A 143,429-nucleotide genomic window follows, 5' to 3' on the forward strand; every position below is an offset into this window, starting at 1 on the left:
GTTTTTATAAAGTTAGACTAATTCACTAGTTTAGTCCTAACAACTCGTCTTTGAAGATAGCTACATATTACTTTTTTTATATGTGTCAATCCTGTGTTGTTATCCTAAGAGAATCTGAACCTAGAATCCACTTCCCTGCATCTAAATTTACTTTTTTTTGTTATTAAGTGTTGGCAAATTTAAAATCATAAAACCAAGAAGATTCTGGGAGAGTAGAACAGAAATACACAAGCTATTATACTCCTGATTTCTACTCAGCTAAAGACACAGGTTTGGACGTACTGGCATGCTACTTGACTTTGCTGAATGCTGTCAGGACTGCCATGAAATCTTGTTTCCAGTCAAGTTAGCACCAAGACTCCACTCTCTTAAGAGACCACAGTTTTATATGTTGCTTTAGCATTGGTATACATTGCTCTTGCTGTAATACAGTAACTAAATCTGTTTATGTTGGTAACTCATTTTCTAAAATATGAAGGCTAGAAACTGGTCTGCCTAGTTTTGCAGAGCTCTGCTTGACTAAACATCCTTCCCTTCTTATAAAGTTGTAGCAACAGGCTCACCACATATGTTCAAAGCAGAAAACTGTGAATGACACAAGTCAGGCCCACTTCAAATACCAAAATTTCATATAAAAAGCCCTTTTTCAGTGTGTGTATCTAACAGCTACTGTAGCAAACACATATTTAACAAAACATTTTTGATGATTTTTTGTTGTTATGAGATACAATATGACACTATGTTAAGAATGTCAACAAATGTTACTAGTTTTTCTCCAGCACTATCTACATTTTGACATACAAAAATATTTTTAATGGGAAAGTTTAGATACCAAAATACTGTTAGGATTTTCTCCTAGGAGTTCAAAGTTTATTTTGGTCCTTTTGATAAAATTAGATGTATTCTGTTGCCTTAAGAACTCTTTTTTTGTGCACATCGTTTGTTACTACAGGCTGCTCAAGTGTAGTACTTTAATACTACATGAGAGCGCACTAAGTGAGTATCAGTCGGCCATTTTAGAGGGAGTAGTAGTCTTCTTGAGTTGAGCAGGCCTACAGAAATAGCTTCAGCCTCAGTCTGCACCCTAAGAAGCAGCTAGTCCACAATTAAGTTTTGAGAGAATCAATATGAGAAATAAGGGATGAATGGGGGAAACTGCTGAAGGCTGAAGAGGCCTTTCAAGCACATCTGCTGACAGACCACGCTCTACTGCACACCATAGAATTGTCCAGTAAGAATAAAGGGAGAAAAATCATGTTATATGAGCCTTTACCTGGGTCACTGTTTCCCTACCTGTACTGCACTACATCGAAAGATAACATTTTTCTTACAGCATACAAGAAGTGCACAAAAGCTATCACGATATATAAAGTATTCCTGTATTCCTCTGGAAACAACATCTGGATTACGTGGTTACTTCTATAGAATATTGATATGATTAATATATTCCCATTTAAATTTTTTTTGCAGAGGCTCTAATAATTAGGATGGTTAAAATAGAAATCAGAATCCCACTAGAAGCTGCCGTAGTGCTAAGCAGACTCGGTGGTATAGAACAGCTCTGGGCAGATCTGAAGCAATTCTCCTCTTGGCTGACTGCATTTCTGGCCAGAGTATATCTGTGAAAGGCTAAAAGGCGTAAGGATGGCCTGCAGTCATAACTGTGATTCAAAAGCATGGTATTTGCTTAAATAGGTAGTGTGGATATCACTTTACCTACCGAGTAGTCAAGATGCTCTTGCTTTTATAGTCGTGCCCACCATTAGGGACAGTAAGGTGGCGATAAATGCCTCCAAATGGTACGCCTGAAAAGACCACTCACGTGCTTGTGGGCTCTTCAATTTTATGTGAAGAGTGCTGAGGTTGCAAAAACCACCTGAAGCACAGAGTTTCTTCAGCTGTGTTGTTACTTTACTGCTTACAGTCCTTTCTAGGGGCTAAAGGAGGCCTGGGGAGGAGAGGAGGGCTTTTGGGGACAAGGCTGTACAGTCTTGCTGTGCTGGGAGCTCCTCCGAGCCAGTGAGAAGGCAGCAATAATGGGTCGGACGTAGGGCTAATATTTGTATCGCCAGTTGTAAGACAGCGAGTGATTTCTTGGAGCTGTTCCACCTGCATAAAAACATTGAAAATGCTCTTTATATTTGGGAGATTGGGTAGTGTTAGGTACTGCTCATGAGGAAGCTGCTAGGGAGCTTTGGGGCAGGATGGAAGAGGTAATTAGGAGGTTGTTAGAATGTAGGGGGTGGGTTTGCTGTCACATTGTTAAGAGCATAACTGCATTTGATTTAAAAATATAAGCTTTAAAAATAAAATATGACACTGACCTCTGTAATATGGAAATACACTTCAACACAAGTACGTTTGTTGTTGCTCTGTGCCTTTTTTTAGTACAGGTCTGTACTTGCTGCCAATGGAAATCTCTGCGGAGATACAGCAACTAATGTTTGATACTTACTACCTTTCCAAAATACCTGGTTTTGTTGAGCATCTCTGTAGAAATTGCTGTCCCTGTCAAGCCCTTTGAGGGAAGCATACAGAATCTTCCTCTCCCGTATGCACTAAAACATACAGGCCCACAGAAGAGTGAGGGGGGTGAGGTTGGCTCTCCCTTCTCGGGTGCATGAGCAGTTACTCAAATGAAAAAGTATAAAATTTTACTGTGACGTTACCGGGGGGGGAAAAACCTTACTCCTTTGTGGGAATATTAAGGAGTTGGTCATATGTCTGAAGAGATTATCAGGGAGATTATCCTGAACTTTGTACAGGATAACGTAAGAAAACCATCCTAAAATTACAGAATTTGAGTATTGAGGATTGTAGGTTTGTTCCAACGTTCTTGTCTTTAAAAGGGCTGGAGCCTGGCAGCCACAGCCGTAGTGTAATTGAATGTATGTTTTATGACAGCAGTGCCAAGTCGCTGTTAGCAACTGCAGTGCTCTTGGATGATTTTAACTTAATTGGGATGAGACTTTATGCTGGACGTATTCTAAGCAAGTCGGAGCATTTGGCTTTCTTCTGTCATTTAGCAAAAGATGCAACCCATCTGCTGCTGGTAGAGCTATTGTCTGCATGGAATAAATGGTCTTTTAAAAAGTTTTTCAGTTAAATAGAATACATAATAGAAATTATTCTGAAGCGAGTAAGTAGCATCAGTTAAGCGGTACATTTCTACCTCAGTATTAAATAAGTAATGTTATTTAAAAAAAACCCAAACAAAACCACCCCACCCCCCCCAACACATTTTCACTCACTTGGTAGACCAGGAAGAAATATTAACTCTAACTGTCTTGTGTCTATAAGATATCTATCATCTTAGAAAAATCAGTAAAGGTAGTATTATAATAGAGCAAGACCGTTATGTAATGATTTTCTAGTTTAAATAGCAGGTTGTTTTGCTTTGTTCCAATACATGAAGAACTATGAGAGACCATATACTCAGTGTCAGCATTATTTTGTGATACACCCACTTACAGTAATCTCATGTAGTCTAAAATTTTGAATACAGTATAAAATGCTGTAAGGCTATGGTAGAGGAAACAGAAAACCTCTATAAAAAAGAAGGTGAGCGATGTTAAAATGAACAAATGTGAATTCAGACTTTTAAATGTTCAGCTGAATATTAAAGCTGACAGTTCAGGGCTGACATTAAAAACAGATTTAGAACTAGGTTTAGTCTTTCCAGTGTAATTCTGTATTTGTGAAAAGATATGTTTATGCTCTGACAGATTTCTTAATGAATATACACGCACAGGAATCTCATTCCTGATGAGAAGTAGGGTACCAGAGAGAATTTTCTGGGACACAGGGTGCTGGTATCTTGTTCAGTATGGAAGGTTTAAACAAATAACGCAGCTGGCCTTCTTCATCCTTCTCTTTAGAGAGAATACACACTTCAAGTGGAACTCATGCGGCGGCAGCAGCTGTGTCACTTTCAATGGCCATCAGCCAGTTGAGTTACTAAAGACTAACACACACTTGATGAAAAGTACTGATATAAGCTCTTCATTTCCTATTTAGAAGAGCACTGTTTGTTTGAACCACTGTGATGTGACTCAGAATGATTCCAGGTTTTGTTTTGGTTTTCGCAAAGTGTAATTTTACTTTTCTTTTGCCATAGGCTCTTTCTTCTTATCTCACACAACCCATCCTCCTTTTACTTTGCAATAGGCTGACATACTTTCTCTACTTATGCTACAAATTTAAGCGTTTCTTTATAAATACATAGGACATCAAAGTCAGAGGTGAATGGATCTCTCTGGTTTTATTTCAATTATTGAAAGATACTTGCTTATAAGTGGTTACGTTTTGAGTGCTGTACTAGAATCAGTGAAGTTTCATATGCTGTTTGGACTGTGTATATAGCTTGTGAACCAATTTGTGTGCTTTCTTGCTTGAAGTTTGTACTCAAAAGATTTTCTGATTACAATTTCATAAAAACATTCAGGTATGGGAACCAATTGATTTTTTTTTTTTCCCCCAGAGGCTGCATAAAATGTTTTTTTCACACTGCCTTAAAGCTAGGTGTAACCTAAGACTTCGGTATGAATTTTATGAAATGAAACATCCACTCTGCTAGTCCTGCTGCAGATCAACATTTATGTGTGCTTTAGTGTTACTGGTGCTTGTCATATGGATTCAGGTTATTTTTGATGCACTGAAAATGAAGCTTGAATTTGTAAATTGTCTCATTTGGCCTGTACCAGGAGAACGCAGTTGACTTCCTTGCTAATTATTCAATCTTGCAAAAATGTGTAATAACCTTAAATGAATTAGGCAATTTAAGCAATGAATGTCTTTCTATGTACATCTCCAGCATAATTAAGGCTACTCCATTTTTTAAGTTACCTTTTTTTTTCCCCTCCTATTTTCCTCAAGTATTGATTATAATGTTAAGTTACAACGTAGGAAGAACTGCAGGGAGTGTTGTTCTCACAATGCATGCCTGGTCTTTGTCTTGGTGCATTTGCTGCGTGGAGTTAATTTTACCGCCAGCGCTTGTATTGCGCACACAAGTCTCATAGGTCCTGTAAGTTCCACTCTATGAAGATTTTGAGAGCATTCCTCCAAAAAGCTGGAGGAGCTGTATTTGAATTAGGTTATTTAAGAAATTACGCAACTTTTCAGCACTCACAGTACTGACACTACCGCTGTTAAATGCTGCAACAACACACTTGACTGGCAAACCTGGAACTGAAGGAGTGTGGCAGCTCTGTTTTTTGGATATGTAGACAGAACTGTGTGAAAGATGCATGTATTCATACCGTATGTGAATCTGGATGGTAAAACTGGGTGTGTATCTCATTAGAAACTCCAAGGGTTGAAATATTCACCAGAAAAATGTGTAATAGTTGAAGTGTAGGTATTCGAACAAAGTAGAATAGCTGAAGTTTTTGGTATGCTAATCCACTTTTTCCACTAGTAAGAGCACCGGGAGGAACTCTCTCCTGCACAGGAAATCATCATAAAACATTCATTAGGTATAGCCTGAAACCTCAAAATCATTTAAGTGAGATGCAGATTTGTAACTGATATCGATCCCAGCCTCACTAACTTCTCACTTACGGTCTGAAAGCCTTTGCTATGGGCCACACACTGTTGTTTCAGGAAATAGAATCTATTTGTTCTTCCAAAGAAGCACTACCCATAAAAAATCATCATCATCATCATTGCCTTGATGGGCAAACACAAGACAGACTTATCTTGCTGTGAGGTTTAAAGATCAAGTATTTACAGGGAGGAGATTATTTGACTAAAGCTGGGGCAGTGGGCTGTCTAAGAACAAACTGTTCCATTTTAAGTTTTACGTTTACTACACATTCCAAAATCATCATAGCACAAGGTTCACAGCTTTTTAAAGGCAGTGTTATCTATGAGCTAAGGCAAACATTTCTGTAACAAAGCAAGATATGAGCGTCCTGGTGCAGCACGAACCTTTAATGAAGATCAGAGCTGGTTAGAGAAGAGGTGAGCATGTGAGAGGATTGTCACAGTGCGTGGTACATGGGAATGTGGAGCTGGGACGATGCAGAACAAGACTGTGTGGTCGCTGCAACTGCTTCAGCTATGCATTAAACATTTAGTTCAGACAGACCCTTACAAAATCCCTTCTGTAGGCTCCATGCAACATAGATCACAGGATGCTTCCTTGTATTCTGCAATAAAACTAGGTCAGAATTGAAAGCTATTGGCAGGTTTGGGACTTGCCAAGGAAATGGGAAGAGAAGTTCAGGTAATAACCCACATCTTAAGCAGGATTTACACTTACTGAAATTGATTTCTGAAATCAGGAGAAAGAAACTTTGGGAAGGAATGAGAAAATAGATTTTGTGTAAGTTTCAGGTTACCTTATTGATGAGTGCTTAAAGCAAGAAATTATGCTTTAAAAAAAAAAATTAGACTGCAAATATAGGGCATATTTATCTGGACACCAATTTAACACATGAGCCCTTAAAGATCTCTGGCATCATCTTCTGTTTGTGCAGCTCCTAAACTTGACAGAGTGGTTCTTTTCATTCCAGGCAGTGCCTCTTAAAGGGCTGCAAATGGGTCATCATAATTATTAAGCTGTTTTGCACCCCTCCAAGACAGTACATGGGCTGAATGAGTGGATTGGTCAGCAAAGGTCATTTCCTCAGGTGCCTGGAGCCTTTGTTGTAGTCGGCAGTACCCCAGCAAGAAGAGGTGGGCACCATGGTCTGGTCTGGTCTGGTCTGGTCTGGCGGTTAGACCTACTGGAAGCTGGAAAATGCAGAATGCACTGTTGATGCAATGGTGCCAGGGTATGCCTTGTTTGTATCTTCTTCCTAGTAATTCCCACTGCTCTTTATGCAAACAAAATAGTGAAGTTTTATAATTGTTTCCATGATGGATTCTGTGATCAATTAGAGTGAATCCATATGTTGCACTCAGGTTTGGGCCAGATATGAGGGACTGCCCTAATTTACACCGGGGCTTGCTGTGTTCTCTGAAGTTCTCAAGCATAGTGTGGTTACAATTTTATTTTTGCCTTGCTTGTTTTTAAGAAAAGTCATACTTTCTTCAGAGAGGTTTTGTCCAGGATTTCCCAAGATTTTTGTTTGTCACCAATCCATTCTTAAGGTCAGCATTCCTGGGGCTCCTGAATGGGCAGGATCACCACTCAGCAGTCTGGCTGGTGGAGCAGCCCACAAGAAACATGGCTTGCAGGAACAGCTAATGCTGCTTGCACAGCCAGTGAGAGTGACCATTACGTTAAAATCCACAGTATATATTATTTTGTGAGATATTCAGATGATGTGGTAGCGCATAATGTAATGGTAGGATGGGGCTGGAGGAAATTACAGATGTGGAAATACTGCTCATTAACCTGATCAGGAACCCCTGGTCCAAGCTCCCTGCAATGCAAGACTTCTGAGACGTAGAAACAGCACTCCTCGTTCTCGGTTGCTTTTGCCAGTGATGCACAGTGGTGCTGTGGGTGACTTCGGACCTTGCTGTGCTGGAGCAGTAGGTGGTTTGAGCAAAGGAATGTTATAAACTTGAAATCTAATCCATTAAAGGCGAATATTAGAAGTAGCTGCAGGTCCTTCTCCCAACACGTCACTGCCCCTCAGTTCTATGCTTTGAAACAGTATTTGTCTATTTTCCACTGTCCTGCTGATTTGCAAAACACAACAGAAATAGAGCCTGTAAGGCAAACCTATGGTTCAAATGCAGAAAGAAAACCCATTAGAGAAACAGCTGAGCAAGCATTGATGTTTTGAATCCTTCATTAGCTGTTGTGTTAAATATTACGTTCAACCAAAATATTTTGGGAAAACCAAAATATTTTTATACAAAAATTTACAGATTTTATAAAAAAATATACAGATTTTAAAATGCGGTGCAGGTAAATTAACAGTATCTCTATATTTAGAAACTGCTCCGTGTTCTGCTAACAGCAGTTGTGACAGAAACGCAAAACGCTCAGTCTCTTACAAACACCTTCAGGCAAAATCAAACTGCGTCCTGCACTGTGTTCCTCTTTGGACAAAAAGCCACATTCTAGTTTAAACACCCTCCTGTTTTGGGTTTGTATTCTAAAGGATCCTCCATGGCTGCCATCTCATTTAATGAAAAGGCATTTTCACGAAATGCCAAGTGTTGTGTAGCTTTGCTTTTCTGGCAGTTTAGGGCAGCCCTGCCCTGTTTGGACTAGTATCATATTCTCAACAGACACGGTGGGATAGTTGCTGGGTGCAGCGGGTCCCTTTGGCCTGTGACTGCAAGGTGAGTTACAGGCTCTTGATTAAAGTTCCCTGCCGTGTCTCAGCTGGTGGACTGCACTGCCCACTCCTGAAACACGTAGTTCTTCTTAAAAAGCACCTGAACTTCCTTTATCCACTGTTCTGCCACTGACAGCAGCAGCACCCCTCCCAGTCTTTGGTAATGTCTTTATAGTTGCAAAGCTGGATTAAAATGTGTCAGTCCAGTCTGGCACCTTCCTCTTAAAACATCATCTCAAAAAAAAAAAAAAATTAAAAAAAAGTCAGTGTTCACTCTTGAATGCATTTAGAGTTGGATCCCCAAAGAATTAACGTCTACTCGAAATAAGTCATCACTCCATCATGTATCAGGCTGCAAATTCATGATAACCTCCAGTTCACAGAAGTCTGCGCTGCCATTCGAAAGGGTCTTCCCAGCCCCAGTCATGTGTTGCCTCCGCTTCCCTTCTGCTGGCACTTGCCCTTGGGTGACTTTATGCTCAGTCACACTGGAAAGCTGGGCAGGGTGATTTTGGTTTTGGTTTGTTGGCTGGGGTTTTTTTTGATTAGTTGCCTAAGTGCCTGTAGAAAAGCAACAAGGAGGCGGAGGAGAGGGACAAGAGTAGGTCTTCATGACAGAGTGGATTAGCTTGGGTTAAATGTCTTCTGAAACTACACACTGGGAAGAGTATCTCTGCTCTCTTATGCTCTGGATGTGTTGTGTCAGGTCAAGCATGAAAATCTGCCCTGTAAACTGGGTGTGCGGATCCTGTGCCAAGTCACGTTGATTTGAAAGCGGTTCTTTGTTGGGACAAGGGCTGCTGACAGGGGGGAACCGCTCGCGGGAGCACAGCCAAAGGCATGTGCATAACTTTAGGTACCCAGTAGTCTCATTAAAGTCAATGGGACCACTTCGGGGGCTTAAAGTTAAGTATGTGCATAAGACTTTGCAGGATCAGAGCCTAATGCTATAAACTCTTCAGGATCTGTTTTTAATGCGTATTCCACAAAGCCCTTATCACGCTCCCAGGTGCTGTAAAATGATAAGCAATAAGAATTCTCTCTGTGGGATCAAAACCGACTTTCCGTTTTCGGCTGTTTTTGCGAGTGTATGCCGTGCTGACGGCGGCAGCGGTGCTCGGGGACCTGGGAGGTGGTGGCTTCCCTCCCAGAGGTGCCTGCGGGCCTCAGCACACCCGAGTCCGGCAAACACGGAGCCCACGGGCCCCTTCTCCTCAACCTTGCCACAAGGGAGATGCCAAACCTAACTCAGCACACCCGAGTCCGACAAACACGGAGCCCACGGGCCCCTTCTCCTCTACCTTGCCACAAGGGAGATGCCAAACCTAACAGGCAATGTGCCGGGAGGAGAAGGCAGGCTAGCCTGGCAGAAGAGGTGCTTGGCTGCAAGATTAGGAGGCGAGCCTGGATGCCGCCAGCACGAAGCGGCCGAGCAGAGCCCTGACAAACGGCACAGGCTCAGAGTTTGCCCTCGGTTCTGTGGTGTGGCCTGGTCTGGCGGCGAGGGGACCCGGGGCTTTGCTTTTTTGCCAGGCTTTTTACCCGCTTTCTCCCCACCCTCGTGGGTCCGTCACCGCCCACGCACAGCCGCGGCCCCCCCCCCCCCCCCCACTCCGGCCCCCGGCCCCTTTTCCCGGCCGCCCCACAGCCGCGAAGGGAATCGCCGGGCTCCCTCCAGGTGAAGAAGCTTCACCGCTCGCTGCCGCCCGCCGCCTGGGCGTTGGCCTCGGCGGTCGCCGCCCCGCGGCCCCTCAGCCCCTCAGCGGGCGCGGGGCTGCCTGAGGCGGCGGGGCCGGCTCGGCGCGGCGGCCCGCCCCCGCCTCCCGCGGACTTCCAGGCCGTGGCAGGGCGCTGTGGCCGCCGGCAGCGGCTCACAACCCGCGCCCCCCCCCCCCCCCCCTTGCCCTCCGTGCGGCTCCGGCTCGCACACCCCCCCCCCCCCCCACCCCACACACCGCCTCCCGCTGCCGGCTCGGTCGCGGCTGGCCGGGCGATTCAGCCGCTGCCGGGCTTTGTTCGGCTCCTCGGGCCGCTTCAGACCCCCCACCCCCCGGGCGGGGCAGGGATCGGGCACCCCCCCCCCCCCCCCGCTGACCCCCCCTACCCCGGCCGAGCCGATGTCCGCCGCTCCCGTCCGATCCCCGACGCTGCGGCCCCACAGGATGAAGAAAGACGAGTCGTTCCTGGGCAAGCTAGGCGGGACCCTGGCGAGGAAGAAGAAAGCCAAGGAGGGTGAGTTCGCCCGCGCGGAGGGGAGGAAGGAAAGTCCGCCCGACCGGCGCGACTCGGCAGCGGCTTGCCCCGTCCCTCGGCGGGAGGCCTGCGGGGCAGAACCCCGCTTTGTTCTGCCAGCCCCCGCGGAGGGGGGCACCGCCGCGGCTGCCGGCAGGCCCCTCCGCCTGGCGGCCCCTCCGCCGGGCAGCGCCCGGCGCTTCCCGCCACCCGCCCCTGTGAGGCGGCCGCTCGTCGGGCGCGCCTCAGCGCCGGCCGCGGGCTCGGCCGCTCGGGCCACCCCGCTGCCCGGCTCCCCTTTTCCTACGGGAACCCCAGAACCCGCTTATCTGCTGTAAAATAAACTTCTGGTGAGCGAGGAGGCTGCGGGCGTCGTTTTCTTTTTCTGGTCAGAGTTGAGGGAAGCCACGAGGGAACCGTTCAATCCACCCGCGTTTCGTTCCGGGCCCGCTTCATCCGTAGGCTTTATGTTGGCGCGGACGCTTTTCCCAGAGTGTTTTTCGTGACCAGATACGTTCAGCAAAGACATCTAGCCCTCGAGCGCCCGGATTTCGCACGGGTGCGCTCGCACCAGGGTGCACCGAGCGTGTTCGCTGGGGTCGTGGCCGCCGGCCGGGCAGGGGCCCGTTAGCCTTCCCCTTCGGTGCGGGGAGCCTGGAGAAGCTCCCTCAGCCCGAGCCCCGTGGACCAGCACCCGCGTCAGGGTGGCTCAGCCTCCCCCCGGCACGGCCTTCGCACGTGGGCACGCGCGCGAGGCCGCCTCGCAGCGGGCCGCTTGCACCAGCGGCTGTGCGGAGATAGCACCGCTCGCTCTCGAGCAACGCGACTGTTTTTTTATTGTTGTTGTAGAGAGGGAGGCGGCGTCTCGCCGCTAGACTCGATAAAGATGGTCCGGCCCTGTGTGTGCGCAAAGTGTTCCTTTCTCCTGAGCGTTGTCTCCTCTCAGGTTGGTGTACTCGGTCCTCTGCTTCCCCCACTGACCAAATACCGGCTTCTGCGGAGAAACTCCCTCCGCGTTACGCCCAGACCGCAGCCGTCTGCTAGCAAGAAATCTAGGTGTCCTTGCCTTACAGTTTAGCGCAGTTTTCAGTTTCTGGCTGGTTAAAACTGGCCTTGGTTTTGTTCTAGAGTCTAATGGGTGTAGGGTAGGGACGTAATCTGAGTTTCAGCCCCCTTTCAGCTGGCTGTAGAGTGAGCACATGCTTCACCCGTACTAAGTCTATTGATTGCCAGCAACATTTAGAAGGCAGCTTTCTAATATTTAACAATAAAATATTTGGCCTCAAAACCTGGCTCAGGGAAATTGCTTCCCTTTCCTTCTGCTGGCCCTTGGTGTGGCTTACTGGTATTTCCTTTATTATCTATTCAAGTTTCTTCAACATGGTTCTGCTGAGAAGCAGCAGAAACAGTCATGCCTTCCTGATGATCTCATTTGCTTCTGAAGGAAGATGGTGGAGAAAACTCATCTCCAGCGGGGGATGCCGACCACATGCTCTGAAAGAATGTGTTTTGTTGAAAGGTGGCTTCTAAGCTTAAAACAGGTTGGCAGCGTCCCTTCTTAAATGAGAAATTTCGGCATCACTAGGTGATGTTTTTGAGGCGACTGCTTTCAGCAGGGGCCACCCACGCGTTTTGCTGAGTTTGCCTGTTATTTTGCCTACTCTTGCGGCTGCAGGTCCTCTTGGCGATGGAAGGGCCCATTTTGGTTACTGCCCTCAGTACTTGGTGGGGAACTGCTGCTGCAGTAGTGTAAAGCATGACAGTCACGCTTCTGTCAGCGCGATGGGGAGGAAACTGAAACACGTGATGCAGCTTTTAGTTTGAGTATTCCTTCCAGTCTGAAAATATGAAGGGAGGAAAGACTGTCTGCAAGCCCATGGAGCCACCCGTTGGGTGTGACGTGCTGTGGTGCTGCCAGCGGCTGAGGCCCTTCGTTGAAAGGGGAAACGGCTTATTACCCTTTTAAGTTTCGCACTTTCTTTGTGGGGTAGCGCTCAAATGCCGGCTGTCCAGACCATGGCTGTGAAACTGGAGGGGGCCAAGGGCTGAGCAGTGATGAGGTGGTGGGATGGGGTCTGCGCCAGGGGGAGAGAGGCTGGTCCGTGGCTTGTGGTAGGACCTGGGCGGCCGCAGGAGCAAATTTCAGGGCTAGAAACTAAATCTTTGTGGGCGTGAAGCAGAAGTAAATTGGAAGCTCACCTGAGCGGCGTTCCTTGAATGAGCTGATAGACCATATAGGAGCCATGTGGTCAACTTTTCCTGTGTGCTTGGGAACCGCTCTGCCCTTGGGGGATTTCCTCCCTCCCTCCCTCCCTTCGGTTTCTGCTGGTTTTCTCTGAGGGGACCAGCAGAGGTCAGAGTGATCTTCCCGGAGTAAATGTTACCCTCTCCACAAACTACTCTCCACAATAGCAAATGGAAACCAAAAATCATTCTTGCCTTCTCTGCCTCTAACAGCATGAACAGCAAGCAAGCCAGAGGTCTCTTTATACATACTTCTTACTTTCACTGCCTGTCTTTTGAACCGTAGTGTAAATACGGGCCTGCTATCACCGTGTCAACTGTATTCATATAACGACCTTTAACCTGGTCTGTGCAAGAGCTGTAATCCAGTTATATTAACCCTTTTCATCTTTGTGCATCACTTCTGAGCCACGCAGCTCAAAGATCCTTATAATGGTACTGAAAAAGTTTTCATTTGTTACTTACGTGATTTTCTTTTTTTAATCATGGGTGGCAGCTATGTCATAAATAACCATAATGTGTGGCTACCAACCCATAAGCAACTAAATTTAAATATTTTTTTGGCTAACTACTTTATAACAGGCTGCAGTCTATTTTTAGAGAAGCTATATTGGGAGAGGAGGGTTCATCAGGCTTATCAAGACGGCCACTGTAAGCTCATACCCTTGCTTTGTGACGGGAGGATAAATAAAGTTCCTAGGTATGCTGCCATAGTCACTGTGGCAGTATTCGAAGTATTTACTGTAGCATGTAAACAACTTTGCTGCTGCTTTGGCTTTAGCAGTATGGCGTGACATAGTGCTTTGTAAGTGGGTGCCGGCAGGTGAGGTAGGGTTGAGACCTCAGGTCAAATTTGTCAACGTTTTAAGTCAAATTCTATAGGTTGCTTAACTGTTTGAGGAACCCTTTGAATTTCTACCTCAAACCTCTGCTTTACACTATTACACCTTATATTTACGTTTCTGAATTTTTATGGCTGAACTGACTTATTAGGTAGCCCTGACAAAAGAAGCAGCAGCCACCGTTGCTCGTGGGGAAGCCGTTTTTACCCTGGTTTCCTATGCAAGTACAGGGTGGGTGATCTGACTGTCTGTTTGGCTCCTCCCTTCCTCTTCCTTCCCAGGAATATTTTTAACCCATAGTTTGGCTAAAAATGCCCCTGAGAGAAAACTACCCATGTTAAGGGTTATTAAATGACTGTGGATTGTGTCAAAATGGGTCACCAGTGAGTATAGAAAGACCTTAGTGGAGTCCCACAGCAGGAAAACCTGCAGATGAGCTCAACCCTTGCATGCTACTACAGAGCCCACGTCGGCTGGAGAAGGGACCCGTCTGCGGGGAGAGCACTGCGTGGAGATGTGCGTTCTTCATCTTTCAATCAGTCATGACACACATCCTTAGAAAAGCAGGATGTGTTAGTTCCAGTGCTCGTGCGACCGCTTGGTTTTTACTTCCCCCACTCCCCAACTAGGCTATGTGGAAATCTGTAAAAATCTGTTTGCCTCACGTTACTGTGACACGGCTCTGTCTTGGTGTATGTTGGGCTTTCAAGATGTGCCACATCTGTGATATGATTAATAAACTTACCACACCTGTTCAGGAGCTCCAAAATCGGCTTTAAATACCTTACAAAACTATTGGGGTGCTGGCAGGGCCCATAGCAGGATACAGTTTGTAAGCTAGATGATCCCTTAGCTTCTTTTCAGACCCTGTAAAAGACAGTGTTTTAGATAGTGCTGTGTTTCATCTCCATCTCTAAATGAAACTTAAAAAACCCTCCCCTTTCCTGTTGGTCAGAGTGATGTCTTTGTGCTGAAATACAGGAGGGGGTTTGCTCCAAGCTTCGCTCCAAGCCTACTTGCAAAGCTTTGTCTTCTTTTCCTCATAACACACTGTATGAAAGATCTGGGCAGCAGGTGTTTGGCTAAATAAACCTTCTATTATTGTATCTGTGTATGTGTGTGTGTGTGTATATATAGCCTATATGGAGGAGTCAGTGAGAGAAATACAACAGACTTAATTGCTTAGTGTTGTTTCCCACTGACACGATTGAGGGTGGGCATAGGGGTGAGGAAAGCGCTCCAGAAAAGAGCGATTCATTGTGCCTGATGAAAACAATAGGAGAGGGAGAAAGAAGGGGAGAGATGGCAGTGCTGCAGAGGGCAGAATTATTGCAACAGCAGCTGAATAATACGAAGGTTTTACGCATATCAAGGGAGGTTTAAGTATTGTTCTCGTGGTCTGTGGCTCAGTGTGACAGTGAGATGGTGTGGCTGTGAAAAGTGTACTGTTGCATTTGCCTGCAGGCACACCAGTTTGGTAAGTAGCTTGGTAGATGCATATTTCACTAGGTGGCAAGGTTTTTCTCCCAGAGAAAGGTGGCAGTTGTTGCCTCTATTTTGCAGGGAGAAAAGGTGGAGAGTGAGGAAGTGAAGTGATTTGTTCAAGGTCATCTGGCAAGCCAGTGACCAAGCCAGGGAAAGAAACTGTATCTCCGGAGTTGTCTCTCCTGCCCTGATCTTTAGGCAAAGGTGCTGCATAATCTGCCCATTTCCCACAGCTCCACACATGCTAAAACCCATCTCCAAATTGTTCAGATGGGGACTGCTCGTACTGCCCGATCCACTTTGGCTTTCTGGAGGGAAGAACATGGGGAAATAAGCCCAACAGCAGAATTAAATTGGACGAAACAGTTTCTTTATCATTCCTTTGAAACTGATGGGGCTGCTTGTGGGGGTAATTGCCCTCTGGAGAGAAAAGAGGTTCAAAACCAGATGTACTTCATTGCCTTTGTATTGATGAGCATATCTCAGGCCTGTAAGGCATCCCCTTGAATGCAAGAGGATAGGAGAATTGGACTTGCTTAGAAAATGGATCTCATCTTTCATTTGAATATGGTATACTGAAAATAGTTAAAAATCTCTTTTTAATGCTGTCTGTTATGCGGTCTCCAGAGGTGTATCTGTGTAAACAAACTGCAAAAAATTGAACTTCTCTGCCTCTGTGTGCTGCACGTTTGCTTTAGTCACTGCCTAGTGGCTGCCTGGGATTTCTAACAAATGTATTTAGCTTTAAAATGATGTTGAAAGTTGCCTGTTCAATAGATCCTAAAAAGTTGTAAAGCTTAAGGCATCCTTAACTCAGTCTTCATTCGCCTTGCAGGTGTCACTTGTGTTGGTGGTATTATTCATGCCCAGGATTTGTCCCGGTCACAACCATTCCTGACCATTGCAGATAGCATTTCATGCTGGCTGTGCCCATGTATCCTACTTTATGAACTGGTGCTGGTGGAGTAATTGCTCTAAGCTCTCTGATGGGGAAGAACTGGGACGTTGGCATCACCTGGTGCCTAGAAAGCTCAGGATGGAGGTGTGCTGCTGGTGTGGTGCCTGCACTCTAGCTTTTGTCCTGAGGCATGTCTGCATTTCTGACTGGTGGTGAAGTGCCAGGTAACTTGCAGGGTGCTGGCTAGTCTTGTGGTATTTCTTACCCAACAGGAAACTTCATAACCAAATCTGCCTCTCACAGATCCTTGAGGTGCAATCTGAGATCAGTTTCAACTGGTTGCTTCTTACTGTCTCCTGACCTGATACTCAATGTGTTTTTAAGGCTCTTCCTTTCAATAGGCTGGTGTTGGAGCTCACCCCCATCTTAACTTACTTTCCATGCTCGTAGTATGTGGCAGTGAATTCTTAGCCAGATGGAGAGACAAACACAAAGTATGTAGGGTCTAATTCTGTGGTCCTGGTTCACACAAGTACATTTCCTGCAGTCTGAGAGGATACTTGGCTGGGGAAGCGTGTCTGTGCATTGTAATGGGCTACTGCTGCTGAAATACGCAAACAGAAGATGAGATGGGTGCTGGTTAAGCAGAATTACTTGCTTTTTAAGAGAATGATTTGCATATAATTATATTGAAGCTACATACTGTTCCAGGTATGTGTGTACATCCATAGAAAGACTGTGCAGACATATGCAAATTCAGGTTCAGTTTATTATCCTTTCTACTACTAATTTAAACAGATAACCTAAATTTCCAGTTGGAACTGTGTAGCCTTCTTGCTGAGTTTCTCCTGTAGGGCTCAAGCGTACCTCTGACCAGGTCTGGTTTCAGTCTTGCTAGAGCAGCGCCAGTTTAGGTTCTGACACTGTGTTCTATTCTGGCAAAAGCTGTGCTGTGGATGTAGTTTGTGTCAACGTCTCAACCAAAATGAACTTTTCATGCACAGGAATCATCCTTTTAATAGTGTCATAAAACCTGTGCTTTTCTCCTGTAACTGCAGCTAGCCTAGGATGGTTCTCCCAGTGCAGCTTTAGGCACAGTCTCTTGGTGAGACAATAGAGTTTTGAATTACAGCTGAAAGTTTTCTTCCAGACAGGATGCAGCAAGATATGTGAAATAGCTCTGTAGCTCTTCAGCAGTGAATTGAAGAAAGTGACTTGCTTTTATTTGAGAAAAACAGCCATTTTAAAGTTATTTTCAGAGTTGCAATCCTTAAAATAAGATCCATTATAAGAACACTGTTATGTTTCATTGTAAAACCTTAGCAAGGTGGTTATCAACACTTCTGATTTTCCAGAACTAGATTTGGAATTTCTTAAAAATACTAATGCAAGGATTTGGAAAGGGACTCCTTTTCTGCTTAAAGTCTACCCTTACTTAAAAGAAATTGTTCAATGATACCTATTTTCATTTCTTCTAAAACATTTATTAATACTAACATCTTGGGAGAGACTTCTAGAAGCTGGCGTCTGGCTGTTTCTGTTCTGAGGAGCGTGTGGGTGAGCCCTGTGAGACTTTGATGTGTGGAGGGCTGCACATGGATCTGACATGGATGGGGGGAGCTTGGCCAAGTCATGACTTCATGCAGAGTCTGTGCCGATGCTGTCTGCTGGACGGTGTGAAGGGGGGATTCTTTGTCCCACTGGTGGATCTGTGTAGGGAGATCAGGCTGTGTTCTGCAATGCATTATCATAAATGCATTAATCATATTGACTTCAGTGCTTGTGTTTTTAAGAGTTGTGATATTTACATCCCTTTATTAATCTAAATGCATCCTACTGATTTGCACGTTGGCAATACAGGAGTCCAGAAGATTTAGTATAGTTACGCATAACAGTGCTAAATGTCTTTTTATGTACTTCAAGAACTGTTACGGGCCGGCTGATCCGAAAACAGATGAAGCTGGTGGAGTTTTCCAATGCACTGCTTTGAGCTTTGGATCATACTTTGATGTTAGGAGATTGGGGAGATTAACTGGCAAGCTCTTTCCATTGTGAAAGCATGTCAGAACAACTTGTTGCTAAGGGATCCAGGGATGTGTGGTCTGTGGCAAGACCAATGCAAGGGAGAGTCTGCTAGTTGCGGGAATTGGTGTTTCAGCAGCTACAGCTTTGCTGTTCAACTGGGAAGGAAATCTGGTGTGTGTACCTTGTGCATGCAAGTGTCATGGACAGAGCTGAGGAGATTAAAGTTTGTAGCTGTGGAAGTGCCAGTTCAAAGCTGCTCATAAGGGATTTGGATGCCAAATTGCTGTTAGTTTTCAAAGGGAGTCATAGAATCATAGAATCATTTAGGTTGGAAAAGACCTTCAAGATCATTGAGTCCAACCATCAACCATGCCCACTAAACCATGTCCTGAAGTACCCCGTCTACTCGCTTTTTTAATACCTCCAGGGATCATGACTCAACCACTTCCCTGGGCAGCCTATTCCAATGTCTGACAGCCCTCTCAGTAAAAAAATTTTTCCTAATATCTAACCTAAATCTCCCTTGCCTCAACTTGAGGCCATTTCCTCTCATCCTAGAGTCGAGTGCACAAATCTCTTGGGCACCACTAGAAATCTTGGCCTGCAAATACGCACCTCAGAGGTTGTCTGTGTCAGGGTGTCCTGTGTCAAGACATGATGTCTTGACGGGGACATACAACCGTACAGAGACACTGATATGTATCATAAGGAGGAGGACTTTTCTGCCTCACCTATAACATCATCTGTTTGTGATCCTTGTCACCCTTGCTCATGCTGGTAATGCAGGAGGCTCTGTGTGTGCCTTCTTTACCCTGGAGTCTTGTTGCCTTTTCAGTGTTTTCAGTCTATCCATGTTCTTTTGCAGGTGGGGCAAGGTCTTCACTGCAGCAGCAGGCTAAGGGCCAGCCCTCAAGCTCCTCACAGTCGTTTCAGGAGGCCTGGACGCCAGCGAGAAAGAAGGAAGGGAAGCCTTGTTTCCCAAAGGCTTCTCCTTGGGCTGACCTCTGCTCACTATAGGAATCACGACTTCAGCAAACCCCCAGGTTCTTTGAACTAACGCGATCTGGGTATTTTGTTGCAGAAGCCGCCTACTTGAAAGTCATCCAGATGACTCCAAAGATCTGACCTGTGCCAGTGTCTGGACGTGACTGATGGCATGGGCTCTGTTCTGGTCAGCTGTCATGATGTCCACATGCTTTACTCTGCACAGCCGTCTAATTGAGCTCTTCTGCATGGTGACTTTGGTAGTTGCTTATCCCCTCCCTCGTACGTCCTCTGCCTGCTTGGTGAGATGTGTTATATATGTGCATTGTCACTGATGAAGCTTAGTTTTTTTCCTCGGGGCACAGCAAAACCAACCGATGCAGTTGTCAGAGTTGTCTACTCTAACTTGCAAAGTATACACGTCCGCGGCAGGTTTTCCCCAGGGTCTATATGGCATACATGGACTGGCCCTTGCTTTACATGCCGTCCCGGGGGCTGCAGTGTACCTGCCTCTGGTCGTTGCCGTAGGCTGCATTGGTACTTCTCGCCCTGGGCTGAGGGGTGGGCGGTTTGGGAAGTGTGGCGTGCGTTGTGGTGAGGAGGAGGGAACTGGAAGGGAAGAAGGGGCAGGGTGAGCAGTGGGAGAGCCCTGCTTTTCAGGGGGCTTTTCCAGGCTGCCCTCAGGAGGAGTGCTGGATCCTGGGACCTCTGCTGCAGGACAGGCTGCTCGGTGGTGGTGCATGCCATCCCCACCGTTGCAGGAGGGGCTGGGGGGGGGGGATCTACACCAGCAGTTCTTGCGTGGCTGACAGTGACCCCCCGTTTATCTTTGGGGGTGGGCTGAGCATGGAGGGGAAGTGGGAACAGGAACCTCTGGGTTGCACAGCTAATAGGTCAGTGGCCAAGTGATCTCTCCAGGGTGAAGCGTATTCTGCTCAGGTATAGGCTTCCTAATTTGTACTCTTCTGTTGGCCAAGTAGAAAGCTGTAACCCAAAATTCGTGCCTTCTGTTGTGTATGTCTAGTTTAGTTGGAAAAGTATTATGACTAACGTATGTGGTTTCAGGGTTTTGTAATTTGAATCCAGTTAAGTCTTGCTCTGAAAACCAGATGTGGAGAGAACATGCACACCTGGCAGTGTGTACTGGCCGAGAGCAGTGGCTCCTTACTCTTTGGGCCCTTAAATCACTGTCACTTCCTCGTGGAGGAACATATATCCGCACAACGAAGCTTCTAATTATAAATCCTGTACACATGATTTGTATCCATGCACCCGCTGCAGACCCCTCTCCGGAGCCCTTAGGCTGAGAGGGGAGGCCACGGGATGGGATTCTGCTTTTAGCTTTGCTAGGGGCGAGCAACAGGATCTTTGGGAATTCAGTTTTGCCTCTCAGTGACTGTTTCTCCAAGTTAAAAAAGGCTTCTTTATAATCCCTGAGACCTGCCTGGCGATCAGATATAAACTCTTACAAAATCTCTTTTCAATGTATGCTGCGTTTTGGTTATAAAACAAGCAAGCTGTTCTGGCTCCTGGAATTCCGGTTCCTTCTTTAGTACTTCTTTCATTAAGTGGTTGAACCATAGTGAAATCCACTGAAAAAAGAAATAGGATTTTCCATTATAGCTGCCATATGGCCTTATTGCTAATTTTTAATTAGCTGAGATGGTTGCATACACAATTTATTCGGAGTAAGGAAGGAGACTGTGAGAGCTGGATGAGGAGGAGAGCTGTTCTGATGTCTGTATAGAGGCATGGTGTCTTTTTTACTGCCTTTAAATAGAAAAACGTGTAATCCTCAGAAAGTGTCTTTCACTAGGTCTGTTTGGCAGATGTATGCATGTGTGTTATTAAACAGATGCAGACACTTCTGTCATTTTAAAATAGAATAGTGTTGTTTGCTCTCTGGCTTGTCTAGTCCAGCAGATGGATTTTGAGGCTTTGCAAAATGGACAGGATTTTCTTCAGAAATGGTAGAATAGGAGAAAGTACCAGGCCATCCAGGCTTGCATTTTCTGCTTAATATTCCTTCTCAGGAACAGGTTTATAAAATTGTCCCTCCGGATTACTGTTTGCCTTCTTCCCTGTGTGTGGCTCCCAGTATTGTTACAGTGAATTGGTTCCATTGGAAAATTAGGCAGGCTGCAAGAATGGTAACACTGTACATATATCCTTGATCTGTACTGAATTTGGTCTGGCAGGGATCTTGACTCTCTAATTAGGTAATTAAATAAGCATGTATAATGGAGCCCTATCATTGGGAAACTGGATTTGAACTGGGTGCAGGATGTCATGCTCCAAGTGGTCCTGCTGTGCCAGGAGCAAACCAGATCTGCTGCCTGTATAGCAGATCTGATGCTGTTTGCCACGCAAACTGATAGGGTTTTTTTCGCGTGTGGAAGGGGAGAAGCAGTCATGACTGGCCTCGTCTAACGTGGCAGTAGTCCAGCTCCAAGGTGGACCTTGGCAGGTCCTTCCAATCAAAATTTCTGTGATTCTGTGGAGCTGGTTTTTCTTGCGGGTCCCTCGACAGGGAGAGAGACAGTTGGTAATGGGAAGGGAAGAGGGACTGGCCTTAGTATCCACCCTCTGCTGTATGGTTGAAGGAGAAAGGTATGTATTTGTTTCTATGACGTGTCCGGGATAACTGTGTGCTTGTGAGTTTTTCCTCTGACTGCTCACACAGATTCAGGCTAATAGTTTCCCGCTTGACCACTTATGATGTGCTTAATTAGACTGGTGTCTTGAAAATGCCCACTGTTACTACAGCACTGCAGCTGTAGCTGCATTAACACAGTGAGGGGCCATAGTTTAAATCATGTTGGATCCTCAGTATCATTTAGCTTCATATCATTTAGCTTAAAAAAATAAACTGTGGTGGCTGTTGCTCTGCTGACACCAGCAGTAAGAGCAATGAGAAGGTTAGGGAGCTATGCTTGACCAAGCCATGACTCTGACATTTAAGGTGTTTGTTTTATACTGTCTTTGCAACTGTATATTTCTGATCCCTTAATTCCTGTCATTTACATGTTAACAAACAGATCACAGGTACCAACATTTTCCAAGCTAGTTCAGCACCTGGTAAAAAGCCTTTCTTCATCAGTTCTTTAACCAACCGGGAACACGTATGGATTTTCTTTTCTGTGGACAAACTGGTAAAACAAATTGTAATTTTTAGTGAGTGACTTTTCTTCCCATGAATGGCATTACGTGCAGATGCCATACCACCCAGAATCTTGGTAGAAGGCATCCTCACTGAGTTCCTTCATTTGCTAAACAAATGTGCTGTTGATCCAGTGGTTCCTAAGAGGTTTCTCCAAGAATGCAAACACAATTACTTTGAAACTGTCTCAGCTGGGGAATTCTGCTTTTGTACTGAATGCACAGGAGATGGGCACTGTTATTCCAGGAAGGCTGAGTTAATTTGGTGTGTCGCAGCACAGCTGGCCATATGATTCTGTGGAGCCGTATTGGGAGTGTGAAAGATTTCATATCTATTACATTGGAAGAGTGAAAACAGAGTAACTAATGCAAGAAAAGGGGGGAAAAGATCCTCGTGGCTGCCTGTGGCACTGCCCCTATGTCGTGTGATCTGTTTGTCTCGTGTTCTGTCGTGGGATGTGTCCTGTTTAACATCTTCACCACCGACCTGGAGGAGGTGATGGAGCGCGCGCTTGTGCAGTTTGCAGATGACACAAAGTGGGTGACCAGCAGATACACTCGAGGGCAGGGCTGCCGCTCAGGGAGACATAGACAGGCGGGAGAAACGGGCCGACAGAAACCTTCTGAAATCCAACAAGAACAAGTGAAAAGTCCTGCACTCGGGAAAGAAGAGCCCCCTGCAATGATACAGGCTGGAGACTGCCTGCCTGGGGGGCAGCTCTGCTGGAAAGGCCCTGGGGGCTGTGGTGGGCAGCGAGCTGACCACGGGCCAGCAGCATGCCATTGCTGTGAAGAAAACCAACAATATCCTGGGGTGTATTAACAGGAGCACAGCCAGTACGTGGAGCAAAGTGATTATCCCCCTCTACTTAGCACTCCTTAGATCCCAGCTGATAGACTGTGTTCGGTTTTGGGCTCCTCAATATGGGAAAGACCTGGCTAAAGTGGAGCTGGAGGGAGCTGGGCTTGTTCAGCCTATGGAAGAGACTGCTTCAGGGAGATCTTTAATAAGCAGTCTGCTGATACCTGTGAGGAGATTATTGAGAAGACAGAGCCAGGTTCTTCACCGTTGTGCGTAGCAGAGGAGAGAGACAACAGGTGTAAACTGAAATGAATGAGGTTCAGTCTGGACAAAGGGAGAAACCTTTTCATGCTGGGCACTGTGAAGCGGTGGGACAGGATGCCTACAGAGTTTGTGCAGCTTCCATTCTTGGAGGTTTTAAGATGTGACACGATAAAGCCTGAGCAACGTGGCCTGATCTCAGAGCTGACCCTGCTTTGAGGAGGAGGTTCAGCTAGAGACCTCCTTAGGTCCTTTCCACCCTGAATTATCCAATCATACTATGCAGCTCCCTGGCAGCTTAGACCCTTCAAAGGCTGGAGTAAGGACAATTCTTTAATGGCATGAAGTCTGTGGATTGATGATTTATGAGCATGTGAATACAAGGGTGTGCAGTGGAACTGTGCTTCTCATCAGGGTCCTTTTACTGGTTTTGCACTGAGGTACTAGTAAAAGTACAATTTTTTTTTTTTTCCCCTGTCTTCTTTGCCTGTCTAACCTTTTAGTGAGGAGGAAAGCATGGTTTCCACTGGGCTGCTGGTCCGGCTGCTTCTTTAGCGAGGGTGAGTCAGAGAGGCTGTGTAGTTAGAAAGCTATTTTGGGACTGACCAGTAGCTGAGCTTGAAAGTCTTTAAGATGTCTAGCCCCATTGAAACGCCACCTTGTCTAGCTCATAGGACCTGGTATTAACAGTGCAAAGGCTTTAAAAGAGACCACAGAAAGCTAGAACTGCAAATCCTGTGAAAGTTTGGTGTGCTGACTAAGTAAACAAATAACAACAGCTGCAGGTCTTTTTGATACTTGGTGAAATGTGACATTTTCTTGTGCTTTGGACTCTATTTGATTCTTGCGCTGGCTGTTGTTTCTTGGTTGCGTTTTGCTATCCCTTGAGGGCTGTGTTTGGGAGACTGGACTGGAATGGCAGTTGGAGGCCTGGGCTCCACTCTTTCTACATGGTCTTCAGCAGCTCCGTTAGGACATGGTGGTGTCTATTTCTTACTTAAGCCTGGCAGAGTTAAACACCTGCATGCTTTTATGGCAGCCTTTGTCTTCACTGTACCTTCCCTTTGTGGATGGGCTTTTATCTGACCATGGGCTCTGAGTTCCAGACTTTCTTTTACTGTGAGGTCTGCAGTGCTTATCACTGAAGTGCTTGTCTTGGCAGGCTCCTCTGGTGCTCAAAGCAACAAGTAAAATAATTTTCCACATATGACTTGTCTGGAAACCATTGAGAAAACTTATTTGTATTTTGCAGCGTCTGCTTGTATAGTGAGATATTTCAGTTCATTTTCAGTACACTCCTTTACTGCCCTGGATACAGGTAGGACACAGGAAAGGTAGAGCTGGGCATGAGCAACCTCAGTATATGGGACTCTGAAAACTGTGTTGAGTGTTTAGGTTAAAGCTTCTAGTCTGGAGCACTGCCTGTCCCTCCATTGGTCCTGTGCACTGTTGATCTGAAAACTAGTATTTACTAGCAAACCCACAACATGTGTGTTGCAAATAAAGTTGCTATATATGACTGTTTTTCAGGGTTTTCCTTGTCTTTCTGGGTGACGTTTGGGCAACTCCAGCAATTAGGCATGTGCACTTTTTGTGGTTTGCAGGATCATTTATCTCAGCTTATTCTTCCTGTAGAATCATGTTGCACAAGCAAAAAAGTTGCTGTTTTTGAATTGCAAGTCATAGCTGTAGCCTCCTTTCCATTTGCATGAAGTTTGTTCGTTGAGCTCTGTACTACCAGCTGGAGAAGACGGTGCCCTTCTGTTACTTCTTGTGCTCACCTGCCATCACTGCCTTCAGAAGTGAGTCTGTTACTCTGTACTTCTCTTGACATGTTCAGAAGAACAAGCAACATCAAATGTTTTCATATTTGCACAGTAGACTGCTTTTGGTGGTGCTTCTTAACCTTCTCATGCCTTTGGAAAGGGGGGCGAAGGGTATGGGGAAAGTAGTAAGCTGAAGCAGGTAGAACTGCTTGGGCAGTTAACTAAGGTGATTTCATTTGGGTACTTACAAATGAAGTGTCAAACCATGAGAAGGAGGTGGAAGGAAGTTGGTGTAGGGATGGAAACCAGCTCAGTTGTAAAATGTGTTATCACGAGCCCCAGTAGTGACTTTTATGATGCCGAGTGTTCTGCTTGATAAAGTTTTCACAGTTAGATTTGTATGTGGGATCAGAGATAGAGCTCGTAGGAGGCAATAAACTGAAGTGCTGTTTTCTCCCAGATTTCTTCATGATGCAGAAGACAAAAATTGAATGAAGGGACTAGGCATCTCTATTCTAGAGTAATGCTATTAGCTCTGCTTCTGACAGCTTCTGCTAGCCTTTCCCTTGGTGATTTGCTTTGTCTGGACCCATCAAACATGGATACTTTAAGTAGTGACTTGATTCTGGTTTCTGGAGTTGCTTTTGATTAAAGGAGTCTTGTTGGTACTTGGCACCTTGCAGAAATCAGCCTACTTTGTTGGAGATCTCAGACTGAGTTCCTAGACTGTGAACATGCTGTTCCCTACCTGCTTGTGCCCATCAGCTTTGGTTGTAGGAGTACACAGAAGCCTTGGAGAGTACTAAGCATTATATAGTAGAATACAGTATTTCATGGAGAATTGGTGGCAGTAATTTAAAATGCCTTGTGGGTTTTCTACTGGGGGTAGATACAGGCCAGAAGTCTCCTTCAGTCCTTTCCTTTTCCTACCAGACTTTTTCTTTCCCTCTGTTCTCATCAGGCGGATTTGACTCCACATCCTTTTTTCAGGTGGAAGTTGTCCTGGTGCTCATGCGGTATGCTTGGGAGAACATAATCCTTCACCATTGCTTCGTGGGAAGAAACGACCTTTTGTATGTTGTGATGGAATTGTAACTGGGGAGGCTGAGAAAGTATGTTTTTTCCATTTTCAAGTAGAACTTGTGTGCAGAGCGAGGAGTGTAGCTTTCCCTAGTTGCTTTTAGCGTTCTCTCAAGCTGCAGTTACTGCCTGTGATGTTTGAGGCAGCAGCCTGGCTTTTCCCTGTCAAAAAACTCTGGGATTGAAGCAATCTGTTTTCAAGTTCAGGACAAAGCAAGTGTCAAAGGTATGCCCAGTTCATGTCCTGGAGTGTAGAAGCGGCATAGTTTTGGGGTGTATTATGTTAGTGCTTAGGAGAGCTGGGTAAGTGGTAGATACTTTAGAGAGTATTTTATTTTTGCCTTACACATAAATACACGCTTGGCTTGGGACCCTCTCTTTACCTGAAACATTTTCCCATTTATTAACAAGGCTTTGCAAAAACTAGTGCAAGAGGCAGGAAATGGGGGAGAAAAATCTCACACCCATGAAATGAATGGATAAGTTGTGGGGTCCTGGTCCCAGCTGGGTGCTGGTTCCAGACCTCAGAGCTCACACAGGGTCTAAGCAACACTGAGCTGTAACAGCCAGCCTGCATCCTGAGAATACCGCAGCACATGACAAGTAACAAATGCAGCTTGTTGACCTCTCCTTGCTCATTTGCACGAAAGGGAGTGTTCTGTTTTGGGCAGGGAGGGCAAAATGTCAGAACCATTTGCTGGGAGCTGCTAAAACATATACTTACACCTCTCAGGCATGAGGAAAGGTGATTAAAAAAATGTGCGATTTTCAAAACTGTGGGATTGCCTTTGTAAGGTCAATGCAGGGAGACTGAAGCAGAGCTGACTAGGCCAGTAGGTCGGTATGTCCGCTCAGTATCCTATTGGGTGGCTTTTTTTATACTTGAAAACCTCCCCTTTGTAGGTGTAACTTTATAAACACCACTCTTGTTCACACTCTTATTTCTGCTGGTTGGAGTTTTTTTGTTTGGTTTTGTTTTGGCCAGCATTAGTGTTTGTGTGTCTACACAGTGCAAAGTGACTTTACATTTTTTTCCTTTCTTATCTGGTTAGTTTTCAGGCACAGTGTCCTCACTCTGTGCCATAATGTGGCTTCTGCAATCACTCGTGCCAGCAAAAGGGAAGGGGTGAGTGGCAGCTAGGGATGGAGGCAAAGTCTGGAGTGCCCCTTTGCTGACAGCATGGGTGCCTGCCTGATGAAAAGAGCTACATAACTATGGCGTAAGACAATAATGAAAGAAATGAGAAACAGGGACTTAGAGCAAAATGATGAATCCCAAGTTTGACTTTTCGTTTTAGTTCCATAGCTCTCTGTATGCTTCCATCGGAGTCTGCTTCTCGCTTTTCTGCTTTGCAGAACCTGTTTTGAAGGATTACTAGTTAAGCATTTACCAAGTGGGTGTTAGACCTGTTGCATGAGCTGAGCAGAAGGAGACTAAAACAACTGGGGAGCTAAATGCTGAGATGAATTCTGGTCTGGTTCTTTTGGTAGCTTGAGTGGGATTAGTGTGACTGCTGGAAAGAAGACCCGAATGTTCAAGACGATGGCTCTGTGTTGGTACTGTGGGCTCACCGTGGCTTTTGTCACTTCATGCCCAGGCAGCTGCAGGTCAGCTCTGGCTTTGTCAGTTGCTATCAGAGCCAGATTAATACTGGAGGGGGGATCTATCTGTTCAGTTATTCCAGCAGTGTGACAGCAGGGGTAGTCAGTCCTGCTTTCCTGGCTGTTGTGTTGTCCGTGGCTGACAGACTCAGGTAAGGCTGCCCAGCGTGGCAGTGGCTGGGTGAGGACAGAATCCTCCTTTCTCCTCGCAGCACCAGCGCGGCATTCGCAGGGCCCTGTGGGGAGCTGGGCGCAGAAAACTGGTTCAGCACACAGCAGCTTGCTTTTTGCAGGATTCGGCTTTCTTGTTTTCTTGCTGAATTAAAGTGGACCACGTAACTGGCTAAAGATCTGTCTGCTTAGTAATTACAGAGTCTCATTTTGTTTGATTTGGTGTTCAGTTGCCAGCGCTGGCGGTGTTGAAAGCCGCTTGCGGCCGCTGCAGTCTGTACAGTGGTCCTCTCTCCCGAGCTGCTGCATCGCTGCCTGTTCCTGTTCTGCCTCAGCGCACCCTTCGTCTTTTCAGGAGGGCTGGTACGTGTGCAGGGCTTGGCCAGGAGAGCTGTAACCGCTAAGTATTGGCTATCTCAACACAGGTGTCACCCACCAAAAAATGCAAATTCTTTTTTCACCCCACAACTCAACAGAAAGATAAGAATTTTCATGGGCAAAAATCTGAAAGCAGTATTTCACCCTCACAAACAAAACAAAGCCCCAGCTTCTCATAAATGTTTCCAGCTGGCTCAAGTATTGAATATGCTGCTACCATGCTAGATACATACTTTACCCCTGGCAAAAATTAAGGGGGGACCTTTGTTCTGGCAGTCACAGAATAGACCACTCGTCTGCCTAAGTTTAACACATCCATATAAGCAACCGTGGCCTGCTCTTTGTAGCTAAACCAAAAGCATTATTACAGCCCTTTCCTAAAAGTTGCCTTTAATTTTACTTTTCCCTTTTTTTAGGTCTTTAAGTGACAGAGCCTGGCCATTGTGAGTGCCTTGTCTGCCTACTGAGGCATATAAATAATTTCCTTTATTACCACAGTTCTACTTTGAATGCAGTCCCTTGATACAGTGCCTTTATGTGGATTTGATCAAGTCTTTGCCTTTGATCTGCCTCGGATTATTAATGCTCTATTATAATTAATGGAGGCTTTCTCTTTCTCCTGCAGTCTCTATCAAAAGATCTCAGAGCCTCTTTTGTAAATGTTAAGCGATTAGTAATGCAGTAGCAGACCGGTGAGTTGTGTGTGTGGTTTGTCGAGTCACAGTTTATCAGCACGCGTTGCTTGGGGCTGGTTTTGAAATCTTTCAATACAACAGTTTTTCTTGGAAAATGCCAGTTTTTGTAAAACTTTGGTTTTTTTAAATGTTCCTAGAAGGCTTACAGTTTGGAAGATGACTTTTTGTGAAAGAGTTTTAGGTGTCAGGTGGAAATTCTGCATGTGCATGGCTGCATGTGTTAGTCCGTGATAGGCAAATAGAGGAGCAGGTTAAAAGACAGGCACTGCAGGGTCTTTACCCACCAGGGACCTGTTGCCTTCTGGTCTGACACTTCTGTGGGAAGTGAGAGCTCCAGCAGATATTTGATCTTTTAGGCGAGGGTTGGCTGCTTCATCAGGGGGATTTGTTCTGTGGTCACGCCTTGCCTGAGGTGTGAGTGAATGAGGGTCATGTCACTGGTCTGGATGGAGTAGAGATGGTCTTGAATATGGACTTTCTGTTTTGCGCATGATTATCTGAACTCTTAGGATATGAGTTGCAGGCAGGCGAGTCACTGTCTGAAAAAGTGCAGCTGGTCACGGTTTTGTCTCTGGGAAGAGCAAGGAAACTTGGGAAGCAGTAAGACATTGGGGGCAGGAAGAGCTTCCCGTGCGGTTCGAGTTCCACGGTCGTTGCACGTTTCCCGTCTGTGTGCTGCTCCAACCAAAGAGGATGACAAAGTTACTTGAACAAATAATCTGTAACGGAGCCAAGGGTAACAAAGCAGTCTAATAGCTTCCAAAGTTAGGGTTTAATCATGAGATGAAAGTACATCATGTAAGAGTTGTGGTCAGGCAGCGCTGCAGAGCCAGCTCGGCACTGGTTGAATGCGAAGGAAAGCACCATATCCAGAAACCCATGATTAGCATCACGACAGCTGCTGCTTTCTGCAGGGTGGGATTCAGCCTTGCAGTCAGAAATAACTAGAGCTAAAATTAAGTAGCATTTACCATCTGGTTTTGTAAGAGGCAGGGGCTTGTGGTCAATTTTTTAATAACAAGGCAGTGAATGGTAAAGACTTAAGAGGTGAACTGTGCTGTTGTTGATATGTTCTAAAATTACACTAAAATTATTAAGAGTGAAGGTAGAAAGGATCAAATTGTTGACATCAGCTTGCTCTTTCTTATAAAAAGGAGAAAGCTGGGACATTTCTTCTTTTTATAGTCCTCCTGCTGACTTTAAAGGCCATTTCCTGACTTACGAGAAATCCTTGACAGCTCCGGTGGCACTTCCAACTTGCTGCAGCTAATTGCTCCTGTTCAGTGCAGTTTGCATGTAATCCCATGCACCGAGACAGCCTGCCTGGCTTACAGATACAGTGCTGTATAGCATGTGTGTGTGCGATCCGCTTATTATATTAATTTGTTTGAAAGGCCAGCACAGCTTCCAATGTGACTAAATCATGTTGACTGCTGACACTGCCAGGAGATTATTAAAACATCAGAGGGCTGCCAGGAACCCTTGCTGCTTTCCTGGGGACTGGTAGAGAAGTGACCTTATACTGGTGAATTTAAATTTCTGGTTTAGGGAAATACTCAGGGTTTTTGCTGAATGCCTTGGCCACTTGCCTGTTCCTTGTTAGGTTTGCATTTTGCTAGTGCTGGCTGATGGGGTACTGAAGCGGTTCAGAGGACTAGTGCTGCCTGTTAATCGAGGACCTGCTCAGAGAGGAGATCTCTAGCTGGAAGGGAGGGAGGCTACAGCAGACATCTGGGAGAAATCATGGCTAATTCTGCCAGATACCTTCCCAAGGCATCATCTTTCTGTGCCTGTAGTAACACCTGACTTGTCCTGTGTAAGTTCACAGCTGAGTCATTTAGACCATTGGCAAGTTTTATGTTAAGGCTCTAAACATTTAGCAGAGCCTGTGTTTTGGGTCACGGTGGGGGCAAACTCTTTTCGTGGGCAGGAGAGCATTCCCTAGGTGCTGGGGCTGCTCGTACGAGTACTGCTGGCACGTGCGAGGGAGACCTCTGCCCTGGCACGGCATGGCGTGCCAGCAGGAGCAAACAAACCGGCCGGGGGCAACAGATACGGGAAAGGTTCTGCTGGGGACCAGCCTGGACTGAGTGATAATACTCCAGCCTGTACTGAATTTCCTACCCCTTCCTGTCTTCCCCTACCGCAGGTTTCCTCTGACCGATCTGTGAAATTAAACAATCAGGCTTTAGAGAAAGATGTTTTACACAGATCTCGTTTACAAAGAACTATGCCAACACAACAGGGGAAGGTGTTTCCTCTGGGGAAGGGAAGGGGAGGAGAAAAGAAGGGGATCTGTGAACGGGCAGGTGGAGAGCAGGCAAGGAGCAGTAATAATACCTCATGTGGGACCTACCATGACTATAACCTGTTGTACAGGTGCAGCTCTGCTCTGCCAGTAAAACACCCTCTTGTATGGATGGCTCGTTCGATGTAAGGATCTCATATAAATCTTACAGCAAAGCCAGTGTTGCTGATACAAAGTCGAGGAGGTTGGCGTTTGCCAATTGATTAATATCCATAATCTTTTACAGTACCTTTGGGTTTGTGAAAGCATGGGCTGAAGGCTGTTCTTTGTTGTAAATTTGCATTAAAACATCTATCAGGTTCTTCTCCGAAATGTACCTGTTGCTCCATCCTGATGATTATTTTAACTGTCTCCACTTGGTCGTTTGCGGGCTCTCTGTTTTCCAGTGTTGTGGCTCGGTTTCCTTTTCCTGCTTCTGTTTCTTTGCTCGGCAGTGATAAGTGAATACTGGGAGCAGCAAGCAGGGAAAAAGTCCTCAGCATTTGTTCAAGTGCAGCGTGAAAGGGTTCTGGAGTGCAGCAGGTGTTGCAACCTCACAAATTTATGTTCCTGAGCGCAATTGCTTCTTTGCGTGCCAGCTGTTGCTCTGTGGATGTCTGTGTTCCTGGGGCAAGATGTCACGGTGGGGAGCCCGACTGTGCTTGGCCCAGAGGGTGGAGATAACTTTCTCAGGACGGTCCTTGCTGAGAAAATGCCATCTTTGAGATGCCTGCTCTTAGGCGGCCAGCAGCAGCCCAAGGGAGGCACTTGGCTATCCGCAGAAGCGGCAAGGATAGGGAGGGATTCCTGGCTGGGAGTCCAGGGCCAAGTGCTGTGTCCTCCCTCCCGGCCCCCCCTCACCTAGCAGCTGGGAGGCTATCTTAGTGCCTCCTCCTGTGTTCCCATGCCCGAATTAACGTAGGTTTGGCAGTCCCGAGGTGGCAGCCCCTTATCCAGTTGCTGCTGCTCCTTCAGCATTCGGACGGCCCACGCGGTTCATCTGCGACCTGTTTGTGCTGCTGGGGCTGGGATGGCGGGGCTCCTGTGTAAGAGGCGCAAAAAAGGAGGTAAGAAACACTACATTTGTAGCAAGAATCTCTCCTAAGCTGTCTGCCTGGGAACTGGTGTACGGCCTCTCTGTGTACGGGCTCTCCCTGGGCAGCAGGCTTTGGGAGACTCTCTGCTGACATAGCCGTGCTTTGCCGGTAGTGGTAGGAGAGGATGTTTTGCAGACCCAGCTGCACTGGGTCTGAAGGCAAGTGTAAGGGTTTTATGTGGCTCTTTGTGTCGTGAGGGATGGGGGCTTAATACATAAGTTTGTATTAATGTTTTCTTTCAGTTTAGTAAAGTGGTCAGAAACAAGGTATTTTTGTTAGGAAGATTGGAGATCATTTTTATATTAAAAAAAAGAGCAAGTGTGTTATCTTAATTGAACTTCTGGGAATAAAACTAGTCTAGCTGCATTTAAAAGTATTCTGGCTTGAAATGTATGCAGTATTTTTTTTATATAGCATACACTGAAGACAGTACCATGTATTCACTGCCCAGAGGAACTAAGCAGCTCTCTCCTGCATTTGCAGAGCATTAGAAACAGCGATGCCCTGACCTCATTGAATGCTTGGCTTTGCCAGAATGACAGCAATGCTATAATAATGAAAAGAGAGTTACATCTAGAAACAAGGCTGGTACTTCCCAAAAGAGTCTGATTTAATTGGAATTTGGGCATTTACAGTCCTAGCAGGGTTTTAAAAATATTACTTGTGATGTCCAATTTCCACACGATTTTTCTTGTGCCTCCTGGTGGCTGTATTCCTATTGGCATCACAATGTAGGAGCTGCTGGGGTGAGAAAGCTCTAGTTGGGCGTAATGCAAACAGGGCTGGGTAAGGCATGCTGTTAGAGCTGGTTTGGTCTGTTGCATGAGGCCTCTTAGCTCCCTGACTTTTGCTTGAAGAGTTTTCCAAGAAAATGAGAATGAGTGCAGAAAAGGGGTAATTAAGAGTTTCTTTAATAACAGTTTTCATTCAGGAGGTTAAATCTCAGCCTGCAGACATTGTATTCTGTTTGCAGTCAAGAATGCTGTTCCTTCCCTTCCCTTTGCAGAAGGTACACAATACAGAAAGCAAGCCGTGCTTACCGCTGGCAGCCCCCCTACCCCCAGGCTTTGTACCGTGTCAGCTCTAACCAGCTGCTTTAACATGGTTCATAAGCCATAAGGTCTCAAAATATGAGACTGGTATTTGTTGCTTGCAGAACGTAAGAACAGCATTTCGTAACTGAGTATTTTAGTCATGTTCAATATCATGCTGTGAACCAGAATTAAGTAGCATCTTGGAACTGCAATTAAGAAATGTGGTAACTTGTTTTAAGAACCTGTTTCAAGTATCTGTGGGAGAAGGAGTGGGGATTGTAGTGTATTCTTCTTCCCTGTCCTCCTCTGGGGCAGTAGCATCTCTGTGTTTTCCCCTTCTGTCAAGCAGGAAAAAAGCAAGTACTGATGCAGGATTTTGTAACCTTTGCAGACTGCATGCAAATGATTAGCCTGTGGTTTGATTTTCCAATGGGAAAGGGGAATGGTGACTGTTCTTGAAGGAAGTGCTTGTTGGGATACTGTGACTATTAGCTAACTGTTCCTCCTTTCCCCAGAAAAGTTTGTCTAGCAGACCTTACTTATTTGGAAGTCCTTGCTTTTCCCTGAAAAGAGTATGGGACTTGGACCTCTCCCAAAGGAGACTGCAATACCACAAGTGCTGCCACAAATTATCTTAGCCCATGCTAACACAGAACTGTCACTGAATAGATGGGCCTGTCACGGTGTCTTTGTATCTCCTATTTCAAGTGCATGTATTTCAATAGCTTGGCTTATAATAAATAATCGTTATCTGAGTTTGGGGGGAGATGTGCCTTGGAAAGTAAAAGTGTTATAGCATTGCTAGTGCTTTTCTTACTGTCAAGCTCTGTGAAGATACTAAAGAACTATTCAGTACTTGTCCTCTAGTTCGGTTCCTCTCAGGACGTAGGGAAGTATTTTAATATCCATTTTGTTGATGAAGGTTACTTTACTGACTTTCCCAAATGAGACTTGTAGGTTTTGGACAAGAGCTTGAAATCACAAATCCCAGATTTGTGTTCACCAGATCACGCTACATCTATTTTTAGCCAGTGGCAATGCTAGAAATAAATACATTTTCATCTTTATTTGGTAGGTCTCCCTGGGATTCTCTGAGGCTTTTAATAAGGCCAGTAGCAAGTTGCAGTTCCTGGTGTTCTGCAGCTGGAAAAGGTGGTGATGAGTGGTGGTTGTGCTATCAGAAAATGAGCTTGCTTTTACAGTTTGCTGTCTGCTCTAGATCTGGGCCGTCCTGCAGACAAAGCTCACGCCCCTTCCTTCTGAAGAAGCAAGCATTCTGAGGTTGCTCTTACCACAAAGTTGGGTTTCTTGCAAAATATTTTCAGCCAGTTGTGTGGTGGCTCAGTCTAATAAGAAGCTCTAAAAGGATGTTACTTTGATTTTATTTTCCACTGCGGCTGCAGTTCTTAATTCCATAAACTGTGGGCCTGTTTTGAAATAGATCTACCAGATGTTTTCTCTTATTATGAATAACCTCTTCAACCCCTACATATCTGCAAACTTTGCATTTATTACAGTCTTTCTTTCTGTTTTTTCCCTCTATTCAGTGAGTGACCTCCAAGAAGAAGGTAAAAATGCTATCAATGCACCAATGAACCCAAGCACTGTGGACATCCATCCAGAAGACACACTATTAGGTAAAGTATTCATGCTACAGAGCTCGACTAAGCGATTATTAATGAAGGTGGCCCCTGTGACCCCCATATGCATTGCTTTACTGTTGAATGTAGATTGCTCAGTTGAAACTGAGAGAATTAGGCATGAGAATTGAAAACTGTTACATGTCACATGTAGACTAGAAATTAGAAGGGCTAAAATGGAGTTTAAAGAGCAGTGCCAGCTATGCAGATACACTTAAACTAGGTAGTTTATGGGAAAATTGACTTGTTCAATGAATTGGCAGAGAACTTGAGTTCTTCTGTGATCAACCTGGAAGTAGATGGAAAGTTGAGGTTTGCAAAGAATTAGATGGAAAATACTGCTGAATTTGTCTGCTTAAGATTTACTTCAGTTCCATTGACTCATTGGCCAAGTGCATCTCAGACATCCTTCTTTGGTAAGGAATTGGTATCTTCTCTCTATATATGTATAGATGAGGAACTGAGGTGCCAAAGGACCAACCCACAGAAAGCCTGTAGCAGAATTGCGTGTTGTGGTTCCTGTGGAACCCTCAGACTGCCTTGTCTCAACGTACATACTACACTGTTGTTAACTACTGGATGCCATGTTCCTCCTTGGGTTACTGCTGCCACTTTGCAAGCAACAGTACAGCAAAATGGGACCTGATACAGAATGAACAGATGAGCATTTAGGCTGCTGAAAATAGTAATTAAATGTGACTAGGATAGGAGTATGTAAAACAAGCAATGCTTTCTAGAAAGAATGTAAATATTCAAATTTCTGTTCTCTCCGTTCCATCCCCGTTCTGTCCGCCCCCCCCCCCCCCCCAGGCCCCACCGAGTCCCTACAAGAGCAACAGCATAATTTAACAGCTAAAGTGTTTAAAACTTGTTGGAATAAACCACTTTTTTCTTTCCTGGCCATATGTCTCTCAGTCTACGGAATTAGCTGAAGCAAGCTGTCATGGAGACAAATAATAAAACAGTAAATTAAAAACAAAAAAGGGTTAGTCATTTAGATTTTCTGATTAGAAGAGTAGTAGGAAATGCAAAGTACTGTTCTTCTGAGACATGGGCAAAGCATTGATTGCTCTATGTATATGTGTGGAGTGTCTCCAGCGATTTCTTCTGGGTACCACTAAAGGTGAGTATGAATTTAGAAGATGCAGGACCACTCCTGAAGGCCTGTCATGCAAAGGCATGACCACTGGTGAACCTTAAGGAAAGTTCTGTGGTGAATCGTATACCATTATGGGTCAAATCTTGTTCAGGGTTTCAGTTAGCAGTATTTTGGGTGTGTAGTGGGTGTCATTTCCTTACGACTAGACTGCCTGACTCATCCTAGGCAGTAAGGAGGAAGTAAAGGAACAGCGGAAAAAAAAAGCAGCCAAAGAATTCATGTTTTTTCAAAGGTTTGTGGAAATTTGTCAAGTATGTTTGGATAGCAGGGTCTTATTTTTTTAATAAAGATAAGGGGCTTTGGAAAATACTGAACCCAAATGTCTGGGTAAGGTAACCAGTTAGATGGTATAGTCTGTCTTGTGTCTAGGATGTGCAAGTGTTGTGTTTTCCATCTGACAGCAGTGAAGTCTAGCACTGCAATAGGAAGTTACTGGAGGTTGGTCATTGTCAGGTTTTAAAGGGTTCCTCTATGCAGTGTGGCAATGGCCGGACCAATGGTCATACCGAAACCCCTCCTTTCTTGTCATGCTGGAAGGAATTGAGAAATCAATAGGAAAATAGGATTCCGTATGGCCTGTCTAGACACAGCTAAAGATAAATCCATGGGGTTTATAAATAATTATTTTAGCTGAAGAGATGTGGATCTCCTCGCGTAGCTGTGACACTGTCACCATCCTTGTGTTCCTGTTGTGTAGTAGCCAGGGTTTGCTCTCCGCCGAAAGGAACAGATCTAACCTAGATCACAGTTACCACTTGGCTACTAAAGGAGCTAAAATGAAGGGTGCAGGGAGAGGTCTGCTACTTGAAAGCAAGCACCAGAATTTAAAATATGACACTTGCTCCAGCTGCTTCCTAAATACTGGTATCCACACTTAAAGTAGCATATAAACATGCACATGATGCACGTGTCTGTATGTGCTGTTGTGAAGATAATTCTGCCAAAGGTTGTTTGGTTGTTAGCCTTACTGAGCTCAAGTTGATTTTTTCTACGAACATTTCTGTATGAAATCATCCCTTCTAAAAATTAATCTTTATATTCACGCCTCTTGTGGTTGTCCTGCTGGCCATTGGAGAGCATTTCTCACATCTGTCCATCTGCCAGCAACAGAAGAAATAGAAGACTTTACACCTGAGAAGTCTATTTTATGTTCTTCCCCCATGCACAACTGATATACATTTTCATTCTCCAGCTTAACCAGAGGTTAAGGAGTTCATGCACTCCGGGCTGCGTGCGTGACCAAGTTTCAGGGAACCAGAGAGCGGAGGCACCAACTCTCAGCCCAAGTCTCAGCAGTTGCACTGAGTGTAGTGCCGTAAGCTTGCTATACTTTTCAGGATGGTGTCATTTGGGACAGGTGTTTTCAAATAGAATCTAAATACAAATTGAGGAGAGGGAGAAAAGTAGTCAACTGCACTTTTTGGCATATTAATGTTAACATGCCCCATATGGTATAGAGGATGGTGATTTTCTTGAACTATTCTCCATACAGCAGGGTCTGAGCTGGGGAAGGCCAGTGGAAACAGTCTTATTTTAGGGAAGTGTCCGGGGTTCAGCTGGGATAGAGTTAATTTTCACAGGAACCTGGGAGGGGGCACAGCCGGGACACCTGACCTGAACTAGCCAAGGAGCTATTCCATACCTTGTGACGCCATACCCAGTATATAACTGGGGAGCGGGCTGGGGGGTCCCCTCTCGGCTTTCGGTGGGGGAAATGGCAGAGCGTCGGGTTCTGGGTGGTGAGCAGTTGCACTGTGCATCACTCATTTTGTATATTCTTTTATTAGTATCGTTGTTGTTGTTGTAACTTCTCTTCTTGTGTTGTCCCAGTAAACTGTCCTTATCTCAAGCCACGAGGTTCCGTTTTTTTTCTTTTCTCCTTTCTGATTCTCCTCTCCATCCCACTGGAGCGGGGTGGGGAGGAGTGAGCGAGCCCCTGCGCGGTGCTTTGTTACCAGCCGGGCTGAAACCACGACAGGAAGTTAGGGCTGTGTTATCTTTCTGTATATCTCTAAAAATATCTAACACTTTGATCATTGGATATTCCCTTGCTAAGATGATGACTAGGCACCGTCATTTCATGATCAGCTGACAGGCCACTTCATGATTAGGAATTGTTGCAGTATTTCAGCAGTGTGTGTGTGAAGTGGATCTCACTAAAGTTTCCCATTTTACTTGGACAGAGGAGAATGAGGAACGCACTATGATTGATCCTAACTCAAAAGAAGACCCCAAGTTCAAAGAACTGATCAAGGTAGGAAATCACTATTTTGTCCTTCTTCAAGTCTTTCACTAGTGAGCCGGAGTCATTTACAGGCTGGTTACCAAGAACACAGTTGAGGAGTAACAACTTGTTACTGAAGTATATCTGTGAAAACTGAGGTCATCGACAAGGTAAGGCTAAAAGCACCAATGAGAGAAACAAGAAAAGGCTGAATGTCAGAATGCTCATGGTAGTTACGGAGTAAAGCTCCATTGTCCACTTATATCCTTGTGATTATCACAGCGAGGATCAGTGCTTAGCTTGAATCTACCTGCAGTCATTGCACATAAACCTAGGTTCCTTCTGTTTATGAAAACAGGGAAGGAGCTTTGGAAAGCATTAGTGAGATTTCAGGAGAAGAGTAGGACTGAAATGAGCAAGGGCATGGTAGGGGACAATGAGGAGACATCTGGTGTTACAGGAGAGTTGGAACTGAGATTCTTCTTGCCCTGTATTCTGTTGGGTTTTTTTAAAGAAAAGTCCTCAGTTTACCTGTGTGATTGGGGCAGGGGCCAGATTGTCCTGAATCTGTTGTCACTGGAGTCATCTGCCCAAGGTATTGATAATGGTGTTCCCAGCTGTGCTGATGTGAAGTGTGGCTTTCTGCCTCAGCAGTGCTCATAGTTTCTGCCAGGTATGATGGAGGATTTGATCTTGAGGGACTAGTGTTTAGGAGAACCTTTCCTATGCAGTAAGTCATTGAGGTTAACACGGTGAAAGCTTGAGCAGGAAGAGAACGGATGGCAATTCTGAACAAATGTGATCTCTTTCCAAAAAGCATTTGTGCTTGTGTTATACTTCCCGCTACACTTCCTCTTTATTATTTTTAAATTATTTTTAAAAATTATTTTTGTTAGAAACAACAATGCAGCTGTAGCTGGGTGGGTCTGAAAACTTCGGATAATGTCTCCAGATAGGGGGTTGAGCTGTGGCACATTCCTTTCAGGAAACCTTGTGCACCTTGGCTGCACGCATATGCTTCACAGAATGCTTGAGCAAACTGCTCACCTGGTACATATTTAAAACAAGCCCAGTGATCTGTTATTAACGCTGCAATAACATGTTTAGGATTATAAAACCTCATCAAACCGAGTTTAGCAAGGAGCTCTACTCAAATTTCTTTGTTATTCTAATTCACCTGGAATACATTGTGGTTTTAAATTAAGTGAATTTGCATGTTCTTTCTTTGTTAGTACCTAAATCCATTAATTCTCTCAAAAGGTACAGTGGTCTTGCATCACTCTTTCAAAATGTACTGTGGTTTCTTTGCTAGTGGAGCAGCGATATTATCATGAATAATTCAGCTGAACAAGAGTCATTGCAATGAAGGAAGCAGATGCACTGTGTGATGCAGGAGACTCGATACTGAGATCAGAATTGCTTTTAAATTGGGAATTTTGCTTTTGAATTTAATAGGAGTTGGTGAGTCTTCCCTGGATGTCAGAGTCTAGCAAGGTTGTATTTTCCAGTTTAAAAACCTGAAAACCTTCAGGAGGAATGAAAATCAGGGCTAGAGCAGCACTTGAGAATGTGTCTGAGTGCTTACAGCACATTGCAGAAGGAGGCTCTGGTTCACTACGCCAGTTTACACTTGCATGAAGAGAGAATAACATATTACGAATTGAACTGGAGCAGCTGGTGCAGGGAACAGCATGTAACTGCAGATTGTTTCCTTGGGATCATCCTCAAAGGAGAGATGTGTCCTGTAGAGTGCCTACTTGAAAATTATGTAATTTAGGTAATTGCTAATCATTTGCATACCTCTCAGCAGTTGAGAGTTTTTACAGAGATTCAGCTAGGGAAATATTTAACACTATGTTGGTGTGAATCTGTAAGGCAGGGAGAGGTTTGAATTATGTTAGTAAAACCTATTTTATGCCACAGAGTTTGGATAATGCAAAAAAATGAGCAATTTATTCCTTTTTTTTCTGTTCTTCAGTGGTTAATGACATTTTCCAGGAGCCCCAGTGCTGGATGAGAATTAGCTGTGCTAAGTGCTGTACAGCAGCAGCCAGCAGAAAAGATTGCCTGCCCCACACAGCTTGAAATCAAAGATCTCCACGGACTAGCAAAGAGTGAGGAGTTGAATAGACGGAGGTTTTTGTAGTTTAAAGTGGTTCTTGCTCTTTTCCCCTCAGAGGGGAATGTGTCAATAGCAGCAATAGAGCCTCATGCCTTTTGAAGTTTGGCAGTATCACTTAGTTTCATTGGTGCCAGCCCAAATCTCTTTCAACACCAGTTAGACATGCCAATGGTTTGCCATCGTTGATTTTGAGTTTTTCTGTTCTGTCAGTCACATGCAGTTGGGTAAATGGATCTCAGTGCAAAGCAGCAGCAGAGATGATCTGTTGCTGACACTGCTTTAATATCTCTTTGTCTCCACAAAATGTTGTTTTAATTTCTGCTAGCCTCATGCCATAGGGATGATATGCATAGTGGATTGATCAGTGCAAGCTTGTGTGAGTGTTTGGAAGTGATTTTGACAGAGCCGTTGTAACTCTGGAGAGACAGATTGTATAGCATTGTGGTAACACAGAGAGACCAACAGAAAAAAACCCCACAATAAAAAGCCTCATTCCTCACTCTTGTTAATGCAAATATACAGTGCATCCCCTTGTTGAAGGCTGCTTAGTAGGGGATGCTAAAATACCTGCTTTAAGTCCTCTTGCACATATGAAAATCATTAGGAACTAGAATTATTCCTCAAAGTGTTGTTTGTTATCATCATTGATGGTATTCTAAAAATAGTTGGCCACAATTTGTCAATAAGAAGTGTTCAAATAAGTTCCCTCTGTGGCCAGCAGCCTTTTTTTCCTCACTTAATTTGCTCTGTGTGTAATCAAACACAGTTTGGTACACGGCTGAAGAGACCTAAAGCTGAAAATTCAGATCAGGGAAAGAGAGATGAGTTATCATTTTAATTATGTATGTCTGTATAAATAATTTATTCACAAAATACTCTATTTCTAGTGTCTGAAATGTGTGAGCTTCTTTTACTCAGTGCCCAATATTTGCCAAGTGACAAGTGCACAGCTAACTTAAAGTAAGCATTTGAATTTTAAGTTTGGGCTGTTTTGTGATCAGATACAGAGGTGTCCTGTGATAATATTGTTTCTTTTTGTATACTTCAGAGTCAGGTTTCTGGTCTATATGTTATTGTGAATCTGTTTAAAATTCCGTTTACATTAATATATAAAGTTCCCTTAGTTGGTCCATGTCGCTAATTGTAAAGAGTGTGTAGGGGTTCTTCTAGCTCTCTTTTGAATACTCAAAAAAAAAGAGGCGGCTGATGTATGTGTGCTTTCCTTGTTGTTCATGTGTGTTTCTTTGTGTACTGGGTGTAAAGGTGGAAGGAATCTTTTTTCCCTCCTTCTGGTTCAGATATGGCTGACAGGTAAAATTTTCACAAGCTTCATTGCTGGTTGTCATCCTAAACATAATTAGAATTAATAGGCTGTAGGAATTGAGTCAGAGACTTTGAAAAGATATTTTAACATTTGACATAAGTGGCAGATTTCCTATGGTTTTCTCATGTATTTGGGTAGGAAAAGTATGAAGAAGAGCTTCTACTAATTGAATCCAAAATTTTAGAACAGCAGCTTGTGAGAATTGGGTCCTGTCTGAAAGTGCCTTGCCTTGACAAAAGACAGCGAGTCACAGTTGCAAGATGCTTTCCCTCCCTGCAAAGACTTCTGTAAGATTGACTGATACTGCAACAACTTTTGGCCCTTAAAGCCTCATCTAAACTTAATACAGAGCCAAACACTGGTACTCTAGATACTGCCTGAAATGAGTAAACATTCTCATTTGTAGTAAATCATTCACTGTCCTAGAAATTATCACCTTTTGCCATGTCTAATTTTATGGCTTTTTAAAATTCACTGTGGTGAAGAGAAAACCAAAATGAAGCCACCGTCCTTTTGGTAAGGTTTCATGTGACCAAATGAAACTGTGCTTCCTAAATGCTCTCCATGGTCTGCTTTTAAAAACAAGAAGGCTTCTCTTTGTTTACAGGCAACCAGTGCTTTGTGCTTAGTCAATAGTTTCCAGGCCTGAATATGAATTTTAATAAATTTCCATGCTCAACCCCGAAGCCAGTTAAGCTTTCATAACTTTGATCTCTGCTTCCTATTTCTTGCAGAAGTCGGGGGAAAAGTGTCATTGAAATCAGGGTTTTCTTTCTTTGCTGCTTTTGGTGACTGGGCTTCCTGTTTTCCCATTGTTCCAGATGTGTTCATGTATTTTGTCTTGGTTTTCATTTTGTTCATTACTGTATAGCGGTGACTGTGGGGTCCTTACGCCCTTGAACTCTGCACATTAACTCTGAACGTGCCTCACTGCCATGGGAACAGCCAGCCTGCAGAACAAAAATACTTCACCAAGCTGGTGAAGTTTGATGTAAAACCCCATCTTGCATGAACTAAAAAAACAAGTCGGCCAGGCAGACTCATTTTTCCTCTCTAGATTTCTAGCACTCTTTTGTTTCAGCTGTCTGCCTCATGGCAAATTTCAGTTTTCAGCCCAGTGTTTAGTGATGCAACACGGCTCACTTAACCAGACATACGCATTTGTCTTAAGAATGATATGATAAATGGATGTGTCAGAATTTAAAGCACTGCTGGAAATTTTAGAACTACAAACGCATGTGTCTGAGCATTTGACGCAGTTCAGAGATGTTTTATATGAGTGTGGATATGCATGAAAAGGTAGGCGTGGTTTTGAGGACATGGGGATATTGTATTAAAGTTTTTAAATTGCGCTGCTAATCCCACATACTATAGAAAAGCAGCTTTTTATGAAGGTATGACAAGGGACCTAACAAACATTTTCTTGTACCTGCAGGCTGTTTTGTGAGTCTCCAAGTACTGAACAAGATGATGAGTCTCAGGTGCATTGAAGATCATTAGCTACATGTGGGATCTTGTAGTGGCTTCACCAGCCACTGCGTGTAAGGGGAGGCATGGTGTTAGGGCTGACACTGAGAGAACAGGCTTTGCAATAAAGCACTCCCTCAGTCCTGCAGTGTTTCTCCTACCCCTGTTATTTAATGCAGCAAATGTAGCCTGAGCTTAAAAGGCAATATCGAACTGCAGATGTATGAAGTACAGGCACAGAAATGAAGGAATGGGTAGAGGAGTGTGAGACCAGACAGATCGAAGTTAAGCATATTTTCATGCACTGGAAAAGCTCTCTGTCTGCACCTTCTGTATGCTTCCCACCAAGTACTCTGTGCCTGTATCAAGCTGTTTAAATTTTTAGACATTCAGGTTATTGAATATTTTCTGCTTCTGTCTTTGAATGAAGGAGCAACTACAAAGAACTGGAGAGCTGACTATCCATGAGCAGAGAGTTAGAGAGTATTTCTGCATGTTTGTCATTTCAATAAGCAATATGGTGCTTCATTTCCCTTTTAAAAGTTAAAAAAAAAAAAAAAAATTCTGTGCAGAAAGATTTTTCCAGGCTCCTAATTAAGACACAGTCAGGAAATCAAGAGGTGGGACAGCAGATTTTTGGGGTTTGTTTGTTTGCTTTTTAATTACAGCACTTGCCAGTCTTGAAGGGCTGTTAAAAAAAAAAAACTTGGATTTTTTTTTTTTCTTAAATATAAATTGCAAATTCATTTTTTTCTAACAGAGCTGGAGTTGTAGTCTGAATACTAAAGAAGTTAGAATGTTCTTTGGGTTATCTTTCATTCAGATGCTGAACTATTAAAATAATAAAATAACTATGGCTAGACCTTGTTTAATTTGTATCTCTTTTATGTACTTTTTTTCCCAAAAGTTTTCCAGTGCTATATTTCCCTGAAACATTTAAGTAGCACATAGTGTAGGTATTTCCCTTTTTTAACACCTTGTACCCAAAGCCACTTTATGATTCCTGTGTACATGCACACTTGGAAATGGGATGTTGGCCCCTACATTAGAAGGTACTTCCAGACTTTTATTTGTAATTCCTTGGCATTTTGTAGGTTCTGACTTCAATACCATTCAGCACAGGACAGACAAAATAAGATGTTTATTAATGGTTTCAAATAGTTTAGCGTCCTGAGTCTTCTTTTAACAAAGCTTCGGAGGACTTTTGGAAATCTGGCCTCTTCCTTTAGGGACTGTAATGGGATCTGATTATCAAATGATAATTTCAGCTGAGCTTCAGAAAATTTTTGAAAGTCTGCTCTGTAAATCTCACAGAAGACCTAAATCTTCTGTGACTTTGATTTCTTCTGTTGTTTTTCTATTGATATCTATGTGTGTCAAACTTGTATCATTTTGGAATTGGGCAGTCACCTTATTGAGAGGCTTTGAAAATCTCTTTCTAGATGATCTGGGACAAGAAAATACCTTGTTATTTAGGACTCACTTTTCTGTATCACTGGTGAGCAGTTTTCAAGGTGAAAGATGGTAGCCCTCTTCTCATTGTCTTCCATCTGTGGTAATCCTTTGCTAATTTGTCTAATGACTCTTTCCAGCCCTTTACCATAAATGTCCTTCTATCCCCTGAAAAAGATAGGAAGAGCCAAGAACAGCTGATTGGAGTTTTCTCTCCAAATGTGGTCATGGTTCCCCACCTGTGGAGCAGAGCTCTGCTAACTGTTTTATTTAGGCTGCATCTTCTTGCATTTAACTTTTGCTGGCTATGCTCTCTGATGAGCTAGTTTTGGTTGGGGTTTTCAAAGGAAATCCAAAGGTTTGATGCCCTATGCCAGGTGATAGGTGACAGGTCACGATTTTTTGAAAACCTTAGCTTTAAACCTAGGGGAGAAGCACTGGGCAGGGAGAGTTTACCTGATCCAGAGGCTGCTGAAGAGGCATCCTGAGGGTGAAACGCAGGAAGAGCAATTGTCTTGACATTTTTACCTGCCCATATGTGATATATATATATATATATATATCAGGCTGTGTGACACAGAAGCAAGATGGTTTCCAGGACATATTGGAGCATGTGTCAGGAGACAGACTTCCCAGCATTACTCCTGTGACCACTGCCAAAGTGAGAGGATGACTGTACCTGCCAGGGCACGGTGCTGCAATACCCCTTTCAATCCAGGACCCCAAGTGCCAGGGGTAGCTGGCATGCCGGCAGGCTGGGCTGCTAAAGCAGAAGTGTGGTTGTCAATTTATTGGCAGTGAAAGCCATGAAGGTGTTGCAGGAGGGGAGCATGAGGCAGGGGAAGGAGAGGGGGAAACTATGATCCTCCTCCCAATAAAAGGCATTGGGTGGATGTGAGAGTGTGGAACAATTTGGTGGCATGTGTTGGAACCCTGGTGGTAGCTGTAACCTCGCAGTGGAGGCCATCTGGTAGAGGGAATGGCCCAAGTGGTAGATAAGGTTCCTGCAAGGTCACAGGGGAGCAGTGGGGCAATAGTACCGGTGCAGAGCACATCCTTGTATATGCACATCTGTCTTCAAATGTCACCTCCACTTTTCCTTTACCTGCTCTAGAGAAGACCACTTTTGATACAAGTTGCTGATACTGGCTAGTGAATAACTTACCAGAAAAGCTTTATTTTGAAAGCAGGCTCTTTAGAGGAGTCATTTTTATTACTGAGATTTTTCATCCCTCTGGGCAGCTTAGAGGGCAAAAGCGATTCACATATGTAAGCATTGATGCCGAGCCTTGCTTTCCATGACTTGACTGGTTGCCATATCACCCAGCTAAAATTTGCCACTTACACTATTTTTAGAGCCGAGTTTCAGCCCTCACATTTTCAGCATGCTTTGGAAGTACTAAAGATACAGATTAGAGGTGCATGAAGCATTAGTATTTCATGTTTGGATTGTAAACTTCTTTGTAGACACTAAGTCTAGCAAAACTTACTTGCGGTTGGTAGATTCAATGAACCTCGGTAGCCAGGCTGAATTACTTAAATGTCCTTGTGACCAACATATTCAAATGCTCATGTTTCCTAGGATGGCCAAGGTGGGTGTTTTCCGGTGCAAGCCTGTCTGAATTTTGTTTATTTGCTTTTGTTTCACAATCTCTTGTATATTAAAAACCTAAAACTCTCTTAGCCGTCATGACTGTTGAGAAGAGGCAGAAGTATGGGATCTAATCAGAAAGTTAATTTAAAGAATCCACAATTTTATATGAAGCAAATTAAAATCTGCAGTATTTTTAAATGAGGCTCATTGCTTTAGGTGGCTCTAGTTAATGGATTTCGCATGTCTATGATTGGCAATACTCTCCTCCTCTTATAGAATCAAGGATTTAGCAGGATTTAACATTGCGTCTCTTCCCACAGAACTTTATTATTTTTGCAAAAGTAATTTAATTTTCCAAATAATAAATTGGAGGAAAGCACTACTGCCAACTTCAAACAGTCAAGGCTGTTTTTCCTGTAACTGTTTGGTAATTGTTATCTTTGGCACCTGGAAAACTTAACTCAGTTCCTTTTCTTTTTAAAGGTTCTTTATGTTCATTCCTGTTTTGCAGGTGATTGAATGATTTTTATAGTTACAGTAGTCAGCATGTGGGGACTATTATATATGTTGTAGAATGGTTATCAGGTCCATTTGACAAAAATTTTAATTTGTATCCTTCTGTATCCTGCAATAGCTTAAGATAAAATGCCTTGTCCTGTTGCTAATGGCTGGGATCTAGCTAGTGGGTCTGTTTAGCTCCTGTTATAAGCGTTCACTCTTTCCCTTCTGAAGCTCTTCTTTCTGGCACACCACTCACATCTATTCAGGGTAGAGATCATGGTGGGAGCGTGGGACTATTGTCATCTATTGGCAGGTCTGCTGTTCACATAAAACAGGTAAGACGTGAGTTTTGGGACCTGGAGAACATAGATACTAGCAGAGGTTATTGTTGCAGAGCTGCTAGTTGCTACTTGCTTTAGAATTAGTGCAATAAGGAGACATTTTAATGTGGAAAAATAGAGGGCACTAAAATTGCCATGCTGTAAGACCTGAATTAAAAACAATACAGCAAAAGCATCTCTTTGTTATTTCTCTGTAACTTGGAAGTACATAGATATGGTTACTCTTGCTCTGTTTTAAATTCCTGATTACTGCCTTGAATGGAAGGAACATATTTCAGTGGTTTTTAGACATTTGCCACCTTTTTTCTGTACTTCTAGGTTCTAATTGACTGGATTAATGATGTGCTGGTGGAGGAGAGAATCATTGTCAAACAGCTTGAAGAGGACCTTTATGATGGGCAGGTGCTGCAAAAGCTGCTAGGTGAGTTCACACAAGAGAAGGCAGCCCCAAAGTCTGGAAGGGGCCCAAAGTTAATCTCTTCCAAAGCTGCAGACAGCAGCAGGTCTGTGCAGTAACTCAACCATCTCACCAGGGATAGAGTTTGTTTCACTGATAGCTACAGTGTCAGCTTCTCCATCTGTTCTTCTCAGGCTGTCTGCTGAAAGGGGAGGAAATCCAGATGATTCCTAGGTATCTGTTTCATGGACTAAGTATAGTCCAGACAGCTGAAATATGTGGCAGAAAAAAGGTGAGATTTGTGTTTACAATGGGGAACCAAGCAGAAGCCATGTAGTCCAAAATTTTGTCTGTATAGTTTGCTTCTGAAAGCTCTTGGGCTGAGAGCTTTCTTGAGGTCCTGATAGAATTACTTAAGGGGAAGAAAATGAGGAAAAGAGAATGCATGGCAGCAGGCACATACTCATCATGCGCACTTTTGTGCGAATGATTCATGAAAGGATATACTCAGTTAAGCAATTGCGATTTTGCAGCCCCCTTACATCTTTGCGATGTGTGTGTTCACGGAAGCAGCACAATGGAGAAAACCTTATGATGATGCAGTGATTTATGGGGGTGCTTTTAGCAAACAAAGAGACTTGAAGCTTCAAGTGCCATTGTAAATCCACACTGTTTCTTGGAGACAGATAGTCAGACTGCTCTCAGTTTACTTATGACATGTTTTCAAGAGTGGGCTGGGATGTGGGATGTATGTGTCAGAGTGGGGCAAGAGGACCTAGTGGTGCTAATTCCACTGGTGCTAACGGATTCTGCTTACTGAATTTACTGCATGTGTCCGTTAAACAACAGGTCTGCTGTATTTTGGTGAACATTCACAAGCTTTTAAAATTGGTTAACAGCAATTAACTTTGTGTTCAATTAAAATGCCTCAAAAATAACTTCATGAATAAAACAAGAGTACTTCTAACACTGCTTGGTTAGACTGCAGCTGGGACCCTCCAGACATGGTGGGGAGCAGGGGTGTGGAGTTAATTTTAGCTGGGGAGTATTTGTGTGAATACCGTTGTACTTCTTAATATATAGACACTGCTGTTTCTGCAGGTGGTAGTGCATTTCACTGTAGCCATTTCTCATAGGTATCACTGCTTTCTTACACTCCCTGTGGAGGTTATGGTTCCACCTTCAGGCCTGCAGACATTTAGAAAGTGCTTCGTTGTACATACATACATATGTAGTTCAGTTGAACTTAGCATATCTTACAGGAGAGAAGGTGGGCACGTACATCTTGCAGCCTGAGACTTTAACTGGACTGTTTTTCCCCCATTTTTTTCCTGTTGGGCCTCTGACTGGAGAGCAAAAGCTTCTCCCCTGACCTGAAGCTACCACAACTCAGCCCCCATCTTGTGTTGTTCTTCAGTGGTGTCTTGGTTTCTTCAGCAAGACTTGTATTACTGAATCTATCCATCTTTGTGCTGTCTTATTGATGCAAGAGGCAAAGCAAGTCGTGCTTGTGGTGGTGCTGATGCTCGAGGCCTCAGAACTGAGTCAGCCCTCCGTTGTGCAAGTCTTCTGGTGCCTGTAGTAAAGGCTAACAACGTAGGGTCATTAAACTTCAAGTAGTAGTTATCATTCCTTGTGTGTGAGAGATGTTTCAAAAAGATCTGTCTTGATAGGCAGACACAAAAAAAAGATGAAAGACAACAGCTTGTCAGTGGGCTTATTTTGAAGCAGTTTGGAGTAAGAGATTACCAAATGGCTGTCTGACTGATTGAGGTGTAGCTCCTTTAGTTAACTTTGTCAAGGTACAAGTAGTGCCACTTCGAGGGGCTGGGGTGGCTTGGTATGCATGGTTTCAGGGTGAAAGGAAATAAATTTCTGCTTGCTGACTGGCAGCTAACCTGGGCTGAGAATAGATAGGAGCCATAACAAGTGACCAAAAAATGAATCTTGTAGTATAATTTTTTAAAAAATGTCTAAAATACTTTTAAATAATATTTGCATTTTTTTGGTGGTCAGTTTAAAAAAGACTCAGAGACATCTTGGCTAAATGACATTTTTCCCATTAATATTATTCAGATATTGATTAAAATTTCCTACTGTAGATTGATAGGAACAGTCAAAATGTTCAAAGTATTTGTGAGTTGATAACCTGCAAGTCTCTTCTGTTCAGGTACTAACGTACTTCTGTATTTCTGTCACTTTTTAAAAAATAGATATATATATATATCTTCAGCTAGGTAAAATGTTCAGAAGAAACATACTCTGGAACTTGAGAGCAGAAGTATCTCCATTATTGGAATAATAGGTTTTGACAACTCTGAAATGTTTCTGAAAGAATCTTTAGAGGTGAAGCCCATCCCATTTTGTGAAAACAGTTTTGGTGAAGTATGGGGTTTTTTGTTTTAAAGACTGGAATAATAATATATAATTGGAATATGTTCAACCAGTCCTGACCTCCTAGTCCCAGCAGCAGAGTGAGTTTGACCTTTTTTTCCCCAGGGTGGAGGGAGAAAAGAGATCAGCTGTTCTCATTGCTCTGGTGGCTGGAGGACTCTACCCCACCTTCCTCAGCTCTCTTTCTTCTTTTTTTTCTTATTTAGAGAAATTCAGCTCCTGTGTCTTTGGCAAGGGCCACAATGCAGAGGAAGAGAAGAATGACTTGTCTATGACTTTGGCAACAAATAATTATATTACAGAAACATAATTCAAATTTTAGTAATGGCATTTTACAAAATTTCCTGCATTAGTTCATTTCTGGAAGTAATCAACCGTGATGTGACAATGTCATAACAACATGACAAGCTTGTACCAACTTACTTCTTTCTTTAAATTAGTTCCACTAAGCCAGTACAAATCTGTGGGTCATATGAGTCTGTGACTCTTGATGGTTTATCAAGGAGGCAAAGTTTGCTCTAGCTTAAATTCATGCCTTCAGCTAACCTGAAATAAATCTTATCAAGCTGAAGTAAATGTTCACACAATATTTCCCCTTTTTTGTCCTAAATTAACTTGTTATTAGAAAAGTCCATTGAACCTGTGCAGATTCCTTGTGTAGTGAAGGCTGTGTTGTGCCAAGTGCTTTTCAGCAGTGCAAGAAAATGGGAGGTACAATAAATATTATTACTAACTTGGTGCCTGTCTGAAAGTTGTTATATATTTTGACACTTGATTGATGAGCATGCTCTGCCAGACCTTAGCAGTTTTCTGTCACAGATTTTATTGGAATTGATGCACTTTGATGAAAGGTTTGCTTTCAGCTGTTTTGCTTTCTGAGGAAAATCATTCTCTTGGAAAATTTCTAGCAGAGTCCAGCTCTGACCAGTGCTCTGAGCTCGTTATTCCCACCCAGGCCTTTGTTTAATCTGATTTTGCCTGTTCTTTTTGTTATTCTTTTTTTCAAACACAGAAAAATTGGCTGACCGTAAACTGAATGTGGCAGAAGTGACGCAATCTGAAATTGGTCAGAAACAAAAGTTGCAGACGGTCCTGGAAGCTGTCCATGATTTACTCCGACCCCATGGCTGGACAATCAAGTGGAACATTGACTGTAAGGACTCTGTTGTGCTTTCTCTCTCAGCTTCGCAGGCAAGGAGGGTATGATAATCAATAGGTTGATCATATTCTCTGTGATGCAGCGTGTTTTTAAAAATTATCTATTTATTTGCGTAGAGGGTGTTACCACATCCATGTATGGATTGTAGCTGGTACCACCTTCTGTGGTCTTTGTTTAAGGACAGATGTACATCGCTATGGGATAGTTGAAGTAATTTGTTCCTTTAAGGATATGCTTTCATTAGAAAGTTTTTTGTGTGCTTCCTGAATTTGAATCCCCACAGGCATGAGAAATGTGTTAGTCATTCAAGTACTAGAGGGTCGTCTAACCCTTCAGGCCACCACAGGGAGGGTAAAAGGATCCTGCATCCTGCTGGAGGATGCAGCTTCTGACAGGCTAAGCAGAAAGTGCCCTCTGTTCAAGCATGGCCTGTTGCAATCCAAAAGTGAGAGCGGAATTTGAGAAGTCCCTTCACCTAGGCAGTGGGTTGGGTTCATCCCTTACAGGTAGGAAAGCTTGTGTTAACACATTGGAAGTCTGCTAAAAGAATTTTCCAGTATTCTCTGGTACAGTGGAAGGCAAGTGATTGAGTCTGCCTGTCTTAATGGACTAGAGAGGGAGCTGAAGTGTTTGGACTCCTAAGTTAGGCGTGTAATTTAAAGGGAGGGTTGAATCTAGGCTTTGCTACCTGTAAAATTATATTGTAGGCCTTGTTAATTTGGGATGGAGAAGAAGAAGGATAAAAAGAAAAAAGACAGTGTTCACCAAAGGCATTTTTCGCTGCCTTTTTCCTGCCTTTTTCCTAGAGCTGTTTGTTTAAAATAAGGCCTCAGTATTCTTTTATTTGCTTCATTTTCCTTATTCCCTGCAGCAATCCATGGCAAGAATCTGATTTCCATTCTTCATCTTCTGGTAGCTTTGGCAATGCATTTCCGGGCTCCCATTCGACTGCCTGAACATGTGTCTGTACAAGTGGTAGTTGTACGGGTGAGTATGAACTCATGAGAGAAATTGATCAGAACAATCATTATTTATCACTCTGATTTTTCAGTACTAGGCTGCTCCCATCCATTGTCCCCTGATCTCTTGTAATTTAGAAAATTCTTGTTCCAGTTGTTTAGTGAGTCCCAGTCCTGGGAATGCATTTTTGGTGTGCTCAGATGTGATCCTGAGAACATCATATCTTTAACATGTTTGGGACCACCATTTCCTACTGCAATATCAAGCTAAAAACACGTGATGGGTTTTTGTATAAGAGAGAGTTGTGTCCGTAATTTCTGGCACTTTAGTAAATGGGTTTTGCCATGCATTTTGTCTAGAGAAGCCATTGAAACATGAACAGCACAGAACGGAGTTTCAGCATGTAGAATCTCCCTAGTCTGGGAAGCCTGTTACTGATGTTGTTTTTCCTCGATGACTTATTATGCAGACTTAGACATGTTGTTTTCCTTGGCATGCTAATAGACTTTCAAAATTTCTTTCACAGCCTTGTGTTTTTGTTAGCTTTCCTTGGATATGGAGAGGAGATCTGACCTGAGGAACCCTGATTTCTTCCCTCCTGCCCTAGATATTGCTCTAGTTATTCCTTTCTCTGCTTGGTGTTGACCATTTCCTTTCACTCTGCAAAGACTTTACTGTCAGAGCACGTGTACTCTTACTTTTTATCTTGCCTTCTATCCCAACTGACGCTCCTGTGGCAGTTCAGTCTGTAGCATGCGAACCCAGCTTTTCTCAACAGCTGTTGAAACACCAGGCAGAGCTGTTCCAGCTGGCACTCTGATCATGCCTTGACTGTTTGCTGTTGCTCAGCGCTGTTGTTGCAAGGCAGGCTGAGCTGCTGGCAACAGGCTGTGGAAGTGCTTTCTGTATGTGCCATTTACTATTAGAGCTGTCAGGTTGTAGTAGGTTTCCTTTCAAGAATAAAGAAGAAAAAGTGATCTTGGATTCTGTTTTGAGAATGTGGATCGCCTTACAAGATGCAATTGCAAGGTGGTTGCTTAGGCAAGCCTCATTTTGCTTTACGTTTAAATAATGGGATTTTCCAGGCTGCCTGCCTGAATGCTGTAGGGGTACAGGGTGTGATGTAAGTGAGTAACTGATGGATACTCTCTGGCTCACAATAAATGTATGTATTATCTTTAAGAGGTGATTTTGAACTGCTTTCAGGCTGCTGTAGTTCTTTCATTTTAGTAATGGTGAGTTAGGTATAAAGTAACATGAATGTAAATAGGAGACCAATTTCTTCTTAAATTTCTTTTGACTGTCTTGGAAAGGTAAGGAGGAAAATGTAAATACAAGGTGGTCAACAGTCCTCTGATACCCTGATGCTAGAAATCTCCTCCTGCTCAGTACAGTGAAGTGTCTTCTGCAACTGATAAGTCAGGAAAAAACCCTTAGGTGAAGAGGTAAAGCCTCCCTTTCCTTGTCCTTAGTTCAAGCTTCAGGACCCTGCACCTCTGTAGCACAGGGAAGGCTGTGCAGGATGTGTTTTCACATCTTTTCCTGTTGGAGGGATATAGAGAAGACACCTACTGAGAGCATCTGGTTCACCGGAGTCCCTGCATCTTGAGACTAGGCAAGGCTGAGGTGAAGAAAGGATGAGATAAAGGCTGACAGAAACAGGGAAAGAAAAAGAAAGAAAGAAAGAAAGAAAGAGAAAGAGCAACTCTTGTGTCCCCAAGGGAATGCCTGAAGGTGTCAGAGCAATGGTACAATGAGAGTTTAAGCCTGAGACGCTGTAAGCTCTTGCTCTTGGACCTAGAGCCCGGAGTCCTGGAGATGGTTATGGCAACTGCTGGCTGTGAGCCTACCTCAGCTGGCCTTGTGCAAGAGGAGGCTTGTTTCAGCCCCCCTATCCCACTGCTAGGAAAAGCTTGCAACTCTTCAGGTTTGTTTATTTAAATGGAAGGCAAGGCACAGTATGAACTGAAGCATGTTTCTTCTGGAGCAATAACTTTTGCCTTATAGTTTGGTAAATTGAATTTTTGTGGTTCAGCATCCATATTCTCATCTAAAAATAGATGCTGGTTCAGTAACACAGATCTCTCTAAATGGATTTTATTTAGCCTTTGTTATACTAATGACAAACAGAAGAATGGTAATGAGGTTAATACTGTTCCTAATCCAAGTAAGATAATAATAATCTTCTTAATAATAGTTCTTATAATTATAAATTTATTGTGAAGTGATCTCTTACTACAGATCCTGATAATGATTAGGGTTCTGTCAAACTAGACCACAATTAACATAAGATGTCTGCTCTGAAAGGTTTTAGTTTAAATGCCTCTTCTTGCTTGAATATGCATTTAAGGGGATTAATCAACAGTTTAAGTGACTTCTTTGTAAGCTTTGCAGAATTGACCCCGCATCAAGAAAACCTTGCAAGATGCTGTGGAGTATTGTGCAAGAACACACCCACACTGAAATTTTCAAAACGAGTTAAGTCTCACTTTCACGGGTGACTTTGGCACTTAGGATTATCATTATCAACTTTGTTGAGCCGTCCTCACACTGTGCAGATGCATGAGGTGCTTCTTGCCCAGAAGGGCTGTGCTTACACTATGAAGATAAGAGAGTCATACTGGTTAGCAAGTTACTGCTTAGCTAAGTGGTGTGCATTTCCATAGCCCATCTCAGGGCAATGCCGAATACCTTATTAGCTTGTGTAAGTGTTGTGGGCTTTCTTCTCTAATTTTTAGTGTCCTGCTCCATAAAATGAGATAATATTATGACAGCACTGTGCTACATGGAAAGTATTTATCAAGATCTCCACAGACTGGTGGTGATTCTGCCCTTCCCTTAAATTCTTCCCTTCCTTTAGCATCTTGAGGTGACAGACTGAGATTAAAAATAGTTAATTTAGAGCCTGAGAAAGATTTGTAGCTGGATCTGTATCTGCCAAACAATACACTATTGGTTTTTGGTCCTGCACTGTCTAGTTTGCTCAGAAAACCACAAGTGTTTTGGAGAGGACTTTCTGCTTTACTTTCCTTGGCAGGAAGAACCTTTGACTATCTGTCTGTCTGTCAATATTACGTAGAACAACTACAAGACTAACCCAGCAGAAAACACTTTTGTTTATATTATTTTATAATGGGCACCATGAGGTAGGCCCTCTCAAGAGCAGAGTTCCTGAAACCTAGTTACTTTCAAACCTTTTTGAAATCAATCTCCAAAATTGGTTTTCTTGGTGGTTTTTGTGTGAAATAGAAAATTTTGTTACCATGACAATATATGTCCAAGTTGTACATGAAGTGTCCTGGCAGAGCAAGGGTTTAGGTGGGTCTTCTAGTTAAGATCCTGTTGATAGCTACTCCTGAGCCAAGTGCTGAGTTAAGAGTCTAAGATGCTACATGTTTTAATACTGGTGTCACTCAGCATGTGCCTGTTGTTCCAGCCCTCCTCAGTGAGGACAGGGAGAAGAGAAAATTTGTGGTTTCAGTGAGTGCTTCCAGTGAGAACTGAAAATCCCGAGATTTTTCTTCCAGCTGACTTTACTACCTGTTATTTGAAACATAAACTTGAATGATGAAGGAATACCCTAATTCAGGAAAGCAAAAATGTTCTCAGAAGTAAGTGTAAAATTTGTTCTTAAGTCTCACTGTGTTGGGTATTTTTATAAGGCTCAGGAATTGCTGTCTTTTGCACTTAGCTTCCTTCATCCTCATTTTTAACATTGCAGCATGTTCCACCTTGATGCTGCTGGGAGATCTGAGGTATTTTTACAGTAATTCCCTTGTAGTCTGAGTTGTAGACTGAAAGGTCAGAGGCAAGGCAGGATGAAGAATAAATGTGTCTAGTGGCAGTGGTGCAAGGAATCAAAGTTTTATCAAAGAATGACATTTGCTTTTGGATTGCAAGGCCAAGGGACCTGGGCTTGCTGTGCGAGCAGCATGCTCAGCTGCCTTGGAGGGGGCTATGCAGAAATGCAGCCGTTTCCACCTGTTGGGGAGTCGGTGTTGGCATCTATTCCTCTTTCTTATCAGGCGTTTGGAGGCATTATTCACTAGTCACCACTTACTGAGTTTTTGTTCACAGATTATAGCATCTTCTCCCTGGGGTACGTGGTGCCTGGAAGGTCCAGAAACCTATGTTAATAAAGCAGAGACGTGGTGGGATGGAATAAAGACAACATTGTTCTGCATGCAAGAAAACATTGCCCTGTCAGATGTTTCCTCATTTTTCCATCCATGCTGTCATCCTGGCTTGTTTCACCAAACCTTCTGGCGCTGTTCCCGTGGCTCCCTCAGGGGAGCGGGATGAGATGGATGCGCGATAGGGAAGTGAGGAGCTGTGAAGACATGGCCAGCTGGCGGCATCCAGCTCAGGCACGGAGCTGTAACAGCACAGCGGTGAGAGACCATGGCTCCCACCGTGCTTTCAGCCAGGCTCCCTGGGTGGTGGCTTGAGAAAGCAACGCTGCCTTCATTCATTGAGTAGGGAGTGGAGGGGCAGGAGTTCTTCTTACGGGTTTTTAGATTTCAGTTTTTATTTCTTAGATTGCTTCTGGGGAAGGATGTGTTTCTCTTCAAAGCTGTTCTCCCTAATAACTTCTTGTTTGGGGTTCAGCTGGTGAAAAATGATTGAGGTGGCATACGTGTATGGAGCTTGTGCCTGAAGGGGTGGTTTCCCTGCTTATCTGAGCTAACAGCTTTATTAACCTTGCCGTAAGTCATTCTGACAGACCCGGTTCCTAGATGGCTGCTGAGATTTGAGCTCTTTGTGTCAGCTTTTTAAGCACAGAGAAGGGAGGAAAGAAATTCCTCCATTCAGGCATAAGGCTATATCCCATAGTTTTGGAAGGGACCTACAGAGATGTTAAGAAAGTTTTTGACTCAGGTAAAAGCACTTCCAGCCTCCGAGATGTACGTGCCATGTCTCCAAAGCTCTGGAGAGGCTCAGAAACATTTGACCCCACCTGTGTCAGGGGGCTGTGTCTTAACAGAGCTGAGGAAGCTGTTATAAAGCTGTTTTGAAACTGAGTCTCACCACATGCTAACTTTTTGTTGGGTAGGAAAATCCTTATTCATGCAGAAAATTATCCCAAGGAGAAAAAACCTGGTAACAGGGAAATACTATTCATGCACACCGGAGCCCTGGCCTGGGGGCAGCCATCCACATTATTTCAGCCCCAGACCTCTCCGGAGAGCCAGGCTGCCAATTGTGTCAAATTGTTGGTTGACACTGTGACATGAACAAGCGCCCTTGGGGAATTTAAGATGGGGCTGGCAAACTCTCTCTAATTTGTGTTCCAGGCACGATGTTGACTCTGGTTGCAGGTGGAGAATTGTTAGTGAGTTTGTTGGCTGCAGATATATATATATATATATATATATATATTTCCGAAACTTCCATTTGGCTGTCAGCCTGATAAATGCCACTGTTCTGGGAGTGAGCCCTCCTGTGCCAGCTGTTTCACCTCTGCCTCTACAAAACTTAGCGAGAACGCTTTATCCAGTTTTATCCTCTGGGATTCTGAAAGATGCTGAATGCTGCAGGGCCCCTGATGAGCTTCTCCTTTACTAATGCCATCTCATTTCTAACTCCATCTTCCTTTCCAGAAACGTGAAGGCCTCCTTCAGACCACTCATGTTACAGAGGAGCTGACGACTACAACAGAGTAAGCACAAAACACTTTAGCTTCGGAGTGTATCTGTGGGGCATGATGTGAGGCCGTTTACAAAGACGAAAGAGAGACTTAATCTTCCCCCTGCCCCTGCTAAATTAACAAAATCTCCTAATGTGGTGCTTTTTTAACTATATAGAAATAACTTGGTCTCTGGAAATATGTTACAAAGGAGAAAAGTATTTTCTTGACATTCTTGCATTACAGAAGCTTTTAACTGAATAGTTCATTGAAAGTGACCTTTGTGGGCCTTTGTTTTTTTTTCCCCTGCCTTCTGGAGGTGGCCATATATAACTAATTTCTGCCCAGTGCTGTTGCCTCTCTCAAGTGAAGGGCCCATGTAGATATTTTGGGGAAGAATTAGTTTGACAAAAGGCAATTCTTTGGAATACCTCTCAAAACTGAAGTGATACCCTGTTAAAATTGTAGGGAGAGATGATCTCTGTTTTCAATAGTACCTCAGGACTAGAGCTCAGCAAAAATAAATTAAATAAATAAACCTCTTCCCTCTCCAGTTTTTGCAACGGATTACTTTACTTTATGTTTTTACAGTCCTTTTTATAAGGCGAAGGCTAGACATGCACTTTGGCTGCAAATAAAAGCTGAGATTTTCCTTCATGTGGCCTGAAGGCAACTCTTCTAAGAGGGGCTTGCATGAGCCCTCCTTCAGTTTATCAGTGTATTGGCTCCCTGTAGAGTTGGCTCAGCTTTCCATGACTTTGAAGATAAATGAAGTACCATGTGGCTAGCTCAGTGGGGAAGATCTTTCAGATGGAAACGCTCAAAAATGAGATCATAACATCTCTCTGTGGACATTAAAGATCTCATAGTGTTTTTTGTAGGATCAGAGCTCTGCCTCAGGTTTGTGGGCCAAAATTCCTCCCCTCGCTCCTATGCTCTTCAACAATGTAGTTTGCTTGTCCTCTCCTTCAGATGTGGTTTGTAAGATGTAATCTGCGGAGTGGGGTTTAGACACTTTTTTTAGCAAGAAACATGTTTACAGATTTGCATGTGTGTTTATACATTTATTTATTAAGTTATTTAATATTACACAATATTAAGAGGTTTACTGTTTAATGTGTTGCACACCCAGTTATAAGGATAGCTACGGAAAATGCAATGATCAGCAGAATCCAGCATTCATTGAATACTTTCAAATTCCTCTGTGCAAATCAGGGCCTGATTCTCAGCTGATAAACATCTGCATATGTCTGGTGATGTCACTGGCTGTGTATATAATTCATATGTGGCAGTTTTATTTACATAATATCCAGCTCTGATGTATGTTTTCTTTCTTCAGAGAGAACAGATTGAAGTGAGATAGATAGCCTTGCTCCTTCTGAGCTGTGTGGTGTAGCATCTGATGACTGTATTTGTGGAAACTGTACACAGAAGTACATTTGTTCACTCTTCATCATAAAAATAGTTATGCATAAGAAATCGTAATTATGTGTAAAACATAATTACACATTTCCATTCATTTAAAATGTATCTCCCTGACATCACTGGCGGTCTGCTGGGGACATTCCTGCAGCATGATGGGTCTGGTCTGCAACATGCTCAGCCTCCTGACTTGGTAGGAGTGGTTATCTCTTGGCATCTTGCAGGAAAAGGCCCGTTAAGCCCATGGTCTTGTCCTTTCAAAGTGATTATTCGTGAACTAACCAGATATTTTTGAATGCTCTGACTTGCAGGATGATGATGGGAAGATTTGGTAAGTAACAAAGTTGACTGAATTTTTTTTTAATTTATGTCAGGCACAGAAATCTTGTCTGTTTTCCTTCGGCAGATCAAGACAATAGGTTGAGCAATTCTGTGGGGTTGGAATGTATTGCGCGGGCAGGTTTTGTTACTCCACAGAGATGTGGAGCATAATGGGTAGAACCAGATCATCCAGTATACTGCTTGTGCTCTTTAGACTGGTCTCTGTTGATTTGTTTTCATTTGCAAGTAATGAATAGCGAAAATGCTGCACAGGGCACTATTTCCTAGTACTATTGTTAGTGGCTTGCAAGTAAAAATCTTTGCAACCCGCAGCAATAAGACCTTCTTCATGATGTGACCATTTAATTTATATACAAATGAATACATGAAAATTACTGAAGCAAAGGTGTATGGTACAAGGTCTAAGAAAGCTCTGTTTATCTGTCCGCTTTCAGCAACCAGTCAGCCCTCTATAATTCCTTTGCATGGAGTATCTTATCTCCTCCATGTTCACTAGATTTTACAGTTTAGACCTTGCCAACCGTAGATTTGGTCTTCTAAACAAAACCCAATTTTTTTGGTGTTGCTGCCGAGAGACTTCTCTTTTTGCATTTAGTTTTGTTAGTGGCATCAAGTCACCACTTCTCACCGATGTGGGCTCCTGTAAAGGACTGTGCGTGATGAAGAACAAGTAATTTAGTTTCTCTGTTCCCCGGTTGTAATATGTGAACGCTATCATTTCCCCTCTTGCAGAATATCTATATTAATGATTAATAAGGTATTTGGAAAATAAGTAATGTCAGGGCGCTATAGGGACTAAATAACATTTCTTCCGATACGAAAGGGATTTGGATAATAAATATGTTTGTTTATTTAATAATAGAACACTATTAAAAGGTAAACAAAAAGAATTTGAAATTGGAAAAACTGTTAAAAACTATGTTTAAAATTTTAACAGCTTAAAACCTGCACACTTTTCCAGCATTTTTTTATGCTTTTTTTTTTCTAAATGCAACTGCAATTGGTTAGATTTCCAATTTTTTCTTGATTTACCTGATGGTGACAGTTGTAATCCAAAAAACTCAGTGTTTGGAAAATTTCAGTTAGCCCAAAGCTGCCACAATGTGAAATGTTGCACTACTATAGTCAATTTAGTGGATTTTAGATTGGATTAGATATTGTTATACAATGCTTTGAAAGTCTAAACATTATTTAAATGTTCATACTGTATGTAAGCTTTGCTTTTCCTACACTGCTGAATCAGGTTCACTCATGTTCGGTTTTAAGCTTTACTGAAGTCAGGGGTACTAACAGTAATTTTAAATTAACCAAATTAATATCTGATTTTGACACCAAGCGGTGGATGCAACCATAGCTATCACTGTAGCTGTAGTGCATCAAAACCAGGTGATGTTTCCGTGGCTCATTGTTTAAGTTAGGATTGGGGCATAGTCAAAATTTGTGTTTCATTTTAATTTTGATTCCACCTACATGTTTTGTGTACCAGTTATGAATGGCAGAAAAGGGAAATCAGTGAATGGTATGTTTATTTTCAGTTACCTCTAAAATTCCATGGGGAGTTTGCTCTGGCATTTAGTTAGACACCAAAATAAGGTGATAACTTCTAGCCTAAGTCTCTGTTATGTGATTTTCTGAGAAAGACCTTTAAGCTTGGGACACAACCTGCTTCCCATAATTGTCTGTTGGAGGTGTATTAATTTTTTTTTTTTTCTCCCCTAAAACCAGAGCGTGATGCCTTTGACACACTTTTTGATCATGCACCAGACAAACTCAGCGTAGTCAAAAAGGTAAAAAATAAAATTCAAGTTTTATTTTCTACATTGCTTTTTTTCATATGGTTTTGGAAAGATATCCAGGAAGATCTGGAAAATAGGATAGGAGATAGATAGGAGAAGAGGATACTGAAATAGTGAGAAGCGTGTTTATCCCCCAGAGGTCACTCTTTCAAAGCCAGGTGATACCTGGATTCATTGGCTTCGGTCAGGCTTGTCTCATTACTCTGGTTTATTGGCCAAGGCTTTTCTAATGGTAGTGCTAGGTAGTGCTGCTAGATTCAATCAAAATGATGCAGGTTATAAAAAGCTGCTCTGCACTACTCTGCAGTGGTACACATCATTCTGACTGGACGATTGTACACGCTTTTATATCCCAGGCGCTGTCCTCCAGCGAGGAGGGGCTGGGCTGCAGGCTAATGAGTGGCTGGCTCATTAAAGTGGTGACCCCTTCACTAGGGCAGCCACAGTCATGCGTGTGTCTTCAGCCTTAGTCTCCCCAAGAAGCACTCGCTGTTTGGTTTTCAGCTCATTCTTGTACTAAAGATGATCTTCCATAACTGGAAGATTTTTTTCCACAGTACCCTGAAATGTGATTCACCCATAAATAAGTTTGCTAAATATAAAGCTTTTACAGAAGAGTTGCTTTTGTCCCAGGGTTTTCTACTTAACGCTAATTCATATGGTCCTCTGGTTTCTCCTCCAAGGCTGAGCATCATCGCAAGGCATGCCTATCCAGACATATTCTTGACATGGCTTTTTGTGCTAGGCAGAGTGGAGGGGTAAAGTAGATGTTGATCTCTGCCAGCTCTTGTTAGTTTTAGAGAACATATAAGGAAGAGACTCCATGTTGTTCCAGCATGGCTGTTAAGCTACTTATTAGAACAGTAGTATGCAAAGATCAGTATTGTAATTTGTCCCTTCACTTTGTATGAAACAGCGGATGTATGCATTTAAAATAATGCTTTGAAGTCTCTGGAAGATTTTTTCTTTCCAGTCTGAAACATCTTCTAGAAGAGTGTTTTTAAAGTTGATAGAGAATTAAGGTAACTCTATCCACACAATCAAAGTGTTAATACCCAACTCTATGTCTCATTTTGAAATATTATAAGGAGGCCGGCAGATCTCTGTGCTTCAATACATGAGCACGTAATCTGGCTCATAGTAGCAGGATCTTGGATGTCTGCTTCCTAGGGGAGTAGAAATGCCAGACTTGGGTTACATCCTGACTGTAATTTTCTAATTGATATACACACATCACTCCAGGAACAGAGGTGTGTGCAGGACAGTGTACTGTTGGAATCTTCTCTTGGGAGTCTTAGCTCAGTGCTGCTGATGCCTTGCTCCCAGGCAGTGGATCTTCTCCAAGAACCTGAATAGATTAGTGTGGACAGTAAATGCACCAACTGCTTGCTTCATCTTCACGAAGAACCTACAAAAGAACCAATGTCATCACAGCTTTTTCCCACGACACTAAAGTATGCTTTATGTACTAAGAAAAATAACTAGTAAGCTGTATGTAATAGCACCATCTGGTGACTTCTGGCATACGGTGCAACAAAAATGACTATACGACTGAGTTGTTTTATGTACTTATTTATGCAAAAGCAAATAGCACACATGCATATTTATTAAGCTTTTAAAAAAAGTCTTAAAAGATTATGTTAACCCTTTCACATAGGCACTGACTATAGTGTCTAACATCACTGGTTCTGGTGTCTTCTTTTATAGTCTCTGATCACCTTTGTGAACAAACACTTGAATAAACTGAATTTGGAAGTAACGGAGTTAGAAACCCAGGTAGGAGACTTTGTCTTTTTGTGTGTAATCTAACTGTGTAAACTGCAAATCTAGGCCCTCGCTCCATAAAACCCTGTTACGTAACTGTTGGGCACATTAATTTAGGGGATAAGAGCTCTGTGTTTTAAGTAGCAATGACATTTGCTGGTGCTTGCTTCCTTTACTCATGTTTACATGTACTTCATATTGCTGTTGATTTGTATTATAAGGTGAAATTCTTGGATATTTAATAGGGCCATATTAATGACTGTAGAATATGGCTGGATTTCAGGGCAGCTTGTCTCTCGGATCAAAGTGGAGTTCTGCAAAGCAGTTGGTATAGTTATGGGTGGATGGTGGGTTGTGTTTTTTCTAGCTGTGCGGGTTCATGATGAACTGATACAAGCTTTTCACAGCTGGCTGCCTGGGGCTCTTGGGAGGAGTGCGGACTGCAGTGTGCAGTTCGTCATAGAGATATCAGTACTAGCTTTGATCACATCAAAGTGGGACTGGAAACAATTTTGCTGTTGCAGCAAAGGCCTTCATATCCTCCTCTTCACTCTGCTGTCTTGTGAGCACATGCACTGTGCTTGCTTCTCAGCAGCGTGGATAAATGACTCAGAGCTCCTGTACTGCGGTGGCTTGACTCCAGGTTAGTTTGTCTCAAGCTAGCGGAGGTGACTGTCAACCACCACCGTCTGCTCTGAGGAGTTCTCCGTCTCTAGCGCAGAACTGGTACCGAATATGCTTGGAAACCTTAAGTGTGAATTTCAGTGTCAGTGGGGTAGTTCTCACTTTACAGATAAAATTCAGCAATTTTCAGGCATGGGCTTGGCTTAGCAGAAGCAGATATTCTTTCCAGAGTTCACTGAACTGTGGAGAGATGGTTATCTTATTGTCCTGGCAAAAAAATAAGCATGGCATCTAGAGAATTATACCAGCAGTACAGGTAATTGGTTTGAGCCAGGCTTAGTTTAATGCCAGTCATTCACTGCTATTTTATAGCTTTGCTGAAATAAATGGGTGACTGGATCTGATTTGTCACAAGAAATTGTTGCTTAATGCCTTGGAAGTGCCCAACAATTTATTTTTGAAAAGGTTAGAGGATATCACATACACCATATCAGGATCACAAGTGAGAAGTCTGTTAGAAATACATAACATTACCCCCCCTTAGCCAGTAAGTAGTCATCCTATTGGTAGGAATACTGAATAGTATTGCTGAAAGTACTTAGTATATTATTTAGTATTTACTGAAACTGTAAACAATCTATTTTTACTTGGAAAAAAAAATTCTTTTGTGAAGTTAAGCTTCCTACCTGTGACAGGGGAGACTTAATTTCAAGTTCTGATTGAGGGCAGAGATTTGAATGTCCAACACACACGACTTAAGAGGGATTGTGGTTTAAATGACCAGGTACTGTAGTAGTAGGACAGGGAGTAATAATGTACAAACATGTTTCCCAGGAAGTCTTTTTTTTTTTTTTTTTTTTTTAAACCAAAAGAGCTTTGTTAAATACAGTAGTGAAGTTGGCAAGATTCCTCAAGCAAGTAAAATGAATGTGAGGAAGAGCAAGAACAGATTACATACTCTAACCTCACCTCAAAGTATTCAGTAGCCTAGTAAATAGGTAACTGGCTGGAGATAAAGAAGATGTTGTTTTCAGTCCCTGCCTTTTCAGACCAAATACTCTGCACAACTAACGAGTACAAATTGTAGATAACTCCCAGGTGAATTACTTTTAATTTCTTCTGCTTAAAGCTATTTACTGTATGTAAGTAATTTAAATAGTCTTTGGCACATGATCTTGCATAGGTTAATGCTATAGCAATAGCTGATGGGCTTGCTTGTTTTGCTCAGGAAATAAGAGTAGGGGAAATAATGCTACCAGATGTAGGGAGAAAGCCTTGTATCCTGTTTTTTTCTTTTCTTTTCTTTAGAGAACTGACAAGAAAGCAGCTATGTCAACAGGCTCTTAAGAAAAGACTGATTTACCTTGCTCAGCTGCACTGGTGATTGCTAGGGTATAGGTGAATCCAGGGAGCAGATGAAACAAACCCCTAAATGCTTGTTACACTTGCTGTCAATTCCTTGCTATGCCTGAAAGGAGCAGTCTGTGACTCCTGAACCATCTTACACTTCTGTGCTAGCAAACAACAGTGGTAGAAATCAAAGTACATAATTTGGGCCAAGCATTCTTTGTTCTGCTTGTTTATGAATGCTCATCTGAAAACAGATGCTTTCACCTAGAAATGTCATCGGTATTTCTATTTAGTTTGCAGATGGTGTTTACTTGGTTTTGCTCATGGGTCTCCTTGAAGACTATTTTGTTCCACTTCACAACTTCTACTTAACACCTGAAAGTTTTGATCAAAAGGTAGGTACAAACTCCAGGTTATATCCTTTTTGCTTTGTTACCACATGATATTTTCCAGTCGTTGTGTCCTTTCTCTTTGTGCCCAGTAAATCAGAACACGATATATTCTTCTTTTCAGGAGCTGCAGCAAAGATGCACTGGCTGTGACACTTGATAGTTAATACCACTAAAAGTTGCTTGTGAAATGAATGAGTAAATTCCCCATAGTTATGAAACAAAGGTATTGTGTTACTAGCATGAAATGACGCATAAAGCTCATGAATATCCGGAATGAATAAATCAGTAATAAGTGCTTTGTACTGTATAGTACTTTGCATAATCAAAGTGAATTTTTAAGTTGTAGTACTGCCTGAAGTGTTTTTGTGCGCAGGGATGCCTTATTGTGCTAGACAGCAGAGCCGATGCCTGACCTTGCCTAGTATGTACTATGTAAATAGGCAAGAAAGACAAAACGTGAGAGATGGGAAGCTCTGCTTTAGCGGCATCCTGTACGCTGGGATTGACATGGAGGTAGAGCTTTTTCCCACGGTCACAGAATGTCATCCCTAAAACCTGCCCCCTCATCTCATTAATATCAGTTGTCTAATACCCATTAGTTCTTTTTCTGTAGTTTATTTAATGTTCCTACAAACCAAGTGAATAAATATCATTACTGAATATGTAAATGAGATACTGTAGTAGAAGAGGTGGTACCTGAGCCATGATCTTTGGTTGATCTGGCGTTAGAAACTGTATGTTGAGTGCTCACAGGCAACATGTTTTGGAGCTGATCTAAAGCCAAGATGGATGCCCTGATCCTGCCAGGGAGGGAGCATGCAAACAGTGGCCTGTCTGAAGTCAATCTGTGAGCACAGACTTCTGGTTCTGTGTCCAGTTCCTGGCAGGATCATTGCCAACATTGCTGACTTTAACTTTTGAGAGAATGTGCTAGCTTGTCTTTTTTGGATATTCCTTTCTGTTTGGAAAGGAGTGAATGACTTACTGTCTAACAGTGTCTCAGACAAAATGAGCTTTGAGGAAGAAGAGTGGATTCTTTGCAGTCTTAGATTGTGTTACTCATAATCAGAGTATTAGAGATGGAAGGAGACGAAATAAGTATCTTGGTCTTAGTCCCACACTTGCTCCACTGTCATGTGTCCTTCCTAGTGTTAACGATGAGAAGAGTACTTAATGTATTTCATTGTCATAACCAAAAGTTTGCGTCTTTCTGCAGTTGTTCCTGATCATGCACACACATCTGTGTATATTCGGTGCCTGGTATCAGAATACTCTGAGCCTGGTTGTACTGGAGTAACGCGTCTGCCCCCTGCTTTTTATTCTGCCAGGTTCTGCAGTGGAGAGGATGCAAGTATTGTGTTGGCTGAGCTGGAGCAGGAGATGGCTAGGTCAGGAGTGGAAACATTGGCAAAAGTTAAAAGATCGAATGCTCTGTAAGGCGAGGGCTGTTTAAAATGGTGGGGTTTTCATAGTGACTTCAGTGCAGATTGTTGCTCTCAAGCACCCCTCAGCAAAGGTGCATGCTCTCTGAGGGATGGGACTTCACCATTGGTAGAATAAGCCAGCTTTGCCTGCATGGATCATACCAGCATTGCAAGAGAAATTGAGCTGCACCAAATGAGCGCCGTTACAGACGCAGGCTAACATGCTGAGTCTGCTGGTTCTGTAGGATATATAGGGTTTGTTGACTTTCTCAGGAGGTGACTAGTTGCTATGTGGGAGCTTAAAGGGGCTCCCTGAAGGCAGGAAATCAGGCTCTGTTAAGAGGGGCTTTCTTTAGGTGTTAAGTTTGTGGATAGGATGGGGATTAGTTCATTTTAAATGTTGTATACTGCACAGGACCTTGACAGAGCAGTGGGAAAATGGTTCTCTGTTACGTCTTATACAAACTCTCCTTTACAGATTTCTATTGCTTTTTTATCCTAGTATCTTGAATTTTCGCCCATGTCGAAATGCAGGATGCGGAGTTGTAGCCAGCACCTGTTCAGTTATGATTTTGTTGTTAACGGTTTAAATTCATAAAGATTATCCAGTATTCCTGAAGTAATGTTGTGGGTTTGTGTGGACGCTCTGCCTTGAGGAAAGGGGATTTGTAAATCAAAGAACGAGAGGTGGACTCTGTGTTTTTGGGAAAGGAAAAAATATTTTCATCTTGAAAGTGACTGGTTTTGTCACAATGAAGGAGGAGGAACTGTAGCAGGTAAAAAGAGATTAATAAAGTCCTGAGCAATAAGCGCCAGTGAAAGGGGCCTTTCTTCCTTATTGTAGGGGAGCTTTATGTGCGTAACTCCCTGATTTTCAAGATGAGTAGCTTTAATTAAATCTCTCCCCCTTGCTATGTATCTCCAGAACTGTCATTTGCAGTAACAAAAATGCACAGAATTCATAATCCAAATTACCTTGCTTAAATTTCAGTAAGCGTGGATGAGAAAGCTGCTATGCAGATCCCTTTAAACCATAATGTTTGCTCCTCAAAGGAGAGATTAAAAGAAGACACCCACTTTCCTGCATTTTTCCTTTTTGTCCATTTTCTTCCCTCTGACTTTATGTTCGTGTATGATCTTTGGTGGCTTTTTCAGGAAGCTCTTTCTGTACAGTTGTGCCTAGATTGTTTTGCAAGCTCACTGTACAGTCTGTCTGGGAACTGCCATCACGAAGCATTTTTTGAAGCATTTGCTTCATTAGAGAAACTTAATTTGACTTCTGTCTCTGTTTTTAAGTAGAGGAAGCCAAAGCACCAAGAGACTAAGGGATTAGCACAAGGTCATGCAACAAGCAGCCTGGCTCCTTGATGGTGTGATGTTGATGTCGCTTGACATGCAGCTGATAATGATGTAGAAAAGACTAATGTTTGAAAATAATTCCATTTAGTGTCCTTATTTCTTCTCACTTACACACCCATATGTATTTTCTCATCTCTGTTCAGTTATGTCACTTCTGTTACGTTCCTTGTTGCCTGGGTGGCGAGTGATCTCTTGCCTTGTAGTTGGAAATGTTGATCTTGGGTACAGGCAGGAAGAACTTGACAAAATACATCTCTGTTGTAGTTGTTTCTGGGAGCTTTCTGGCCTCTGCCATAGAGACTGAGATCGGGGCTTAATGGGTTTTCCTGGTTCATGTGGTACTCAGTCACATTTTTACACTTGAAATTTGGATATCTTAAATTACCTCCTTTGTATCAAAAAGTGAATATTTGCCCTACAATGATACAAGCTTTCATTTCTTAATCTCTCATATGTACTTTCTGCCATGCTTAAACATGTAAATGTTTAATATTGATTTAAATAGAATTACCATTTCTCTATGTCAAGCATAGAGAGAATAAGGCGTTTTTAAAATGTGATTAAAGGTTTTTAATACCTGTATAACTTTGAGGTTCTAAACACTTTACCTCTTTCAGGTGCATAATGTTTCCTTTGCTTTTGAGCTGATGCAAGATGGAGGACTGAAGAAACCAAAAGCTCGGCCTGAAGGTATGGACATGCCATGTGGCTTTAAACTGAATATAAGGACAAAAGCAGGTACATTTCAAGTGCAACTCCTTTCGAAGACAGTAGCAGTAGTACCACAAAGTGGAGTTGTAAATGTGCCCCTTGACAGTTTTCCGAAGTATTCATTGTCTGTATCTGGGGTATATCCTTACCTGTGTTTCTTGTCTGGAATAGATTCACTGAGGTGTACAAGTCTAGCTTTAGTGAATGATCCAAGAGCTGTTCAGTGCTATATTATAAATTCAGTTGGTATTCTCAGTAATGATCCAAGCAGGAAGCTTTTCATGGTCTAATTCTTATAATTCTTACAGCTAGACTCTTGTGAACAGATTTCAGTGATAGATAACTGAAAGGCTTTGGGTTTTTTTTTAGGAGAACCGATAGCAAACTCTCTTCTTGATTTATGTGGACTTGGGAGTCAGAACTGAAAAGTGAAAAAACTGAGTTTTTCCTTTAAAGTCTCTGAACCTTGAAATTAATTAATGATGAGGTCTCCGTTGTTGCTTGCACTAGGGATAAAAAGAGGAATTAAAACTTTATGACTGCTAAATGAGCAATTTTTATTCCTGGTGTTACAAACCACATATGTGTTAGAGGCTTCCGCAGAACAAAGAAAAATGAGGAGCCCCCAAGAAATGTTCAGTCTGACTTAAAATGAGACAAAGTGGTGATAGTAAATAGATTAACAAATAGTGGAGCTGGTTATAGTGGGGAAAAAAGACAAAAGACAATATTAAATGCATATATATCCTGTCAGTGCTGTTCTTTTAAATTTGGGTGTGAAAAGTGCTCCTGCAGAATTCAGTGAAACGACACTAAGTTGGGAAAGTAAAGGAGTGTTCTGAGTATTGGAGCTGAGTCAGGGGGTATATGGGGAGGACAAGGAAGCTGGAGAAATACAAATGCACAATCAGGAATGGCAGGTTTTTGAGTGGAAGTGTTAAAGAGATTGCAGTAGGAGACCGGATAGGCTAGGTAAGCCTGTTTCGAGAGAGAGAAAACGTTAAGAACCTAGGAGAAGACTTCTCTAGTTGAAAGCTTGTCCTTTTTTTTGTTTTGTTTTCATCAGTTGATCTAACAGAGGAGATTACCTTCCCATAAGGCTATCTTATATCCTTACACTATCATGTGTGATAGAATACTGTAACAGGCAACAACAGATCTTTTGTTTGCTCTGGACAAGGTGTGTAGTTTCAGTAAGCAGCAGAATATGTTTAAGTGTTTTACTAATTGAGAATTTAATTATTAATAGAAGTTAGAGAGCCAAATTAGCTCATAGAACATTCCTTCTTGCTGCTGCAGGGTGTACGGTCTCTCGTGTGTGTTCCTTCCTCTTCTGCGTATGTACTTATTCCCGGCAGCAGTAGTTCATAGCTGTTGGAGTGCATGTGCTCATGTGGTGTCAGTGTGGCTGGAATTGCCTGTAAAACTGACTGTTCCTCTTGAAAAGCTGCCCCTGTGGAGAGGACAGTAATATGTTGGGCTTTGCTTGTCACCATAGTTTCATTGAATCCTCTGTAGTATCTTGACAATCAGTACAGTCATGTAATATGTGTTTCTTGGAACAAGAATTCATTTTGTCATAGAGACTGATGCTCTGCAAAAAGTTTTGTGTATAGTATACTCGTGTTAATGCCCTACTGGTCTATTGTTTGTTCCTAAATAGGCTGGAAAACCTGTTAGGTGAATCCACGTCCTTTAGAGTGAATTGGGTAGTAAATGCCTCTTGAATTAGTTGTAGGATTTTCATGTAAAACGTTGTCTAGAGCAGAACATCACAGTTTTTATTTCTGTAGCCCATGCTTTCTGCAGTGCTTGCAAGAAAGAGGTCTTGTTTAATATTTTAGTGTGTCTTTGTATGGGTGATAAACATAAATAGGAGCATACAGGGCAGCTCCTCTTCTCTGTTCTTCCAGCCCAATTCAGTAGATTGAGCTAGCAGCAGAACTTGATGCTGAGTTATTGCAGCAAAAGTATGTTGTAGTGGATTAGTTTATTAGCCTCTAATGGGGTTGTTACGGAGTGTGAAAGTTTTAAATTGATGGAATGTTTTAAACTATTTTGATAATTTATGGCTACTTGCAGTTAACATTACCAACAACAACTAATAAAATGTTATGACTGTGCATGCTTCATCTCTAAAATAAGAAATGGGAGGCTGAGAATATGCTTGTTCCTGAGAATACCTGCTAGAGACTGATCAGTAAAGAACACTGTAATCGCCCACACAGGGAGGATGCATCTCTCACTACCATACTCTTTAATGCAGCAAGCAAAGGCATAACAAGGTCTGAAAGTTAGGAAAATGTCGAACTAGAATTACAGTATAACTTGCAACAGTGAAGGTAATTAGCCATCAGTCTGAATTGTCAAGGGTTGGAGGTGGAATTTCCACCACTGGAAGATTTAAAAAGAAAAAAAAAAAAACAAAAAAATCCCCTGCAACGTTAAGCTTATATTTTAATTCAGCCACAGGTTGGTTTGTAAGCTCAATACAGGATTTCCAAGGTAAAGTTCTCTAAGGACTGTGTTATGAGGTCAGACTATGTCACCACAATAGTTTCTTCTGACCCTAAATTTACATGTCATTACACTGCCAGATAAAAGGGCTGGGTCCATTCCTTCTTTTAGTGATGGGGCCTCCCATACCTCTCATTCCCCAGGGTAGTCACCAGGGGTGATCAGCAGCAGGTACCTAGCTCAAATTGCTGTTGGAGATTAGTAGGAGCCAGCCTTAAATGCCTCCATGAGGGCAGATGGACGGTACCTGCCCAGCACAGTGCTGCAGATCTGGGCCCCCTTCCAGCTTCTGCTTGTGCTCTTTCTTAGCTCTTGCTCTGGCACTTCGCTGCCTCTTACTGGGATGTGCCCTGGTTTCCTAGCTGTGCTTCTGGCTTCCCGCGATGTCTCTGCTCTGCCCTCCAGATTTCTGTTTCTCCCCACTGGCACCTTGACCTTGGTTTACAGCACAGGCAGCTCCTGCCTCTGAAGTGATGTCAGCCAGAGGCAGGAGCCGAACGCTACAAGGCTTGATTACACCGCTTCGTGCCACGTCAGCCGAGATGGAGGTTGTGGTGGCTCAGGGACAAGACCCGTCCTGCTTTCAGTGCGAAGCTGCAAATGGGTGGCATGGGGAAAAGAAAACCATTTGGGAGGAATGGGAAAACAGCCACTACAAATCGCTGACCACTACAGAGCTGACTGTTTGGGCCAGTTTTTTTGGCGTTTTTGTAGTGCCAGCACTGTTTTGTTTAATTGTTCAGCAAACAAAAGTGACTGCCAGGATCAGTGGGTCGAATCAGCTGGTAGTTGTCTCTTCTCTAGATATTTGCCTTGATTTCCCAGCTTTAGAAATGCATGGCTGTTGCAAAGTGTTGTTTCCCATGGCTAAATTAACATTTTAAATCCGTCTCTGAGGGAGCTGGGTCTTGGTACAGAGGAACCGATGCTGACTCTGGCTGTTACCTTACTGAGAATGCTATGGTAGTAAGCCACTTTCTATGATACCTGGAAGAATTAGAAATGTGTTTCATATTTCTGTTATCCAGGTAAGACGTCTCTTTTTTCAGGGTGTATTACTTCACAGCAGTTAGGATCTTTCCTTTCTTTGGGGCAGGAGAATATTATTTTGCAAATGCAAAATACAAAATCATGAATGAAATATGTAAAATAATACAGGAAAAAGGGTAGAAAGAAAAGTGTGAGAGGTTACTGAAAATACCAGATGAAGTGTGGGGGTTAGAGTGTTATCCAGTATGGGGTGGGAGGGAAGGGTGGAGAGGTCCTGGCAATGATTCTTAGAAAACAGGCAGTAGGTGTTTCCCCTGGACTTCACAGTAGTTGTACTTCGTCTGTTAACTGTTTGCTGTCTTCCTAGTTCTTTGAATGATTTTTTAATTATCTGCTCTTCCTTACTTCCGCTTCCATATATGTTGTTTACTGTCTAATTTTTTGCTTCCTCCTCCTCCTTTCTTACATATTGTATCCAACATTTCTTTCTACCTCTTCAGCCTTCCCTGTGCTATGCCTCCCCCCATAGTCCGTGGATTACATGTCTCTGTGTCCTGGTTTCAGCTGGGATAGAGTTAATTTTCTTTCTAGTAGCTGGTATAGTGTTATGTCTTGGATTTAGTATGAGAAGAATGTTGATAACACACTGATGTTTTCAGTTGTTGCTATGTGGTGTTTATACTAAGTCAAGGATTTTTCAGGTTCTCATGCCCAGCCAGCAAGAAGGCTGGAGGGGCACAAGAAGTTGGCACAGGACACAGCCAGGGCAGCTGACCCAAACTGGCCAGTGGGGTATTCCATACCATGGGACATCATGCCCAGTATATAAACTGGGGGGAGTTGGCAAGCACTGGTTGGGCCTGGGCTGGGCTGGGCATCGGTCAGTGAGTGGTGAGCAATTGCATTGTGCATCACTTGTGTTGTATAATTTTATTTATTTATTTATTTATTTATTATTATCGCTTCCTTTGCTGTCCTATTAAACTGTCTTTATCTCAGCCCACAAGGTTTACTTTCCCCCCCTCCAGCCCTGATTCTTCTTCCCGTCCCACTGCGGCGGGGAGGAGTGAGCAAACAGCTGCGTGGTGCTTAGTTGCCGGCTGGGCTTAAACCACGACACTGTGGTATTTCCTGGCGTTTTATTATAGTAATAGGTTGGGAGGTGCTAGCAGAAAAGCTTTTTGTTGAGAACTGTTCTAGACCTGTTCCCTGGCCTACCATAGTGAGAAAGGATATTAGATAATAGAAAGCTCTGAGTCTGCTAAGAGAATTCAGGCTTTATTTATTCGTGGACTGTATCATTGCAGAGTTGTCGATGTGTGAGGTTCAGTATCTCATATGATGTGTGTGGCTACTTGTTTGCTGGTTCTGTGGCCAGTGAAGTTATCGGTAGTATTTCCCAAAGCCTTTATCCCAGGTCTCAGACAGAAATAGACTTTCTCTGTAACCAATTTTAGATGAGGAAGGGAATTATCTTTCTTCCATTTCCCAGAGAAGTTAGCTGTGACTGTATTATCGTGAAGGTGTTTTGAAGTGCATCATATAGGACATTTAAAAAGCTTGACTTGGGAAGATCAGAACTCAGTGGGCTTTTTTGTTGCTAATCCCAGTGGCTCAGAGATGTGGGGACTTTTGTTCCTTTGAGGACAAACAAGGGAGAACAAAAAGCAAAGTAAGGATTTCTCCTTTTCTTCCACAGATGTTGTCAACTTGGATCTGAAGTCTACCCTCAGGGTTCTATACAACCTCTTCACAAAGTACAAGAATGTTGAATGATCCTGGAAGCTGCTGAGGTCTTCATCCTTTCAACCTCTTTAGGCAGAAATTACAATAAACACACCCTCTGCACGCTCCCGTTGTGCCTTATGCTATACTTCATGCATTCTTTCTACAGTTGATGTTGTCTGTCTGTAGCTGTTTGTATGATAATCCCACTAAAAATAATGCATGTGTATTCTATAGGTCACTTGAAAATGTGTAGATATTTCACACTTTTACCAGAAGATACTGTTGGGTCTGTTGTTTATTATGGTCAACAAATGTTATTTTGATAAAGGAAGTATACCACTAACTACTTTAATAAGCAGGGAAAACATGAGACCTTCCTCATGGCTGAAGACTCTTTGATTCTACAGTAGACTTTCTTTTGCATACTTCTTGGTTGCAACTGGCGTTTGATGGTTTTCCAGGCTTAAGTGTTAGCAATAGAAATTCAGCATTGGAATTTATTTAGAAGCTGAGCCTTTTCTGTTAAATAAGGTTTTGTATGTTCTGTTGGGTGGGTGGGGCTGAGGGAAATTACAAGTGCTATCTGAAGCTAATGGCAAAATCTGCAGGTTTTGTGTTAACCTCATGCTACTCAGTGTTATTTCTGTTTAGTGTTTACATAGAATAAGTCTTGCAATGGGATGACCAGCTAATCTTTTGACGTCTATTTTTTATTTCATCTCCTTTCTAGGAGAAGTTTGGTTGCTAGAACCACTGTCAGCCGTTAAGGACACAGCTTCAATCAGGTCAGTCAGGAGCTGGTCAAATAGGCACAGGCTGGATTAATGCATTTTGCCCCCAGTCCTTTCTGAAACAAATGCGTGGAATAAGGAGCTTGGCAGTTTAAAGGCTGACTCTTCATTTCACATAGCTGAGTTAAAGGGTCAGATTCATTCCTGTTGGAGTTACTGGCAGCTGTACAGTTCTGGGGGGTAAGGCTTTTATAAACAGTTTTATATATTTTCTTTCCTAAACAGTAAAATTTAATTCCTGTAAAAATAAGAGCTTGCCTGTACTTATGGATTGCACTGGGCTATGTAAGACGTGGTATACACAGTGGAAGCCAATGGTTAGCACTCAAATGTGAAGCTCTTTAGTGATCAGTTATGCTTCAAACTAATTTCGTCGAGTTGCCCTGTGCCATCCCAAGAAATACTCTGCTAGGCTCTGGCCTAGTCCTGTAGTCTTTTACGCTGTTACAGATTTTAGTGGGAATCTGTTTTAAAAAAGGATTGCTAGATTTATCTGGTAGACTCTAGTTACCTCATAGTACTTAACAGGTTTCACCTGTAGAGCTGTTCCTGGCTGGTGATATGCTAGGAGCAGCAGTGTGAACAAGGAGCGCTGGAAGATGAGCCATCTGAGTAGATTTTTGAGGAGAGCTGTGCAAAGGAAATGGGATTGTAATTTCCAGAGTAAATTATTTGTGGAATATGCATATAACCGCACTCCTTTCCTTGGAGTGCATAGGGGAGAGATTTGACTCCTGCTTTTATGTATCACAGCAGCAGCTTTTATGGGCAGCCATGATTTTGTGTGAAACATCAGGCAGAGAGCCCCAAAGAGGAAGCAGGTAGTATTGCTCTGCTCCACGGGCTTACTTGAGTCCTGTTGTAAGTAGGCATCTTCTTTACCTAAGAATGGATTTCTTACACCAAACATTATTTACCCTTCTGAGTTCAGTTGGAAACGTGCTATTTGAATGATATGATTTTACAGTTGGGATTTTCTCCTTCCCTCCTTAAACATTTTTTAATCTCAAAGGGAGAGAAATGGGCTTCTGCTTCTTTGTTTCATATTTTTGGGTTCTGAGTTCTAGTATTTGAATTATTTGGGTCACCTCCCCTCACATCTCCAAAAAAAAGATGGAAGGAAGTTGCCCTTTCTTTCCATGAAAAATTCAGATCTCGTCTACTCTACAAGGTTCTGTGGGGAATCATTGCTTGCCTGTACTTTAGGAGGGAGCTGACCTCTCACTGTTTATACAAAGCATAGTACAATTGGGCTTGAATTTCAGATGGGGCCACTAGACTCTACCATGACGCTAGCAATTATTACAGAGGAGACTTCCAGAGGCACTAAGGCCTGGTGGGTCAGCTGTCCTGGCAAGTTAATGAAATTGGTCTAACTTTTGTGCTGTGAAATAGGGGTATCATGAGGCCGGAAGGTGATTGAACTGAAAGGTCTCTCAAACTTCTAGTTTAATGCAGTGTTATTTGTGGGAAACAAGTCTATTAAAGAGCTGTCATTCCACCCACCTCACTTCAGGTGATGTGGAAGTGCCAATGCTGTTTATATTCTCTGAGTTGCTGGGAAAGACCTCTAGGGAATCTAGTTTTTGAAATTGCAAGCTATATTAATATCAAAAGCAAACAGAAAAAAACAAGAGGAGACTGATAAAAGCAGTTTGGCTTTGGGAGGGGAAATGGCTATTTCTGAGATGGGATTATACAGCTGGCATCTTTGTTGCATGTGAGCAAATGTGAACATACTACCGAATTTTAAAAGAGTCCCTGTTTTGTTCAGTTAGTGTTTCTGGTCACTCTGCAGAAACCTGAGTCCCTCCTCTACAACTTGAGGCATGAGTCCCTTTTAGCATTCCTTACATTAATATCCCTGTCAGTCAAGACTGCAGGCTTGATGCCCTGAACAGGTTGGGGGCAGGTGTCATACCCTGTTTTGTTATGTTTTTAAGTCTGTTGGTAAGTGCTGCACAGGGAAAAGACATTTTTCATTCCTTGGCTCCTTGCTGTCTAGCCAGCTCACTCTTCCTTGTATACGCTGTATTTATTGGATTGGGAGCAAGGTGGATTTAACTGAACTGGAGCTTCATCCCAATCAGTCCAGTTTCCAGGAAGAGCAATGTAGGTAAAGCTTCTTTTAAACACCTGCTTTCGTCATGCCTTTCTGTTACATATGCATGATACTTCTTTTCCTCTCAAAAAGATAAGTCAATGTTAAAAATGTTATTCATGAACTCTCTGTGTTACTGGAGTTTTAGATATGTTCCCTGGGTGCCAGTGGGGTAGATCCAAATCCTGTTGAGTTCATCTGAATGCTGAATGCTCTGCAGCATTAAAGCTTCCACATTTGTAAGTACTTAATGAACATCTATCTTTTCCAGTCCATACAACTTGCCTTTTAGGTGCATCTGCTTGACTTACTCAGTTCCAGTGAGCTATATTACCACAGAAGCAGCCCAGATATTCCTCAGCTGCACTTGTTTTTCAAGGTGAAAAACCAACAGTGGCAGATTTTTTAAAATCAGTTTAAACCTTATAGGATTTCTTACCCCTATTCCCCACACCCCAGTGCTTTCAGTATTAATGTATTTTTTAAGAGTCTTTTCTACTGTTTTTAACTCTGTTTTACTGTTTACTCTGGATTTCTAACTACTAAAAACCAGCCTTGCAGATAAAATTCTGGACTTGTCATGTGCTGGAGACATCCAGCTTTGTGACAAGAGTTGTGTACTGTAAGCACGTTACAATGCAATGCTATGTTTGCTAAAAATCACAGCAGGAGTGTTATGCATGGTTTGTGACAGTTGTACTATTTATTCAAATAAATAAATAAATAATGATCACTTGCTTTTCTACATTTTTTTTTTTGCTAAATGGACAAGTCTGTGGGAAGAACTTTTGAAAGGTGAGCTTCAGCCGTCTTCTTCATCAGGGGTCCTAGATACACGATGATCTGTGCAGACCTAGCAAAGCAGTGATCTCATGTTTCTGGCCCTGGTACAGGTGATGAGGTTGTATGGGCAGACACAAATTAGCTCTTCTGTGGGTTTCATCAGCCACTTTTTTTTTTTTTTTTTTTTTTAATATTGCTCAGCTACTGGACCTGATCAAGTTGTTTACCTTTTTCCTTCCACAAGAGGAAAGTAACTGAATTACATTCTCTGATACCGTTAGAAGACTTACAGTGCAGTTCTTCCGCAGAGGCGCAGGAGGGAACCCTGGCGTGCCGAAACCAGTCCTATATTGTGTCTACAGAGCACTTGGGAAGCCAGAAGCCCAAGTAAGCCTGGAGTGACATTGAAAATGCCTGTGTGCTTCCCTTCGCTCTGGTATGGAGAGAGCGTAGAGTGGCTCTCCAATAAAGCAAGGCTGTGTGGAGAAGCAGGAAACTGCATTATCAGAACTTGTTATTGGTGGGAGTGCTGTTGATTCCTTGAATTGTTCTGCAGTGGCTATTTTTATGTGAGGGCCAGGTGTGTGTGTGGGGGGGTGTGCATGAGGTGTGCTTTGGGAATGTACAGAAAGACTCGGGGACGGGGGGGAGATGGGCATGAAATCAAATGAGGCTGATACAGAATTTACTAGCACTGTTCTACAGAAGACTGGGTACTTCATGCACTGGTGGCAACATCAGGTTTTGGACGAAAAAAGATGCTTGTCCATCACGTGTTTTAGACTTGTTCTTTTAGCACTGACCCGCTGTATTGTGAATGAGGCTTTCAAGAAAGAAGTAATTTGAGTTGCCAGTTGAAGTAGGGAGAGACCCAGTAATTACAGATGGATTTCCCAATGTTTAATTCTTCCTGGTCCCTCTGCCTGCTGATAGGAAACTGGTTTGTCCAAAGTTCCCAATAGCATCTTCAACTATACCTTCCTTTTGTTTTTTACTTACTATATTTCTAGGCTGTGGCATGCACTTCTGTGTAGGTAAGAAGGTACTCTGCGTCTTCGCTAGTTTGATGTATTGTGCTTGTTATCTGATTAGAAAATACAGTTAAGTTTGCCCTTTGATTAAGGATTTTGGGTTACGATCTTAGTTACTAAGAATTCGTGGCAGCTGAAAATCTGTTTTCAGCCCACTTTCCTTTATCCCATTTAGCTCATGCCAAACTATCCGTTCTTGTCTATGGCATGGAGATAAACACAGGAGTCGGTCCCTTAAGAGCGTTAAAACAGACCAGCTTAATTAGTGTGGCTGTCTACTGTCTCATTTGGGGATTTCATGGAGGACTGTAGAGTTGCTTTTGCTTTCTGGAAGAGTTAACAAATGTAACTGGTACCTGAAGGAAATGTCCAGGGAAAGCGGTTGCTGTAGGGAGCTTTCCCTCGTTAATCAATGATGGGAAAGGGAAAGAAGAGCAGCAGCACTGCTGAGTGGAGATAACTCTTGTCTCGGACGAGCGTTTTGGGCCCTGATGTGGCTAACTAGCTCTCTAAAGACAAATGAGTTAATCTTCTGCCTAGGTTTCACCTTCTACCAGATACGTAGAGTAGTGCTGATCTGCTTTATCAAATGCTCAAAGGACCATGAGTGAAAGGTGTAATGTAGCATGATGATTTTGTCTGTGGTTGGCTGTTTTTCTTTGCATATAATAATAGAAGTGCACTGTGAGTTGCCCCAGACGCAGACTAGCAAACAGTCACGCCATGCAGTACCGTGGAAGAATGATCATACCTTTCTAATACTTTCTGGTATTTCAGGAGTTGTGGGGTTGCATGTTTCCTGCATTTGTATTTCTGTTTATTTTAGTCTCCAGGAGGGACCAAGCGCATAGACAATTAAGTTCCGGATATGACTGTGGTTTCGTTTTTAAGAGTAGTCAGTACCGCGCGGCACGACTTCCCGCTCACATACTCTGTGTGCTTTGTGCTGCCCCGCATGGGAGGCTGCAGCTTCGGCGCAGGACGCTCTGAGCCTGGGGGTCAGTCCCCTCTCCCTATAAATTTCATTGCGCCTGCTGTGAGAAGATCTTGGAAGAGCTTCTGGAGAATTACTGAAGGAGAGAAAGGTAAGTTTGGGAAAAAGGACTCTTTTGGGTGCTTTTTTTAAATTTTTTTTTTTTCCAACTGTAAGACTTTCTGTGTCCACATGTATTCTTCTTGCTAGGATGACATCTCTTCTGATGCTAATGAGCAAAAATGGCTCTTGAAAGGTCTGGTACTAAACAAGGAAGTAAAAGTAAGTTTTAAACTGGGTACGCAATGCATATTCTCTTTTTTTTTCTTATTTATTTTTTAATTCTAGTTTTCTGAAGGCAGAAATATTACTATTAACATTCCCACTTGGTTTTTGTTCCCTCGTTTGTGTGATCTATTTAGACAGCTGTTCCTAGGAAATGTGTTTGAGGTAATGCGGAGTAGGGCTTTTGTGTTTTCAAACAGGAAATAAAACAGTTGAAACAATTTGGTAACATCAGTAAGTGCCTTGTGTATATTCTACAGCTAGTTTGTATGCCAGAGACCACTGGTAGCTCATTAGTGCTTTGTATCGTGTATCAGAGATATATGGGAGCCAGACTGTGTGAAGACTCGTGGAGGAAAAGCGAGCTGATATGACCCACTTGGAGAATTAGTTGTTTTACCTGTCCGTAGTTGTGGCATTGCAGTGTCGTGCAGTAGTCTAGCTCTTGGCCTAAGAAAAATTGTTGGCTGCCTCAGCAGGTGACAGAGGAGAAATAAAACACTCCTTGACTTTAAAACAGACAAGCCCGTAATATCTATGACGTTGTCTCAGTAACAGAGAATGAAGGATCAAATTATGCCATTTCGTTTGAATAGTCAATAATTAAACTTCAGTTTTATTTAAAAATGCCGTCGTGAAATACCTCTGCAATCAGTATTCAAGCAGTTGTCTCCTACAATGATCTCTTCTGCAAGTACTGATAAATAGTGCATGCAAGAGGATGAAGGCTGGAAAAAACAGCATGTCAGTCGCAACTCTGAACGGCAAATTTGAACGATGGGCTGCAGAAGCTGGTTGCAGCAAACGTGGAAGCTTGCATGCGAGAACCAAATCTTTCATCCCTTCCTATTTCTCATTAAATGGCTAACCCCAAGAAGGAGTCCCAACCCAGTCATGTTCCATTTTAGGCTGTTTCTGCAGTAAGTTATTCTCTGAAAGGCTGCTGTCTAGGATCAAGCCTCACAGAAATGAAACTTGCCACAGGAAGGACTGCTCGTGAATGCTAATTATTAGTAATAAGCAATGAGTCTGTTAAATGCTAAGGAACTGCAGTTCTCAGGCTCTGAAATGGCTGTGGGAAATCAATGTAGGTAAATGTGAAGTGAAACACATCGGGGAAAAAAAATAGTAGCTCTCCAGATAAATGATGGGCTCTGAGCGGAGTGTTGCTATTTAGGACTAAGATCTTGGGGATATAATAGATAGTTCCATTAGTGTCAGCTCGATGCTCAGCAGTCATCAAAAAAGCAAACTGTTGGGAATGAGGAGGAGAGGAATGGAGAACAACGCAGTGAACAACGAGAGGTTGCAGTGCAGCTCCCTAAATCTGTGCAGGTCTGGTTCCCAGCACTTCAAAAGGGCCGTGATAGCGCTGGAGAGCATTCAGAAAAGGGCGACTGGGATGATCAAAGGTACTACGGAGTGGGTTTCCCTGTGAAGGACGACTAAGATCTAGGCTGTGCTTCCTCAGTTTCGGAAAGAGATGACTGTCGAGGGTGTAGGATAGTAGTACAGTAGTAACATGGGGTAGTAACACAGTGACGTGAAGAATGTGAATCCGTTGATCTCCTTTGCACTGTACGTAGTGGGGAGCTTCAGGGGAAGCTGCCAGGTGGCAGATGAGAGCGAGCGACAGGAGGTGGTGCTTCACGCAAGGTAAAGGCACGCTCTTCGGCCCCTCACTCTCAACGGTGGGAGATACAGGTATTCAAGGGGTGAATGGGAAGTAAACGTGTTGACAGCTTCTAATTACCAGGACCCCAATTTTGATTTAGGAAGGCTGAGCTGCAGGCTGTTGAAGTGTTTTAGGGAAGTATCTGTTAATGCTCGCTTTGCTTATGTGTTTTTTTTTTTTCCCTAAGCTTCTGCTTTTGGGTGCTGTAAGGCACTTGGACACTAGGCGAGCTAGTCTTACCCAGTATAGCAACGTTAATGCTCAGAGTAGGACACACAGGACTGAGGCCTTAAAGGATATTAACTTACACTATGGCAAATTCTTAATTTCAGGCCCTTTCCTACAGGCTACCAAATTTTAAAGACTGGCTTCCGATATTTGGGTTCCTTGGCCAAACAGAGACAAAGGCTGCGGCAGGCAGTACACGTCACTTCGGTGTGTAAATAGTCAAAGGAAATGTAAGAGATACACAAGTTGAGCATTGCAGCAAAGCTGAGTTAATGTAAATGGTGGTTTACACAGATGATTGCGGAAGGCTTACGAGCAGAACTTCCCAAGCGATAACAACTGTCAGAAACGTAATTAAAAGTAAGTTGTCCTTAGGTTGCTCCGTATTAACTTTTCTCTCTCAGTTAATTTCATCTGGGCAGTCTTAACTCAGATAGTTCAGTTGTTCCTTAGGCACTAAATGACTCAATTTCTCCTATCTTATTTTACCAAGCAGCTTTTTAGAGACAGCATTCAGTTTTGCAGCCACCATAATGAAACTAATTCGCTCGTGACCCTTTCCCCTAGTGGCTTGCTGGGAATTTTGTACCTAATTTGTTTTACTAGACTGATGTGCAAAAGCATCCAATTGCTATTTTCTACCAATATTCTTGGCTTGGCAAAATCCATGTTGAAATACATGTTCATAATGCACTTTGACTGGAGCCTTTAATAAGTATGTGAGAGAGAGCCTGCAGAGCAGCACCGTGGTGTTTGGCATATAAAGCTATCAAGGAGATGAATGTCACCTTGGAGATGTTCTATGGGCGCTGTGCAACAGCATTTGCAGCAACTGCCTTGCTCCACTGTGCTTATAGGGCTGGGTCATCATAGCATCTCACTTCAGGCACCAGTGGTAGCAGCTGAGGCTGTCTCTTTGGTAACAGAATGGAGGTGGTAACTGAAAAATACAAGCCAGGGCTAGACTCTCATTTAAGTGTTCTGGATTGCTCTTTAAAGGTGCTATGTCCACTCATTACATAGGGAGCCTTGATAGACAGAGCTCCTAATACGGGCATCTTGGGTAGACATCTTGTGTGAACCTCTAACATAGGGCATCTCGCTTTCTGCTAAAAAAGAACAAAAAGAGTCAGCCTCCCCTCTCCTACAGCAGCCCTGCAGCACTGAACTTCAGAGAGAAGGGAGAGCATTCCCCATCCACAAACAGGTAGTGCTCCCAATTAGAGAGCAGAGCAGCAGTCCGTCCCGGCGGGTACCCTGCGTCCAGCAGCAGCTGGGATTCGATGATTCAGAGGAGTGTAAAAAGTCTTCCCGGTCATCATGTTGTTGTCTCCTCTGCTCTGGCTTTCATAGATTTTAGGACTGTCAGGAAAGGTGGGGTCTCTTACTCATGCTAGTACAGATGCTGCTGTGACACAAACCATGTGCTGCCCTGATTGTCCAGGACTGAGAGCCGTGATCCTTCTGTAGTTCCCTTCACCTCTGCAGGCAACCATTTATGTGAACAGTTGCAGTATATAACTCCGATTTCTTGCACTCAAATCAACATACATTTGGTTTAATAAAGAGCCATCTTCTTGCATGGCTGGATGGCTGGGTGCAAAGTGTTATGGTGAATGGAGTTAAATCCAGTTGGCAGCTGGTCACAAGTGGTGTTCCCCAGGGCTCAGTTTAGGGGCCAGTTCTCTTTAATGTCTTTATTAATGATCTGGATGAGGGGATCGAGCACACTGTCACTAAGTTTGCAGATGACACCGAGCTGGGAGGGAATGTTGATCTACTTGAGGGCAGGAAGGTTCTACAGAGGGATCTGGACAGGCTGGATCGATGGGCTGAGCCCAATTGTATGAGGTTCAACAAGGCTCAGTGCCGGGTCCTGCACTTGGGTCAAAACAACCCCACGCAGCGCTACAGGCTTGGGGAAGAGTGGCTGGAAAGCTGCCCGGCAGAAAAGGACCTGGGGGTGTTGGTTGACAGCCGGCTGAATATGAGCCGGCAGTGTGCCCAGGTGGCCAAGAAGGCCAACGGCATCCTGGCCTGTATCAGAAATAGTGTGGCCAGCAGGACTAGGGAAGTGATCGTCCCCCTGTACTCAGCACTGGTGAGGCTGCACCTTGAATACTGTGTTCAGTTTTGGGTCCCTCACCACAAGAAAGACCTTGAGGTGCTGGAGCGTGTCCAGAGAAGGGCAGTGAAGCTGGCGAAGGGTCTAGAGCACAAGTCTTATGAGGATCGGCTGAGGGAACTGGGGTTGTTTAGGCTGGAGAAAAGGAGGCTCAGGGGAGACCTTATTGCTCTCTACAACTACCCAAAAGGAGGTTGCAGTGAGGGGGTGTCAGTCTCTTCTCCCACATAACAAGCGATAGGAGGAGAGGAAATGGCCTCAAGTTGCACCAGGGGAGGTTTAGATAGGACATTAGGAAAAATTTCTTCACTGAAAGGGTTGTCAGGCGTTGGAACAGGCTGCCCAAGGAAGTGGTTGAGTCACCATCCCTGGAGGTATTTAAAAGACGTGTGGACACAGCACTTGGGGACATGGTTTAGTGGTGGACTTGGCAGTGCTAGGTGTACAGTTGGACTTGATGATCTTAAGGGTCTTTTCCAACCTAAATGATTTAATGATTCTACATTAAAGTTTGTAAGAGAGACTATTCAGATTCTACTATCTGTAACTTTTTATTGAGTTTTAGTCTTTGCCAAGCTAAAGCATCCTAGGTTTTTTTGTGGACTTGACTGAAAAACCTTTACGCAAACATTAAGACTGCAAAAGCAAGCACTTACTTAAAACTGGACGTTTCCTCCTACGTAAGCTGCCTGTAGAGCCTGGCTCTTATCTTTTGTGTTGTCTGCGTAGGCAGCATTACATACCCATGGTTAAAAAATCGGACTCATTTCCACTTGCACTGTGGTTTGAGTCACGGCTTCTAGAAGAGCCAGCTTCTTATTCGTAGATAGTTGCTGGTGATAGAGATGAACTTCAGCTGGTGTTTGGTAGGACAGCACATAGAGATGGCTATGCAGCCTCTCCACCCAGCTCCGACAACCCCGTGCCTTTCTCTGACTTCTGCTGTCCTCCAACATGACTCTTAGCTGTTTTGGAAAACCTTGCCCATGGTTTTGTGTTTGTTGGCAAGGTATTTTCACCACTGTGTTGTTTATTGTCATTCTGCTTTCATTTGAGGACATCTGGGTTGGGAAGGAAAGTCGTTTTCTAATCTGTGTTTAAAATAAAAAAATCTTTGAGAAGCCATGCAACTTAATCTAACAGGAAGATGGGATTGTCTACTCAGAAGCCTGTCATTGTTTCCTCACAGCTATACCAGCTGGCCTAATAAAGGAAACTGCTTATATTGATAAGCTTGTCTCTGTAACTTAACTACTGTATTCTTGATTTAATACTTCTTAAGTATTGGTCATTTTTATAGCAGATATCCATTGATACCTAGGAACTGAAAACTTTTTCATTTCAGTTGAAATAGGATTTTACTAATCTAATTCAGGTGAAACAGAATTAGATGGAATTAAGGCAAGTTTTAGTGCTTCAGGGCTTTTTTCCTACATTTTGATGATTAATAGAAAAAGGAAAGTTCTTTTCAACTTCTTCTTCTTTACACACATTTAAATACATTTTCAGATTTTTTTTAAAAAGCAATCCACCAGTCATGACATAGTAACTAAAAAAAATCCTCTTCAGTTTGTTTGTTTGTTTGTTTTCTTCTTAGCACTAATTTTGATCTTTACATGCCTTTTCTCATGTTCCTTTTCCTCCCGTATTTTTTACCAGTTTACCAGGAGTGAGAAAAGACAATGGATCCAGACTTTTTAAATGTGTTTACACAGCCTGCTGGACTTAATCAATTCCTAGCTGAAAATGTCATAGCTCAAGGTATGTACTTTATGAACCAGGACAGAAAAGGTCCAAAGAATGACCTGAAGAACCAAGCAGAAAATGTGCACTACAAATGGATCATGTATTTTTCAGTGGTTTTATCAGCAGTGAGTAAGCTCTGTACGTGTAAGCTGGGTGCAGACCCTCTAGAGGCAGATCATGAAGAAGCAACACAAATTCTAACTGGTTCTGTAAATGAAATTTAAATTTCACACGTAAGGAACTGACCAAGTTTGTTTTCCTCTTTCCAGGATTGTCCGTCTAGATTTTACTGGTTTGAATTACATTGAAGCATAATTTCCAACAGCAGTCTTAATAGTCTGTTATACCATTTTCTTGCTCATAAGGAATCAGTTAAAATAAAAAATGACAGTGTTTCTACATATGGGAGTTAGTGACACTGGGTAATATTAAACTGATAGCAGATTTTACAGCAACCTTGCATTAGTCATATCTGATCATTGTAATGGATCTCGTTTGCTTCCTTTCATAGGTGAGAAGAAGAAAATCATAAAACCGACCTCAAACAACAATCCCAAATTGGAAGAATTAAAACTGGTACCATTTCTTTTACTATATTGTTTAACCCTCACCTCAGGTTGTTTTAACCTGTTGTGTTAATGCTCAGCTCTGTAAATTACCCAGCACTTTGGCCACAGTCCCCCACTCTCTGTGGATGGGGAGGAGCTGTGCTTTTGGCACTTGAGCTCCACACAAGTAAACCAGAGCTTTTGCTTAAGCGCAGTGCCAGGAAGGCTGGGGCTGAATAAGACCAAGCTTCAAATGCCTGCATCACCCAAAAGTGGTCACTGCCCTGTGTAAAGTGGAGTGTAGATTTAAAAACTGAGTTTCTTCTTATATGATACCTCTCCTAACTTGGGATGTGTGGATGAGCCAACCAGAAGTACCCAGTTGCTACTTAATTGTAATGACAGTGTAATAGCAGTAGAATCCAGCTGGAACGGTGGACCGTGACCGAAAGCAAACCCACGTCAGCATTTGCTGTGACTAAAGAGAGATGTTCGGGTACATGCAAGTTTGCTGCCCTGATCCCATGATAACAAGTTTTAGGATTGCTGTGCTGATTTGCAGCAGTCTTCTGTCTTGTCTTCTACCTCCAGCGGCAGCTGGCTCGGCTGCGATGCAGCCTGACGATAGCAGAGAGCAGAGGGAGAAGGGATGAAGGGTAGGCAAGTCACCCAGAATTCAGGAGAAAAGCTTTCAAGTTGTTGTATGGTACATTATATGCTTCAGGTAACTGTGAAAGATTAATCCTATTTCATGGGAAAGTACTTTATTTCCAAGTAATTTTCAAAATCTCTCCTGTGCATTCAATCACAGTGTTTAATGGTGCAGCCCAGGGGAAGGCTAGCATACCGAAATGTCCTGGAAGAAAAGTGGCATGTCTCTTATGAGACCAGCACTTCTTGCATTATGGAGACACTAAAATTGTTATAAATATTATGAAAACCAGCTTAGGCTACGTGCTGATGTGTGTATTATATGGCATTCATAAATCCATCAATACATATGTTTCTATATTACGTTTTCTTAAACCTTCATGCACATTTGATCAAAAAGATTTAGGTTTTGTGTCAGGCTTTCACAATGTTTTTATACAAAAGAGAAAATCTGAAAGGTGGTGCTGCAAAATGCAATTATGTTGTCTACAGAGACACTGAATTTGTTCTTTCCAAACTGCCAAAAATGAAGAGCTTTCCTCAGTTTATGAAGATTTCTGTGAGCTTCAGTGCTTAATCCATTTCCCATCAGAGACTCCTGAAACAATGTCCTTCACTGTCCAATTTCTTTTCTTTGGATGATGAGGAGGTGGAAATTGGGTCCCAAGGGAGGCAGTCGTCTGGGTGCCCGTGGGTGCCACTGATTGCTGCCTTAATCTCAAGAGTTCATGGCTCCTCTAGAGAACAGATTGGGATGGGGTGGGGATGGGACTGGAAGGTATCTTCAAGGGAGGAATAAGGGAAGCAAAGAAACTTGCTTGGGAGAAAGACTCTGTTCCGCTGCACTTTCATTTTGAGGTGGTTTTGGGGAACTAAGGAATGTGAAATGGCTCTCTATAGTTACTATAAATACCGAACTGCGTGTAAAATAGAAGACGGTTACATTTGAAACCCAGTAGCAAACTTCTTGAAGTACCCCTTTTCTCCTTTCCCTATTTACTCATTTTTAGACACAACGCTCCGCTCTGCAGCTGAGCGGGGCTGGTCTGAAAGCAGAGGTGTGTGAGCTGCAGGCTGTGGATGTGGCTGTTGAGAGCCGAGATAGCAAATGAGGGATCTTATGGATCTGTTCTCAGCAGTACATTCTGCTGACTTCCATCTGGTTGTACTGCTGTGTTTGGGGTTCCGCTCTGTCCCTCACACATCTAAAGCATTGCCAGGTCTTAACCTGCAAGCCTTAGCTGAGGACCACAGCTTTCTGCTCTAGAAAATTCTTTTTACTTCTTAGCTGAGGAAGTATATTACAAACACTTTGACAGCTTCTCAGTTCAGGCAAGTGCCAGCACCAGGCATTTTTGTTTCTTGTGTGGTTTCAAGCATCTTGGTGATATTTCTTTTTTTTCAAACCTCTTTTTACATTTTTGTTAATGTTGGCTAACTTACAGGGATCTGCTCTGAATTTACTCCTCTGCTTACAGCGAGTGAGAAGGATATTATCCAGACAGCAAACTCCAGACACTCACTTGTAGCAATAATAGCAATACAAGCAATACCCATCCCTCTTTCGAGAGGTTCTTGTTAACAGCCAGCTGGGGCTTCTGCTTTGCAGTTCTGCTTCAGCAGGTCATCTTCCCTTTCTGTCCACATATGTGGATAAAATACATGCTTGGGGAAGTGCTGGGGGGCTCCTTTGGTCTCCTGTGTAGGAGCACAGTGCTGAAGGAAGGGGCTGCAGGGCCAAGGGATGTAACTGGGAACGTGGTTCCTTTCCAGTTGTAGCCAGCCCTTGGCTTCCTGAGCAGCTTCCCCTTGCAAATGCAGGAAGGATATTGGAAAGGGCGATGGGAGGTGTATCGGGTTTGTGTGGCAAGGTTTTGGTACCGGGGGGGTTACAGGGGTGGCTTCTGTAAGAAGCTGCTGGAAGCTTCCCCTGTGTCTGACAGAGCCAATACCAGCCGGCTCTGAGACGGACCTGCTGCTGGCCAAGGCCGAGCCCATCAGCGATAGTGGTAGCGCCTCGGTGATAACATATTTAAGAAGGAAAAAAAGTTGCTGGGACAGACAGAAACGGCAGCCAGAGAGAGGAGTGAGAACATGTGAGAGAAACAACCCTGCAGACCCCCAGGTCAGTGAAGAGGAGGGGGAGGAGATGCTCCAGGCACTGGAGCGGAGATTCCCCTGCAGCCCATGGTGATGAAGACCATGGTGAGGCAGGCTGTCCCCCTGCAGCCCAGGGAGGTCCATGGTGGAGCAGATATCCACCTGCAGCCTGTGGAGGACCCCACGGTGGAGCAGGTGGGTGCCCAAAGGAGGCTGTGACCCCGTGGGAAGCCTGTGCCGGAGCAGGCTCCTGGCAGGACCTGCGGATCTGTGGAGAGGGGAGCCCACGGAGCAGGTTTGCTGGCAGGACTTGTGACCCCGTGGGGGACCCACGCTGGAGCAGTGTGCTCCTGAAGGACTGCAGCCTGTGGGAGGGACCCACGCTGGAACAGTTCATGAAGAACTGCAGCCCGTGGGAAGGACCCACGTTGGAGAAGTTCGTGGAGGACTGTCTCCCATGGGAGGGACCCCACGCTGGAGCAGGAGAAGAGTGTGAGGAGTCCTGTCCCTGAAGAGGATGAATTGGCAGAGATAATGTGTGATGAATTGACTGTAAACCCTGTTCCCCATCCCCCTGCGCTGCTAGGGGGGATAGGTAGAGAATCTGGGAATGAAGTTGTGCCCGGGAAGAAGGGAGGGGTGGAGGGAAGGTGTTCTGAGATTTGGTTTTATTTCGCATTACCCTACTCTTGTTGATTGGTAATAAATTGAGTTAATTTTCCCCAAGTTGAGTCCGTTTTGCCCGTGACAGTAATTGGTGAGTGATCTCTCCTGTCCTTATCTCGACCCACAAGCCCTTTGTTATATTTTCGCTTCCCTGTCCAGCTGAGGTCAGGGGAAGAGTGACAGAATGGCTTTGGTGGGCACCTGGTGTCCAGCCAGGGTCAACCCACCACAGGAGGACTGCCACACAAGAAAGCAAAATAAACAAAATGCTTTTTTTCCCCCTGAAGAGGTATTTGGAGAGCGATTAGTATAAAATTGCAGAAAGAAAAAGAAAACAAAAATAGGAAAGTGAGGAGTGCTAGTAACATGGATGACTATAAGGAACAACCAACAGAATGACCGCAGCCTCTTTTCTAACAAACTTTTGTCTGACAGTTGAATTTGTGTGAATTCTGTGATGTCTAATGAAGGCAGGAGTTGGGAAGTGTACTCTGTAGCCTTTTCTGTGATGGAAGTGGGAATAGGGTCTGTCTCTCCACCTGTATAATTATTTCTACAAAATTCATAGGAATATAACTTTTGAGATGTCCATCTCGCTTGAAAATTAGGGAGAACTAACTGATACTTAACTTCCCTTTAAAAAACAACCACAAAGCACAAAGGAAGTGGAGGTTGAAAGCAAACCAAGATGTGAGATAAGGGACTAAAGAGAAAGGTGAAACACAAAGTAGCACTGAGTGCTATACTGTCTAAACAACAAGAATGTAATGCCAGCTGCTTTGTTTTCCTCCGCAGTTATTGATTGACTGGATTAACACAACTCTGAAAGAGGAACACATAGTAGTTAAAAGTCTGGAAGAAGATCTGTATGATGGGCTGGTACTTCATCATCTTTTGGGTAAGCTGCTGCTTTGAGTTTAGCTCACAAACACATCACGGAGGAACTTCCAGATCAGAGAATAAACCTCACAAATTGCAATAGCAGTGATCTGCTGGAGTCTTGCTTCTCGCTAACGGAGAAGGTACTGCGCTGTGAACCATCTGTGATAACTGCAATTCTGAAGAAATGCATGATGATCTGCTATTGTTTTTATATAATTATTTTTCTTCTAAGAAAGTCTTTTTACCTGCTAGTTAACATAATAAAAAGGTTAACTTTGAAGTGTGAAATTACAGTGCCTCTGAAGGGAAGGAGGGCTTCATAAGCCAGGAGCTTATGAAGCAGGATATAGTGGAATCAGCACTATAATTTATATGTTTCCCTGCTTTAAAAAAAAAAAAAAAGTTCTAGGTCTAAAGCACTGGGCTGGAACTGGAACTGATGAAAATCTAAGAGGCTTTCTATACTATGAAGTGCTTGTATAAAGATGTGACCTCTTGGAACAGCCTGTTGGTCTATTTCTATTTCTCCATCTGTCCTGTCCCTACTTCATTTTTCTTTCCCCTGTCACTCTTTTTGGGAATGTCTTTCAAATCTTGTCTCCTTTTCACCAAGGCTGAGGGAAGCAGCATGAGCAGGATTGGCTTATTTTCATAGTTTACTTGCCTAAGCAATGAGCTGGGATTTCTTCTTACATGTAATGTAAGTTGATAATGCCTTTGTACACTATCTACAGGAAAGATTCACTCATTGGATTCCCATAGCTTCCACTAGGAAAAGGAGGAACGTGGAGTGTTAGGGTGGGGGATGATGCAGCAAGGAATGACTTGAGTCCTCTCCCTTTTGCAGAGCTTCACTGATTTTACTGAGGCTTTCAGAGAGCGCAGGAGTTTAACAAGGCATACAGCTGTGGGATGTGGGTCTGTGGAAGCTATTAAGTGGTATCAAATATTTAAAACAAGACTTTGTGTGCTTTGCTGTCATTTTACGTTTCTGATTTATTTTTTTCCTATGATGGTGTTAAAATACATCCTTCTTCCTATGGACTCTGTGTCACAGAAAACCTAGGATCTCTCAAGTTGGATGTTGACAAGATTGCATTAACAGAAAAAAAGCAGCGACAGAAACTCTCTGTGATTCTGGAAGCTGTGGCTAAGTGTTTGCAACTGGAAGAAAGTCAGCTGAAATGGAGTGTGGAATGTAGGTGCAGAAGTGAAATTGGAGAAAATTATCCATCACAGGCCTTCCTCTGCTATAAGGCTGCTTTGAGGCAAAGGGGTGCCAGAACAGTAATTAAACAACCTGTTTTCAATTATCAGTTGAATCAGAAGTGAGACAGCAATACCTAACCGTGACTGGGTCATGCAAGCTGCACCCTCTGGGTGTGTGGCTTGTGGACCACTTAACACCCCTCAGCATCTGTGTGTATGTCTCACAAAAAGGACTTTTAAGGTGTGGTGTTGCTGAATTGTGATATTATATAAACCCCAATCTGATGTCCCACATGTGTTATGGCCCTCCATGACTTTGGGATCCTCTACACAGGGAGAATTCATGACATTTTAGTGAGGTTTACTTGTTTTGCATACTAAACGTTGTTTTCTTTCTTTATGCGGAATAGCTATCTTGGCAAAGGACTTACTGAGCACACTGCATCTTCTGGTTGCAATAGCAAAGCACTTCAAACCCAACCTGGCCATGCCTCCAAATGTTCAGGTGGAAACGATCACCATTGAGGTAATTATAGTTTCAGTATTTGTTACAGTAGATCCTAGAGACCTTTCACAAGACTAATTTGCTTAGAATTAGGGAGAAATGTGTGTACAACTGTGAAAGAGATACTTGTATTTTCTGTGAACTGTGCCTTTTAATTTCTGAGTTGGCTGGACTGGACCATCATTTTGTTCTCAGTTCACATGTTGTATCTTTAAAAGGGTAGAAACACTATGCTGTTTTTTCTCCTTGATCAAAAAAAAGGAATGGTCCAAACTGACAACAGCTATTAATCTCTGTAAAGGAGAAGAAATTCTGCTGTTACTATCTCTAAGTGTTTTAGAATAGAAGCCTGCACGCATAAATTGTGACGCTGGTTCAATGCTGAGGATTTATTTCTTTAGGGGAAGGGATTTTCTACTCCCCTTCCATTGGGGTCATGTTTTGTAATTTTTCTCTACAAGCTGAGATCTACATGCTTTCTTTCTCTATTTGTTTCTTAAAGTCAACGCTGGGACTTTGGGAGAACATCAAATATCCCGCAATTTGGGATATAGTTGCAAAAATTAGCACCGCTGTGTTACAGTTTTAACAGAGGGTTTGCAATTCAGTGGCGTTGGGAGCCCAGCACATGGTCTGTATGGCATGACTTAGTGCTCTTCCCTCTTTGGAGGATCGTAACTGGAACTGAAGCGAAGCATGCCCTCGAGCTACGTGTGTCACTTTAGGAGGTTTAAAAGTGTCCTGGAGGGACAGCTTCTTCTGGGGCTTGGTTCTGCAAAGGTAGCCGTTGTGGCCCCGTCGCAGCTGAACGCTTCGACAGAGGAGTGGTCTCTCTGGTATCTAATGGGAGTCCAAATTGTGCATTGCTGCCCACGCTCCTGTCGTGTGGGTCTGATCAGTGACAACCCAGACTCTGAGGAAAGTGGCCCTCCACCTAGTGCCTAATGGGGCTGCGAGCGCCTCAGCCGCGCAGAAATCGGGAGGGATTATCTGCGAAACCGCGGCATCGGAAAGGGCCGTTCACCCTGGGAGAGAGAGGAGAGGCAATGGAGATAGCGGGGTTGTGGTGGGGAGCTGATTCCCCGTCGGAGAAATCAACGCCCCCGATGGGAACGGTAATCATTAGGTCAAAAATGAGGAAAGGCCATGAAGGCACAGCTCAGAAGAGGGCTCAAGGGCAGGAAGGGAAGGGGGAAACGTTGGGGAAGCCCAACGGAGACCAGAGAAGGCCTGGCCTTTCCACGACACGTGCCTGCAGGAAGGACCTGCCTTTGCGCCAGTGGGGCTGGCTGTGCTCCTCTTCAGCGATGAGTTGACCCAAAGGAGTTGACTCAGTATGTGAACAGGGCGTGCTTTTCACTGCCTGAGAGGGGAGACCGGCAAACACCAAAGACTTTTCTGTCATAGGAGATGTTTGCCAAGTGCCTGAATAAAGCAGCAGGCATGCCCATCCTCTCCTATCTCTTCAGACTGTCAGAGGGGTGGAAGCACTGTTCTTTTGATGTTTTGTGGAGAACTAAGATTTATATAGAGGAACAAGGATACAAGGACATAAGCAAAGATCCCAGGTGGCTTCAGAAATAGTAAGAATTGCCAACCTAAATCTAAGCAACCCACCAAACCTAAGTCCTCTGCAGGGGGGATTCATCAATGGGTGGCAGGCCATGGCGTGAGGTTATTATAAGGCAGCGGTGACCACCTCCAGTGCTGTAAAACTGAAGAGTCCTTAATGCAGTGAAGTGCACAAGGAAATTGTTGCCTGCCCAAAGCGGCTCGATGCATTCATCAAGTCTCTGGGTGAACACGCCAGCCTTTGAACTTCACCAGCGGAGGGACCACGTGCTTCTCCTTTGGCTTCCTCTGATGGGGAAGTAGGTGACTTCTGGTTGAAGAGCGAAGAGAGCAGAAGGGAGCAGCAACATCTCAAAGTGCCTGTACTAATTGCACTGGACTTCTTGAATAAATACCCTCTGGTAATCATTTAAGGCAGCAAACAGGTCATGAAAGCCTCATTAATGCTTATGGATTTTTTGTGTGTAACAAAACCAAAAATATTTATTGTCTTTTCAACAGAACACCTCCAGAGGATTAAAGACGGCAAATGCGGTGGAATATATCACAGAAAACAAGTAAGAGGGGATATATCTGGTTTTAACACTGTCAATCAGAAAGGAAATATTGTGGGTGTTTTCCCCCTTAGAAAAAATAGCTGGGATCATGATGATGACAAAGAGTGTAAACCCAGGCATGCATATGCATGCGAACTGTTTCTCTGATTTCTTACCTTCTTTTTTTTTTTCCTCTTCAGATTTGGTATTGTGGTATAATACCTTTCTTTACTCTTTATGTAAACTTCACTAAAATAATGGGTATGACCATTTCTGAGGCTTAGTGTTTGTCATTGCCATGGAATATAATAACAAATATAATAACAAAAATCGAGTACTGTAAATTTGCCTGTCCCAGACTAAACTGGAAATTTCCTAAAGCCACAGTGGTTTAAATCTACTTTGAATTTATTGCTATTGTGTCATTAAATAAAGGGAAAAGAATCGGTTCTCATTTCACTGTGAAAGAAAGGTTTGAGCTTGCTGAGTTTGTGAGGTACTGTCATTATTAAAGGAGTTAAGTAGTAGGATACCTTTTATATACACAGAAAATGTGGACATCATTCCAAGAACTAGAAACAGGTTTTCCTACTATCATCTTTTATATGCTAGAACATCTTCAAACTCTAATATCATGAGCAGCTTATTGGAAGAGGATATTATGGATTGTGCTTATAAAATAAATGTTCATTAGTCTGTGGGACAGTTAAAATCTCATATACTTCCAAGAGCCTATACAGATATACAGTGTACTTAAAAATGTCTGTTGGAAAGTCACTCTGACGTAGAGTTAATGGCGCTTTGTAGTCTATCTTCTGCTTTACAAGACAGCTGATGGCCCAGATAAGCTTTTCTTGTGAATAACATTAGTTCTGCTGAATGCTTTTTCTAATTCTTGCTTTTTATTGCACTTTCAGGGAGAATTCAGAAGCACAGTCAAGTAAGTACTGGCATTGCCAAGTTCAGTGTTTCACTATTATGTGCTATTATACACCACATTCTGATCCATTTTTACCACTTGATAAAATTCATATGCTCCCACTAGAGTTAATGGAGATTCATGGATTTCTCCTAGTGTTTTTCTCCAAATGTCTTCTGTTAATGTCTGTTCGTATCAGTTGGAAATTGATATATAGTTTGGAAATTGGGTGGTCACTTTGCCTGTGGACTACAGGCAACAGATGGGAGGTGAGACAAGAAATGATAGAGTGGGTTGATAACCCAACAGAGAAGACCTGGCTGAGGGACAACGCATGTCTTGGATTTACGTATTGACCTCATTCACTGTTGGAACTATTTATGAGCATAACAACTTGAGAATTGTGCTTCTTGTTGCTACCAGTTTCAATGTAGTTTCCTTTCTGCAGTTTGCATACGAGATTTTGAAATCTATTGGTGCTTGGCTATGGATGGCAGCTCAGTAAAACTAACGTCCCCCAAGATTTTACCCTTAGGGTTTTTGAGGGCTGTGAAACACCTGAGGTGAAAAATGTCCACGTGTGCAGAGCCTGCAGAAGGTCTGGGCACTGGTCAGGCTTCAGTGTGAGCTGCTCTTCGTTGCTCCAAAGGAGCACGTTGCATCCCCAGTGAATCAATGCAACCATTTTAATTCTCTGCTGTGCCGTTTATGCTAGCATTTTCACCCTTTGCAGAGGTGCAAACTATATCATTTAATACATATTTATCACTTATTCCACTGAGTGGCCTCTAATGTGGGCTGAAATTGTTAAAAACAAAACAAGACAAACAAACAAACAAAAAAAACCCAAACCAACCCCCAAACCCAACCCTGTAATTAGGTGTTTCTTCCAGTGGGCTGATTCTGCTGGAGAGAGAAATCTGCATTTCACTCTTCAAAATGCTTTCTCTGTCTATTTTTAACACAGCTTGCTTAACAAAGAGAGAAATCCCGAAGCGTGGCTCCAGAAGAGGGCTCTCTAGTTTGCGAGACCGTTGCAGGTTTCAGACTGTGGCTCAGTGATTTGTTTGATGGATTCACCTGTTCCCTGGCATTGCTCCTGCAGCAACCCCCTAGCAGGGAGGATGGAGAAGCCTGAGGAAACCCTTTCACAGTGGAGGATTCTCTGTTGCTGGCTTTTGGGAGGAATCTTCCTTAAGCAGAGCTGCCTTTGCTTTCCTGCACTGTAGAAACTGGTTCTCCATTTTCTGCTGCCAGAGTGCCCTTGATTTTTAAGGGTGTTTCAAATGTTTTGTTCATGCTTGAACCAGAGCGGTCTTGCGGCCGGGTGACCGTGAGGAGCTGTATCCTGCTCTCGTTAAACCTGGGCTGAAAATGGAGGTGAGGGTGGGCGTTCACAAGGACTTCGATGAATCTTATTTCCTTGGAAATCTTTAAATTTGTGCTAGTTCTCTGGTGCAGATTTGCTAGCACCGGGTCGGTGCTTGCCTTTAAACTGGATGGCAGCACTGGTCATTTTTGAGGTCTGTGAATTTTCAGAGGAAGGGCAGCGTCTCCAAACCCAGTATCTAGTTTGTGGTTTTTTGAAGGAAGGGGGCTGTTTTTCTGCAAGTTTGATGTAACTGATATTAATGTTGGGGGAGAGCAGTAAAATGTATAGCTCTTCTTCTCTGCTTACAATATTTTATCCCAGAGTTTCAGGGTTAAAAAAAGGTAACTGAAAAGAGATAAACTGTAGAGATGCGAAACTTAGCCATTGCTCACACTGGTGAGCACAAATCTTGAGAACCTCTGCAGGCGAAAATCACAGAGCTGAATGAAGTAAATTGTTTTCTCTGATGTAGTCAGGCTGAAGGGAAGCCCGTCACCCTGCCCCCTGATAAATAGAAAAGCAGGATTTTTCCCTGTCTCCCTGTGACTTTTTTCCTCCTTGGCTTATAAGGTATGAACACCTTTCTCCTCCTGGAGCCACTTTAAACCTCTGATCTGACAGTTATTCCAAATAACACCAATTAATTTTGTTTTGATACAGAAGATGATGCCTTTGATGAATTATTTAGCCGTGCTCCAGATAAACTGGATGCTGTAAAAAAGGTGATTTACTTTTTTAATAGACATCAAAAATTGTAAGGTAAAGCATAATTCATGACTTCACTGAAAAAAGTTCTCTTTTCTTCCACCCTCTCCTCCCCTTCTGTTTTCTTTAGGTATTTTTGCAATTTGTCAACCAGCATGTTGGAAAATTAGGATTAAATGTGAAAGACATCGAATCTCAGGTAGCCTGCTCTAAGCTGCATGTTAACCATGTTTTTTCAGCCATTTGAGCGTTTCCTCTCACCATTAGGATTCCTCCTTTTTGTTGTAGTAATTTGAAACTTGGCAACATAACAATTATTTCTAGCTTCAGGTTAAGAAACCGGGCTTCAGTCTCCGAATTTTCTGAAGCTAATAAGTAATGAAAAAATACAGCTTCGTATTGAATCCTGCCCTCGTAATGCTACAGGGAGTAATTTTCGGAGTCTGCCCAACTCTTGTGGATGCTCTTTCTGTCAGGATGGAAATAAGGGCGTTCTGAAAATTAAACCGAAAGCCAAGCTGATTGCTGGTGCTTAGTGATTTTTAATGCTGGATTTGCTTCACGGTAGGAAGGCCTGGTGTTCATTACATTTCAAAGTCCCACCCTCTGAACATCGAGCTTCCTTAGAGCCCGTGAATTTGCAGAAGAAGCGCTCATTAGGCACCTCGGGATCACCTCCCTGGGCGCCGGTGAAGGGAGGCACAACCGTACCTCTGCCGTCCTCCTCTGCTGCCGCTGCCCCGGGGAGGGCGGCCGGCGGCTGGTGCGGAGCTGGGGAGCTGCAGCATCCTCCCGCGCCTCTCCAGGGAGCGAGCGAGGGATGAGCAGCGAGCTCGGGGACGTCCCTCCCGGCTTTCTCGTTCCCTGCTTCTGCAGACACGCACGCAGAAAGCAGCCCGCAGCTCTTGCGTCGCTCCAAGCGTTCAAAACCTTGGTGCGGTGGCGGTCCCTGCGATTTATGTCGCGCAGACGAAAAGCGGAGCTGTGCTCCGGTGCTCTTCTGGGTTTTCCTGGTGGGCAACTGTGAGAAAGGAAGTTTTGCAAGTGTTTTCTCGTAAATCTCGGGCGCTAGGCACAATTTTCTTTTATTTATAGTTGTGCGTTTGTCGCTTGTGGTCGTCTGAAGTCTCTTCGCATCTGGAATAGTTTGTTTTAATAGCTGTCCTTTTACAAGGTCGTATTTTCCCTATTATGAACTTGGGAGCCTTATGTAACTAAATGCGAAGTTCACTGTAGAAGAGGTTGAGGGAGCTGAGTCATTAGGCTGTCTGCTTGCCAGAGTACCATTTAAATTCCTTTATCGCTAGAAAGGCATTTATCGGAGTAATTCACTAAAAGCCAGCATAATAAATAATACTCAGATCATTCTTCGTCTAGTTTGCAGATGGAGTTATCTTACTGCTGTTAATTGGACAACTGGAGGGTTACTTTCTGAATTTAAGGGATTTCTTCCTGACTCCAGCCAGCACCACGGAGATGGTAGGTTGTTATTTAATTACTTAGAGCTTGAGGCTTCAAACATCTTGTGTATTTAATGCTTCCATGTCAGTGAAGAGCTTTGCCTCTTGCTTTAACTGCTGCTGTGTATGAAGTCATATGCTTGCACAGTGTTTGCAGGATAGTGGTTTGGGACAGTACAAATGCAGGTACTCCATGCTGTTAAAATACCCTGGAACAGGTCGGTGTCTTCTTCAAAATTAGTTATCATGTTATGGGAGGCAAGCTATTGTTGCTTGCATTTATTTGGCAGATACATGCTTCTGAAGCCTTCTGGTAAAATCCAGAGTCTCTGTGTGGTGAGGAATTGGTATGCTATCTCCCTACAAGTCTGTCCTGCAAACAACATTTTAAAGTGGATGACACCTTTTACATAGCAGAACTGGATCCCTATAGGTTTCCTTACGCTGTCCTAAAAATATACCTTAATCAAGACATGACCAGAAAATTTTGAAGGCCCCCTTTGTACTTAGGAAGCTCTTGAGAATTTACATCTTTTCCTCCCCCAAGGCTGGGAGCTGTAACCTACCCAGCCAGACTTGCTCGACACGTTTTTCAACCTCTACCAGGCAGATTTCATCAGTGCTTTAGAAGAAGGAGGTGGCATCAGCCAGAAGGTAGTGCGTGCAGGGCTGCTGGTGTAAACGCCTCCTCCACAGACCTAGGATGCTGAGATATTTTGAGATATCTGAGATATTTTCAAATTGGCTCTGGTGTGGGTAGGGATTTTTCATTTGGGTCACTGAACAGCTCTGAAAATCTTGAAACGGTAGCTGTTTTTCCTGGGTTACATTCAGTTAGATCCCTGAAGGTGAAACGTGTCAGATCCTTTTTGCTTGAGAGCTGCCTGAGAAGGAAATCTCTCCTCTGGTGTGGTTTGCGTTACAGCTTCCCCACACAAGCGAGGCCGTCGTCTGATTCCTGACCTCACCACAGTTAATCTCCCTGGGCAATATTTATTTGTAATGAAAATTCTCAGAGGTCTTGTATTAATTAATAACTATTCCTGTGGAGCTTTCCATCAAAATATTTAAAAGCATGATTGTCTGAGACCTAGGTTTAAATTTTGTCAAAAATTCATTGCTGACTTTTGATGACTGTTTAAGGTATTAAGAAAATTCAGATTTTTTTTGATCCAAGATGATTGAGAATGGGGAAAATATATTTTGAAGGGTTGAATCAAACAAAATCAAAGCATTTCCTTGCAGTTGTTTTTCTTCCCTTTCTCCTCCTCCACTCAGTTTTCAAAATTTTTTGCTCCGATCCATTGACTTGGAAATAAATTTTTAGTATTTCCATCAACTTTTTTCAGAGGAAGTCACTGAATTTTTTTTTAATTTAAAATTTCATAGATAACCTTTTTCTTTTTGGATTAGCCCTATTCAAGTCTCACAGATCTCTTTCAAAAATGAGATACCCCTACATTTCAGGTACAAATCAGAGCTCAGACTTTCTAGTTCTTACCCTGCATGTGCTGGTCACTGGCCTCAGAGAAGAATGTAATGGGGTTGGGTACTGGTTCAGTACAATTCTCTACATCCTAGTAATTTCATTTTAGCAAAATTACTTGCAAGTACTGGACTTATCATTGAACAGTTTGCCAAAGTGGTATTTACCATTTGTTTCTCCTCTGATGTTCATTACAAGATGAAAAGTGGGATGACAATATAACTAAAAATATTGAGGGATCATAGTTCAACTGTCATTTGTACATAAAATACGTCTTTCAATTCCCCTGTGCTTTCTAACTCCCTGTCATTTTAGATGTTAATTGGTACAGTAAGGTATGAAAATGTAACCTTTGCTGAGATTTAAAACACATCATTTATGTTATAAAAATGGTGACAACTGCACACACCGTTATGATCGGTGCGGTGGATCAACTTTCATTCAAGCTAAAAGCTTGTGGTTCAAAGCTGGTACGTACACTTTGTGAATCGCAAGGAGGGGAAATTGGGATTGGAACAGTGATACTGAGGAGAAAATAGAAAGAAGAAATAGGGAGGGCAGGAGCCTGTGTTAGAGGGACAGGAGGGGTGAGGAAAGCAGGAGCAGAAATTGGGGAGGTGACCCACCTACGGGTGCAAGAAGACAACACTGCATGTGGGTAGGTTTGTTGCAGGTTTTTTGGGTGTTTATTACCAAAAAATGAGGTTTACAAGTAACTGTAAAGAAAGTCCAGCTCTGGGTGTTCATGTGTGTAGAAAGGTGTGTATTCTGAGACAAAGAATATAATCACAAAATAGGTCAGGCTGAAATTAGGGGTGAACTTTGTGCAGTCAGGAGATGAAGATGATGATGATGGAGGGCCCCTGTGCTTATCAAAATTGGGTGAACTTGGTACTTTTGCCAAAACAGGCCCAGAGCTGAAATACCCCAAATGTCCTGACCTCTGTCCGGTTGTAAATCCTGGAGAATTGTCCAGGTCTTTTGAGTGTGGAAGCGCAGCTGGATGAAACCACTTATTTTTCTAGGTTGCCCTTCTTTGGTAATGATCAGTATTTCCGTCTGAAGATTTATTTTGAAATCGGCATGTTATTGTTCCTTGCAAATCTCATACACGTTACAGAGAGGGAAATGTGCCCCTTTTACCTATGCTGGTTCATTAAGGAAACGTTTGATTTATTCATTCCAATCAGAAAATTGTGTAGATCTGTATGAGCTTAAGCTCTCCTGGCTGCTGACTGTCAGAGGAAGAAAACAAGCCCGAATCCAAACTGTCAGTCTCAGTTACTTGTAAACCAGAGAACCAGGTAAAACATAAATCTATTGCTTCACTTCAGAGCACACGGTTTTTGCTTGGCTTATGCGTGGGGGGCCCCTGTGCTTATTGTCAGAAGATAACAGGGAACAGCACGGCAGCAGTTCTGATGTGCCTCCCGAAGGATAAATTGCTCAGTAGCCTAAGGAATGTGCGAAGAGACAATTTGAAGTTCGTTCAGATCTTGTTACTTCATTGGAGGACGGGAGCTTGCTAATTACCAGCCAATTAAACAACTGCCCTTAAGCTGTTAAAAGCTAGTAATGGGATGTTACATTACTTTAAAAAATCATTCGTGACTGCTGCATATGCATGTGATGCTGCTTTTGTATGGGGAAGGGAGAGGAAAAACCAGTGAGGAAAAAACAAAAAAAACCCCACCCTTCTTTCATAGACGTGTGCTTAATTTCTCATGAGTAATGTTAAGGATATCACCACTACTGTTATTGTATATAGACATCTTTATATGTTAAAGCATAAACTTCTAGCTCACAAATATAGCTGATCAGAAGATTTCCAATCTTTGTAATTCTGAATGAAATACAGAGACCTTTTTCCTTACGTATTTTTTGTTTGTTCCAAATGTGGTAAGCATATGGGCATTGTTAAAAAAAAAATAGAAATAAACTTCATGCATCTACTAGATCCAGCCTGTTTTCCCCTTGGAAACATCCATTAACACAAGACTTTCACATGCAAGGCCTACCTTTAAATAAATGGATTCTTCTGCCCACCTCATGGGATATGTTTTGTTGGAGATGGATTTTACATCCAATTTTATATGATAATTGGTAGGAATTCTGAAGAGCACTCCATCAAAACTAAGGAGATGAATATGAGTACATATTTATGAATCAGTATCTTCAGCTACTAGAGAAATACTTTTTAAAACCTCCTGGCCACTGCACCGTTGGGTGGAAAATATTTTCTGTTATATTGATATCTCTCTGTCTCATCACCAGCTTCACAATGTTAACCTTGCATTGGACTTGCTGGCAGATGGAGGTCTCCTGAATTTTTCTGTGAACTCTGAAGGTGAGTTGTGACACGCATACTTGTCTGGAATAGAACTGCTAATATCCTGGCTTAGCAGAAGTTAGGGTCGTTCAGGAAAGTAAGTTCTGCAGTGTGATACTGACAGATTTCATTATATGGCTGCCCCATAGCTCCTCATTCAGAATGAATAGCAATAAGCTGAGAATTGTTTTGAACAATCTTTATTTCTATACTAAAAATGTTGGATTGTTACAAGTTTAGTAACTTTACACTAAACGTAAACTGTTTAGTAAGTCAGTATTTGTTAAAGATTTAAAACAGTGGCAGCTCCAAGGGAAATTACAGCAGCTGAGCTGGAGTGAAAGCTTTTTTCCTATCTCATAACAAGTTTTAGTGCATTAAAAAAAAGCTTGTTTCATGTGGAAAGATACCTTGCAGAATATGTCCTGAAAATCAGAAACACTGACTGCTCTATTCAAGCCCAGAAGAGCTGGTGGGTCAGTCTGCGGGATGTGAAGTTAACAGGTTTTAAGTTGCTGTTCTGCCTGGTTCAGACCTGGGAGCTGAATCTTGATCTCCTACATCCAAGTGAATGCTTTCATCGCTGAGTCAATGTACATGCATGTTCCTCTCTCTTGCCCCACCACAAAAAAAAAAAAAAATTTCCTTTGGATGAGTCCAATTTTACAATTAAAAACTGCTCCACAGAAAAATTTTTGACTAGCTCCTGGTGGGATGAGGGATGTGGCTACATTAATGAACGGTGCTGTGACTGCTTAGCCTGACCCCTTGCACATCAAAAGCTTGTTGTTGAATAAGGAAATCAAATCTTTATTAAAAATAGAAAGCATTCTCTCTTCCCCTCTTAGTTATTCATAAGCAAGTGGGTGGATGTGTTTAGTACGTAACCCATGGCATCATGGAGATGGAAGGATACAATTTAGGACTTTCTTTGTTTTTTCTTTTGTTTTCCTTTTCCACTACTGCTTTGATGGTGTTGGGAGTTTGCATGACAGGCATGCATGAATTGTGGGCTTTTGCCATGTTGCATAGAGCTGAGAGTTTGGAAAGCTATTTATGTTAACTTTGAAAAGAGTACTCCGCGTGGGCTCAGGTCTCCATGCTGAGATTCACCTTTTGTATGAAAGGAGTTAAACCCATGCTTGCTTTCCTTCCCTCTGGCTATTCTGCACTGCCTCAAATACAGAGTTGATCAATCTAAGAAATATTGGTGCCAACATCTGCAGGCCCTTTAGCTTCACTGGGAAAATCCTCAGCTAGTGATTGAATTTAGTATGATTTAGGGGTACTTATTACAGCTACACTATTTAGACTGTTCAAGGATCTCATTTACTAGTGTTTCATTGTTAGTCTTTCTCCTGGTGATTTACAGCACTGTAAGAAGAACAGTAAACCCTCTAAATCAGTTAGCCTCTTCCATTGCAATTATTAAATACAAGTGCAGTTTGTTTAGCCAAGAACATGGAAGCTGAAAACTAAATGAAAAAAAGAAAACAGCCAACAGCAGCAAAACGCGATGGAATCTTTACAACCAAAAAATAAAGTGTCAGGTAATTCTCAACATGATTCCTGCCATAGGAGAATCAGAAAAAACTAAAGCTGTAAACTCCTATTAAATTATCTACTCTGTTGTCTGCTAGTGAAGAATTGTTTCTTACTATGCATTATTTATCCTGTCTTCCAGCAAGGTAGTGCAGTGAAGGTCCCTTTTCCTTAAGTTCATTTAATAAATAAATAATTTGCTAGCTCTGTAGTTCCTGTGTTGCTTCTTGTTACAATTAGATTGTCTAAGTTCACGTTATAATTGGGGAAAGGTGGAGGATTGTCTTTGGCAGTTGCAGTCTCTTGCTAATACTTCCCATCTGGTTTTGTGGTTTCTTGTGTATCCACAGATATTGTGAATGGAGATATGAAGACTATAATGCGGATTCTGTATTGTTTGTATTCCAAATACAAGACCAAAGAAACATGAAGAGCAAGGCCAAGAGCTCAAGAGCTTGGGCTTTTTTTTTTTCTGCCTTTTTTTTTTTTCCCCCCCTAGCATGTCAGGGTCTGATTTTTGGATTCCCAGCTCTGTTTGCCACTGTTTGTGTGCATGCACTTGTGTTCGGCACTTGCTGTATTAACATTGTATATGCAAGTATGTATTCATGCAAGGTTGCACATACACCGCCTGAATAACTGTAAGCGTGTGTGTGTGTCCAGGGCCCGTGTACTGTGTAATTCTGTGACTGTAGCTCTTGCTCCAGCCCTGTCTCTTGTTCTCTCTTAGCCCTCCTAATGATGCAAACAAGTGCAATGTGTGTTTATTCTGGACTGTGGATTCTTTGCTTCTGGAGATGATTTTGGAAGCTGTTATTGCAGCCTCCCCACTTTCCTGCTTCTGATTCATTCTGAAAACTAGAGAGGTGAAAGACCCACCACGGCATCTCTGGGAAGATTGCAGACACACTCGAAGCTCAAGTTCAAAACCTTCTTTACACAGGTGGCCAGCTGTTGTCACACAAGAGGATGTGGACTGGGCACCAAATGAATAGGTAGTTGAAATGAAATCTGAACTTATCAAGTGTTTGATAAAAATTTCACCATTTGCCTGCTTGAATATGGAAAAGGGACCCAGAATAACATGCTGGCGTGAGACCGTGCAGTAACAGAGGCATTTCCTGCACAGCTGTGGAAAGTTGCCCTTATTTCCTTGCTAAGCTAATGCCAAACTGTGGCCAGCTCCAGCCTGTTGCAGCCCTAACGTAATGTCTGACTAGCGGGGACGCCGATTCCTGCGTACAGCAGGTTATACGAGTGACTAGGACAACCACGCTTTCTCTCCGGTAAGAGGTGGATACGTGCTGGCTTCCTCTGCGGCTGGTAGAAGTAGAGGCCGTCACGGGCGGGAGTAGCGAAACTCTGAGCTTCTGCCACTTCTGACGGCATACTCGTGCTGTGGGGACTCTCAAACGCCTCCGAGACTCTCTGAGGTGAATTTGTCCGGTGACCGTCCCCAGGCATCCCAGCAGCTCCCTCTGGGTGCCCAGGAGGCTAGCCGCAATTTATGTTAGCTGTCACCCTCGGTCTTTCTCGGGGGTTTTAAATCAGAACTCCTTCAAAACCTCCCTAAACTCCCTTGACCTTAAAATTATGTCATATTTGTGTTGCATAAGCTTGAGATCTAATTAATAAAAAAAAAAAAGATGTTTTGATATTATTTTGGCTTCCATCTAAACTGATTTAATTTCCTGTTGTCAGTGACTCTGACATTTGATCTCTGATCTGATCCTCCATCTGTGTGTTAATGGGAAACCAAAACTCGCCTAGCGCGAGTGCTGACATTTACAGATGAGAATTTGTTGTGTCTAGTTCTGGATCACGCAGCCTAAGAAAGATCCTTAGATAGCAATGCTGATAAGTCTTCGAGTTCTGCCTTTGAAAATGGTAATATTGCACAGCTGCTGGAGGAAAGAGTTCTGCAAACTGCCCTGAGCCTAATCCTTTTTGCACCAATGATTACCTTGTTATGTTTTTACAGAGAAAAAATCCAATGTGTGGTGTCAAGGAGCTACAAGAAGATCGACGTCCTTCCCTGGCAAATTAGTCGCGTGTGCTGTTTTGAATGATTTAAGTCAAAAATACTTGTTTATTCACGTGCAAGTCTCCATAGGTATCTTGCTTTATTCCTTAATGGGCTTCAAACAGTCGACTGAGAGACCTCAGAAGTCTGTTCTTGCTTCACAGATCCCTGCTGTCGTTGCTGTAACATAGCAAGCAGCTTGTAGAATAAATCATTACTGAGCAGGTAAAACTGGGATGTGGTTTGCGGAGAGCAGGGGCGAGGGGGCAGGAGGGCATTTGGTGGTGACGCTGGTGGCAGCGTGGCCTTTTCCACCAAGGAGGCCAACCCTCTTCCCTGCTGCTGGTGACCAGAACTCATTTCCAGTGCGTGACTTTAGGCATAACCTGGAGGCTCTGAAAAAGTCAGTGGGGGGAGGATTAGCTGGTGCTGCCCTGGCCAGATGGTTATTACTGCTCAAGGAAACAGTTGGATTTTTCTGTGCGTGTTCTGAGTTTTGTGGTCCGCTCCTCTGGCATAAGTAAATCCAGTGCTTGTACTTCTGCAGATTCCTGGCAGGGGAAGTCTAGTTCTTGATATTTAATAAAAGAAAGGCTCATATTCCCTTCCCAACACCAGCTTGCCTAAACCTGTTATGAACAAGTCATTCTTTTGAAAACATACAGGGGAAAAAATGACAGCTAATGTGCTTGAATCAAAAATACAGCGAGACCAAAAATGAATGTTTTAATCTGTTTTTTATGCTGCGAGCCAATTTATAACACGCTTGATGTCTCTGAACACTTTGATAAAGAGCCTGTGTTTGATTCCTAAAACACGCTACAGAATTTTACTAATCCATCATACAGGCACCCACTCCATAAATTGGTGTAGAATATGCAAGTGCACTATTTACATTTGAGATGTAGTCACAGACTTGGCATAGTTTTAATAGTAAATATAAAGTGACAGAGCTAAAAAGAATATTTCAACAGTATGAAACTGGGGAAAAAAAGAAATATATATTATTGTTCTCAGATGTTACTTTTGCCTTACATCAAGATAACCTGTTTCCCTTTTCTCTTATAAATGTAAGTTAATGGAAAACCAAGCCACTTACTGCTTAAGCTGGCAAATTAACTAAGATATTTTGAATAAACTAAGCTCTCTCTATGTGAGCCTGTTCATTGACACATAATTAAGTTTACAATTTTCATGTTTAAATCCTAGATAGTAAGCTGTTTGTGATGGAAAACGTGGTGGACTATGAAGGTGTTGGGGTTTTTTATTGTGCTGTGTAGCTACGTATGTAAGTTTAACTGAGATGACTGTTCAGTTTTCCAACAGAGTCATTGACTGACTGTGTCACACTCTGTTTTCAAGGAAGAACATGCAGTCTATCTTTTAAATAACCGGTAAATAGTCCAAGAATTTCTGAGCCAGAGAAAAGCCCTACAGGATCTTCTGTTCTTATCCTTGTCTCAAAGATAAGTGGCGTGGTGGCTTTGCGGCAAGGCAACGGCCAGGATATGGAACAAATCTGAAGAGTTTCTAACTCCTGCTTGCTGTCATCTTTCTGTTGTCCTGTCTTTCTAAAATACATGGCCTTGTAAATATAAAGACATCTTTCCAGGGGCGGAGCGACAAGGGTCTGTGGAGAGAAGCACAGGTGAAGGGGCAGAGTTACCACGATGACTTTAAGGGAAGCGGCGGATGCACAAAAGTTTTTGTTAATGGGATCAAGGGACCAAGACAGATACTGGCTGTAAAGCCTGGGAAAGCAAACTGGAGATCTGTCGCTGCTGTCAAAACCCCTTCTCCTCCTCAGGAGCTACCTCCTGTAGGATTACATTGCCTTTTTCTTCATGCCCTCGTGTGGCTACAGCCCTCTGCACCGGGAGCTTGCTGGTGTGCCTCTCTGGGAACTGGGCAGTTAAACTCCAGATGGAAAATGCTGGCAGCCCCCAAATGCACTTGATGGGTGGGAGCAGCACCTCTGCTCCTCTGCGGTGCTGCCTATTCTTAGTGTCTGTCCTTTTCTTTCTTCTCATTTTTTCCCCTTCTCTTATTCTTTTCGTATGGTTTCTATTGTGTTGCTTCTTGCAGGGAGACATCCCCACGGTTGCTTCCAAAAGTCTCTTTGGCAATTAGGCTTTCAAACCATGAAAGCAGCCAATTCAAATTCTTCCTCTCCCTAAGCTCAAAGGGGGGGGGGGTGTGTTTGCATCTGTGTGAAGGGACCTTGCTGTTCTTTCTCTTACAGGCTGCTAAAATTTCCCCAAAGAATAAAAGCCGTTGTCAGTTTTTACACAAGCGATTTTTTTTTTTTCTAGTCAATTAATATTGTAATAAAGGATAGATGAAAGTGTTACTTTGGAGGAAACAAAGTAGTTTATATGAGCCCTGCTTGCTGTGGTGGAGATGGATGGGTTTCCTGTGCTATTCAAAATTTTCTAGGATGGTGACAAGGTGAGCAGGACACAAAGAGTAAGATATGGAGAGATGAGTTTTGAGACTAGAGATAATGAAATCAAGAGAGCAGTACTGTAGACTGGAACATCCCTGTTGTCCCATCTTCTCCATCAGCCAGTTGTACTTTCTAGAACTGAAAAATGAAAAAAAAAAACCAAACACCCACAACAAACCACCTCTATTTCTTTGGCATTTTGATTTGAACAAAGTGCATCAGGGCACCTTTGCCATTGGCTTTTCCCCTTAGCACCTCCAGATTTCTAAGCTTTTCCCCCCATGTCATTCCATTACAACTGGAGTCCCCTAAGCCATTCTGCTCCAGCCACTGGCTAAAAAATTAAAGTTTTTAAGGATTTTATCCATTGATGCCCTTTCTCAGGCTGTACTTAATGACTTTCACACACCTCGGCAAGAAGCCAATAAAATAATATAAAATAGCATGCAAATATTAGAGGAGAAGGGAGGAGCTTGGCCAAAGACCAATTAGTTTTATCTGTAGAACAGTGGCTGGACGCTTGGATGGGAGCTACCTAAATTTGGGTCCTAAAATCTTGCTGTCATGAAATGCTGGGGAATTGCAGTTCAGGTGCTTCATGCTGTCCCCTGCAGCTGTATTCCAGGTGCCCGTCAGGCTTTACCTCCTCTGGAGAGCTGCAGTCTGCGCCGGGCTAGTCCTCATGCTATAGGCAGCACGTGTTCCCTGGCAATTGGGTGGTTTAGTTTCTTTTGGGAAATGGAGTCCGACTGTGGAGTGGTGCCCACGATGGTAAATGGGAAGTTGAAATATAAGAACTGAAATGCCTGTGGTGTAATGAAAATATGTTCTTTTTCCATCTTTTTTCATCTTTCCCCCACTTAACTCCCCCTCTCCCCTTTTTTCTTTGTCTAAAGCCCCATTTTCCCATTGGGGAAGCATTTTATTTTAATGAAAAAATGTCAACCATCACATTTAGTCATCACTTTCATGCCACACAGTCTGTGTCTCAGGATCCTAAACTGCAGAGCGTACTTCCAGTGAAATGTCCAGCGCGGTGATGGGGGCCAGTTTGTCCCTGGGCTTGGATGTCTTTCAGGACCACCTGTCGCATAATCCACTTGCCAGCCCCAGGCCAGAGAACACAGTAAATATTTTAAGGTCTGTAAGCAGAGTGCTAATCAGGCTTTTAGGGACCAAAAGCCAGGAAAAATAAAATGTATAGAGTAAAAAAGCCACAAGTTTCAAAGTAGTTCTTGTCATGGATGTTTTTACTAGAAATACTATTGCAAACATATGATGTGACCCTAAATGCATCTAAAGAATGCAATTCTGTTATGAAATAGAAAAGAGTTTAGATAGTTTGGACCATGTTAAGTTATGATACTGTCATAGTAATATAAAGAAGTCTTAGTGGAATTGGATCTATTTATTTTGTCAGGTTATTCTACAGACACACCGACTAAAATGCAAAAAATGAATCAACCTCAATTTACAGCCTCCTTCTAGCATCCAACTTTTCTATGTGTTCTTCCCCCTGCATGCTCCAGTACTTTTGCATTGTGACTTCTTGCTCCCCCCCCAAATTTTCCTCCCTCTTGTGCCCCCCTCGTGCTGCCGGCTCAGGTGGTCAAACAGCTGCCTTTCTGCAGCGCCTGCTCCTTCCCCTCTCCGTGCTCGGAGCTGCCGGGGTGTCACTGGGAAAGCATCTTCTAGAGAAGTCGTATTTGCAATGCAAAAAAGCTGTGAAAAAAATCTGGAAACACCAGCTGGCTGCTGTGTGTAAGAATTTAAAATGTTTCTCAGTGGTATGCAAGAATTCCTTTGTCCTTTTTCCAACATAAAAAAAAAAATCTCAGAGATAGAAGGTAGCATTTTGACTGACCCAGTATGTTAGGGATGCAGAAGTACATCCAGATCACAGTAATGAGCTAATTTTCCAGCCCCATTTTACCTTTTGATGAAAGGCAGCTAGGATGTGTGTGCATGTGTCTGTGTGTCTGTGTCTGTGTGTAGTTTTCCTGGATGTGTTCCCTTTTTGGCAGGAAACTGTTGAATAGGGAGGTTTTGAAAATTTCTGAATGTTTGAGAACTCTACCAGATCAGACTCCTCTGACACAGTTGTTGTACGCTGGGATTTTTTTGTGGTCATGCGTGGGATTTCTGGATACTAGTCTCCTAGTTGGCACTGGTGGGAATGTACCCTTTGCTCTATTGTCATGTGTAGCAGCGTAACTTCTCTTGGATGTTTCAGGTTTGCAGCGTGCAAGTAGGATTAGGTACGTGTAGGACATAACTCATAGTTGTGACAGCTCAGGTTTGCTCTGTGTGCACCCTGCAGGTTTTGTGCACGTACTTCTGTATAAGAAAACTTATCATGATGATGGCCTTCATCAGTAGCAAACAGTGACAGAAGGCTGGACATCTCCTAAGGCAAAGCTTGGAGGTTGGTTTTCGGACAATTACAGCACAGGCAAGAGGAATACAGCTCTCACACCAAGACTCTTCCAAATTAGTGTATCTTAGGTAAGAGAAATTTAAGCGTGTAATTTCTATATGCAGATACCTGCAAAGCTTGCATTCTGGTAGTGCTACAGAACTTGAAGAGTCCCAGGTTTGACCTCAGTGCTTTCTTAGTCATTAAAGTTACTCATGAGATCACCAGGAAGATATACTTTGAAAAGACTTTTGGGTCTCCTGACAGTGCAGAGTCTGTCTGGAAGGGCAATGAAGGCTATAGGGAAAGGGATTTTCTGGGATCTTGGACATGAAGCCGAAAGGGCAAGAGCTGTTGATAGAATTTCTTATAGGGGATCCCCACCGTAGAAATGTTGACTCTGGCTCGCTGCTAAGTTTAGAAACCATGTAAAACATGTGCCATGCACTTTATACAGAGCAGATGGTACAACAGGCTTTACTGGTAGCAGTGTGTCAAATAACAGATTGACTAGAAAAGTTTGCTTGCTTTTGGCAGACAATTTAATTCAGCTCATAGCACGTTACTGAAGTTCACTGTGCATCTCCGCAAAAGTAGGCAGCTAACACATTTTATGTCATCTGCTATACCAAAAGTTTCTTAAATAATAAAAAAAATGTTAGAAGTTGTGTCCCTACTTGTTCTCTTGAGCAGAGGTGGGGAGAGGAGTCTCGAGCGTGTGAGTAGAAAAAGCAATCTGAAATCCATGAAATTGATTCATATTCCAAAGCCGCAATCTCCTTCCACTTGGTACAAAATTATATTTTCATTCTCTTTTTAATATACTTTTTGAAATAATTCCTCCCTTTATTTTGGAATGGGAGAAACATGAAAATCTCAGAATTTATTGCAAATAAAACCAGTTTCTACAAACTTTTAACATTTACACAGAATAGTCTATTAGGTTTGGTACCAGCTGTGATCGGACAGATTCAATAACCAAAGTATTGTTTAATTTTAACAAGAAGAACTGAGCACACACAAACATGGATGTTAAAGTACTAGTAAAGATATCTGTGTACAGGTTGATCATGTTAAGCATGATCATATTGCAAAGGGATCCTATAAAGCTTCTTCAGGTCTCTCTCTGAATGTTGTTGCATGTTTTCCTCTTCTCTGAAAGTTTCTCGACAACATTGTAGCGTAATCCAGGCAAAAGTACTTAGTTGAGCTGGCTGTCACCTGGACTGGTCTGGTGTGCTCAGCAAGCAGGTCAAGGCTTTATATCCGAGTGACTTGCTCTTGCAATGCTCTTCTCGTTTTGTCAGATGGGTGACAATCTGGAACTATGGTCAAGTTACCTGCTTGCTATCAAGCTGCGCTAATATACTGAGCATCCCAAAGACCGGGGCACAGGATAGTGTTTACTGAGGAGCTTAAAGTCCTGCAGACTGTGGTTGTATGTGACTCCAAGGGGTGGTAGTGTCTTTAATATGGACTTTTTCTTTAAAAAGTCTCATATCTGTAGCTGTGAATCACTATGCATGTTTCACATTTCATTCCCTTGTTGCACATCTTGCATGTGAAATCCATTTGCCAAGGTGTGTCTTCTGTGAACCCATCTGTGCCAAACTCGGGGGATGAGAGTCAGTAATATTACTGAGTTCTTCAGTGTGAGCCCTAAAAACTCATACTTTTTCTTCTGCAGACCACTAGTCAGTCACTACTTTGGCCAAAGCGGTGGCCAGCACTGTGTCAGATGCTGTGATTTGTCTGTAAGAGCAAGGTAAGACTTGTGTCGGCAAGGATAAGGGTGGGGGAAGGAGGAGGTGCGCTGGCATCCTCACTATACACAATTCCTACAGGCCTCCAAGTTTTTCAAGACACAGACGACAGCAGGTTCCCTCCCCGCAAATCCAGCCTGCTGATAGACGATGCTGTTGCCAGCTGGCATGGTTTTATTATGACTTTGTTATTAATCACGATTTGCCGGTTTTCTCTTGCTCAGCCTGACTGCCGTTTCTCGTTATCACCAGTGGAGCTGCCAGTGCCCCAGTGGGGCAAGGGGACTACCATTTTCCGTACCTCTTTGCCACGGTCCTTGCCATCTCTTAGGGTTTCCAGGGAGAGTGAAACCCGTCCAGTCTATAGCTCTGTGCGTGAGGGGAGGAGATCAGCATCTCTGTGAGGATACGACCTGTGAGGAGCAGTAAAGACCTCGTGACAGATGTGAGTTGTGGCAGGGCAATGAAGTGGACTTAAGGGCTGCAAGACATTGCAGTGGAACGTGTTACCTGGAGGAGGAGAGTAAGGGGGCACAGCTAGCCTGGAGGAGGAGGAGGCTTGCTGGGGCTGAAGAGGGAAGCTGGAAGGTGCACAGGGAAGATTCGTATTTTCTCAGCAGTGTCACAGTTCTTCACGTCTTACCTTCAAAGGAGCTGGTGACTGCAAGAGGACACAGTAATACAGGCAAGAAACCTGCCCAAACCTCGACCCAGCAGGAGCAAGCTGGGTGGTTGGGAACCTTCAGGTTTGGGTCCCTTAGAGCAAAGGGGTCAGTGACCAGCAGGCTGAGCACGGTCAGCTTTAAGGTCAGCTTATGCCAGCTACTGAGGTCCTAATCTTGTACTTCTTCTGCTGGTGCAGAGCCTGAGAAAGGTGGTCTCAGACCTGAGTCTTCGGTGGGGCCCTACTGTATATAACCAGGCACTTAATAATAACAATAACAACATAATGTGCTCACGACAACATCGTTTGGGGAAGTGATGGTGGGCAGCCAGTACTTCCAAAGAAATTTTTTAATGGATTGGTAATCAAGCATATCAAAATCCATCAGCAAACAACCTTACTGAGCGTACTGGAAAATTCTCTATTCTCTGACTTCTCGCTGCCTTGCTCCTTGTGAGTTTATTCCTACAGAAACTGGGTATGAAATGGTGCCAGCACGTAACAGTGGTAATAGACAGGCAGCTTTGACAGGAGTAAGTGACCACACAGTATTGAGGGCAGAAGAGAAGAAGGTCTCTCAGAGGCGACCGTGTGCGAGGAGCGGTGGGAGCGTGCGCTGGGGCAGGCAATGCCTTCCCTCCTACCCCCTCTACCCGGAGGAAGCATTGACACTGTCCAAAATTTGTGCTTTATGGTTCCCATGGATGGTTTTTTTCAAGACGCCCACCGTTGACTTAACTGTGAATTCAGTGGGAGTTAAGCCAAATTAGAGCATTTCGGAAAACCCTTTTCAAAATATGTAGTCTGCCATTCGTGGGGATGTTGCCTGGATGCCTTCCAGAGCAGCTCCCAGGCCAAGCAGGATCGTCGCTGAGCGCTGGTGAGAGTGACAGACTCTACCCGTAGGATGCAAATGGAAGCAAGGGTGGGATGAGTGTGGGCACCTGGGTGCTGACCTGTTATGGGGAGAGCTACGGACACGCGTGTTGGAGGCGATCCCACCTCCTGCTCACAACTTTCCTCTGGAACAAAATCTATTATAAACTTGGTGTCTCTAGAAAATCCATTTGTTGCTGGCCTGGAGCCAGTCCAATCAAGAAACGCTCCTTTGCAATCTAGTAGCAGCATGAAATGTTCACTTCAATTTTGCTCATAAGCTATTTTTGATTAACTGCAGGCATTTGTGCTGACTTTTCAGCGGCAGCCGCTTTGCATACTTAGCCATATTTGCATGTAGCAAAGGGTATTTGAGCACGAACAAGGATATTTCCTTATTACTTTCTGATATCTTGGATTTTCTCTCATCCGAGCACAGAAGCAAATCCAGTATTAGTGGTTTAAGAAATAATTGTCTATTGGGGAGCTGAAGCAAACAGTTTATGGAAAACCTGCTCGCATTATCTTTGGAGAAATGACTGTGGACAACCAGTACTTCCCAAGGAAGGGAGTTGGTTTTTAACTGATTGGTAATCAAACATGGCAAAATACGTCAGCAAATAGCTCTACTTAGTGTACTGGAAAATTAACTGATAGCTGGAGTTATGCTCCTCTCTGAAATTCTTTCTGTGATTTGACAGCTCTACTAATCCAATTGCTGCGAGTTTAATTTCATATTTATCTTTCTGTGAGGATGTGTTTTAATGGTTGCTTTGGCTTGCTGCCCTCTAATGAGGATTTTTATTTAAAAAAAAAAAAAAAAAGAAGGTGCTTTGCAAACTGGATTGATTTCATAGCAAACTGGATTGATTTCATAGCAAGGAAAGCCAGTGTTTCTGGATGAGGTGATCCTCGTGCCCTGCCAGGCAGCGGTGGGGGGGGGATGCCACGTGCTGCAAGCAGGTACGGCTAGCGGTGGTCTCTGCAGGCAAGCGTGCCGTCACAGCCCCACGGTGGGGGCCAGGCACCACTCCTGGGGGGGGAAGGTGACTCTGGGTGGGTGCTGCTGCTGTGGGGGTCCCTGTGGGCCCGGCCGTGGGTGGGAATGGGGCAAGAGGAGGGGCGCTGGGGCGAGAGCGGCTGGAGAGGTGTGAGCACAGTTAGCATGTCCCTTGGGTACTGTGCTGGCCAAATCCTTACTCGGTTTTGGCCGGGACAACCTGGTGTGGCTTCCTGACTCAGGAACTGGTTAATGGTGGTGTTTGTGGGGGACGGATGGAGGCAGCCCCGGGAAGCAGCCCTCCCACCCCTGTTCCCCAACCAGCCGCCTCCCTGAGCGGCCGTCGTCGTCCTCCTCGCATAAGCAGGCTCGGTTCTAACCAGGAGCGCGTGTTCACGGAGGCGTGCGATTAACATCGTCGGGTCTGCTCGTAGGGAAGATGCCAGGCTCAGCCCACCGCTCCGCAACACCCGCCTACGCTGGGGGAGCAGCTCCCCTGCTTCGGAGACCTGGAATAAAACCCCTGCAACCCCCTCCACCTCCAGCTCCGCTGAAACGGTTCCTGAAGTTATTGCTTCTTGTATTCGCCTTGTTTTGTTTGTTTGTTTGTTTTTAATTCTGGCTTTCCCCAAAGTCTCTACCTTCAACACACAAGCCAGCGCACTTTGTTTTGCTCTGCAGCAAGTGGCTGCCAAGGCAGGGACATTTCCCGAGGCTCGGCCAGGGTGAAGGCATCTATTATAAAGCCACTGGCATGTCCCTGGAGCTCACTGAATGTGAAGCAGTTTCAGAACATAACCAGCTCTCCTAGACAGAGCTGCCGCGGGTCTGCATGTAGAGCATGCTCGTGGGGAGCCGGCCTGGGGGGCTTCTCCGGGTGGGATGAAGTTTTCCTGGTACACGGAGTGGGGGACATGCACCAGCTCGGGAGTCTTGATGGGTGCACATTGAAAGAGGTCAAGTAACTTCCTTTTCAGAATTTTTTAGGCTGTGTTATTTTTCATTTAAAAATGCTCTTTCCTTGCGTATCTGCAGAGTCTGACACTGTGTATGGGGGGGGTGGTGTGTGCGCGCTAATCTGGCTTTCTGCATGCTAAATTCTGTAGGAAATTCCATTTCAAAGTACCTAAATGAAAATAATGACTAAATTGTGAATAATCCAGTAAGTAAGAAACTTCAGTATTAATTTTCTGATACATGAAGTAAGAATCTGAACAAATGCATGCTAAATTAAAGAATATTTCTTGAGGCTGCTGGAGAGATACCAAGTTTACTGTAAAGATTATATTTAGTTGCAAATCCACATCTCTCCATGATTACAAGTCAAGGCAGAGATACACTTTTTATTTGCAAAGAAAAAGAAGTACTACTAATGTAAAACAGTATCTCTAACACGGTTGCTTTTCAGTGACTCTGTGTTAGACACTTAGAGGACAGCTATGTTTGGGTAAAATCTCCTACCCTTCAGTGATGAGATGGCTTGTGCACTGGCACATGAAAGATCACACATCTTTGAAAACAAACAGTGGTCACCTATGAAAACAACCCCCTGCAAACGAGAAATGAAAACAGTCCAACTATATGTAATACAGACAGAAGCAGAAAGCTCTGCAGCCTGCTGAGATAAATGTTTTCGAGCCTGGGAAATTCATAAGGCTGGAAATACTGTGAAGTCTAAGCAAGCTGATTGAGACAGTTACTGCATGATTTTTTTTTTATAAGGCACAGTGGTCACACTTCCAGCCTTTCTTCTGTTTTCCAGATTCCAGTGTCTGAGGTATATTCTGATAATTATCATGGGGAGAGCCGTTGTGATAGTGGCACCTTTGTATTCTCTTAAAAAAAAAAAAAAAGCCAAGAAAAAGCCTTTGAAGTGGTGATTGAATTTTATTTTTTTCAATAAAATTTTTCAATGATTGCCTCAAGTAGGTGGGGGGCAAGTGCGAGTGAATCTCAGATAATTGGTTTAGAAAAATAATAGCATTAGCAACTTGCTCCCATTAATTCCTAATAGAAATATCCAGGCTTATCTGCTTCCAAAGGATATTCCACTGGCTTGCTAGTGCTTCTTTTAAAAAAAAAAAAAAAGAAAAAAACAAAGGTGTGGAGAGGACAAAAGCTGCTAACCTTTCTTTCCCATTCAGAGTCTAATGCCATTATAAAGTTATTTGTGTGCAATTTTTCCCTTCTCTTCTGGGGTTTTGGGTTTTTTCCCCCTTTAAGGTTTCCATCTAATCCTACACCATGTCAATAAATACACTAAGATGCAGAATCTGGCTACAGATTTTTTAATTTTGCCTGGCTTTGCCTTGTCCTTCCCTCTCTGATGTTAGGGGAGGGCTGGGGGCACAGGAAGAAAGAGAAGCAGGGATGCAAAAAGAGGGATCTCTGACGTTGCTGCTGTCAGCTTGAACTTCTCCCAGAGCTTTTGTGGGGCTGAAGAGAGGCACTGTGCCTCCTTCATGGCTCTGTCAGTATTTTGAATCGTCCCTCCCTCAGAGCTGTTTTAACCCCAGGTGCTGTCGTGCCACTAGAACAAGGGTTTCTGTTCGTCTGCTTTCATCCTAGCTATCTCGTAACATTTCTTTGCTTGGGAAATGGACTTGGTAAACGAAACGGCTTTATAAATAATCTGAAGATAGTTAATCATCAAAAAACCATGCAAGAGAATGGCTAAGACAGACAATGGTACCTTTGTAGCTTGCAGCTTTGCTAAGGAAGTCTTTAGAGATGAAAGGCTGAAGTTTTGTGTCTTGTCAGTACTGAGCAGCTAAGATTTAAAACACTGAAACAAAACCACCGTGTTTTAGCACTCACACTGGGGAGTGAAGTGACATAGAAATATTCCATAAATCAAGAGCAGCACCAGTGAGGGCTTAGTTTTTTGTAGTCCAACAACCCCGCTTGATAGGCTCTGTGCAAGTTATGGATGCTAGGTTTAGTCTCAGTATGATAATTCAGACTTCCCAGTATTGGAAACCACTACAGGTGCTGTAAGTGCTCGAACATGATGAGAAGATGTGAAAGGACTTCCTGAGAATTTCTGCCTTTATTTTTTGAGTGACAATCCTCTGGTAATGATACATAAAATAACTTGGTGGAAGGATGTAGTTGTGTTGGTATCCATACTGGGCATAGGGTCCAGTCTCAGGTGCTTGAGTTTAGCCCTGGAGCTGTGCGTACACCGATTTTTGCAAGAGCACAGCAACCAAAGTTGTACCTATCTGGCATACACCCTCCAAGTGAATTCACCCTGGCCTCTGGCACTGCTTACATGGCGTGAGGAACAGGACAGCCTACACCATCAGCTGAGTGTCTCATGACAAGTACGTTACACGGCCGTTCTGTACTGGCTGGTTGTGTGTTGGCACCAACTTCATAAAAGGCCCAAGATTTTGCTACCTATCAATTTGTGCTTTGGGTCAGCAACAGGTGGTTTGACTAGAACTGGCCTTTTTTAGACTTATCCCTAGTTTTAGGGCAGGGATGTGTGTTGTTATTATTTTTCCACAAATATTTTTCTTCTTCAGACTGCTGGAAGATGCTCTGCAATTCTTCTTCCCTAGATCTGAAGGAGAGAGAAGATTCAGCTGGAAGAGGTTTGCACTTTATTATCCAGGAAGGACAGAAGCACTTGTAATTTAATGGAGTTATTGCCTTATTTAAAGACTCCTAAAGGTACTCACTGCCTTGAGGTGGGCCCTGTTTTCAGTAGTTCTTTCCAATAACCAACTATTTAGTTAAAAAAGAATTTAACCGTGTTAGCCAGGTGTTGCCAAAGCACAACATTTCTTCAGGTGCGGTTCACATCCTACAGGAATATTTCCACTGCATTAAATACATGGGATGTCTGACTGTGCTTCCTGACCTCTTTGCCATCAGGTCAAAATGATGACAACATTGATATCCCTTTCTTCTGCAAAACTGTAATAAATTAAAATAGGCAAAGACATCTTATGATGAAGCAGTCTTTTTGAGAAGGAAATGCGTATTAAGTTTACCTCCTTTACCCCAGTCCTGACCACGCACAGATACGAGGGCAGTGCCTGACATTTCATAGACCTTGCTTATTACTACTCATTTCTTTCTGGGGAATGCACGGATCACAGCGTTGCCCTGCAGAATAAAAACCCTGCAAGAGATAGATCAACATGGGATTAATGTTTCATGACAGGAAAGTGCCAGAGTGTCTCTGCAAAGGAAAGAAGTAGATATATAAACTTCAACCACAACAGAAGCGGCCTAGCACACATTGACCTAGCAGCCCTCTTCCCATGGCCGAAGTCTAAAACATCTGCCTGTGTCTCTTAGGAAGCGGCGGTGAGTAATGCTTTGTGCAGCAAGCTTCAGAGGATGGCTGGCCACAAGGCAATTTATCATTGGAATTTGTATAGCTGTGCCTGTTTACACATAAAAGGAAAAGCCAATATATCTGGACCCAGTCATACACGTACATCTTTCTAACCAAGAACATCTTGTAATTACGCTAGAAAATTGTTTCTGAATCAGAAAAATGAGAGCTCTGCCAGACGTCTGGTACACAAGTGGATGTGGTGAAGGAAAAGGATGCTGTCATGCTAATACTTCAGAAGAGCAGGAAGCCTGAACACAAAGTGCACCTTTTATGGTCAATAGCTGGTAGTAAGGAATATTTCCATTTTATAGCAGGGGTGTGGAAAGGAAGGATATTCTCATACTTATGGGTGCAAATTAAATGGTTTATTTGGCTTCTCTTTAGACTGTAACTTGCTGCTTTTGCCCTCCTGTTGCAAATTGCTTTCTAGATCAGTTGATGCTAGAGCTACAAAAACCAAAAGAACGAAGCTGTAAGCCAGTTTAATTGAGCATACCAAACTAAACTGCTATATCACAAATAAATAAACTAGCTACAAATCATTGAAAAAGAAAGAAACTGTTTACAGGTAATGTCACAGAAACGTGACTGCTCTTAATGAAAGGCTTCTGAAGGAAAACTTACTTTGAAATGCTGCATTTGCCTATTAAAAGAAAATTAATGTAAAATCATGCAAAATAGCTTTATTTTTACCTTTGCTCACTTGCCTCCTTCCTCCTCTTCCCCTCCCCCCGGCTCCTCCACTTTCTTTCCCTGGAGACAAACAAAAAACCCCCTTCTCTCGCTGCCTGTTCCCTTCACAACGCAGGTGTTCAATAAAGGGAACTTAAGTTTTTCATCTGCAACCCCTCTCCTCCATGAAATCAGGAGGTCTAAAGAAAATAAGATACTTCTTTTTAAGGTGGTCTTAATCTCTTGGTCAAAAATTCTTCTAAAGGGGATTTTTGTGGGGAAAATAAAGATTTCTGGGCCAGTTCCAGTAGCGAAAGGGCAATATGGATGGGGCACATTTGATTTCTCAGCATCTCTGAAGGAAGTTGGCAGCTGACAAGTATTAAGGGGGAGCAGAAACATCAGTGATGGCTGGTGATGCCTGAGGAAGGGGCTGGGAGGCTCCTGCTCCTGGAAGAAATGAAGCAGACAGCCAGTAAACACGTAGTTGTTTTTTTGCTGGTGAAGCAAAAATGCAGGAGAGGGAAAAAGGGCAGTAGGTCCGAGGAGACGAGCAAGGGTCTTGTCTGGATGCACATATCTGAACTGAGCAGTCCAGCGTGGTGGAGCGCGACATTGTAGAATGAGGCTTCAAAGCAGGTAAAGGAGGCAGAGGCTTAGGTGTGGGGGGGTTCTTGTTTCTACTAGATTTTCAGGCTTTTGCAGCTTGGCAATATAAAAACCTAGTACTCCAGAAGAGAAGGGTGTTAGGGGAAGGACAGGCAGGAAGAACGTGGCTTGGCTGTGACTGTTCTTCATTAAAAAACCAGAAGTTTCTGGTGAAAACCAGCTGTGTGGTGGAGACGCCAGCTTCCTTCACACTGCATGCCTGTGAAGCGCAGGCCCTGCGGTAACACAGGGCATGCAGGAGAGCCAGGTAGTACAGAGTCCTGAATTTCCCTTGTGTGTGTCCACCGTCCCCAGACTGACCGTTTGGTGTTGAAGCTGGGGCACTTGTTCTGAGCCTCCCCTGCAGCCTGGAAGGTGAACTGCTTTCTAGATGGATTAATGCTCCCAAAAGACTATAGTTTGGACAACGGACTATAGCTAGTGCCTATTAGTGTTCCTCTTTATTTCCTTATACAGGACTGAGGCATAAGGGCTAAATGCACCATGCGGTGAACTAGGGCCACCTCAGCTGCGCCAGCGTCACTCTCTGCGACTATGGGTAAGCCAACTGCTGATATACCAGTGTAGCACAGAGTGGAAACAAGCAGGCAGAAACATGGGAGACGACCTCTGCTATCTGGTGAGTGGCGTGCTGGCAGCCCAAGGTCTCCTGGGCTGGAAAGCAAATGACTGTATGCTGGCAACTGTCATTTTTTTTACTCACAGCTTGCTAAAGCCATACTTCAGGGGCTTTTCTGAGCAAATGTGGGTTTGGTCAACAAGTGAATCATCAGAACGGTCTGCAACACGTCCTGGGAAAGGTGGTGCTTCCATGGCGGCTGGAGCATCCCCACTGGAGCGAGGGTGGTCAGTGAGGACAGCCTGCCCAGGCAAGTCACAGTAAAGAGCAGTGGGCCACAGTTTGTCTGTGGGGCTGAGGGACAGCTGAGGCTGAGGCGTAGCTGCATCAAGTGAACATGGTGATAATGAAGTGTGAGGAAGGTGCAGTCTGATTGCTCTGTTTGCGTTAGGCTTTCTTATGTTTGTTTGGCTTACCTTATTAAAGAGCAACAGGAAAGGCAATTTCGCTCTGCATACCTCTTTCAGAGTCAGGTTCCCAAGCCCACACGGACAAAGGATGTGGAATATGGCTCACTGCCTTGCTGCACAGAGGTAAAAATCCCAGAGAACAAGTTACTTCCAGCAAGGCATTGCAGAGTCTCTTCCTTTGGCACATTTTACTGCTAGAGGACTGCTGGGGACTCAAAGAGCTACCCCACCAGTCCAAATCCTTCATGTGGAATAATTAATTACGCAGAAATACTCTCCTTTTTCTGGGGCTCATGGCAGCTCTGGAGAGTTGGTTCCTCCTGGCATAGTATGAGGCCAAATTTCCAGCCATGCTGAGGCAGTCACGGAGCCGTACATCACTGCTCCCCTTGGCTTTCCTGAGACTTTGCTGGCTCATTACCATATGCATTTTCCTCTTCTATTACAAGTGTGTTCATTTGCTCCCATTTAGTCCTTGTTTTCAGTATCCAAATGGCAAGGATGGAGGACTCCCTGGAGTGGCTAACTGCTGCCAAGCTCCCTATTATCATTTATATTTGTTTAGTAATTCCCAAACACAAGCACTTTACATAACAAATCCCATTTTTCTGAAGACCCTAAAGTGCTTCAGAAATGCTAGTTAACTGATCCACACAGTTTTTCTGTAAGGTAGGTCATGAATATTATGTCCATGTTATTTATTACCAACGTGTTGAAGACAGAGGGTTATTGTACGTGCCTTTTATTTGAGTTACACTGACTGTGTACCCGACCCAACTTTTTTTAAGTAGAGATGCTTAGAACACCTACTTTCTACTCACTGAGCTTATTCCAGGGCTTTTCACCTCTGAACGTGGCCTGCTGAGGATTTTACCACAGAATAAAATTATACACCCCCCCCCCCCCCCGGCCATGTGTATATACACATATTTATATATATTATACCCTACCATGGCAGAATTGTTCCCTGACACAGCCTGTTGAGCTGCTCTGCGCTAGATGTTTGAGGCAGGGGGGCAGAGCCATTCCATGGGGCAAACTGCACCATTGTTCTGTTTTCATTTGATATTTTATCAAAATTTTCTTTTGCTCAGTTCCATTCCACTTCCTCCAGTGATATTCCTCTTTGCAGTTCACCACTGTTTATCTTTGATGTTCCTTTACATGCTTTTTAGTTTTTCTTTAATGTTACTTGTTATGGTTTAAGCCCAGCCGGTAACAAAGCAGCACGCAGCCGCTTGATCACTTGCCCTACCGCGGCCCCGGTGGGATGAGGAGAAAAATATAAAGGCAGGCTCGTGGGTCGAGACAAGGACAGGGAGGGATCACTCCCCACTTATGGTCACGGGCAAAAGACAGGCTCAACTTGGGGAAGAAACAAAATCAATTTAATCTGCTACCAATCCAATCAAAACAAGGATATTGGGAAGTAAAACCCAACCTGAGAACAGGTTCCCCCCAGCCCCCCCCGCCCTCCCGCCTCAGCCCCACTCCCGGTTCTCTCTCCCCAGGGGAGCAGGGGACGGGGGCTGGGGTCGGTTCCTCACCCCTGGTCTCTGCCGCTCCTTCCTCCTCAGGGGGAGGAGGACTCCGCGCTCGGCCCCTGCTCCGCCGTGGGGTCCGTCCCTCCCGCGGGAGGCAGCCCTTCACCCACTGCTCCAGCGTGGGTCCTTCCCGCGGGCTGCAGTTCCTCACAGACTGCTCCAGCGCGGGTCCCTTCCACAGACAGGGCGCAGTCCTTCAGTCACAGACTGCCTCAGCCACGGAGGCGCGGCCATTTTGGGGGGCACCCGCTCCCCTCCATGGGCTGGGGGGGACAGCCTGCCGCCTCACCGTGGGCTGGGGGGGGCATCCCCTCCTCCTTCCCTGACCTCGGGATCCGCAGAGGGGTTCCTCTCACATCCCACTCCACTCTCCGCGGCAGGTTTCCCAGCAGGTGGGTTTTCTGTTTTTTTTTTTTTTTTTCCTTCTGAAACCTGTCCTCCCAGAGGCGCTACCGCCGTCGCTGAGGGGCTCGGCCTGGGCCAGCAGTGGGTCCGGCTCCCAGCCGGGGGAGCTTCCAGCAGCTTCCAGCAGGAGCCGGCCCTGCAGCCCCTACGCTGCTACACAAGAAAACCCCGCCAGGCAAACCTAAAACATTACATGATTTTTAGTTTTTCTTGGGCCAAGCCCAACACATGTGGCTAGCCTAATCTTTCGTAAGAAACCAGTCCTGTCAGGACTTTAACTTGCTGTTGCCCCTTTCTCCAAAACTTCATGATTTCATTGATACTTCACAGGAGACTTCATGCTTCAAGTGAGGTAAGGAGCTGTAAAACATGTATTCTCAGAATAGTGAAGAGTAATTGGAAATATTAAATTACATCACTGGACAAGAATTACTCTGAACACCTGACAGAACTGTCATCGGTGGCATGTTGCAATACAGATCCGAGGGAGCGGCAAGCACCACGTTGAATATTCATGTGTGGCACCCACTGATACCCATGAGAGGGGTTTGGGCTGTGCAATGGAAGACAAACAGCCCCTTGTGGTACACAGGCTGGTTGGGTGGGTTGAATTTGCACATGGACGTGGTGCTAAAGATTTTGCACGGCGGGAAAGAAATTCAAATCCTGTGTGTGTTACTGTCACCTGCCAAGCGGTGGAGAAGAACCCATAAATGAAACAGAAATGACTGGGAGTCTTAAAAAGAAAGGGAAAAAAGGGGTTTAGGGCAATGTTTCTTTTTAATGAAATTCTGTGATTGACTATTTAATTATGAAATTACAGCTAATTTAGCTGGAAGTGGGATTTTGCAGTGGATTGCTATAAGACACCTTAAGGCCTTACAGTGGTTTAATCCTTTACTGATTTCTACTGGTTTTTTTTGTTAGTGCAACAGAAGAATAAATCTGTTCTGTAGAGAGAAATCACCCTGGCAGCGAGGCTGAAATGTGCCTGGAATTGCAATCATTTACTACAGCTGAGCGAATCATGATACTTCATCAAATTTCTCATGCAAATAGATGTTTTCTCCAATATCTGTTTAAAAAAGACTTCTACACTTATTGACTACAGCGTTAGCAGAGGCGAAAGTAAAAAGGATCCAAACGTAATCAAAGGTGATTACCTGAGGATTCTGCCTGTCCAGTCCTGTTTGGTCCGGTGCTCAGCCTCTATAGTGAGAAAGGTATAATAAAAGGCCTTTGTCAAAGCCTGTTCACTCTCAAGGGCTTAGGTACTGAGTTCTCTCCCTTGCCTTTGCTAATTTGCAGTAAAATAGTGAAAAAAACTCCAAGTACTTCAGTTTGCTTATCTTGTAAAATGGATGAACTGATAAACTGGTAGGCCTTCAGAAAGGTGTTAGAAGTTTGAGTTGCTACTTCTGACTTTTTTTGCAGATTTTCCAGGTAACATCAGAAACTATTTACATTCAATTCACTTTTTGTTTGTTTGTAGGTTTCTAATTTTCATGGAACTTGAATAAGAGTGAAAATTATTGCTGATAGTCTACAAATTATGATTACTTACTATCACTGCAGTACTATCAATAACACTCTGTCTCTATCCCCAAAAGGACTCCCTTTTGAGTATATTTAAGCAGGAACATGTGCTACGGCATAACTTTGCATGCCTCAAACACTTCACTCCCATGCTATGGGAACCCTTCCAACTCGTTGGCGTACACTCAGTTGTAATCCAGGGAAATCACTTCAACAGCAAAAGGCATATTTCCATGATGATGTCTTAACGAGGACAATCTTTCAGAGTGCTTTCTGAATCTGCTGTCTTAGGGAATTGGGTATTTATAAATGTGCCACAGGAATAATAACTTGGTTTAGCTCTCTCTTCTGACTCAGTTTTGCGTAGAAATGGCTTGGAAGGAGGAATGAAATTTTTGCATACTGACAAATATCGTTACAATCTCAGAAACTCTAAACTGGGAACCCCAGGCACCAGAAGATACCTCTGGGGTCTTTTCTCCCCCTAAATTCTCAGGGTCTCCTCACCACGGTAATGATCAGTAGAAATCTTAGGCACTCATGGTCAATGTGGCAGTCTGTTCGGTGAATCCTGACAGTCATTCAGATGACCACATTCCTAATCTAGAGGTTGGGGTGGACGTGCCACTTAATCCGTGGCATGCCCTCTATGCAATGTGTGCGTGGCCAAACATGGATTTGATTTATTTATTTATTTATTTATGCATGCTTGTATTTTACACATATATTTCATACATATGTGTGTGTAAGTACGTAAAATTCATGTTTTATATATAAAATCAATGTGATTTTTTTCTGAAAAAAAATTGTGAAAATAGTGAAATTTTGGAACAGGTGGGGTGTGTTAGGTTACGGAGGTTCAAAAAGAGGCAGTGGTATTCAGCTTGTTAGGAATGTAAGTGTCTTTTGACTGTAGTTTTTATAGTTGCATCTAGTTGTTCTTTTCCCTGGCTGCCTTCACACCAAGTCTGTGGTCACCTGAGGCACAGAAGAGAGTCTGAGTATCAGAAACCTGTGCTCAAGGATGAGGAGCATCCTTTGATGGAGACATCAAGATATGCTGCCTTCCTGTGTTGTGGTTTTGTTGGGAACTGTGAGAATATTTTTTTTCTTCTGTCCTGAGAGTTTCACATTTCAATTTTACCCATAAAATCAAAAATTACTTCAAAATCAAACTAGTTAAGACTCTTTATGAGAAGTAGCAGAGTTCATCAGAAAGCTCCAACTTACTGGGGAGAGCAACATACACACCAAACTGGGTTTAAAAACAAAAACTCTTAAAGCTTCAAAGTCAGGGAGTGCCATCGTTTAGAAAACTTGCTCAATTAACTTGCTGGCTTTTGCATACAAGCTACAGAAAGGCTATCACCATCACATAAGCATTTTTCCACCTGCCGTAGAACTTCAACAAAAGAAATTACTGTGCTTGTGCCCCTGGTGCATTTGTTGGGTAGTCAATGAACAGATGATTGCCTAATCAGGACACTGTATTTCTGCCCTGGATGTATGGATTCTGACCCTTCCCATGGCAAAACCCTGTAAGAGCTTGGTTTCCATGATTTTTGAAATTAAATTTATTGACTTCTTAGTATGAAATGGTATTTTCATTTGAAAATTGACATATACTAAATGACATTTAAAAGGTTTGTAAAATAATTATCTTGATAGAAAATTAAATAGGTTGTTTCTACCTGAAAGAAATAGTGCAGGTTGACTGGAAATTCATTTTTTCTTGTTTAAAAATTTTATATATTTTTTTTGGATAAACCAAATAATACTGATCTATATACAGAAAACCTAGCTCTGGCCATGAAGGTATAATAATAGTAGTAGTAGTAGTAGTAATAATAGATGAAGAAGAAGAAGAAGAAGTAGTAGTAGTAGTAGCAGCAGCAGTAATAATAATAATAATAATAATGATGATGATAATAATGATGATGATAATAGTGATAATAATAAAACAGCTGTTCCTTGCCCAGGTCTGTTCCTATCTGATACTTGCTGTGTAAAGCTGGCTTTTTAGGGGTGATCACTAATTGTGTCCTCATCTGAGACCCCAATATCTGGATTTGCAGATACACTGAGCACAGCTGGAGTCAGGCTACTCTGTGCGTATATTAATTTTTGTATTCCTTCACCGGGGAGAGGCTATTTATTTAAAAATAGATACAGTACCATTGGCAATAATGTCACGAAGACCCTATATGAAAGGTAATTGCTCTGATTCCAGAAGAAACTGTGAGCAGCAGGCAGTAAATAGAGCTGGGGACAGCGGCAGCAGAAGCAGGAGGGCTGGCTGTGCGGGGTCTCCTGCGTACGGAGGCCTTCAGAGGGGCCCTGTGCAAAACCTGTGTGTGATCAGGTATTTAAAGACTGCGTCTTCCTGTGTATGTGTAAGGGAAATGAATTTGGACCCCCCTCTATGCCTTCATTTTTACACATCCCAACTGCTGGCTGCCTGCTTCTTTGACTTTTATATTCTTTTTAGTATGTTTGTGTGTATTATCTGAAGCTGTGGAAAAGAAAATGAAACCGTTTCCTTCATGCAGCCTCAGCGTGATGCTGACGTGGACCACCAGCAGGCTGCAGTCCCCCGCAGAGAGCTCTAGGATAACGAAGATGCCGCTAATGCAGTGGTAACGAAGGGTAGCAGCGGCGGGTAGTTACGCTCTATGGGAAGCAAACCCAGTGAGAGATGAGGTATGCTCACTGGAAAACTGTGAGCCTGGGACTTATGCTTCCACGCCTCATGCTGGAGGGAATCATGGGCTAACATGCACCCGTGCTTCAGTCTTCCCCAGTGGTTGATTCCTCTCTGCTGTTGCCTCCCACTCGTCCCTGTTTTGGTCCATCTCTGCCTTCCCACTGACAGTCTCATTCCTACCTCATCTGGAGCCCACCCCAGGCTCCAGATCCCAAACTTCACATTCGGTATCTACACAGCCCGGCTGTCCTCCGCCAACAGGCATAAAGCCTTCCCGAGATGGGAATGTGCTTGGTGGCACCAAGCAGACGGTGCCTGTGTTGGCTGCTCAGCCCTGGGAACTCTGTGAGATGTGATGAGGCAGAGCCTTTGGTAATTTTTTAGCTCTCACATTGTAGCTGTTCTACTGATGGCAAGAACAACATGGGATCATGAAGCAGCGCCTACTGCCCTGTTCAAGCTGCCGCCCTAACACAGAAAGTAGCAATTTTCCAAAAAGATCAGCAGAGAAAAACATATTTCCCATTCACAAGCCCACATTTTCAGAAGCAAGTAAGTTATCTTGTCTCAAGCTTTTAATCTTTAAAAAAAAAAAAAAATCTCCTTTAAGGAAGACACCCAATATCCATCTAGGTGGCTAACAGGAGGCACAGGTCTATAGGCAGCTGCAAGCATGGCTCTATGCAGGCAATAGTAAGCAATTTCAATAATAGTTGGTATTATCAGCCCTGCCTCCAAGAGAATTGAATGCATAATGTGAGATTACAGTACAGCACTGTTATTCAGCTGCTGTTGAGACATGGGGAGAGCCTATTGTTATTATGCATTTGAATTATGGGGCATGAAGATTAATGATGTGCAAATTAGCAGCATTCTGCTACAAGTAGTTTTTGCTTTCATTCGCCACTATCATCCCTGAATGCCAACATCCGCTTACATTTATGATGTTCAAATGGTATATTAAATACTAAATTAGATATTGACTCATCTAATTTTCCATGCTGAAATGCACCTAATATAAAGTTTTTGCTTCTGTGAACCTCTGCTGCCCCTTTGTCAACAATGGTATCAGATAACATTCACAATGTGCAGCTTTATTTAAATTGCAGAGTTTTGTGACTATCTAGTATTCTTTAGCTTTTCAATTAGAGACAAAGTATTAACTCTGTCTGCAGGTTGGTCTGCCTTCTCGGTAATTCTCACCTTATCATTATCATATCATCATTTTCTACGTTTGCTGCATTCCTTAGGGCAAATGGATTTTTTCCTGGGGGATAGATAAAGAGAATTACTGCTTTGACTGTCACAATGCAGTATTCTGCTGCCAGGCATTTTTTACCATGCAATGCAGGTAAGAAGTATCAGCAGTTGCCTTCTTCCTTCTCCTCTGATTATGTTGTCTGTGGCAAACAAACTCATTTTCTCATTAATCTCACTGTTAATCCTTTTTTTTTTTTTTCTTTTAATGTCAGGGCAGATAGTGTGTGTCCACCTACAGTGTTTGAAAATTCCTGAGGTTTTGATTCCGGCTTTCCTATGTAAAGAAATATCTTGCTCGCTGAAAAGAATAATTAATTTCACTGGGACTACATAGGTGTAAGGACTACTCAACCGAGTTGAGGTTAGCAGAATCTGCTTGCTTATGTTACTGGGTTTTAAAACAAATAATATTAGTTAGCTGCTGCTCATACTGCATCTCATAAGAAAAAAGTACACTTTAGATGTTAGTGTGTTTTCCTTGGTTCTGATATTTTCCTTTAAACATTTTACTACCCTTTTCTGCTATCTGTGGCCAGGTTTACCTGGGGCACTGGCAGTGGATGACCCCCTGTTAGCACTGCCTTGCTTCGGATGCTGTGAGCCTGCTGCACAGCATCTCTCCCCCATCTCTGGAGCCCTCGGGTCTGATGGCTTTAGAGGATTACGTGCTGGCACAAATGCTCCGCAGCTTTCCCAGAGGAATCAGTTTGTTTCATTACCCCCCAGAGAGTTGTGCGATGGGTCTTTCCATTTGCTTTGCCTCTGCTCTCTCTGATCCTAATGCTAACACCTCTCGTGTAAATCCTGTGCCTGGCCGCTCGGACCCTGGCTGGGTTTGTGCCAGCTACTCCTTGGTCCCTGCCTGGCCATTCCTTTGGTGTGAGGAGCTGGTGAGCTCAGGGATGGGGCTGCACCCCCCTGAGCTGCCCCTAAGAAATGGGAGCCCCAGAGAGCACAGTGCCAGGGAGCAAAGTGGGCGCTCTGCCCATCAGCCTGCCCCGGGGCTGGGCCAGGGCACTGGTTTGGTGGGATTTAAAATACCAGTGTTAAAGTAAGTTTTTCATGAATTCTGGCAGGAGACAAAGCATTAAGATGCTGGCGTAAAACGTGCCTCGGCCAGCTCTTCAATGATTTGAGATAATGACTTTTAAAGGGCTCTGCCCAAGTTTAAAAGCCTCCTTCACCCCAGCTGTCTGTGGGTAGTGCAGCTTTTAAAACGGCTTGAAGTCACTTAGAAGTCACACTACCCAGAGACATCGAAGGAGAAGGAGCATATCTCCTGATATTTCTTTTATGCACTAGACATAAGACTATCATTAAGGTAGGAAAGTGTTAGCTTGAGGAAATATGGAAAATATTTTAAGCAATTTTTTAATGAGAATTAATTTAGACTGTGTACAATCAGGGAGACTCTACCTGAGACACCGAATCAGAGGTGATAGTGAACTTAAAGAATACTTCTAAAAGGAATGACCTGGATTTAATACTTGCTTTTAACTTTATGGAATGCAAAAAATTATAATTTACTGTCCTGGGTATAGTTAGTTCTGTGCTAGGATGTTGCTAAATGATCTGCTAAAGAAGAAAATGTTTGCCATTCACAAGATATACTGTTGCCAGAAGTTTTACAAAGGGTAAACCTTGACATGTATCCACCAGTGTTCATGCCCTTATGTGGTATTTTGGTAATTTTAAAAAAAGGGTTGGGCCTAAATTAGAAAAAATAAGGCATATTTAAAATCACATGGGATAAAACATTGCAATTAACACGCTTCCAGGTCCTTGTGGATCATTTAGGTCGAGCAGATTGTATATTAAAATGTGTTCTATGAATTGTTAATTGCCAGTTGCCAGTTTACAATCTCATTTGCAATGTGCTGTCATGATCTGAACTATCCTTTGTTTCTCAGTATACATTTAACTTCAAGAGTGGTTATAACATGTTGCAGCTGTTCCTATGGTACGAAAAGGTATGGAATGATGGCTGAAAATGCACACATCTTCTGAATTCATGAGCGAAGAGTGTAATATCTTTAAGTCGCTTGCAAAAAAAAAAGAATTAAAACTCACAACATGCACATTTCCTTCAGCTACCTGCTGGACAAACTTTGTTTTCTTTGGTTTTCGCACACGGTTGGATGCCTGAGCATTGCCATACTGCCTATTAATCTGAAAATAAGCAGCAGCTGGCTCTCAGTCAGGAGACATAATTCAAGACTTGCAGAATTTAATTTCTGCTGCTTCTTTTGGTTTGGTCTGGCATCTGCGTAATATTTAAAATGTCTACAGGCTGCATGGTAAAATATGACATTCCCTTTGTCAAAGGATGTTGTGTTGTCGGAGGTGTGTCTTCTAGTGTCAATGATGGAAACTCAATTTTGTTGCTGCTGCTTATTTCCTTGGGCCCTGTGGGACCAAACCAGTTGAAGAAAGTGTTACATGACATACTTATGAATTTTAGTCTCAACCTAATTATGAGTGGATATAGGGTAGAATTAGTTTTATAAGTAGTACGATCGTTAAAAGCAAACTGAGTGGGCATCAGATTACAAACTTTATCCAGTAGTGCTGATGATACACAAAACCTTGGCTACAGGGTAAGACTAGATAGAAAACAGACTGTGGTGGTCAGGGGTAGGGTTGCTATTTTGGAAGATGTTGGGACGGGCCTCAGTCCTGTATGTTTCTTTTTAAAAATACTTTTAAAATGTGTCCAATAAAGAAGAATTCAAAGTGAACCCGGGCAGCCAGACCTGAGAGTTTCCTAAGAAAAAGTGATAATCTCTTCAAGATGTCATACAGATTTCTGTGCAGAAGACAACAGATAGATAGCGCCTAGCGCCAGTCAGATTTGTGGGATCTAAAGTCAAAAGCATGCCCCTTCAGCAGCCCTCTGGAGAAGCCAAGCAGCTTCTCTCAAATTAGGGTACATGACTGAGATACTGTTTTTCTGTAATGTATGAATTAGCTTTGAGTATACATGTCAGCATTTCTGTAGGTTTCAGAAGGAACAGGATCAGTGCTTTATGGCGGTATTTTTGGCAGTTGTTTTGTCCTGTTATGATTTTTTTCTACTAGTCTGTGATCTTATTTTTAATTAAACCACTGGAATCACACATTATTTGCATGAGTAAGGATGACAGAGTATGCTCTTAGCAGAGATGACACCTGCTGAATCAATAAATCAAGGAGGGGAAAATAGCCAGAGGAGTAATTTGAAACAATCCTGTATAAAAGACCAGTGTTAGCACCAGCCTGAACCCTGGCCTGGAACCATTGCACCATTCCGCCTGGGTCATAGCTGGAGATTTAGACTGGTGGTTGTATGCACACATAAAAAAAAGCCTCTTATTTACCACGAGGAAAGCATACTGTTTGATTTTCATACCCAAGTCTGTACGTGCAGGGCTAGAAATTAGAAGAACATATGCTTCCTTTGGTGAAATGATGTGGATATTCTGCACAAGTGGGTGAAATGGCCACATCTTTGGAGCAGAGCCTCCCTTTAAGGGTTAGCTCCCTTTATTGAGCTCTAGATGCTGTCAGGCTGTGGGTCCGTGTTTCCTCATCAGATGCGTGTTTGTGTGCATCAACACCAACATGAGTTCATGTAACTCCGGATGCAGATGGAGTTGTTATACTTTCAGTCAGTGTCTTAGTGACACATACAACTATTAGTTAATCTGGATGAATTAAAAATCAGGCTGGTAAGAGGATTCTAAGCTGTAACTCATGGCTTCTACACAACCAATGCTTTCATCTCATGGAAATTAGCGCTAATTAACATACACACACTCCCCCCCGCCAGTATACATTCAGACATCATGCAGGATAAACAAGCCAAACACAGTTATTATCATTTCAATTTGACCATATTGTAGAAATGTCAAAATATTAGCTGGGCAAATTAATTCCTACAATTCAGCGTATGTTCTTCCTGAAATGAAATCAAGGGTAGCAGTCATCTTCCTTCAAGTCCTCCCACAATATTGCAGGGATTCTTTTCCAAAAATTTATTTGAAATGTCCTCATGCGTTTAACTGGCAGGAAATCAGAAAATATTTATATTTCTATATCCCTTTCCTAACTTCTTTTCTAATGGAAGTGCAAATACGCAGGAGGTTGCCTGGGGCGGTAGTGGCACTTCTATCTTAGAGATAATCCAGCATTGGCTGGATGATGCCCTCAGACACCTAAAAGCACTTCACGAACATTAATGTTAAATTTTATGCTGTCGTAACCTTAGGAACCGTCTGCTTCTTTCATGGCTTTGCTCCAGGACTTTGAAGAGCTGAAGGTGAGGGGGGTCCCAAGAGGGACTCTGCCCCCCCTCAAGCTTCGGTTTGTGTCTGGAGGGTATACGTGGTGCTAGGGGGGAGATGGATGCTTTTTCCTTCCAGCTAGCAGCATGGATGGAGGTTTTAAGTGTGAGTTGTTTCTCTGACGTCCTGGCTCAGCCTGCATTTGCACAAGCTACTGCACACACGCTGCCTGGGACTATGGCATGAAAGCAGCTCCTGTCTCTACACTACTGTGCAGCTTGACGGGGTATTTGAAGGAAGAATTGGGGTCTCATTATTTTTTCATACAGAAGCCCTTAGTGTTGGGAGCTCTTGTGTGTTTTTCTCAGAGTGCATCATTTCTTTCTGGGTCAAATGACAGACCCTTTTAAAACTGTATATGCTTTTGTTTCTTTGCCGTGCAAATATCACAGCTGTTTCAAGGTCCAGCATACTTTTGTCCTAAAGGTGTCATGAATGTGGACTTTTTTTGTGTGTGTTCATTATTTATTGGGAGATGTCAGTACTTGGAGATAATGCATTTTGCATAATGCATTAATGTATTTTAAAAATCAAGACCATCACACTAGACTATTATTTAAAATTATTATAGGGTTTACACATTAATTAGGACAATATTTGTTGCAGAGGACAGGTAGTGCATAATCCTTATTACACATGGCACAATCGAACACGTTATATGGTAGGGGCATTGTCACGTCTCCCATCGGTAGCAAGAAGGGAAGAGTCGATATGATGGGAATAATACAGGGTCAGCTCTGCGAAGGTGCTCTGGCATGCACTTGCCTGAGCAGTGAGCACAGGCAAGGCTCTCACTGATGATGACAGCCTTTTTTTGTCCCTGAGCTAGCAGGAACAAGTCCTCTGTTTTCAGATGTACATATTATCAAGGGTCTGTTAACGGCATGCAGCTGGTGGTCTTCATGTGTAGGTGGTGTTTTGGCATATGCATGTATTTATGAATAAGGTGCTTATGTTGTGTGGTAAACTTGTAGGTTGAGACATTTTAATAATAAAAGTTTTAGCGGAATCTCTTTAAGGAAACATTTCCTCACTGTGCCCTCCTGAATTATTTTTATCTGCATCTGTATGTATGTGCAGCTGAAAATAGGATGCTCCATGGAGGTGTGCTGTGAATGTCAGAATACTCCTAATTATTTCACTTAAAAAAGAAAAAGATTGAGTTCTGGTTTTGGGAATGTAGCAAGAGACACGAAGCAAGATGCAGCCAGGCAGGAAACTGGTGGCATCTCACACCTGTGAGAGACTGTGGCTTCCAGATCCCAGCTTCTGCCAAACTCTGAATTTACCATGACCCGAAGCAAAATCATAAAAATGAATGATTTTTATATAGGTACCTAAACATTTATATTCTATGTGAGTAGGGTCTTCATACCTTTAGATTCCCTTAATATCCATGCCTTTTACAGGGCATCATGTACTCCTTCCACCTCCATGGGAATGAAATAAATGTCCATCCATTTCCTCATATAACTTTAAAAAACAACCTTTGTTGATTGCAAGTAGCAGGAGCTTCTCATAGGACAGGGGCAATGTTGACAGTAATATGTCTTATTTTTCCTACTCTTCTTTTTGTGTTTCTTCTTGTGGGGTCTGCAGCCACCTTTTGACTTCTCTGGCAGCAGGTGGAAAGTTGAAGGGTCTCTGTGCTTCCGCGCTGGGTGACAAACTGGAATGCAGTGGATCATGTGATATGGAAAGCTTAGGTGTTAGCACAGGGTTGCTGTTGCAAAGACAGCAAGCCAGTCATATTAATGACTGAGTGAGGTGCAATCCTGAGAAAAATTACCTGGATGCTTAATGTGTCTTAGAAACTTTCACCATCAGGGTTCTGTTGGCAAAGCCTACTTCCCAATGTATTCCCTTTATTATAAATTGTTTCAGTTAACTATTAGGTACATGTGTTAGCTAGAGCAGGTAGTACCACCTGTCCGTAAAGCTGTCAGCATGTCTCTGCGGGCTCTGCTTTAGGCTGGTCGCAGCCTTGCAAGGCTGCAGCTGCTGGTGGGGCTGGTTCCCAAGGCTGGTGCAGCCCTTCTCTCAGCCCTGTGGGAAAGCTTCAGCAAGAAGGGTTTTGCTGTTCTCAAGAAGGAGGTAAGAGGAGAATGTCTTGCTTTTGCCCAGGGTAAAACCCTTACATCTGTTTACTTGAGATGTTCAGCCTCACCCAGTGTGAAGTGATGGTTTGACATCTAATCTGAGACAAATGCCGTACCAAGGCTGTGCTCTGAGCTTGTCTTGGCTCTGCTGCAGTTTGCACGTTATCAGCAGAGGCTGATCAAGGTTTGGCAGCTGAATCCTCTGAGTCTTGAGTGAATTCAATGCAATGAAAGTCCTCCTTCCTCACTCAGGTGACTTGTTGCCGAAAGGCAATACAGAGCTCAATGGGAGTCTGTGTAAGTGGTTCTTCACCACTGCACGTTAAGGAACCATCACCCAGACCTCATAGATAAGCAACCATATCCCAGCTAACTATGCATTTCCAGGGTTAGCTCTACTTTATATTCCCATACCAGACTGCATTTGAGAGCATTTCTCTCTAATGACCTATGAATCATTGCTGCTTTCTCTCCGAATTAGTGTTTAAAACTTGCTGATCTTTAAAAGGGATATACATTGTGGTTTTGTGGGGTTTTTTCCCCCACAAGAATGAGCAGTGCTGCCTAGAATTGGTATATGGCATCTGTATGTATGCCCAAAATATCTTCAGTTCTTTCAGTGTAATGATTTTAAGAAACCTATACAGATATGAGCCAAAACTGAACCTCTCCTATATGATCTCCTTTTATTGTTGGACCATAACATATTAGAGAGGGAATTGTGCAAAATTTGAAATCATAATTGTGGGGGTTTGTGACCATTTGATTGTTGGCAGTTTATTGGATCACACAGAGCTTGAATTGATTACACTTATTTTCAAGTGTTTGAAGAAAAGGACAAAAAACGCCAACCTTCTAATGTTTCTCTGGCTTCTTTTCACATTTTTACTTCTCTGCTGTAGCTTTGAAATGTTGCCTGAGGAAATCATGTATTATTTCCACTGGAAAGACAGGTGATGATAAGGAAAGTTCAAACAAAACTAAACCAGTGTTTGTTTCTGAATGAAAAGCATGGCAAAAGAGCATTTGGGCAAATTCATAAATACAGCGCTTTGTTTTTTCTAGCTGGTCAAGTGCAAAGGATGAAAAATTACTCATTAGAAGGTATATTGTTGAAGATTTGCTCGGTGTGCACAGGAACGTCATGTGCTGTTGCAGTGTTCACTATATAGCTGTTCCTCCAAGAGGGTTTCCTGTGTCCAAGGACTCTTTCACATGGATTTTCTTATTTTTCTCTTCCTCGTGTATATGTAACAAGCAGTACAGATCTTAATTCCTGAGAGGAAGAGATTTATGCAAAATTCACTGATATTAGCTGAGCTATTTCTTGTTGAGGAACATGGGGAGGGTTGAAATCTCTCTGAGAACAGGTGGCTGAAAAATTAAGAAATCAAACTCCAAATTAATTGAAGCTAATCAACTGATTGTGTGTCTGATCAGCACAAATTATCTGACCCTGTGATTTTCATGGTTGCTAGGTAGCTAGTTGATGACATTCCTGAAACTATAGGTATAACATGATGAATAAATCTCTGACTGATGGATGTGTATGTAATCAGTGACACTTGGAAGAGTCTCTGATTTCTTGGCCTCTGGAAGGAATGTATGCAGGCACACACACTATTTATCTCTAAGGAATGGTTTGGACTTGAGAAAAGACATCTTGCAACGCCAAAGGTACATTCCTTTCCAAAGCCATTACAGTTTATCAGCAAAATTGTGCAATGGAGTCAGTGGTTGCTCAAAGTACTTGTATAACACTGAGCAATGTTGTGTAATTTCACTGCTGGGGAGGAACCTCCAGGACGCAAAAGGGCCCTAAAGATTGGTGCACAGATGCAAGGGAGAAAGCAATCTGGGTATGTTCTTGGGGTGTTGTCCTGGAGAGAACAGGAATGGGGAGGTAACAGGGTGTTTTGAAAGAAAATGTGCTAGTTAGACTTAATTTGTTGCCTTTGTAATTATTTTTATTTAACATTTTATTTAGTGATATAGGCAGAAAAAGTAAGAATGCATTAAAGGAATTTGGTGCTGGCACAAAGTTGGGAGCGTTTATCTGTCTGGGGATGGAGGAGTAGCAGGCAGCAGGATGGAAAAGAGCTGTTTGCACTAATAGAGGAGTAATGCAAAAAAGTAATAGGTGTTTGTTAGCTATACATGTACTCTCGCTGAAAATTAGAAGGTATCCATCTCCCAGAAAAGTAAGACTTTGAAGTAACCTTCCTGTAAGAGTGGTGGAGGAAAAACTATTCTTGAGATAGAGGTTGGTCAGCTGCAAAATTATTTATACCATTGCCTGGCAGCAACAGCCTTGATGATGCTGGAGACCCTTCCAGCATCCTTACGTGCCTGCGTTCCTAGTCACGCTGTTTCAGCTCCCTGTGTGACTACGCAACACTTTGCACTTTGGAGAATAAACACAGGTAGGAAAGCTGGATTTTCCTTTGCAAGCCTGTAACAGAGTAAGCCAAGAGTACATAATATACTTAGGGAATGTAGCTGCCAAACTCTCTCTTTATACAACATTTCTAAGTTATTGTATTCAGAGATGTGTTATTAGCCAAGTTAATATAATGTTTTGCCAGAGTGGCAAAGGCATGGCCAAATACTGGAATAACCTCTGAAAATTCATAATATCATCCTTCATCATGTGTGATATCATGGAATCTCAGCGATTTTTCAATAAAACAGTTTTTCAAAACTTTAAATAGCAAAGCAATGTTTCTTTCCCACCCAGACTTATGCTGAAGAACATCATCATTCTTGTCGCATTCAAAAAGCAATCCAGAAGCTTAGTCTCCAGTGCTTTACGTTCAATGAATTTGTGTGTCAGGGAAGGCCTTTTAATAAGGAGAGGCAGGCATCATCACCTCTACTATCAATAAAAAGAGAAGGAATTTTTATCATGTATTTATTTACTAGTCATCATCTTTTATCAACTATCTGTCATTAATAACAAAAAAAACCTAAGGCTCTATTGCTTGTCTAACATATTCCAAAGCTATTGAGACCTACAGGATTTAAGCAAAACATTTATGTGAAATGTGAATCTCTCTGCTTGGTTGAATAGGGATAGAAACAGAGACAAACTTGGATGTTTTGCTGATTTGAAGATCGAAGGACTGATAGATGAACCTGGGCAAGTTAACAGACCTGTTGAAAATGAGAAGGGAAAAGCAGAAGGAAAGATTTAAGGTAGAGATTTATTTTATTTTATTATTTCTTCTAGTAGTTCCTCATGGCACACTGGAGGCCATTGTAGGATATGGGACCTATTCTGCTTTGCATGATCCCAATGATATCAGCTGTGCCAAATATTGGGGAAACCACTTTGAAGTTAATATCCTGGATAGAGTTGAGGGAGGGAAAAGGTGTATAATGTGGTGCTCGTCTCAGGGACTCTGTGAGTGGCTCTGGTTTAGGTGGGGCAGAAACGTCAAAAAATTGAACTGCAGTTTTTGGATATTTTGTCACTTAAGACTGAGTCTCATTTGAAGACTGTTAAAACCATTCACCGGCTCCAGGGAGCTGTTTCTGAATATCCTGGAGCTTTGGTTCCTTGGCTACAAAATGAGATTATTTATTTCTCCTTTTTCCTTCTTTCCTATATTTAGACTATAACAAGGAATATTTTTAACTTTGTGAATACACTGCAATTGCTACAATGAGGCCCTGGTTGAAGCTGTGGTTTCTACATGCCATTGTACTACAATATTGTCATAATTTCAGAGATTTATGAGTGATGAGGGGGAATTCCCACATGGTCAGCGTGGAAAGGAAACTGGTTTTGGAAAAAAAAGATACTGAAATGTGCAAGATGCTGAAGGCCATGTGATAATTTTTTAAACAAAACCATCTTGTTCAACAGTCAGGCAGAGTTAGTAACCAAAAGTGCAGTCCATCAAGCCTCTTATGTATGGGAGGACACCTCAGACTGATTTTCTGTTGTTGAGTGATTCTCATTCATTTTAGCATTAGACTAGCTTGTTTAACACAGGAACCTCCCCCTAAAGGACTTAACATCTGATCATGGTATTAAAACTGGTTGCAGATAGGTAGAAATAAAATATTTTTAAAAGGGTAAAAAAAAAAAAAAAAAAAAGAGAGACAGCCCTTGGCTTCTCTGAGTAGAGTCATGACATCTAAAATCATAATAACTAGAGAAGGTAGAAAACATCCAAATGCTAGGTAAGACCTCTGGTCTTCAGCTTGGCAGTAGTGCACCCAGTTCATCCTTGCTCACCAAAATTACCTATCAGCCTTTCCAAATTTACTAGCAGAGGAGATTAGCTGGTCTCCACAAAAGGATATTTTACTGAACTTCCTTGACAATGTGACCCTTTCTGTGTTTTGTCTCTAGTCTGTGGCATAAATTCTTGTCTGTAAGGACTTTTTTTACTTTTTTCAGAACACCGCAGGTCACTACAAGGTCACCTTTTTTCTCCATCACAAGGAGATGATATGGGGCTAGAGTTGTTAAGACTTTCTGTACAGCTAAGCTTTCCAAATCAGCAGCTTTCACTCAATTTTTCTACGACTTCTTAATTTCTCATCCTTAATAGGACAGCCAGGGATGAGCAAACACCTCAAAACGTGACAACACCATTTTATAACATTAGCCAACATGCTATACTGTAACAGTGGTTTCAGCACTCTTCTCATTTTTTTCTGAGCTGTGTCTGCAGGTTATGGCCATTTTTTTTTTTAATAGGATGTTTTTCTAATGTGGATATACCGGTTAAAGTATGCCAGGGCTGACTGCATATGCTTCGAACCCTCCTAAGGAACACAGAGCTTTTAAAGCTATTTGGAAAGCAATTTCGCCAATTTTCTGTAAGAAAAAAGATAACTTCATTAGTTCAGCTCAGAACAGAGATTTTGTGTGGGTGTGACAGAGGAAGTACGGTCTGACCTGCACATGCTCCCTCCTGCATGGGCTAAGTGCCTGCTTTGGTCTGTGTCACGGGGGTTGTGAAAGGGCAAACCCTGGTGAGCACCCAGCCCACCAGAGACCAGAGGGAGCGTGAGGTGACCACTCTCATGTGGCCTTAGCACGGACCTGAAAGGAAAAATGCAGGTTTAGGTTGAAGATGCAGGTTTAGGTTAAAGACTCTATTTTAATTAACGTTAACGCTCAAGAAATATTGCAAGTTACCTCTTGCTTTTGAAAGTACGTAGGGTTTTGCACAATGGAGAGTTGGGATGTGTCTGTCATGTCCCATGCAATGTAACCCAGAGATGACAAGCTTTCATTGAGAGCAGAGTCAGAAGGTCTCCATGAGTCTATGATTCTATGCTGAGCTGGGAGAAAACTCTTCCCACTGCTTGTTAACAGCGACGAAAATCCTGCTCAACACCAGTGGGGATTACCAACCTCTTGCTTCCACCAACTCAGTGGATTATATCATCACTCGCTCAACTGCTCACCTATAATTGTTTGCACTAAAAGCAAAAATAAATATCCTGTGACTGCTGAGTTTAACCTGGTGTCAGCTCAGACCACTGGCAGCTACGGCAGTTTATCTCCTGGTAGGCTGAATGAAGTAACAGGGATTTTGAAGCAGACTGGTTCCACTTCTGCTGCTAGCAGGGGAATTACCCCATGCTGTGCACCAGGCTGGTGAAGGGCTTGCAAGACCTAAAGTAACTCCTTTAAAGTGAGCTTGGATCACTCTATAAAGTGCTGCAGCATACAGCATAAATACAGTGTCATCTACCTGCCTTTTTTGCCCTACCTATCTGAAAATTATTTTACTAATACTCACATGTTTTAAAGTCCATTTGTTCTGCTTTGTTTGCTCATGCCATGTTCATTTCATTTTCTAAGAAGATTACTAGAAGGAAAATAATTGAAAGTGTGTAATTTTAAAAAAAGATTGGAGAATACCTGTCAACAGAGGAAACCTGGTTAAGGGCTATGTTTATCTGGCTGGAAAAGAGAAACACCATATAAGAACTTTGCACCCACTGGTACAACATTGTGGAAAGTTTGCGTGAAATGCTTACCTAGGTTAAGAAGGATTCAGAAAACTTCTTCTGAAAGTAAATGGATAGCCTAAAGCATATCTGGCATTTCCCCCAACAGGGACATGTGAATATTCATGTACATAAGGCTGTACATTACACAGCATGTATCTGCTGGTGTTGCTAGTCTTCCCATGCTCCTCTGAATTTGATTTTTCTCTTCTGTCTTCTACGCTGTCCCAATCACTTAGTACAGCTCACTGTCAAGACACTATGTGCTGTGATAGCATCTACAGCCTTTGTTACTTTCTCCTATGGCTCTTCTGCAGCGCTTATTCTTGCTCTTCAATAAAAAGCGTTTCTAGGATTTTCCTCTGGTCATGAAGTCATCTGCTGCTATTGTCTTTGGATTTCATCGCTTTTTATGTGACACAACTGAGTGAGTTATGTTCTGGATCTGTAATGGAGGTGTGCTGCCTATGGAGTGTGGTGAACAGCACTGGCCCCAAAGAGTTTGCTGGTGAATAAATGAAACAAGACAAAGAGCAGACATTTGACATGTGTGATCCCTCAAGGGTCAGAGATCAAGCTGGGATCAGAACCTGTTTTCTGACCTCTAGCCCAGGGTACCAAGTCAAGTCCCACACAGACTATCCCGTGTCCTTAATTAACATTTGCCTCTTAAGTGTTACCAGATTTAATTTTGACGTGTCTTCTTCCATAAATCCGTTCAGAATATGTATTTTTTTCCAGACTAAGTTGTATATTAGAGTCCATCTCATTGCTGTAATTGATGTTCTCTCCACAGTTAGGGATCAAATTTTACCCTTTTAACAGTCTCTAGGTCCATCATTCAGCATCATGTAGTAGGAATTTTTGTCACACAGATTATTCCCTGGCTGTAAAAGCATTTCCACTTGGGCCTCTGCCAGAATCTGTGGTGAAGTTTTTAGGGACCCAGAGTTTTTCTTAATTTTTTTTATTACTAGCCTGGTTTGTCCTACTTCCTACTATCTCTTCCTAAAAAATAAAACTCAGTTTCTTTGACATCAGTTCTTCATCTCCCCATGTGATTAGGAAAGTAAGTAATTAATTTACATATTCTGTTATCGCTGCCTCTGCTATTGCCAACTTGTCTTTACTTTCTGAGTTACTACTGACTCTTTTCAGTTGACCTCTTTTATCTTCCATACTGGGAATGACATCTTATCTCTCAATGGGTGCAGTGCAGTCTTCATTCTATTCTTTGCTTCAGTTTGAAATGTAACGCTTTCCTCTCTGCTTTTTTGGGAATACAGTTATCTGCCTCCTCTGTGGGATCTGGCATGTTATTCATCTCAAAGGCACTTTTTTTTTTTCTTCCTTTGCTGTTGGTTAATCTTTGCATTTCCTTATTCCT

At 43.0% G+C, this 143,429-nt stretch overlaps 2 protein-coding genes across 4 annotated transcripts; both read left to right on the forward strand.

The window, feature by feature from the left end:
• The first annotated feature begins 10,322 nt into the window (after positions 1-10,322).
• PARVB (parvin beta) lies at positions 10,323-77,689 on the forward strand. Of its 3 annotated transcripts, none has more exons than XM_052790907.1 (13): positions 10,323-10,475; positions 34,833-34,922; positions 38,268-38,338; positions 47,428-47,530; positions 50,913-51,053; positions 51,931-52,046; positions 57,620-57,678; positions 59,379-59,398; positions 61,135-61,196; positions 62,913-62,981; positions 65,237-65,338; positions 68,736-68,808; positions 74,036-77,689. In XM_052790907.1, exons 1-13 carry the CDS (start codon positions 10,361-10,363, stop codon positions 74,110-74,112), a joined length of 1,098 nt encoding a protein of 365 aa, XP_052646867.1. In that variant the 5' UTR covers positions 10,323-10,360; the 3' UTR covers positions 74,113-77,689. The 3 variants fall into 3 exon arrangements, with proteins under 3 accessions (XP_052646867.1, XP_052646869.1, XP_052646868.1); XM_052790909.1 differs by lacking the exon at positions 10,323-10,475 and adding an exon at positions 24,858-24,977; XM_052790908.1 differs by lacking the exon at positions 10,323-10,475 and adding an exon at positions 32,072-32,221.
• A 2,241-nt stretch (positions 77,690-79,930) lies between these two features.
• Positions 79,931-105,944, forward strand: PARVG (parvin gamma). The gene is made up of 13 exons (XM_052790172.1): positions 79,931-80,025; positions 85,716-85,817; positions 86,314-86,378; positions 90,563-90,665; positions 91,707-91,847; positions 92,269-92,384; positions 94,437-94,492; positions 95,389-95,411; positions 97,423-97,484; positions 97,598-97,666; positions 98,845-98,946; positions 102,688-102,760; positions 104,635-105,944. The coding sequence occupies exons 2-13, from the start codon at positions 85,739-85,741 to the stop codon at positions 104,712-104,714; spliced, it is 969 nt and encodes a 322-aa protein (XP_052646132.1). The 5' UTR covers positions 79,931-80,025; positions 85,716-85,738; the 3' UTR covers positions 104,715-105,944.
• The last annotated feature ends 37,485 nt before the right edge of the window (positions 105,945-143,429 follow it).

This window comes from Harpia harpyja, chromosome 6 (genome assembly GCF_026419915.1).
Source record: "Harpia harpyja isolate bHarHar1 chromosome 6, bHarHar1 primary haplotype, whole genome shotgun sequence".
NCBI classification, from domain to species: domain Eukaryota; kingdom Metazoa; phylum Chordata; class Aves; order Accipitriformes; family Accipitridae; genus Harpia; species Harpia harpyja.

Excerpts from the sequence above, each read along its gene's own strand:
- PARVB (XM_052790907.1), top strand. The coding sequence starts at position 10,361 with ATGTCCGCCGCTCCCGTCCGATCCCCGACGCTGCGGCCCCACAGGATG. Across the intron at positions 34,923-38,267 it reads TCCAGAAGACACACTATTAG|AGGAGAATGAGGAACGCACT; the intron begins GTAAAGTATTCA and ends TTACTTGGACAG. Across the intron at positions 68,809-74,035 it reads ACCAAAAGCTCGGCCTGAAG|ATGTTGTCAACTTGGATCTG; the intron begins GTATGGACATGC and ends TTTCTTCCACAG.
- PARVG (XM_052790172.1), top strand. The coding sequence starts at position 85,739 with ATGGATCCAGACTTTTTAAATGTGTTTACACAGCCTGCTGGACTTAAT. Across the intron at positions 92,385-94,436 it reads TGGAAACGATCACCATTGAG|AACACCTCCAGAGGATTAAA; the intron begins GTAATTATAGTT and ends TCTTTTCAACAG. Across the intron at positions 102,761-104,634 it reads TTTTTCTGTGAACTCTGAAG|ATATTGTGAATGGAGATATG; the intron begins GTGAGTTGTGAC and ends GTGTATCCACAG.